This window comes from Arachis hypogaea, chromosome 13 (assembly GCF_003086295.3).
Source record: "Arachis hypogaea cultivar Tifrunner chromosome 13, arahy.Tifrunner.gnm2.J5K5, whole genome shotgun sequence".
In the NCBI taxonomy this organism is placed as follows: Eukaryota; Viridiplantae; Streptophyta; class Magnoliopsida; order Fabales; family Fabaceae; genus Arachis; species Arachis hypogaea.
The window spans coordinates 130,384,139-130,522,039 of NC_092048.1; the positions used below are offsets into that span (position 1 = coordinate 130,384,139).

Genomic DNA, 137,901 nt, shown 5'->3' on the forward strand with positions numbered 1-137,901 from the left:
ATAAGTATTAATTAATGCATATAAATACATTTTGAAGTAAAATAAAGAGAAGAAGAAACAAATAATTATTTTTTAGGGAATTAAAATTCTTTATTTTTACTAGTCAAAATTCTTCATTAATATTTCTTGTATTTTAAAATTTTCTTCAAAAAATATTTAATTGTTGTGAAATAACTAAATAAATAAATAAGGAAGAGGTAACAAATAAAATAAAGAAATATAATGAGAGAGAGAATTGTTATTGATGTTGTAGTATTAATGGAGGCTTAATCTCCTATTTATACACATAAGTGGACTTCATTTTCAACTCTCAATTAATATGAATTCATCTTTGGAAAGATGATTCCTTCAATTAACCGCCCAAGTCATAAATGGGCATCCACACATTTGTTCTTATCACAACACTCCCCCTTAGATGACTATTTAGGATTATGCCTCATTAAAACCTTACTAAGGAAAAATCTAGTGGGAAAAAATCTTAGTGAAGGAAAAAGAGCACAAAATCCTTTGTGATGAGGACTGCCTCATTAAAAACCTTGTCAGGAAAACCTAATGGGAAAAAACTTGACCAAGGAAAAAAGAGTACAGTCTCTCCCTCTTGTCGACATCATTTAATGTCTCGAAATCAGCGCATCCCAATCTCATGTACCAATCTTTCAAAAGAGGATTTTGGGAGTGACTTTGTGAATAAATCTGACAGATTGTCACTTGAGCGGATCTGTTGGACATCAATTATCCCTTGATTTTGAAGATCATGAGTGAAGAAGAATTTGGGAGAAATATGCTTTGTTCTATCACCTTTAATGTATCCGCCTTTAAGTTGAGCAATACATGCTGTATTATCTTCAAATAGGACAGTTGGAGCTATCTTATGATCAATTAGTTCACATGATGACAGAATATATTGGATCAAACTCCTGATCCAAAAATACTCGCGACTTGCTTCATGTATCGCTAGTATTTCAGCATAATTAGAGGAGGTTGCTACTATCGTCTGTTTGGTAAACCTCCATGATATAGTTGTACCACCATATTTGAACAAGTATTCTGTTTGAGATCTTCCTTTATATGGATCAAACAAGTATCTAGCATCTACATAGCCAACTAGTTGTGACTTGGATCCATAGGGATAAAACAATCCCATATTAACTGTTCCATGAAAATATCGAAAGATTTGTTTGATTCCAGTCCAATGTCTTCTAGTTGAAGAGGAACTATATCTTGCTAGTAAATTCACAGCAAATGATATATCAGGTCGTGTATTATTGGCAAGATACATTAGCGCTCAAATGGCACTAAGACATGGTACTTCAGGACCAAGGATATCTTCATTTTCTTCTTTAGGACGGAATTGATCATTTTCCACATCCAAAGATCTTACGATCATTGGGGTACTCAATGAATGTGACTTATCCATATAAAATATTTTCAAGATCTTTTCTGTGTATGTTGTTTGATGAATAAAGATCTCATTTTTTATATGCTCGATCTGCAGGCCGAGGACAAAATTTAGTCCTTCCAAGATCTTTCATCTCAAATTCTTCTTTCTGAGTTTTTATAATTGTTGGAATCTCTTCAGGAGTCCCAATGATATTTAAATCATCAACGTACACAACAATTATAATGAATCCAGATGTAAATTTTTTTATGAAAATATACGGGCAGATATCATCATTCTTAAATCCATTTTTGATCAGATACTCAGTAAGACAATTATACCACATTCGTCCAGATTGCTTTAAACCATATAAAGATCTTTGCAATTTGACTGAGTATAACCCCTGTGAATATTCATTGGATGGTTTAGATATCTTTAGTCCTTCAGGAACTTTCATATAGATATCCCGATCTAATGAGCCGTATAAATAGGCTGTTACAACATCCATTAAATGCATATGTACTTTATGATATGCGGATAAACTGACCAAATAACGCAATGTTATCGCATCCACTACATGGGAATACGTTTCTTCATAATCTATACTGGCCTTTGTGAGAAATCTTGTGCCACAAGTCGGGCTTTGTAGCGCACAACTTCATTTTTCACAAATACCCATCGGTATCCAACAGGTTTTACATCTTCTGGTGTAAGGACTACAAGTTCAAAGACTGCACGTTTTGCAAGTGAGTCTAACTCAGCCTTCATGGCTTCTTTCCATTTTGGCTAATCATTCCTTTGTCGACATTCTTCGACTGATCTTGACTCAAGATCCTTACTTTCATGCATGATATTTAATGCCACATTATATGCAAATATTTCATTGACAATTGTCTTATTTTGGTCCCATTTATCTCCTGTAAAGACATAATTTATTGAGATCTCGTAATTTTCACAATTTTCAGGTACCTGAACGTCTTCTGGTGTTAAAACTATATCAGAATTTTGGACAACTGCAGGTGTCTCTACTATGTCTTTTTCAATAGGAATCGTATTACCTCTTTTCTTTTCCGAGGATTTTTGTCTTTGGAACCGACAGGCCTGCCACGCTTCTGGCGTGAATTTGCTTCAGTGGCTACTTGTCCTACTGGGACATCAATTCGAATTGGGGTATTTTTCGTTGGTATATAAGATTTGGTTATCCTCTTTGTATCGAAAAATGCAACAGGCAATTCATTTGCTATTCTTTACAAATGTATAATCTTTTGAACTTCTAGTTCACATTGCCTTGATCGAGGATCTAAATGCATCAAATATGATACTTTCCAATTAAGTTCCTTTTCAGGAAGCTTATTCTCTTCCCCTAATGTTGGAAATTTTGATTCATCAAAATGGCAATCCACAAATCGGGCTTTAAATACATCCCCAATTTGTATCTCAAGATACCTCACTATAGAGGGAGAATCATATCCAACATATATTCTGAATTTTCTTTGGGGTCCCATTTTGGTGCGAGAAGGTGGTGCAATGGGAACATATATCGCACACCCGAATATTCTTAAATGGGAAACATTTGGCTGCTGGCCAAAAGCTAATTGCATAGGAACGAATTGATGGTAACTCGTTGGCCTCAAACGAATAAGTGCTGCGGCATGTAAAATAACATTCTCCCAAACCGAGGTTGGGAGATTTGTTCTCATAAGTAAGGGTCTAGCAATTAATTGGAGGCGCTTAATAAGTGATTCTGCTAACCTATTTTGTGTATGAACATGAGCTACTGTATGTTCAACACTTATTCCATTAGCCATACAGTAAGCATCAAAAGCTTGGGAAGTAAATTCACCAGCATTATCAAGACGAATTTCTTTGATTGGATTTTCTGGAAATTGTGCTTTTAATCGAATAATTTGAGCCAGTAATCTCACAAACGCCAGGTTGCGAGAAGACAATAAGCACACATGTGACCATCTCGAAGATGCATCTATCAGGACCATAAAATATCTAAAAGATCCACATGGTGGATGAATAGGTCCACATATATCGCCTTGAATCCTTTCTAGGAATTCAGGGGACTCAAATCCAATCTTTACTGGTGATGACCTTAAAATTAACTTTCCCTGAGAACATGCAGCACAACAAAATTCACTAGATTTAAGAATCTTCTGGTTCTTTAGTGAATGTTCATGAGAGTTTTCAATAATTCTCCGTATCATGGTTGTTCTCGGATGACCCAATCGGTCGTACCAAGTTATGAATTCATTTGGGCTAGTAAACTTTTGGTTTACAATGGCATGTGATTCAATTGCACTAATCTTGGTATAATACAAATCAGATGAAAGTGAGGATAACTTTTCTAATATAACCTTTTTATTTAAATCATGAGTTGTGATACATAAATACTCATGATTTTCCTCATTCATTGTTTCAATATGATATCCATTTCGACGAATATATTTGAAACTCAACAAGTTCCTCAGAGACTTGGTAGATAATAGTGCATTATTTATTATAAATTTTGTTTCTCCAGGAAACAAAATTATAGCTCTTCCAGAGCCTTCTATCACATTGCCCGAGCCAATAATATTATTAACATATTCCACTTTTGGCACAAGATAGGTAAAATATATATTACTTTTAAGAATAGTGTGCTAACTTGCACTATCCGCAAGGCAAATATCTTCACAATATATCCTTGCCATTTTTTTTTCAAAGACAAATAATAATAATAATAATAATAATAATAATAATAATAATAATAATAATAATAAAATGAGTAACAGTACATGCACAGTAAAATTATTCACATGAATACTTAACAAACACACATATTAAACTATTCTATCATTGATCAAATAGCCAATATTTCCTTCAAGATCCTCAAAGAAATTAGATACATCATAATGAGTGGTGGAATTTTCATAATTTGAAACAAAATTTGTTTCCTTTCCTTTGTTATCATTTTTCAAGGATACTTGATAAAAATCAACTAGGTGCCTTGGGATACGACATGTACATGACCAATGGCCCTTTCCACCACAACGGAAGCATTTATCCTCAATTGATTTACTTTGCCCATTGTTTCTTTCTTTATCCCACATCTGATAAGATCCTTTCTCGTGAATATAATTCTTCTTTCTTCCATAATTTTTCTTATTACTAAAATCTTGCCATTTACCTCTTCTGGGGTTATGATTTGCCGCATTTGCTTCAAGAAATGGGACGGCGCCAACTGGGCGCGCTTCATGATTTTTTAAGAGTAACTTATTGTTGCGCTCAGCAACAAGAAGGCAAGAAATTAGCTTAGAAATTTTTTTCAAACTCTTTTTCTCGATACAGATGCTGCAGGAGCACATTCGATGCATGGAAAATTGAAAAAGTTTTCTCTAACATATCGGGATTGAGGAAGTATCACATGATTGTACCTTTCTTCAAGGTCTTTCCACAAATCTACTGGATCTTTTAATGTGGTATATTTATTTTTCAATCATATGTCAAGATGACGACGAAGGAAAATCATGGCTTTGGTTTTATCCTTCTGGGATGTATTATTTTCAGTCTTAATGGTATCTCAAAGATCCATTGAATCAAGATAGATTTTAGCATCTAGTATCCATGATAAATAATTATTTCCAAATATATCAAGAGCATTAAATTCAAGACGAGAAAGCTTCGACATAATGAAAAATTATTACCTGGATTCTTCCTAAAATTTGGTTAGAGTTTCGTGCTGATTTGATTAGAGTTTCGTGCTGATAACGTGTTGTGAAATAACTAAATAAATAAATAAGGAATAGGTAACAAATAAAATAAAGAAATATAATGAGAGAGAGAAAATTGTTATTGATGTTGTAGTATTAACGAGGCTTAATCTCCTATTTATACACATAAGGAGACTTCATTTTCAACTCTCAATTAATATGAATTCATCTTTGGAAAGATGATTCCTTCAATTAACCGCCCAAATCATAAATGGATATCCACACATTTGTTCTTATCACAACACTAGTCATATTATTTTGTCATTAAAAATTATAAATATTCCGTAAAATTATTTTCCAAGCGCATCCAAGAACCAAAAAAATCTGTTTTATAAGTATGGATGGATAGAATATTGTAACTATAAAATAAAAAACAAACAAATTGTTTTAAAGTCGGGTGTAAAATTGAGAGTTAGTTTGCACAATTGTATTTGCACCCTTCAAGGGTAAAGCTATGGCTGTGTGACAGCGACCATTACCGAAAGCCTCGCTCCACTATTTTCCCTTTTTCCAAACGCCACCTCTCACAATTCTCGTCTTCCCTCACACACACAACCACTTTCTCTCTCATTCCGTTGCCATTTGTTTTTTCTTCGTAACCTCCGTCCGCTGCCCCCTATCGCTCCTAGAACCTTCTCTCCTCTCACGGTAACTACCTCTTTCGATTCTCTATTCCTCATTTCTTATTTAGTTCATGCTTCACTTTCATTATTTTGATGTGGCCTGGCCTCGTTCACGCTATTTTGTTAGTAACTTCGACTTGTATGTCTCTAATCTCTAATATACTTTATTGTTTTCTCATTCATTGTCGCCTATTAGAGTCCTTTCTTGGTTGAATTATATTGTATTCATTTAATTGGGTTAGATTTGATGGATCTGATAGATTGTATTCATTTATTGTTTGATTTTGGATCTATGAATTTAAATTTAGGGTTCTTGTTACATTTGCAGGGGTAAAGAAGCATTGATAAAAAAATTCCAAGGGTTTTGTAATCAATTTGGGGACACCTTATATAGTTGATGCCTTGATGGCCTTTGATCATAACTACTATTCCCGGGGATGTAAAACTCTGCCAAATTCCCTTATAGACACAGAAAATTATAACAATTCCAATGGTTGTTTCGATTGCAACATATGCTTAGACTTTGCAAACGAGCCAGTTGTCACGCTTTGTGGCCATCTCTACTGCTGGCCCTGCATCTACAAATGGCTCCATGTCCAGAGCGCTTCCCTTGCCTACAACCAGCAGCCGCTATGCCCTGTCTGCAAAGCTGAAATATCCCATGCCACGATGGTTCCCCTCTACGGCCGTGGCCACAGCAACCGTGAAGAGAAGGCGGCCTCATGCAGGGACATTTGTGTCCCGCCGAGGCCACCTGCTTCTGGTCCCCTGTCTTTGCTGTCCATGTCTCAAAACGGCCAGCAGCGGCTTCCTTATCGGAATCCTTACCAGGGTCAACACTTTAGCGTTGCGCAAGACGAGGACAACGCATCGCAAATGCTGAATCTTGGTGCTTCTGTAACGCCGGCATTCCTCCCCCACCCTATGGTTGGAATGTTTGGGGAGATGTTCTACACCAGAGTGTTTGGCAACTCAGAAAGTTTGTATGGATACCCAAATTCTTATCACACGATGGGAAGTATTAGCCCTAGGTTGAGAAGGCAAGAGATGCAGGCAGATAAGTCATTGAACAGAATCTCCATTTTCCTGCTATGTTGCTTTATTCTATGTCTTATTGTCTTTTGAGGTAGCAATTGAAACTTGTGTTGTCTTTTTTTTCCCTTAGTTGTATAATTTGTAAAGTGGTATTGGTGTAAGCTTAAGAACCAGGTAGATTAGCTTCCTTTATATTGGCTCATGATCTTGTGTTCTCCAACAATTCATTGCGAAATATCAGAGCTCAATTTGCAGAAAAAAGATTCCCTCTCTGAGATTTTACATCATTTTGCAGAAAGACATTTTATTCTTCGGGGGCAAAAGTGTCTTTCATGTTGGAAGGATTAGTTGATAGATCATGAGAGTACTTCAGTGGGTTATTCCAAGCATTTAACTTATTTTACTATCATATTATATTGTGTGTTCTATACTTAAATGCATAAACTATTTATTGTTTTAGTCATCATTGGAGTTTATCGGGATAAAAGAAGACAACACCACTAATAAAAGTATGCAACTATTAGTGTTTGATAATTCTACAGGGGATAACATTGTGTTCAAGAAATGAGCTGTTGTATTCACCCTAATACAATCATCATAAATTCATAATATTGTATCTCATTCAAACTCTCTCAAGGCTTAAGGGACCATTTGGAATTAAAAAAGTTTAAGCTCCTTGATGAGTAAGGATCATTGAGCCAACACGAAAAATTAATTGTCTTGGCATAATTCTAATAATATATAACTCCAAGGTAAAGAATCATTTTTGTCCCAAATGTTTGTGGCGAATATTATTTTTGGTTTTATTTGTGCCCCAAAAGTTTTAAGAGTAACTTAATGTTATTCTCATTTTTAATTCAACCAAAAATAATAACGGAGATATATATCTTTCCAAATTCTTTTTTTATGCAATTTAGTAGAGAAAAATAGAAAATGTAGTTTTATATAGATATAAAAACTTGATGATGATGTGGAATGGGGGAGAATACCATAATATCTAAATATTTTATAAGTTAATTTTCCTTTAATTTAGATTTTGTTTTCAATTTTATTATTTTTAACCTTTAGTTTTTATTTAATTATTTTTAAATTTATTCACAATAGTATACTAAGAGTATGGGTATGGCACATGCAATGTTTACTATATATGTCACCGTATTCATTAGTAATTTTTATGAAATTAAAGATGGGATAACATCGAATCATTTTAAAAATATTTGTGATACAAGTAGAAGGAAAAACATTAGAGATAATATTAAGGGTAATACTACACTGAAGAATGAAGTTAAAAATTAAATATAATTTTATTTTTCACCCAACATCATTCTTCATTAAAAAAAATTAATATTAAATTATTAATATGAATACTTTGTCATATATGATTATATGACAAAATAATAGAAATAAGCAACATAGCAATAGCATATTCATTTAGATTATTTTAATAAGAATTTAATTTTGATATACTGTTAATGCGTGCATCAAATTATGTAATGATATACCAGTAAAAATAATTACTTTTTACATTAATCACGTGAATGGTTATCCAAAAGAACGAATATAATTGTACGACATGTAAAACGCTTACGAGAACAACAGAGCTAGTGTTGAAAAAGGGGGCAATGTCCCCAAATTAAAAATTTTAATATATAAAGGTCACTAATTTTTATATCAAACCTCTTTAGTTTTATTTTTTTTTTAGAGTTATATTTTTATACTAACCCCCTCCTAAGAATTACTTTAACTCCTGTCTCTGTATTTTACATTGTCAGTATATCAAAATTAAACTCTTTTAATAATAACAAAAAAAAATTGAATATTAATTCTATTTATAGTTGTAAAGGCCTAACACATCGTGTAAAGATTGTAAATTTTGTGCATATTTAAAAAAAATAGTGGAGTTATAAAAAAGAAAGGTTAATTTAATTTATATTTTTATTTATCATTATATTTGAGTGTGATACATCAGTTTCCGTATACTGAAAGTTTCACATAATTTAACTAAATTCATATGTAATAATTATTTTTAGGTCAAAGTTAATTACGTAAAGACTGATATGAAGTATGTAAAAATATTTGTGTATAATGTGGTACTACTTATTAATATGTTTTTAAATTGAAATAAATAATTATATAAAAACATGAGGAGTGCCAGCACTTAACTATCAAAAGAAAATTGAATAATTTTCTACCATTAGATGCAATTTCACACCATTAAAAACATTATTGATGGTTAATTGATGGCTAAAAATTACAAAATCTATTGGCCCTAGACTTTCTCTAAAAACATATTCTGACTGAATAATTTTAAATTGGTTTATTTTCTAACAAAAAAAGGTTTATTTTGCAAATGGACATGCAAACTCTTAAAAACGGGAAGAGTGAGGTGGGTGTATGTGGAAATTTTGAAATTCGGGAATATAACCGTCTGAGCGCGCGCAGACGCAGGTAGCTTTGAAAGCTTGAAACTCAACTTCCCTCGATAAGCGTCTCCTGTGTTCTCTTCACAGAGCTTCCAACCAATTCGCTATGTCTGCAACCAAATCCAGCTCCAGGAAGCGAGTATCCGAACCCGACTGCAGCAAATCCGACAAGAAGAACCGATCAACCACAGACAATCTCGATTTCGATTTCGATCTCTCTGAGTTCGTCTTCCATGCATCTCATTACCGTTTATTTGCTTTATTATGGTGAAATCGTGATAAGAATTCTGTATAATTGAAAATCTACGGCTGAATTCCTTTTATTGCAGTGATATCAAAGGAATCGTGTCGGCGCTGCACCTTATTAGAGACAAGGCTCAGAAGGATGGCCAGAAGAAGAACGAAGAAACTATTTCGAGGTATTGTGTTTTTGTATTTCTGACTCGGTCTCAGCTGAAACTTAAGTTTTAACAAGGTTTTTTTGTTGAAGACTGTAACTAGAATGATTGAGTTTCATACGTGTAAGAAGTTCCGAGCGATCTATATTCTAACTTTGGTATTGGTCTTAGATCTCGTTTTTTCGATTACTTGCGGCTTGTGTGATATTCAATTATATGATTTCTAGAAATATGACTGAACTGCAATGTAAGGTTTCCGAGTGGTGTTGTTTTCTTTTTCTTTGATAGTGTGGCTCCTGAGATAAAGGCTATGATTGAGGAATTGAGGTCCAAATTAGAGAAGGACAGGTAAATCCAAATTTAGAATGGTACATGCACGCTGGCCCTCTGTTTAGGCCACATTCTTTGTTTCTGTTTCACTGTACTGACGATTTTCCAATTTCAGGCTAACTTTTGCTAAAGCACTTTCAAAGAGCTCTAAAGAGGTTTGTAGACAGTACACAAGGGTTGATTAGAGATTTAGAGTCATGGGTGGTAAGGGTATCTTACATGTTGCCCAGAACTTACCTTAATTTGTGTTTGTGATTGTGAGCATTATTGCAGTGTGAGAGTGCTTTGAAGAATGAAACATCCAAGTTTCAAGCACTTCATGAAAAATTTTCCAAGGACAAAGCTGCTTCTTTACAGGCCTTGAAAGGTATTTTCTGACCCCTAACGTTATCACGGTAGACTAATAGATGATTCAACATCATTTAATATAAGTTTATTTTCTTGCAGTAATAACCTTATGGTATATTGACAAATTATATGAAATGGTATTGTAAATGGATAATTCTATGAAATGCAGTTCGATATATATGCTTTTGCAATTTTTATATTATGGCATTTCTGTATAATTGATCCTGTTAAGATTCTAGTCTACACTAAACTTTTTAGAAAATTGAAAGAGAGGTATTATATTACACACATTGTCAGTCTCTTCACCAAAAACTCGGATTAAATTGGTCTTTTGTGGAGTCGTTGATTGTTTAAGTGTCAACTACAGGCTCTAGCTTGCTGCGGTTTGTAGCAGAAAATGTTTTCTGTAAAAAGATCACGAGTTGCTGGGATCTTAAGACTGAGTGATTTATAAATAGAGTTAAAATTTCTTGGATAAAATCTTAAACACATTTCTCGTTATATACTAATTGGAAGTTGCTAATGTCATGTGGCAGATATTATCTCCAAATTTGAAGAGGAAAAGGCGAAGCTATTCCTAAGATATGAACAACTAAGTAAGCTATCCGCCTTCACGAAAAACAGAAAAACGGCAACTGAAATTCACTACTTTATTTACTTGTTTACAATCTTCCCTTCTTAACACTGCTAGTATTTTAGGGAAGAAGGAAAAGAGTATTATATCTGAACAAGAAAAGGCATGCAGTGATAAAATTGCCCAGCTGGAAGAGTCGCTGAAAAAGAAGAAACAGGTATACTGAGCAGACCGATCTATGTTTTCAGCAGCATTTTTCCTATGCTTTTCGCAACTCACAAATTACACGTGTATATGCTCACTTATACTCGAGCATCTCTTATTTATTATTTGTTGTTATTAATTCCTTTTCTCACACAGGACGATAAAACTTTCAGCATTTTAAGGAAAACTCTAGGCTCATTCTTGGAAAGTACCTCGGATGATGATTTCCCTCCTGATGACGAGGAGTGAAATACAAGACCCCACAATTCATCCCCAACCAGTCTTTGTAATTCTATTCATTCTATTGGAAATAGTAATCAGTAGTAAAAACAACAGAGCAAATATATTTCATTTTAATCTTTTATTACAGTCAACTGACGGATATATAATGTTTAGAAGACAAATTCCATACAATGTGTGTATGATAAGTCATAAACTGTGCTTATTCAGTGCAATATGTGGTTAAGACATATAATTTTCCCTATACATAATTTGCTCTGATTTTGATGCCTTACTCCACTTGCTGCTGCTGCTGTTCTCATACACGGTTGCCAGCTCTAACATCCTCTTGAAGACTTTAAACCGTATAGCTCTTGTAAAAGCCATCTGTTTTCTGTAGGCCTTTCAGTCTGAGTAGTAGAACTATCCAAATCCTCTCATCAATAAGTGTGACAACATAAGGATCATCCATATAATAAGCAAACAAACTGATCACTAACAAGCAGTTTTAGGTAGGGTTGGTTTCCTTTGTTGTTCAGACCATGGAGGTCGCTTGTTGTGTGCCTGAACAAAAATCATGACCAAAATTGTTGTTTAATTGAATACCTGGGTTATTCAGGCAATAAAACATAAAGGCACTGTAGGGAGACCTAGGATCCAATCCTGATAGAAATTTTTACAAGAAACTAAAACACTGTCAATCCTATGTGAGCTGAATAAATTAGTTAGTTCTACTCAGTGTGGATGAATGCCACTAAATTTATACAGAACCACAAGGTTGGCAGGTCGCATTAGTGAAATTCACAGAATGAAACCAAATAGTGAATGAAAGCAGGTAGCATACCCCAATTTCTGTCACAAATCGACATGAGGAACACCTAACTTGTGGAGCACCATATGGGTACATTAGCAATACTGCACAGCCCCCACACTTAACTTGTCCAACCTGATCAGCTGTAAAGAAGGAATAAGCTATTAATATAGTTCCGTAAGGTATATATCTGTATGAGAAATTAAACTGACTAAAAGTTGAAGCATGATATATAGCACCATCAAATCCAAATGTGATAGGTCATTAGTATGAAGATCAGAAAACCATTTTCCCCCTCCTCTCTCAATATTAAAGATATAACTTTGATACAGACATGAAATTGTTTACAGAAGCAAAAGAGAATGCATAATAGGGCAGTTAGACCAACAAGATAATAGTTTATAGAAAGGCATTAAAAGGGTGAACTTTAGACGAATGCTTGATCAAGCAGAGGCAAGTTCATGATAAACAAAGGGAAAGAGAAATAGAACTAACCCTCTAATACAATGTTAACTGTCTGACAGCTCACACATTGGACATGTTTGGCACCTCGCTGATATGCAAGCAGGCGATGGCAAGACCCACAAACTATTTGACCCAAATCTGTTGGCGCACTCACCAGTCAGAGAGTTCTCATCAGGTTCAATACTTTTGGTTAATGCTCATATAATAAAATAGGATTGCAAGTTTGAAGATTTCAATCAAGGACAAAATGGAGACCCCCTGTTCATGAAATCTTAATCGTGCAGCTGCTGATAGCTTAAACTCATGACTAATTTAAAAAAGTCGAGAAATTTCTAGGATAAATCCAACTGGGTATCCTTTAATTATTCAAATTCGAAACAGAGGGCAAAGATGATAAAGAAGAATAAGAATGAGTGAATGTAGAAATAGTGACTCACTGGATGGACATCGAGGTGGTGACCGTGACCGTGACTGTGACTGTGGAGGCGGTTGTGGCGGTGGCGTATGGATGGGTTGCCAACCCGGTGGCGGGCCATCGTCGTCTTCTCCTACTTCTCGCTGTGTCTTGATTTCATCAAGCTGCATCATCGCTATACTAAACCCTAAACTATGCCGCCCCACCGCTAATGGCTACTGACTCTGAACTCTGAAGAAGTCAAATTCCGGTTGGGTATTTCTCCATAAACTTTTTGGTACTTATTTATTTATTGTTTTATTTTAAAAATGTGTTAAATAACTAACATGTATAAAATATAAATATATAATAGTTATTTTTGCTCTTTATGAAGCACTTTTGAAATTATTTTGTTCCAAATTTTAAACAACATAGCTATTATTAATAGGATTTAATTTTATACAATAATAATGTATTAATGTAAAAAAATTTATATAGATATTTAATTTTTAAATATATTATTTAAAAATTATCTAAAGATATAAATTTAATTGAATAATTATATAATTTTTTTATACTATCCGTCTATCTAAATTAAACTTTTAATCATTTTTATTTATGTTATCAAATATTTTCTTATAAACATTTTAATTAAACTTTAAAGTGTACTAGAATATTCAAATCAATATTAATTAATTTATAGACATATGACACGTTTTGAAAAATTACAAAATAAAACTTAATTCAATAATTATTTGTTAATAAAATTGTTTTTGCGTATAATCAATGTTTTTGAGCATTTCTACTAATTTACTATTGGTGATTAAACTGAAAAATTAAGATAATTTATTTTCTTTGAATTTTTTACAAACGTATTTCTGTATGAAAAATTACTTAAAAAATACGAACATATTCTCTATATTATATTAAATATAGGGTGTTACTTTATTAATTGTTCTAATAAAGTAAGTAAATCGAATTTATACAAATCAACCCAATAATAATGCAAAATGATAAAAAGGAAGCAACAAGTCCATGTGGCATTACAAAGAGAAGCAGCACCATAATTCAGTTAAGTAGTTCATCAAAACTCATTGACTTTCATTGTTTTTTGCTCAATTTAGTACCATGGCGTCATGAATTAGTCTCCAAGTCCAAAGTGAGCTGGCCGCTTCACCCACTGAACAAGTGTGAAGTGTCCACCACCCATGCTAACCAAATAATTGGTCTGAATACTAGACTTAGGTAAACCATCAAATGCACCATTTTTTGAATGAAATGCATTCAAGAGACTACTAAATATATTTTGGCAACCTAACATACACTTGCTTCACCAGCTGGCACATGCATGTATTTTTATATATAGCTTAATTTCTTCAACTTTGAAAGTTTATAAGATTATTCTCTAAGCACCAATTGAATATCCCTTGTGAGTAGTGTGTGTTCAGTTCCATGACAAAGAGCAAGAGAGTCCTCATCTCTCTTATCCTCAGGCTGCTGGCCTTTGGGGCAACTGTGGCAGCAGTGGTGGTTATGGTGACAAGCCATGACTCTGCTCAGGTCCTCAACCTAACCTTCACTGCAAAATATAGCAACGAACCTGCTTTCAAGTGAGGATTTTTTTGCTCTAAATGCGTCATCAACATAAGCATTTCAATGTGACTTAATTATGAGCCCTACATATTTTGTTTATTAATGGTTATTGCTGTCTAGGTACTTTGTGATAGCAGAAGGCATAGCAAGTGCATACAGCCTCATTGTTCTCTTCACATCTTCCCAAAATTCACTTAGGCGTTTGCTTCTCATCTTAGATTTGGTAATCAAAACCAACCATAAACCATTATTTGTGAAATAATATTCAATTTGGTCCGTGAACTTGTCTTGGAGTCTTAATTTAGTTTCTGAAATTTCAATTGCCTCTATTTAGTCCCTAAACTTTGCGAATGTGACTCATGTTAGTACCAGAAATAATTTTCAACGCACACACGACCGAACACTAATGTGGATAGACAGATACCACGTTAAACTCTGTGAAACGACGTCGTTTTTGTTTTGGCATTCAAATAGCCGAAAAACATTATAAGTTGTGTTTATCGAAACTTTTTCTTCCAAAACAAGTGATTGGGTATCATTTTTGAGCTATTTGAACACTAAAACAAAAACACATCATTTTACAAGTTCCAGTGTGGTATCTAACTGTCTATGTGAGGTTCCATTAACATTTGTATGTCAAAATTTGTCCCAATGACTAATGTGAGTCATATTTGTAAAATTTAAAAACTAAATAGAGACAATTGAAATTTCAGAGACTAAATTAGAATTTATGTGCAAATTCAAAGACTAAATTAAATATTAACTTCATTATTTGTCTAACCATTTTCTGTCTCCCTTTGCACCATATATTGTGTTATCTTATTAGTACTAGAAAGAAATGTTTTGTATGTCAAAATTTTGGGAATATTCTTGGATCAGGTGATAGCAATGTTACTGTCTTCGAGCATTTCAGCAGCAGTGGCAATAGCTCATGTGGGGAAGAAAGGCAACAATCATGCAGGGTGGCTACCTATCTGTGGACAAGTTCCTAAATTTTGTGACCATGTCAGTGGAGCTCTCGTTGCCGGTTTTATTGCAGCTATATTGTACTTATTAATCGTGTTATCTTCTATGCACTTTATACTTAACCCTCTCTTCCTGTAAAACTATCCCTTTCCCTGGAAAATGTTAGGTCAACAAAAAAAATTACAAGTTGAAATAATGCTGTTTCAAATCTCTATCGTTATGAAATTATAATATTCGTTCATATTTAATATTATAATGCTGTTTCAAAGAAATATTCTTTTTAAATCTAAAGTCCTTTCTTAGCCTTAATAACCCTTAAAGAAAAATGTAATTTGTACATCAAAATAATAAATACATATGTGGTTTAATTTATTTTTATAATATATTTGTATTTTAGTATGTATTTTATATTAGTGACTGATTTTGGTGGTTGATAAAAAAAGATAACAATAATAGTTATATCTTTAATATTGAATGGGACATTCTTAAACCTCAATTGTACAGATATTCCATTGGCATGTACTTCAAAAGAAAAAACAAAAACCATACAAAAACGCACTTTATATAGTTTGTCTAATGACAAAATTGTGATGGAAGCGAAGCACAAAATCCAAATCGCAGAATGCCCGCCAAAATCTGCAGAGTACGAAGCACTGTTACGCGCGGGGCCACGTCTGAAACCTCTCCGGCAAGTCCACGCTCACCTCATCGTCACCGGCTGCCACCGTAGCCGAGCCCTCCTCACCAAGCTCCTCACTTTATCTTGCGCCGCCGGTTACATCGCCTACACTCGTCGCCTCCTAACCACTGTCCACGACCCAGATTCTTTCCTCTTCAATTCCCTCATCAAGGCTTCTTCCAAGTTCCGTTTCTCCCTCGACGCCGTCATCTTCTACCGCCTCATGCTCCTCTCCCACGTTCTACCTTCTACTTATACCTTCACCTCTGTCGTCAAGGCCTGCGCCGATCTTTCTGCCCTGAGACTCGGCAGGGTTGTTCATTCCCATGTTTTGGCTTGTGGGTATGGCTCGGATTCGTTCGTGCAGGCAGCAATCGTTGCGTTCTATTCGAAATGTGGTGCATTGGGTGTTGCAAGGAGAGTGTTCGACGAAATGCCTCAGAGAAGTGTTGTTGCTTGGAACTCGATGATTTCGGGGTATGAGCAGAATGGGGCTGCCAATGAAGCCTTGGTGATGTTTAGGAAGATGCGTGAGTGTGGGGTTGATCCTGATTCCGCGACTTTCGTTGGTGTTTTATCTGCTTGCTCTCAACTAGGTTCACTTGAACTGGGGTGCTGGGTGCATGATTATATTGTTAACAATGGGGTTCGTGTGAATGTGGTTCTTGCTACCTCGTTGATAAACATGTTCTCGCGGTGTGGTGATGTGACGAGAGCACGTGCTGTGTTTGATTCGATGAATGAGGGGAATGTTATTGCTTGGACAGCTATGATATCTGGGTATGGCATGCATGGTTATGGTATTCAAGCAATGGAGATTTTTCACAGGATGAAAGCATGTCATTTGGTTCCAAACAGGGTCACTTTTGTTGCTGTCTTATCTGCATGTGCTCATGCAGGCCTTGTAGATGAAGGTCGCCGAGCATTCACAAGCATGAGACAAGAATATGGTCTTGTTCCAGGGGTAGAACACCATGTTTGTATGGTTGACATGCTTGGGAGAGCTGGTTTGCTTAGTGAAGCGTACCAGTTCATCAAGGAACTTAGTCTTGAGGAGCTTGTTCCAGCTGTCTGGACCGCGATGCTTGGGGGTTGCAAGATGCATAAAAATTTTGATCTTGGTGTGGAAGCGGCTGAACATCTCATCTCACTGGAGCCAGAGAACCCTGGCCATTATGTATTGCTTTCTAACATGTATGCATTGGCAGGAAGGATGGATAGAGTGGAATCAGTTCGAAATGTTATGATCCAAAGAGGCCTTAAGAAGCAAGTAGGCTATAGTACTATTGATGTCAACAGCAAAAGCTTTCTTTTTAGTATGGGTGATAAGTCCCACCCTGAGACCAATGAAATTTATCAGTATCTTGATGAATTAATGTGGAGGTGCAAGGAAGCGGGTTACGCACCTGTTCCTGAATCCGCGATGCATGAGTTGGAAGAAGAAGAGAGGGAGTATGCCCTCAGATACCATAGTGAGAAGCTTGCCGTGGCATTTGGGCTGATGAAAACTAGCCATGGAACGACTTTAAGGATCGTTAAGAACCTTAGGATATGTGAAGATTGTCATTCAGCAATTAAGTTCATCTCTGTTGTAACAAATAGAGAGATAATCATTCGGGACAAGCTTCGTTTCCATCATTTTAGAGAAGGCTCGTGCTCTTGTTTAGATTATTGGTGATAGGATTTAAGCCTGCATGATCTTACTGATAGGGGATTCTTTTGAGAACACTCTGTATGAGAATAATAGTGTTTTCAAGACACATAACCAAACTATGTATTTGAAGTAATATAACATGACATGCAAATAGATTACAAGGTCCTGTCTATATTATATAGCTCACCCAATAAAACTGTATGGTTCTGATCAGCAGCAAATACTAGTGCTGCCTCACCCAGTTTAAGGATTTTTTTGTGTTTCATATGTGGATTGAAAGGAGAAAGCCTTATCTTGTACTTGTGTCCAAGCAGGGTTTTTTGCAAACTTTGCTCTGAAACCTTTGAAGAGGAGAAATTAAAGAAATTTTGCTTTTATTTTGCCAGAAATGAAGGTAAAGGCTTGGGAATGCCTAAGAAACTCGGCTGCTACTTTTGCACACATAAAGATGTTTATTTATGATACTACGACAGTTATATCTTTGGCACTCAACATTGATTTTGTAAAAACTGATATTTGAAATTCTGGCTGCACAATTTAATACTCATCAAGAAGTAGAGTTTTGAGGTGAATTCAGTGAAATTTCATCCTCTTTAATTGATTTTTTTATTGAATTACAAAAAATAGAAAGAACAAAATTGAAAATACAAAATAGTGTTACGATATGGATGTCCATATCTACTCAGCATGATTTATTGAAGTACTATTGGAAAGCACAAATATTAAAGAATAAGCGGTGCATGTTTTCCCAACATTTGAAAAGTGAAACTTTACACTTGTATAAATAGAGGAATAAGGTTGAGGCTTTTTACATAGCAATAATAAAACTAAAATATTCTCTCTCTCTCTCTCTTTTACTATAAAGCTCTTATTTACTTTTCTCCTCGTATACTATTAATATAATATTAATATATTATCTTTATAGAAGTATAATAGTATTGGTAAATACTGATAATAGTATTTTTCTATTTATACTTTATTTTATCACCTCTTCCTTATTTATTTATTTAGTTATTTTACAACACGTTATCAGCACGAGACTCTGATCAAATTTTTAGGAAGACTCATGTAACAAATTTTTATTATGTCGAAACTCTCTCATCTTGAATTCAATGTTCTTGATATATCTGGAAACAATTATTTATCATGGATATTAGATGTTGAAATCCATCTTGATTCAATGGATCTTGGAAATACCATTAAGGTTGAAAATAATGCATCCCAGAAGGATAAAGCCAAAGCCATGATTTTTCTTCCTCGTCATCTTGACGAATGATTGAAAAATGAATATCTCACATTAAAAGATCCTGCAAATCTTTGGAAAGACCTTGAAGAAAGGTATAATCATCAGAAAACGGTGATATTTCCTCAAGTCCGATATGAATGGACGCACTTACGTTTACAAGATTTTAAATCCATAAATGAATATAATTCTGCAATGTTTCGTATCACCTCACGAATGAAATTATGTGGGGAAAAGATAACTGATCATGATATGTTGGAGAAAACTTTCTCAACCTTCCATGCCTCGAATGTGCTCCTGCAGCAGCAGTATCGAGAAAAAGGATTTAAAAAATATTCTGAGTTAATTTCTTACCTTCTTGTTGCTGAACGCAACAATTAGTTGCTATTGAAAAATCATGAAGCACGTCCAGCTGGTGCCGCCCCATTTCCTGAAGTAAATGCGGCAAATCATTACCCCAGAAGAAGTAAATGGCAATGTTTTAATAACAAGAAAAATTATGGAAGGAAAATGAATTATATTCAAAAGAGAGGATCTCACCAGAAGTGGGATAAAGAAAGAAATATCGGGTAAAATAAATCAACAGAGGAGAAGTGTTTCCGTTGTGGTGGAAAGGGCCATTGGTCACGTACCTGTCGTACCCCAAGACACCTAGTCGATCTTTACCAGGCATTTTTGAAAAAGGACGACAAGGGAAAAGAGTCGAATTTTGTTTCAAATGATGCTGAAAATTCTACCACTCATTATGATGTATCTGATTTCTTTGAGGACTCTGAAGGAAATATTGGTCATTTGATCAATGATGGAATAGTTTAATATGTGGGATTGTGAAGTATCTATGTAAATAAATAATGTAAATAACTTATTGTTAAGTTTTATTTTCTATGTATTTAAGTTTCAAATGTAATGTATATAAATAATGAAATATTAATGTTTATGAATTTTGAAATCATTAAATGTGTCAAATTTTAAAAATAAAGTTTTAGTATATGACATTATTTTTATGTGTAGTATTTCTTAGAAAAATAATTCCGATCAAGTATTCAATTTAACTGTGCATACTACTCATTTTATTATTATTTGTCTTTGAAGAGAATGGCAAGGATATATAATGAAGATGTATGGTTTGCGGATAGTGCAAGTTCACACACTATTCTCAAAAATGATATATATTTTACCCATCTAGTGCCAAAAGAAGAATGCGTTAACACTATTATTGGTTCAGGCAATGTGATTGAAGGCTCTGGAAGAGCTATAATTTTGTTTCCTGGAGGAACAAAATTCATAATAAATAATGCACTATTGTCTACTAAGTCTCGAAGAAATTTGTTGAGCTTTAAAGATATTAGAAAGTTATATTAGAAAAATTACCCTCACTTTCATCTGGGTTATATTACACCAAGATTAATGCAATAGAATCACATGCCATTGTAAACCAGAAGTTTACTAGCCCAAATGAATTCATAACTTGGCATGATAGATTGGGTCATCCGGGAACAACCATGATGAGGAGAATTATTGAAAACTCCCATGGGCATTCACTAAAGAACCAGAAGATTCTTAAAACTAGTGAATTTTGTTGTGCTGCATGTTCTCAGAGAAAGTTAATTTTAAGGCCATCACCAGTAAAGATTGGATTTGAGTCCCCTGAATTCCTAGAAAGGATTCAAGGTGATATATGTGGACCTATTCATCCACCATGTGGATCTTTTAGATATTTTATGGTCCTGATAGACGCATCTTCGAGATGGTCACATGTGTGCTTATTATCTTCTCGCAACCTGGCGTTTGCGAGATTACTGGCTCAAATTATTCGATTAAAAGCACAATTTTCAGAAAATTCAATCAAAGTAATTCGTCTTGATAATGCTGGTGAATTTACTTCCCAAGCTTTTGATGCTTATTGTATGGCTAATGGAATAAGTGTTGAACATCCAGTAGCTTATGTTCACACACAAAATGGGTTAGCAGAATCACTTATTAAACGCCTCCAGTTAATTGCTAGACCCTTACTTATGAGAACAAATCTCCCAACCTCGGTTTGGGGCATGCTGTTTTACATGCCGCAGCACTTATTCGTTTGAGGCCAACGAGTTATCATCAGTTCTCTCCTATACAATTAGCTTTTGGCCAGCAGCCAAATGTTTCCCATTTAAGAATATTTGGGTGTGCGATATATGTTCCCATTGCACCACCTAATCGCACCAAAATGGGACCCCAAAGAAAATTGGGAATATATGTTGGATATGATTCTCCCTCTATAGTGAGGTATCTTGAGATACAAACTGGAGATGTATTTAAAGCTCGGTTTGTGGATTGTCATTTTGATGAATCAAAATTTCCAACATTAGGGGGAGAGAATAAGTTTCGTGAAAAGGAACTTAATTGGAATGCATCATCCTTGATGCATTTAGATCCTCGATCAAGACAATGTGAACTAGAAGTTTAAAAGATTATACAATTGCAAAGAATAGCAAATGAGTTGCCTGATGCATTTTCTGATACAAAGAGGATAACCAAATCTTATATACCTGTGGAAAATGCCTCAATTCGAATTGATGTCCCAGTAGGACAAGTAGCCACTGAAGCAAATTCACGCCAGAAGCGTGGCAGGCCTGTCGGTTCCAAAGATAAAAATCCTTGAAAGTGAAAAGAGGTAAATAATATTCCTATTGAAAAAGACATAGTAGAGACACCTGCAGTTGTCCAAAATTCTGATATAGTTTTAACGCCAGAAGACGTTTAGGTACCTGAAAATTGTGAAAATGACGAGATCTCGATAAATTATGTCTTTACATGAGAGAAATGGGACCGAAATAAGACAATTGTCAATGAAATATTTGCATATAATGTGGCATTAAATATCATGCATGAAAGTAAGGATCTTGAGCTAAGATCAGTCGAAGAATGTCGACAAAGGAATGATTGGCCAAAATGGAAAGAAGCCATGAAGGCTAAATTAGACTCACTTGGAAAACGTGAAGTCTTTGGACCTGTAGTCCGTACACCAGAAGATGTAAAACCTGTTGGATACCGATGGGTATTTGTGAAAAAACGAAATGAGAAAAATGAAGTTGTGCGCTATAAAGCCCGACTTGTGGCACAAGGTTTCTCACAAAGGCCCGGTATAGATTATGAAGAAACGTATTCCCCTGTAGTGGATGCGATAACATTGCGTTATTTGGTCAGTTTATCTGCATATCATAAATTGCATATGCATTTAATGGATGTGGTAACAGCCTATTTATACGGCTCATTAGATCGGGATATCTATATGAAAGTCCCTGAAGGACTAAAGATATCTAAACCATCCAATGAATATTCGCAAGGGTTATATTCAGTCAAACTGCAAAGATCTTTATATGGTCTAAAACAATCTGGACGAATGTGGTATAATCGTCTTATTGAGTATCTGGCCAAAAATGGATTCAATAATGATGATATTTGCCCATGTGTTTTCATAAAGAAATCCACATCTGGATTTATTATAATTGCTGTGTACGTTGATGATTTAAATATCATTGGGACTCCTGAAGAGATTCCAACAATTATAAAAATTCTAAAAGAAGAGTTTGAGATGAAAGATCTTGGAAAGACCAAATTTTGTCTCGGCCTGCAGATCGAGCATACAAAAAATGGGATCTTTATTCATCAAACAACATACACAGAAAAGATCTTGAAAATATTTTATATGGATAAGTCGCATCCATTAAGTACCCCAATAATCGTAAGATCTTTGGATGTCAAAAATGATCAATTCCGTCCTAAAGAAGAAAATGAAGATATCCTTGGTCCTGAAGTACCATATCTTAGTGCCATCGGAGCGCTAATGTATCTTGCTAATAATACAAGACCCAATATATCATTTGCTGTGAATTTACTGGCAAGGTATAGTTCCTCTCCAACTAGAAGACATTGGAGTGGAATCAAGCAAATCTTTCGATATCTTCATGGAACGGTTGATATGGGATTATTTTATCCCTATGGATCCAAGTCACAACTAGTTGGCTATGCGGATGCTGGATACTTATCTGATCCACATAAAGGGAGATCACAAACAGGATACCTATTCACATATGGTGGTACAGCTATATCATGGAGGTCCACGAAACAGACGATAGCAGCAACCTCCTCTAATCATGCCGAAATACTAGCGATTCATGAAACAAGTCGCGAGTGTTTTTGGCTCAGGAGTTTGATCCAATATATCCTGTCATCATGTGGACTGATTGATCATAAGATAGCTCCTACTGTCCTGTTTGAAGATAATACAGCATGCATTGCTCAACTTAAGGGTGGATACATCAAAGGTGATAGAACAAAGCATATCTCTCCTAAATTCTTCTTCACTCATGATCTTCAAAATCAAGGGACAATTGATGTGCAACAGATCCATTCAAGTGACAATCTGGCAGATTTATTTACAAAGTCACTCCCAAAATCCTCCTTTGAAAGATGAGTTAAACCCCAAAATGGTCCCTGAGATTGGCGTCGTGCACTAAAATCGTCCTTGAGATTCCAATTGCACTAATTACGTCCCTGAGATTGAGAAAAGTGCACCATATTAGTCCTTGACCCATTTTTCATTAACGACGTGATGACATAGTTTGATGACGTGGACGATAAGTGACACGTGTCACTCCATGATTTGGCCACGTGTAATGATATGATGATGTGGTGACCAGTGACACGTGGCATGCTGATGTGGATGGTTGTACCACGTGTCACAATGTTATTTGGCCACGTGTTCGTTTATGCCACGTGTCGCAACATTATTTGTCCACGTGTCATCCATTATGTCATTGTTGTGGATGCACCAAATTAGTCCCTTACTTTGCATTAAGTGACTCATTTTAGTCCCTGAAATTGAATGTCGTGCACCAAACTAGTCTCTTCACCAATTTTTTCTCATTTTTTTAAATTTAAAATTTTCAATATCTTAGATGCACTAATTTTAATTATATTTTTTCACATATCGTTTAAATACAAGTGCTTTCATAAAATTTTTTAAGATTTTAGTTTTAATTATATAATTTTTTTAATAATTTAACATTGGTAAATTTTGTAATATATAAGTATGTTATTATAAAAAAATAATTATATGATTGATTAGACACATTTTTTTTCATAAAAAAACATGTGCTTTTAACAAGAAATCAATAATTAAAATATACATTTTTTTATTCTTATGAAATACACGTTTTCGTTATGTGTAAATGAGCTAAATTGAAGGTACTTCAAGCACTCTCACTATCTCTCCAACCTTTGCAGTTTAGATGAAAGAGGTCGGAGATGGTAATGAGGGAAGCTTGAAATGCCTTCACGTCAACTCCAAGACGGCGGTTAGAGGTATCCGCAAGATAAAAAAATATTTTATAAAAGCATTGAAAGAGGTCGGAGATAGTAGTGAAGGTGCTTGAAATGCCTTCACGTAAACTCCAAGTTGGCGGTTAGGGTATTCGCAAGAGAAAAATATTTTATAAAAGCACATTTATTTGAATAACATGTGAAAAAATAGAATTGAAATTAATGCATTAAAAAATATTGAGAATTTTGAATTTATAGAAAAAAATGAGAAAAAATTGGTGAAGGGACTAGTTTGGTACACGACATTCAATTCCAGGGACTAAAATGAGAATTCTCTTGTTAAGACCCTATGAACAATTAAACAAAACCTCAGATTCATACCAGAACCACAATGATTCAAAAAAACCTTTAATGTCCAAAAATTCCCTGAGTAAGAACTGCTGGATTATCACTTATTCAAGAAATAGATAGGATAGAATGAAAAAGAAATCAAAAGACATTTTTTTGCTTTGATAAAAAAAAAAGACAAACAGTGGCAATTTTATTTGACTTAATGCAAAGTGAGGGACTAATTTGGTGCATCTACAATGATGACATAATGGATGACACGTGGACGAATACTGTTGCGACACGTAGCACAAATGAACACGTGGCCAAATAACATTGTGACACGTGGCACAACCATCCATGTCAGCATGCCACGTGTCACTGGTTACCACATCATCATATCATTACACGTGGCCAAATCATAGAGTGACACGTGTCACTTACCGTCCACGTCATCTAGCCATGTCATCACGTCGTTAAGAAAAAATGGGTCAGGGACTAATATGGTGCACTTTTCTCAATCTCAGGGACGTAATTGGTGCAATTGGAATCTCACGGACGATTTTAGTGCACGACGCCAATCTCAGGGACCATTTTGGGGTTTAACTCTTTGAAAGATTGGTACATGAGATTTGAATGCACCGATTTCGAGACATTAAATGATGTCAACAAGAAGGGGAGACTGTACTCTTTTTTCCTTGGTCGGGTTTTTTCCCATTGGTTTTTCCTTGACAAGGTTTTTAATGAGGCAGTTTCTATCACAAAGGATTTTGTACTCTTTTTCCTTTACTAAAGTTTTTCCCATTGGGTTTTCTTTAGTAAGGTTTTAACGAGATATAATCCTAAATAGACATCCAATGGGAGTGTTACGATATGGATGTCCATATCTACTCAGCATGATTTATTGAAGTACTATTGGGAAGCACAAATATTAAAGAATAAGTGGTGCATGCTTTCCCAACATTTGAAAAGTGAAACTTTACACTTATATAAATAGAGAAATAAAGCTGAGGCTTTTTACATAGCAATAATAAAACTAAAATATTCTCTCTCTTTTACTATAAAACTCTTATTTACTTTTCTCCTCGTATACTATTAATATAATATTAATATATTATCTTTATAGAAGTATAATAGTATTAATAAATACTGATAATAGTATTTTTTTATTTATTCTTTATTTTATCACCTCTTTCGTATTTATTTATTTAGTTATTTTACAATAAATAGAAAATTATTGAGTTCTATCAACTCTTATGTTATGGGCATAAGGAGCCTTTTTGCCTCTAATTTATGTTTTGCTAATTTTCTCTAGGTTCATCAAATCCAGCACGATAAAATCTATGTTCACAATTATCACAATAAAATCCTTAATGTCTATTCTTCAACGATCAATATAATACTTTATCAGCAAATATTATTATTTTTAGTCAATATTTGATCAGTAATAATTTACATCTTTATTTATGGACGTTTTACTCATAAGAAATATATAATTTGCACTTATGTTTATCAGTGTTTTATATATATAAATCAATACAATTTATACACATATTTTTAGAGTGTGCATACATAAATTAGTAAATTTATTTATTAAAAATAATTTAATAATTATATAGATTAAATAATAATAAAAAATACTAAAAATTATTATCTTCTAAAAATTTCTCTTTTAATTTCAACCTTTTAATCACTTTTAAAGAAATAAGAATTTTTTTTTTTTATACTAAGAACTATCAATGTATCTAATCCTTTAAAAGATTAAGGGCTGTGTAAATTTTAATGTTTTTTTGTCTGACAAAATCTTAAATTCAAACGTCGTCGTTCTTGCAAGGAGAAACAAAACGTTAAAAACAACAAATCCTAGGGATAGACACCTTCTCCGTCCGTTCGCCACCTTCACCTCCGGCGGCGCTCCTAGTATCGCTAGCTTAGCCTCTGCCTTCTTTGTTGTTCTGCTGCTGGTGCTTCTTCACTTCTTCCGCCAATCTGATTTTGTGCTTCTTATCTCCCTCTCATTCGACGGCGACGCCGTCTTCATTCTCCCCTCCGTCTCTCTCGCTCGGTCTTGTTCTGCTTCCCTTACAGCCCTTCTGGTCTCGTTCTACCGTTGGTCGCCGCTTGCTCCATTAAGGTTCGTTTTTCTAGCTATATATTTTGTGATTTTCTTGTGTTAGCTACTTGATTTCCAGGGTTTGGTTCATGTTACACTGATTCATGAAATAATTATTGAATTTTCTTGTTAAATTTGCATGATTCATGATTTTTGTGATGTGTTGCTAAGTTGTGGCTGTCAAATACGCAAATTGTGCAGTCTATTTACTTGTAAAATCTGTCCAAGAATGCAAGAACTGTAAGAGGAAGAGGAAGGCCTTGTTACAGTTAGAATTAGTGGTCCTAGTGGCTCTGGAGTCTGGAGAATTAAGGTATTGATATATTCTTGTTGCTTTGGTTTCATCTTAATCGTTGACTTCTTTTCTCAATTTCATGGTTCCAATGTTGCTTGTAGATTTCAATAACTTGATGACGAATCGTATTTTTCTTTTGGTAAAATGTTATATACATCTTATGGAAACATTTGAGCAATATCTAATCAATTTACTATGGATAGATATACACAGCTGTTATAGTTAGTTCTTAAAAGCAGTTAGACTCTTGAGATAGCCATGTATAGCATTCAGGGTAAGTTGCTGAAACTACAAACATTTTTTTTGGCATCTAGAAATAAAAGGGAAACACAGTGGAACAACTAAGATGCAGGAATTATCTCCTTCCTAATGGTCTCTTCCAATTTTTTTTGGGTGTCTAGAAACTATAAACATTGTTTGATAAGCCTTAAATGACTCTGAACTTTTAAAGTTAACAAAGGGTATAAATACCTCTTACTTTTTACATTGGTAGTTTCTTACCTTGTAATGTTTTTGCTTTATTTGGTTTCTAAGAGAGAAATTCTTCCTTCATTTTAAAGGCTTATCCATTTGATTGTATCATCACCAAGAATGCCAATGACCCAAAATACAATTTTGAGGAACTGATTCTTGGATAGAAGTTAGTACATAACAAGTTGTTTCTAACTTTTTGAGGTCATGGGGTTATATTAGCAGAGCATCACCAATTCATAAAGATTAAATGATATAGATCCTTGTACCCAGTTTTTATGGTTCAAAAGTGAAGCCGGGGTAACACCACTGTGGATGGCGACTCAAATCCTCATATTAAAACGCTTCCCAATAACCACGAAACCTCTATCTCTCTCCTTCTCATATTCTTCATCCTCCGAGGATGTGGTAGAAACCGCCATATGCATCCTCACCCACAACCGGTCCAAATCCCGTTGGACCACCCTCCACTCCCTTTACCCCAACGGCTTTAGCCCCATCCAATTTTCCCGAATTGCCCTCGGCATAAAGAACAAACCCCACCTCGCCCTCCATTTTTTCCAATGGACCAAATCCAAATCACTTTGCAACCACAACCTTCACTCTTACTCCACCATCATCCACCTTCTCGCACGTGCCCGCCTCAAAACTCATGCACAAGAAGCCATCACTGTTGCCATTCGGGCCTCCCTAAACCACGAACATTCTAGTTTAGATTCGCCACCTTTGAAGCTCTTTGAGCACCTTATCAAGACCTACCGGCTCTGTGATTCTGCCCCCTTCGTCTTCGACTTGTTGATTCGCTCTTGTTTGGAGTCCAATAAGCTTGAACCTTCGATTCAGATCGTTAGAATGTTAATGTCCCGCGGGAACATTCCCAAAGTTTGCACATTGAACAGTTTGCTTTCTAGGGTTTGCAAGCTTCAAGGTTTTGATGCTGGCCATGGGATTTATAGGGAGTTTTTTGGGTTGGTTGAGGTAAACGACAAGATTTTGAAAAGGGGTTTTGGTTTTAGGGTATCCCCTAATGCACATACCTATAATGTATTGATGCTACGTTGTTATCAGGATGGTTTGATGAGGAAAGTTGAAGAAATTTGGAATGAGATGGGTACATCGAATTGTGCACCCAATGCATATAGCTACACTCTATTGATGGCTGCTTTTTGTGATGAAGGAAGAATGGTGGATGCTGAGAGGTTGTGGGAAGAAATGGAGAATAAAAAAATGGAACTTGATGTTGTTTGTTATAATACTATCATTGGTGGGTTTTGCAAAATTGGAGATGTTGGTAGAGCTGAGGAGTTTTTCACAAAGATGCAATTGGGTGGTATTGACAGCACTAATGCAACTTATGAGCATTTTGTTAAGGCATATTGCAGTGTTGGGGATGTTGATTCAGCTGTTCTTGTATATAATGATATGTGTAGGATGGGATTTAGGCCTTGTGCATCGATCCTTGACATGATGGTTGTGTTACTTTGTGATAAGTGTAGGGTTGAAGAAGCAATTGAGTTTCTTGGGAATGCAGTTTGTAGATATGATTTGGTTCCCAAAGAGAAGAGTTATGAGGTGTTGATAAAGGGGTTGTGTTCTGAAGGGAAAATGGAAAAAGCTTTGAAGCTTCAAGCAGAGATGGTAGGAATAGGGCATCATCAACCAAATTTAGAGATATATAGTGCTTTTGTTGATGGGTACACTAGGCAAGGGAAGGATGAAATGGCAGAAAGTTTGAGGAAGGAAATGGTGCAAACACAGATGCAGAGTTTCAGAAAATAGTACTTTCTATTTTTACTTTATTGTTGAAATTTATTTGACAATTTTTTTTATAGGTATTGGTGGTCTTGCATGTATCTAAGATAAATTGTTATCACAATGTTGTTTAGCTATAGATGACATTTTAATTTTTACATAGAAATCAAAGCTTGAGATTGGATCGAAGTGTGGTAATGATCTTATTAATACAAAAAGATCATTAAAATTCTCTCATGGGTGTTTTTGTCCTCCAAAGCTTTGGATGCCTTACTCCATTCCCATGGGAGTTTTTGCCCTCCACAACTTCGCAACGGGTACATATATGCAATCATGGTCTTCTTTTTATGGTTTCTGTTTTCGCAACCTTTCTTTTTAACCTTAGACTATTACCATCTTTGTAATTCTAATTTAATTCCCCTGAATAATGTAAGCTTAATTTTGGTTTTATTTTTTAGAGTTAATTTGTATATATTGTCCATTTCAATAAAAAAGCTTAGGTTAAATTACACTTACACTCCCTGTGATGAATTAGACCGCAAAGTAATTTTTATATTGGCCAAACTTGAGTGTAATACACATACATGAAGATAGGGAAGTAAAGTACTTTTGTACTGGCAATTAGAAGAGAAACAAATCGGATCAACCGATTTTTTTTTAAGTAAAAAATTTTAAAAACACAAAATCGGACCCAACGACTTTTGTTCCAAAAGATAAAAAATTCTCGTAAACAGAAATCGGATTGAACGATTTTTTTTTTATTTGTTAAACAGTCCCCATGTTTTAGAAAAGACCACAAAAATGCCAATATACATAAAATTCACACATTCTAGTTCCATATTAAAATTTAGCCTGAATTAGACAGTTTGATGTCATTGTAACTAAAAGTTTTTTATACATGTGCTTGTTAGTTGTTAGATGTATATTTATGTTTATTTTGTTTTATTTTATTTCAATTGTAATGACAAAAATATCATTCATAACAACGTTAAAAAAAAAATAAGAGAAAGAGATTATGGGTGTAATTTTGAAAATTTTCAAGGGGTGTGTAATTTACCCAAAACTCCAAAAGTTTATATAGAATTATAGACATTCAATTCAGTTATGTACTGTTAAATTGCACGTAGCTTTCCAATGTCCGAAAAACAAAATTTTGAAGGATGGAGGATGTACTATATGGCCATTAGGGCACCATAAAAAGTTAGAAAATAGAATTTAGTTGACATAAAAAGTTGCTTATATCTTAATTAATAATAGAAAATAAAATTTATTGGATCTTACTATACTTCTCTGACATGTCAGGTGATTCATGCAAATCACTTCAATAATTTATTTTATTTCTTATTTCATATTTTACAGCTGCAAGCCATATGATACATAGTTACACATACATGATGCCACAACCTCTAATTTATTGTGTACAAAACCCAGCTGAGATTGGTGTCTCAGAAAAGCATACATTTGATACTTGATAGTATACAACAGATACGTGTAAACATACTAATATTATATATATATGATTGGAATATCTTGGTCGGGAAATACAATTTACCAGGGAACTGAATTTTGGTGCTCTACAAAATGACTGCAATCAATTCCCATATCAGAAAAGGCCTCTACTAGCTTGGGGAGGATCTTAGAAAGCATAATTTTAAACCCTGTGGAAGTCCCCTTCTGGTTTTCAAGCTCAGTTTTTGCACATTCAAAACCACACCCAATTGGAGCTCCTTCAATATATGCTTTACATGCAAGAAGAATATGTTTGGACCGTTTTCTGAAGTGTTCTTCCAAAAGTGCCTCAAAATGCTGCATTAGGAATAATAGTGTCAATTAAAATTAAAGCCTACATATATGGCATAACAATATCCAAAGATTCATATTGTCTAGGAAATACAGAGATATTAGGAAACACAAACATGTTTGGAACAGATAGGAAGGCAAGCAAAATCTCTCTATTTTTAGGATAATTTTTTTGTCTCTACTATCTCAACTATCTCAACAATGCAACTACAAAGGAAACCAAAGTATTGGAGTAGTAATATAATGTACCTTAGGTGGATTTCTTAGCAGATACAACATTGATTTGGTTGTGACAAGGAAGGCATTCTCATTATAACTCACAGAGTTCTTCTCTCCCTCGGCTCTGCCGATTTGTTGGTCGTATCCTGCCTCATTGAAATAAGGCTTCTCATTAAGGACAAGGGCCTGCAGAGAGATAAGGACTTGTAGAATTGTGGAGCTTCTGGGGTTCCAAACTTCAGAGCCTGCACCAGTCCAAGTATTCAGGAGACTCAGACAGATTCTCCCGGACTCATATAAGTTAGGGTTTAAGCGGAGTCCACCAGATTTGTAGTGCACCATCTGCATGGTATTTCAAACGCCATGATGACATCATAAGAGTTTTCACATATATGAAGATGATAGCTAAGAATCATTAGATGATTTGACATGTTTGATTAAATTGTTTAACATAATATTTGTCTACATCTTAACTATCATCTTCGCATAAAGACAGTTTCGTGTAAGTAACCACCTCACAAGTAAGCCTGAAATATTTTCTAAACAAAAGCATGGTTAAACTGAGTGAAGGAACTTATAAACAAGGATGCTGAAGCATGAGGCATATATATATAGAACTGCAAACTAAATTCAAAAGCTTACAGGTGGTTCATTGGGATACTCAGGAGGGAAACATATATCAAAGAAGAACATCCCGTCATGATACGGGGTTCCGGATGCACCAACAATCGCTGCACGCATGAGATCCATTCTTTCTTCAAACACACGAACATAAATAGTTTCTGTTTGGACCATTAAGGAGATGGTAAGTGTATTTGCTCTATATTTCTTTTTACTCAAGTAATTAATAGAAGATTTTATTCAAATTTTCAAAACAAATAAGTACAAACCAGGAAGATTTTTCTCGAGGATGTTCCATTCTTGCTGAACCTTTTTTGCCCAGCCTCTTTTCACCTACAAAGGGCCCAAAGAAGATGAAACAATTAGCCTAAAAGTTTCAATGTAATTATGTCAATTTCAATTATCACATGTTAATTTCTAACCTGAGATAATGTCAATGCTCGACCATCACCAAAGAAGTGATGGTCAGAGCAATTTTCTATTATATCAAATTGCTGAAACTGATTTGAATTATTGTTGTGGAAAGAGAATGGAGAATCATTATGTTCATGAGTCTTGACAACTTCTGGATTTGGAGTTATTTCTTCAATAAATTGCAACTTATCCACTGGATGTGAGTGAGTGCATTGGTTACAAGTTTCCAAATCTTTATTATCAAGAAAATCAGATCCATTCTCCTCTTCATATGTGGGTACTGAGGAAACTGCTCCTGAAAGGGGTGTTGCACCAAGTGTCTGGAATATGCTGTCTTTAATGCTGGAGAAAAGTTCAAAGGCGGCTCGAGGAAGGGAAAAGGAGCTACACTCCCCGAATTGCTTTTCACAAATCTCTCTAACACCATCACTATTTAACAAGTCCTGTTCATCAAACATGACATTCAGTTTGGAATTAGACAGTCGCATACTTGCATTTGGTAAAGAATCTTAACAACACAACAGCAACATCTAGAACTAGATGTCTTCAATTATAGTTTCCATGGTGAGACCTGTGTCTTAGTGTCACCTAAATAATTCAGTCAACAACAGCTACTAATATTCAAGGAAATGCATATTACACACCTTTCCCTTCTTGTCAGAGGGTAGACTTCTGTGTTCAATCATCTCTTGAGGTAACTCATCAACATTAGTTTCATGAGGAATGGAGGTAACAGCTGAACCTTCAGGTTTTTCAATTCGAAAAACTTCATAAGGTGCAACCTGTTGAGAAAATAAATAAATAATAACTTGTATGTTAATTACTTCGTGTAGCTAGCATACTCATTTAACTAAAGCATATGAATACAGATAATTGTAGGACATACCTTGGTTGTGAAACCATTAGCCCAATTCACCTCCATGTTACCATCTTTGAAACCAGTAACATTCCCGACACAGCACAGGAAAGGATTATCAGGGAACTCATCTACACAATGAACTTGGTTCCCATCTTCAAGAGTAGCCTCCGCCTTCAAGTCAGTCACTGACTTGCCATTATCTTTACCAGCTTGGTCCCCAAGCTGTTTTTGAGCCGCGAACACAATATCACCAAAACAAAAGGAGTAGTCCGGGTGCTCTACAAGTTCGTAGGCGCTCACAGTTTCCTCCGTTTTGTCTCCAGCAAAATTATCTTCATTGGAAATGGAAACAGCTTTCCATTGTACCTTAACAGTATGCTCCAATGCATCGACACATCGGACAACACCCCATCTTTGATCATTAGGCTTAAGAGGATCATAAGAAGCACCTTTTTCAAGCACAAACTGATGAGGCCAAAATTCATGTGCATTTATGACATTCACAGGGAGTAATTCCTCTGGATCTAGTCCTATAGAATGCTCACCATTTTGCCACACAACATCAACTTTGGTCTTGATCTTCCCAATAGCAAACAGCTCTCTAGAGTCAAGGTTTCTTCTCTTGTATCCTCTTGCCATCTTATGCACCATTGTAGTAGGAGCAATGTGTTCTTTCTGTTCTGCAACTGATAGCATGCACCAATCACCAAGCTGCCAGTTTGCATGCGAAAAGCATGACAGCACGGTCAAGTTTTTCGAATCTTGCCAGCATAATGGTGCATTCACATTCAAACTGCAATCTGTGGCAACCGAGGCAAGCCATTTAACATACACCAGACCTGCTTCCACAGCACAAACAGTGCCTTCATCTTGATAATCCCTCCAAGTGCCACATAGCCATCTGGCCGATTTTGAACCACTGGGGGACTTAACCTTCACTCTCTGCCCTGAATAATATGGATATGGAAAATCTTCAGGGAAATTCTGAGTCAGTGGTAAAAGCTTCTCTTTTTCCAAGGCAATGATATCACATTCAACTCCATCATCCATCAATACTGTAACTTTCTCTGCCACTCTATGAACCCGACCAAGCCATGACCCCTTAATTACATGATCACCTTCCGAAACAGAGCGAATCCTTCTAAGTTTCTTGGAGTTCACGTTTTTATAGACCTTTCCCTGAACATTTTCCAAATCCACAAACATATCAACACCAATGACTCTTCCCATCTGTCCAGATGGGTCTGCCAAGGAGCAGACAACATCTCCATGGACAAAGGCTCTCTCAAATGAGAGGAAACCATCGATCTTCCCGATGCTTTCCTCTAAACTTGATAATATGCTCTGAGCTTGGCCCCCGTAGAGAAAATCGATGTCCTCTTGATACTCACTGTTGCTTTCACTGTTAGTCTCCCAGTCTGAATCACTAACGAGTGCATCCATGAAGAATATGCCTGTCATAATATTTTGATGGTAACACAAACTAAACTACAACAAAAAATAACATGATAAGACAACAATAGGGACAAATGGAGCTGTGTTCTCCATGCACAGGAATTCTCATCAGAGATGGAATCAGAAATAATCTCCACTCAATAATAACTTGAGAAGAAAGGAATAACACTGGTAATTAAGCTGTATGTTTTAACTGAATGACAGATATGAGTGAAAAACGTACACAACAGAAAACTATTTTCCTTCTTTAGACAACAAAAGTTTAACATATTGACAGAAAATTGGGGGGTTTCGAGCAATCCTTACCTTCTTAAGCAAATTGAAGTATCAAATCCCAGTGTAAGTGTTAGCTTTAATCACAAGAGGGTCAATTGAGTGTAGTACAATCAATTTCTGACTGACTCTTCTTGCTGTCACAGATGGTTAGTCAAGTATCTCCAAAAGATTATCTTACACCACTGAACCTGGAGATTTGATACCAAAGGAGATATGCCCTTATAGGATAATGGGAGTCAACAAAGGACTCCGAAATGCCAAAGGAGATTTGCCCAATTTGGACTGAATATTTTCACAGAAAGAAACTGTTGAGAGAGGTTTCCAGAAGTACAATATCATAGAGCTACAGCTATCAGACTCTTTTTTTTTTGTTTCTCTTTTTTCTTTCCTCCCTCTTTTTTAGTAGTGGTTTCCTGGAATGAAAATTTCTAGCTATTGGAGGAAACAAACCAATAATCAAAAAAAGCCAAAGGGGATTTTGTCTACAAAAAGGGTGGAGTTCCTAGAAGAATCACATATCAATGATACTACTTTTACAGCCTAAAAAAAGTTACTTTCATATATTATTACTGGAATGAATCCAACCAAAAGAAATTAAAGAACTTTCTGCCAAAGGAGATTTGCCCTATTCAGTTAATCTTCAAACATAAGTAATTGCCATAAAGGAAAGAGAAATTCCTCTTCCATATTGCCAAAGAAGATTTGCCTCCACAACAAAGCCAAGCACACATCAGCTGTATCTGGTACCAAGTTAAATTGGAAAAAACATAGAACCAATAAAATTTCAGAGTTGTAATTAGCAATTCAACAGAAATGTTTTCTGCTCCTAATTGATTCACAGTTAGACAGGGAATTACCAGATGACACAATCATCAATGGCAAAAGGGCTTCTAATCTTTTACCAGATCAACTCTTTTGATCCTGCAACATGATGACTAGTGATTACTTTCTCTAACATCTTTCAATATGAAAAGAAAATGGAAGAAACAAAAGAATGAACTTCCAGACAGGAAGCTACCTTTTTTTTGTAATAGTAGTAGAAAGACAGAAAGCTGAGATTAAGATCAAACTAGTAAACTCCTTTAATAAATGAACAAACTTTAATTGTAAACCAAATAAATGGAATCTAAAGTAACCTCTGTGAGTTTAAATCAGTAACAGTAGAAACTAGAAGTTTTACAAAAAAAGAATTCCTAATTTTCTCAAGATTCCTTCCATCTTCGTATAATCACATGGTTATATAAAATTAAAATTGAAAAATATAATGCATGAAAGTAACCTACCAGTCTACCACGGTGGCTAGCACCCAACTTTGTACGGAAACAAGGAAACAATGACAAAAGAATTTGGTCTGTGAAAAAGTCAAGAGAAAGAAACAGGGTGGAAAACGCACACATAGGAAACAATTATAATTTACCATGCATGACACAATCTATAATGTCTTGTCAATTAAACTACAAGTTTTATTTGCTTTGGTGGCAAGAATAAACTCATCAAAAGCATTCTTTTGGATTTTGTCGAACCTAAACATTCTTAAACGCAATAACAGTTAACGGAAGAGCCAAACTCTATCATTAGAATGAGCTTACTGAGATAGAAGTTGAATATAGAAAACCCCAAAACAAACAAGTAAATTGAAGGTGATTAATAGTTAAAGAAAAGAAGGTGAATTGCAGAGCAAGAAAACTGTACCATTTGCACCATTGAGATGATTGGACCCATATAAGGGTATAAGAGATATAGACCCAATAAAGCCCCATCACTCTAAACAACAAAAGAAGGAACTCCACCCACAACATAACAAATTTGAAAGTAGGGTACCTCTCAAAAATCAGAACTTTGCTTTCAGTTTAAAAGAAAGATACTATCTTTCTCTTTTCTTCTTAGATACTAACTTTTTTTCTTGTGGTTTTTAGAAGAAGGAAGAAATGGTCATTTGTTCAGATAGGCCTAGTTCCACGCCCGGTTCCACCATCCTCCAACCCACCACCGAGCCTTGGAACCACCATTGCAGGGAGACACAAACACACACACAATCTCTCTCTCTCTCTCTCTCTCTCTTTGGTGTGAGGTGAATGGAAGCTTTTCCTTACATAGAAATAGGAGACACTATTTGAAAAAACAGCCAACAGGAATCGAAAGGAAGAAGGAAAGGGAAGAGAATATACCAAACAGTATCAGACACAAAACACTGTCACTGTCACAAAGACAGTTAAGAGTGTAATTACGTGTTTGTCCTCGTTGTATTTCATTAGAACTCTCCAACTGAAAGAAAGTAAGAAAGAAAGATCCTGATTCGACGGTTGAGTTGAGAACAAGTGAAAGTAGGTACACACTTCTATCGTAGAATTTTTAAATCCTACTTTTTTTTTTTTTTGCATATTTTTAGATTTTAATATTAAAAATAGTGAATAAAAATATAAAAAAATATTTTTAAATTGTAAAAACTATATCCAAAAAATAATGTAAATATTATTATTTTTCACCTTCATTTTTCATTAATTTTTATGCATGCATCACTATCAATATAATCACTAAAAGGAGAAAATAACACTACAGTAGAAAGAGGGGGGGGGAGATAATTAATTAGTAGTCATAATTAACTTCATCTTTTGATTAGTTACCTAAACTAAATATATAATAATCCCAAGTGTCATAAAAAAGAAAAAGTAAACATCTCTTAAGATATGAAGCTGTGATAGCAACATTTGTCATCAGAGGAAAAAAATGAAGTACTTAAAGCCAAAAAAAATGTCATAATATATTGTCACATGGATCGACCATTCATATATGGATCTAGCCATTAAGGACGGTAAAGCTAGGGTTTATTCTTCTGGATATCCATATCATCAACATATATATGGCGCTTTAATTTTCTAGGCAACACAAGGGATATCCTTGCTTATTCATGCTTTAAAACTTACATAAAAGCGTTGTGTTAGCCTGCTCCAAACAACTTTTAAGAATGGTATAAAATTATGAGGAGTGCTAGGGCAGCAAGTTGTTTTGTAATCATCAATTCGTTATGGAAAAGTATAAGGAATCAAAAGTTTATCCGCCAAAAACTAAATAAAACTACATTAATTTATATTAATAATTAATTAATTTTAAATTTTTTAAATTCAAAATTTAAAAATTTTTAAATTGATTAAATAAACCTAATTAAAACCTATAAAAACCTTCCTCTTCTCTCTCACATTAACCTACTCACCTCTAACAATCACACACACAGACCCCTCTCTCTCACCGTCAGGCCCTCTCCGCCTCCCCACCGCGATCCACTCCTCTTCTATCACTGATATCTGGTTCGTCGGATTCGCCACCGTAAGGAGATGTTGTGGAACGTAAGGAATGGATAATCATAGTAGAAGAGTGTGATTTTCAGATATATCATAGGACGTGGCATGGATACTATTGATAGTTATTGCTGAAGGGAGGCTGTGGCGTTCAAGGTTTTATGTGAAGCATTACATGTTTGGTGATAAGTAGATTGCAATGCGACTTCAAGTGAGAAGGGGCTGGAATCCGTGTGTACTGGGTTTTGTTTTTATTAGGGTCTAGGGATAGTTATTATATTAGTAGTTAAAGGGTATAGATGTTGACAGTGATGTGGGAGGTTGTATTCATATTTCTTTTGGTTCTTTATGTTCTTCTAGGAGTTTCTTGACTGTTATGATCTAGTTCTCTTCTATTGAATGCGTTCTTTTGTGTTTGGACACACTCTTTTCTAGGATTTCATCATATTGTATGAAGAGATTCTACCTTGTACGCAATTGTTTTGGGATATTAGGTGCTGTTTTGATAAACTACATACTTGATCTTAGCTAAAAGAAGTCCTTGAACAATTACAGAAATAAAAAAAAAAACATTCATTTAATATGAAAAAAATATCCTAATACTTAACAAAAGAAACATCTAATTATATTTTAACAAAAATAATTAAACATCTATAAAATTTAAAAAAAAAAATTCTTAAAGAAATAGAGACATTCACATTTGCAATACAAAAAAATTCGAAAAATATATAAAAGAACATCCAGTTAATATGAAAAATAAACATTTTGATACTTAGTAGAAGAAACATCCAAAGGTATTTGGCTGATATGCTTTTGGTTCCCTAGCTTTATTCGGTTATTAATAGTATTTTTAATGGTGTGAGATTATATTCAATAATAAAAGATCACTCACTTTTCTTTTAATGATTACGTGCTGGCCAGATTGTTAAAAAAGTGCTTATCCGTAAACTTTTTCTAAAATTATTAAATTGCTAACCACATCAAGTGATGGGAGTCATAATACAGTGGATATGACTGGAAAAAAGTGACATATTATAATATTATCAAAAAATATATGCGATATGTATATTAAAAATCAATCAGTAAATAACAGTTATTTGTATTTAAATAAAAAATTTTATTTATATATTAAAATTAGCTATTCAAATTAACTATCAAATATTTATATATAAATATATATTATTTAATTTATTTTTAATATATATTTTATACTTAGTAATTAATTTTAGTGACTAATTTTAATATACACGTAACATAATATATTTAAATATATAATAACTAATTTTTGTGTGTACATGTTTTTTTATTATTCAATAATTATAGTAAAATTGAAATTATAGTATTATGAAATCAAATTGTAATAAAATAAAAAAATTCAACATTTTAATATAAGTCATAAAATATCGATACAAATTTTGAATTACAATGAATATATAAATATATTTTTTAAAATTTTGTGCAAACTTTAAGAGTTTCACGCCGTAACATTCATGAGAACAACCGTTATATCCATACTTCCAGTAATTACATCTACAATTGTAACTGCAAACTGCAATTTAAGATCTAAAGATTTGCCATATAAAAGAATTCTCATAATAAGAAAGAATATCCTATCCAAAATAAGGATAAGTTATTGACATATGCCAAATCTAAGAATATCCTTGCATAATTAGTGGGAATGTTTTACAACAAAATGTTGCATTATTAGCTATTTCTTGCATTATTAGCAAAGGTGTTAAAGAAATCACTTATATGACTATGTTGAACCATGATGAGTGAAGAGGTGTAGAACTCTTTAGTTGTTGATGGCAATGTAATGTCATAGATGATAAGGAGTTTTTATTAATGTTGTTGCATTTCTTTGGCTCGTTTCTTTGGCTCTTGTTTCTGTTTGATTGCTCCACTGTATTGTGTTGAGCTCTTTATTTTAAAAAAAAAAAAACCATTTCTATAGGATCCAATCAATTTGTCCTATAGTATTTATTATGTATATGAAATTGAATGAACCAAAAGAATAGAAGAAATTATTTAGATTTTTTTAAAATAAGGTGAGTATATGTCTAGTTGGAAACGCATAACATATATAAACTGAAAATGACTAACCTCCTTATGAGAGTTTTAAAAACCTTTTCTTTTCTCTTTTTGCTCTCATGGGTGGATTCCACATTGACTACTGTTCTTTTTGTACTTTGTTCATTTTTATGAATGTGCTCTCTAGATTTAGATTTCATTCCAAATCCCAATAACTCTTTGATGATTGCAATGGAGTATACGAAGGTTCTTCTTTAATAATAAAGCATTTATAAAGTAGCACTTTAATTTGTGGCAATGTTTTGAATGTTGCAAATCTAACCTAGCTATTACTTCTTTATACCCAACTACTTTAATTTAGAAAAAGTATAGGGTATCAATATATTATCTGTCAATTTATTGTTAACAATAATTAATTATTATATTTTAAACACATATATAAAAAAATACATTCATAAAATATAACTATAAAGACACTTCTATTAAACACGGTCATAAAAAAGATATTTCTATTAGACATATCCACAAAGACACTTCTATTAAACACAATTATAAATAAGAGTTGGTAGAAGTTGGCACAAATTCTGTTGGTAACGTAGCGGAATTGTTTAATTTATTATCTCACAAGTTTCTTTAGTTTCAAAAACTAGAATGAACTTGAATATCATTTAGGAATCAACAACAATCCATGCTTCTTAGGTGTATGCGAAGAGTTTAATTTTAGATATAAGGTCAGAAAAATTTAACCAATCTTCATATAATTGTATTGTAGTGCCAAAAAGAACTTGGAAGTATTTATTTCTTGACCTTAATGAAGAAAAACAGGTGCTAAATTTACTAACTTTTGTTTTTTAAATATATGTGCTGGGTCATCGATCTCTCAATTTCTTGGATGATTAGTTGCAATGCAACTTGCATTTTTCTTCAATTTTTTGCTCCATTTTACAAGTGCTCAAACTTTGGTAAACAAAAAAAAAAAGTTTTTATAAATGCTACATGGATGTATATTCCTGTCATTGCCAAAGCTCCGATCCTCTTTATTTCTTTTCTTGTTCTTTTTTTTTTTAAATTCAACAATTTGTCTCTGGTGCATTAAATTATTTGCATAGTGGATCACTTGAATTTAACAACTAGGTAGATTACCAGTGTGCTCAAGTGAAGGTATTATAGCAAAAATAAATAAATAAATAAAAACAAAAAAAAAAAATCAAAGAGATATTTCTAATATATATAAAGGAAATTTAAATATATGGGGAAAAAATTGGTCGAATTTAAGTGTGAGTTACACCAGAGTTCATTATATATCGATAGATTATAACTCTAATCAACTAACTAATGTATTGTCTAACAAGAAGATGCTATAAATTATTGGATTCAAATAAACGGGTTATTAAGGAATGTTTTGGATTTTACATAGAACAAGAAATACCTTTTAAGAGTTAAGAGTAAATTAAGACCATTATATAAGACTATAGTTATATGGTATGAGACTCGGTGTTAATTCATATGACATAATTAAATTACATTAGTTAAGTAATTAATTAATTTATCTATTTAAATAAATGTTAAAAACTTAAATTTTATCTTTATGTATGTAATAATTTACTGATCGAATAATAAATTATTAAATAAAATTTAAATTTATAATAAAATTAATTTTTAATTTATTAAATTGGGAGATAACATGAGAAATTAAAAATTGATTACGATAATGGCCAATATCCACTTACTGATCCCTCTTGTTCATGGTGCTTGCATGCAGAATACTTAAAGCTAGGGGTTGGTTGGGTTTGCATCAAGATTTGAGGAACCTTTGGCAATTGGCACTACCATTACAATTATTAATTAATTAATTAAATGCTTGTGAAATGGTTTGTTTGCGTGTCATTTTTGTCTCTGTCCAGTGTTTTACTTAATTATTATTGTGATGGAAAACTATAGATATTAACCCATCAAGCTTATTAAATGCAAATCATAGGTGGCAGAAGAGATTGCACACATGTCTTAAAATGACAAGCTAAGGTATGGTTCATGCTTATGCAGGAAAACACATACAGCACCTCAATCAACCATGATTTTGTTTTAGAGCAAGATTATTACATAGGGCCACATGTAATGTATGTACTGCCATAGTAAATCTCACATTTGAGTCATCTTTCCATTATGTTAATAAAATTAATTAAATTAACCTTATCATGCATAGTGAAATAGATTATTTATGTGATTTTAGGAGCACTTTCAGAACAACAATGTCACTTGTCAGTGGCAAACAAAAAACATGCTATCATAGAGTAAATGAGAGGTTGAGAACATGTTAAGTCAATTTCTCCAAAGTGCTAAGAAAAAAAATTAGAATTTGTCTTATTTAATATTTATTAAGTAATAAATATTAAATAAAATAAATTTTAATTATTTTTGGTTAATTTTTTTTTGTTTTCTAATTTATATATGCTACTTATGAAGCACAGACACTTTGCTAAGTTGTCGTATTTATGTGTCAGACACATTTTAGATATGACATTTATCGACACGTATGTCTACTGTGTCCAACTGTACCGTGTCTTAATAAAAATTTTTTTTAGACACATTTGAACACACTTAAATATCATCACATGTCAACGTATCCAGTCTTATTCTTAACCTGTATTCTTGAAATGAATTTAGAAATAATATAGTGAGAATAAAGGAAGGATAAGAGTAATTTTAGGAAGTAAAATAAATGAATTTTAATAGAAGAGAATTCAAAAATGTTTACTAAGAAATTTTTGTCGGAGAATTTTATTCTTATTCGTTGAAGTTATAGCATAGAGATACTGTATATACGTATCTAGAATTGTAATTGAAGTTAATAACAATAACAATATCCTTATTCACATCATCTTATAGAGTTAATTAGAAGAAATCTTTCATATTGTTTTTCCTCTTTACAAAATATATATCGAGTGCATTATTGTGAGTAGTATTCAATTTCATATTACTTTGTATCTATTAGAAGTCAAAACTTCACTGTAGACTCAACAATTGGTATCAAGAGCCAACGTTATATTATTCATTATTTGCGTGATAAAATTCAATTTTGAATATAATGGCTTCTACTAGTGGTAATGTCAAAGTAGGAAAATATGAAATCGAAAAATTTAATGGGAAAAATGATTTTTCTTATTGGAGGATGCAGATGAAAAATCTACTTATATCACAAAAATTACTCAAGGCACTGGCAGGAAAAGAGAAAAAGCCGGAGGAATGAAAGATGAGGTTGGAAAGAATTAGATCTTGAGGCGCGGGATGCAATAATCTTATGACTTGAGAGGGATGTTGCTTTTTTGGTAAATGAAGAAGCAACTACAGCAGGCGTTTGGGCAAAGTTAGAGAATAACTTCATGACGAAGACCCTAACTAACATGATCTACTTAAAATCCAAATTGTATACATGCAAGATGGAAGAAGGTACCTCAATCTGAAAATATATCAATAAGTTTGATAGGATTATATCAAACTTAAAGGATATAGATGTGAAAGTTGATGATGAGGATCAGGCACTCATATTGTTACTTTCATTACTGAAGTCCTATGAAAATCTGGTGCAGATATTGATGCTGGTGGGTGACACTCTGACCATGGATAAGACGAGAGCATCACTTTTAGCGGATGATCTACATAAGGTTGCTACAAGTGTAATGTCATCTCCAAATGGAAGAGAGTATAATGATCAAGCACAAGGATTGTTCGCGGCTAGAAGAAGGACTAATGAAAGAGGAAAAGGTAATAAGCGTGGAAAGTCTAGGCCAAAATCTAGACCTCACGCGAAGAGAAAATGCTTTAAATGTGGAGAGTCTGGATATTTCAAAGCAAATTGTCCAAATAAGAAGATAACTTTCAAGAAATAGAACAATGACAACCCAAAAGAAAAGCAAGAAGCAAGCTACATCTCAAATGATGAGGAGGACTGTTACTCTATGACAGAATAATCTTATGAAATCTTCGATAAGTGGATTCTTGATTCAGGATCATCTCACCATATGTGCCCAAATAGAAAGTGATTTACTACCTATTAAAGCATAAATGGTGGCACAGTTTTAATGGGCAATGATCATGCTTGTAAAACTGTGGGGTTGGGTACTATAAGAATCAAGATGCATGATGGAATAGTAATAACCTTAAAGGATGTGAGACATATTCTAGACTTGCGAAAAAATCTTATCTCCATAGATTTGTCGGAGAAAAATGGTTGTAAAATAGTTGCAGAAAATGGGGTACTAAAAGTTGTTCGTGGTTCTTTGGTAGTGATGAAAGGAGTTCGTCACGGTAATCTTTATTCTCTTTTTGGGACAACAGTCACAGGTGAGTTAACAGTTGAAATCAGTGGAAGTAGAGATCAAACAAATTGCACAAGAATATGGCACATGTGGCTTGGACATATGTCAGAGAAAGGTCTATTATTGCTTTGTGGACAAAGTTTGCTGAAGAATATGAAGAAACCACAAATAAAATTTTATGAGCATTGCGTGTATGGAAAGGCACACAGGGTGAAGTTTTCTACAAGCAAGCACAAAAGTAGAGGGTTGTTAGACTACGTGCATACTGATGTTTGGGGCCCGTCTAAAGTTACTTCTAAGGATGGTTCCAGGTATTTTGTTACTTTTGTTAATGATTATTCCAGGTATGTTTGGTTTTACTTCCTCAAGCATAAGAATGAGGTATTTTACACTTTTAAACAATGGAGAGCAATGGTTGAAAATCGAACAGGTAGAAAGCTAAAAACTCTACGATCAGATAATGGCACAGAGTACACGGATGGGGTTTTCAAGGAGTTCTGTGATCGAGAAGGCATTACAAGACACTGGACAGTTAGAGAAACACCACAACAGAATGGAGTCGTTGAATGACTGAATCGCACGCTACTTGAGAAGGCATGATATGTGCGCTCTAATTCTGGGTTAGGCAAAGAATGGTGGGCGGAGTCGGTTGCTACAACTTGCTACATAGTGAATCGATCCCCACATTCTTCTCTAGATGGAGACACACCTTATAAGGTATGATCAGGAAAACATGCAGATTATGAGAAATTCAGAGTTTTTAGATGCACAACCTATTATCATGTCAAAGATAATAAGCTTGATGATAGAGCTAAAAAAGCAATCTTTTTGGGGTATCCAAGAAGGGTTCAAAGGTATCGTCTTTGGAGCGTAAATGATTCTAAGTTTGTAATTAGCAGGGATGTTACCTTTGTCTATGGTAGCTTTGCCTAAAGATACGATGCCAGATGATGGTGATGTTAAAAAAACTTCAAATGCTCAAGTGGTGGAGATAGAGTCTAAATACCAACAAATAAATTCTAATAATATTCAAATGGAGCATCCTAATGCTACTCGAGATGATGCAGAGGATAAACTTGATCATGAGGAGATTCAGCGAGAAAGTGCACATGCATTACAACAGTAGCAGCAGGATTCTTTGGCATCCACTAGGCCAAAGAGGAATTATAACTTCGTTCAAAAGTTTGGGTCAGACAAGCCTCTGAGACATTATGCCAAGTAAACTTAGTAGATTATGCACTCTCGGTGGAGGATGATGAGCCGGTCACCTTCAAACTTACTATCAAAGACAAAGATAGAAAAAGTTAGTTGGTCGCCATGGAAGAAGAGATGCAATCTCTCCATAAGAACAAGACATGGAAGGTGGTCCCGTTATCCGTGGAAAAGACTGCAATTGGTTGTAAATGGGTGTATAAAAGAAAAGAAGATCTTACTAAGTCAGATGGTACAAGATTTAAAGCTAGGTTAGTAACAAAGGAATTTGCATAAAAAAAAGGTGTTGATTACAACGAGATATTTTCTCCTGTGGTGAAGCACACTTTCATAAGGGTGCTTTTGAGTCTTGTTGCTCAGAGTGATCTTGAGTTGAAACAACTAGATGTAAAGACAGCTTTCTTGCATGGTGACTTAGAGGAAGAAATTTACATGTATCAACCTGAGGGTTTCAAGGTTGAGGGTAAAGAAAATCAGGTATGTCGCTTAAAGAAATCGTTATATGGATTGAAACAATTTCCTCGACAGTGGTATAAGCGATTTGACTCCTTTATGTTAAAACAAGGATTTTTCAGAAGTAATTATGATTGTTGTGTATACATTCATAAACTTTCTAGAAGTGATTATATCTATCTTCTATTGTATGTAGATGACATGCTTATTGCTTCTAAGAGCAAGGTGGAGATAGATAGGTTAAAGGTTCAACTTGGTAAAGAATTTGAAACAAAAGATTTGGGTGTTGTACGAAAAATATTAGGCATAAAAATTAAAAGAGAGAGATCAAGCCAAAAATTATTCTTGAGCCAGAGAGGGTACATTGAGCGCGTTATTGAAAGGTTCGAAATGAAAAATGCTAAGCCAGTAGTAACACTGTTGGCTCTACATTTCAAACTCTCTGGTAAACAATCTCCCACAACAGCAGAAGATAAGGCTTACATAGAAAATGTACTTTATGCTAGTGCAGTCGGTAGCCTAATGTATGTTATGGTGTGTACATGCCCAGATATTTCACAGGCAGTCAGTATTGTTAGCAGGTTCATGGCAAATCTGGGTAAGACACACTGGGAAGCAGTCAAGTGGATATTAAAGTACTTGAAGGGTACTATTGACATAGGTTTATACTTTAGTGGAAAATCATGTCAAATCAACGGTTTTGTTGATTCTGATTATGCTGGTGAGCTAGGCAGAATGCGTTGTACGACCGGTTATGTATATCAAATACAAGGTGCTCTATTTAGTTGGCGATCGATGTTACAAGCTACAGTGACACTATCTACTACAGAGGTTGAGTACATGGCAGTAGCCGATGGGGTGAAAGAAGCATTGTGGCTAAGGGGTCTTCTAGATGATTTGGAGTTTCAGCAAGATTGCGTAAATCTGAGTTGTGATAGTCAAAATGCAATTCATTTCGTTAAAAATCAGGTTCATCATGTTCATACCAAGTATATTGATGTAAGATATCACTTTGTGCACGATGTTATAGAGAAATGCAACATTTCTCTTGTAAAAAGTACACACAGATGAAAATCTTGCAAACATGCTGACTAAAGTAGTGTTAGGAAGCAAGTTTCAACACTGTTTGGAATTGCTCAATGTTGTTCCATGTTAGGCATGGGAATACGAATACCATACTTTGATCGTCCAAAATTTGAGTAGATTTCAAATTGTGACCGAGGTGGAGAATTGTGAGAATAAAGGAAGGATAAGAGTAATTTTAGGAAATAAAATAAATGAGTTTTAATAGGAGAGAACTCAAAAATATTTAATAAGAAATTTTTTATCGGAGAATTTTATTCTTATTCGTTGAAGTTATAGCAGATACTATATATACGTCTCTAGAATTGTAATTGAAGTTAATAACAATAACAATATCCTTATTCACATTATCTTATAGAGTTAGTTAGAAGAAATCTTTTATATTGTTTTTCTTTTTTATAAAATATATAACAAGTGTATTATTGTGAGTAGTGTTCAATTTCATATTACTTTATATTTAATAGAAGTCAAAATTCTACTGTAAACTCAATATATATATATATTAAAATAAAAATATTTTAAATATTTTATATAATTAAAAAAAATATTAAAAATAATTTAAAAATTATTTTATATTTTATATATATGTCTTGTCCTATATTTTATAAAATTTTAAAATTGGTATATTTGCGTGTCGCGGCCGATGTGGTGTATCTTAATATGCTACTATGCATTCATTAATTAAATATCCAATTTGATTTCTGGTGTAAAATTTTGATTGATAACATAGTAATCATGACTACACACACCTAAAATCAATCCATGGTTAGTAGTAAAATAATCCTCAGCTTGCCCACCATTAAATACCACTATTACATGCACATAAGTAAAATAGCATTCCAATTTCCAACTGTGAAATTTGGAACCACAAGTGGGGTAGTGCTTCTGGCTGGTAAATATATTATTCAAAAGTCACAACACTACTGAAGTGGACTTTCACAAACACACACGTGCACTTATTTAATTTGATACTAAGATTTTTTTTCCTTTTGTTTCTTTGAACCTTCCTAGCATCAGTCAAGCACTGCACCCATGCAATTATAGCGGTAGATATCCATCTACCCATAACATATTTTTATTTTTCCAACTATGAATTTTGTAAAATCATGATCTTTCTCTCATTTGTCTGACCAGAATGGAAAACCTTTAAGATAGTGGCCCATGTTTTCCTAATAGATTCAGCAAAAGTTTGAGGAGTTGAGTGATACATACAAGTCTAATCGAAACCCAACATGCACCATGGCATTAAATAAAGGGTAAAAGGATTAAATTGGTCCCTAGGTTTGGGCGTAATTCTGTTTTGGTCTTTAAAGTTTAAAGTGTTTTATTTGAATCCAAAAAAGTTTCATTTAGCATCAATTTAGTCCCACAGTGAGGTCAAAATTAAATAATTAACAAAATATCCTACATAATAACAATTCAAGAACAAAATCGATAATCTGGAGAATAAGTACAAGTTCCAGAGGCACAAAATCAACCATTAATGCATCAATACATTTATTTATCATTTTCTTTAGTTTTATAGAAAATATTTTATTTATATTATAAAAAATAATAAATAAATGTATTGATGTATTAATGGTTGATTTTATGCATCTGGAGCTTGTACTTGTTCTCCAAATTATCGATTTTGTTCTTGTACTGTTGTTATGTATGACATTTTGTTAATTATTTAATTTTGACATCACTGTAGGACTAAATTGATGCTAAATGAAACTTTTTTAGATTCAAATAGAACACTTTAAATCTTAAGGACCAAAACAGAATTACGCCCAAACCTAGGGACCAATTTAGTACTTTACCCTTAAATAAATATATAATTGAAAAAGTAAATAAATGTTATTAGGATTTTGATATTGTAAGCATGATTTAATTCAGAATTCAAGATTATATTTTGTGACTTATTTTAAAAAGGAGTTACATATATAAATTGAATCATGAAACATAACCTGGAGGACTAAATAAAATGTTTATATATATATTGTATAGTATATAATGGGTAGTGGGAAGAAGTGGAGTAACTGTTGCAACAAACAATTCATTAACATAATCATAATTAAAACGAAAGTGGGAGTTAAGGGGAAGTGCTTTACAATGTAGCTAGAGAAGATTGATAGCTGACAAAGAAAGTGACTCCACTTACCACCACTTTCTTCCATCGAACCAGATATTATTCTTCTAATAATCTTCTTTTTAATTAACCTAACCATTCCAATGACCCACACAATTAGAAAAGTTACCCCCAACTTACAATATTAGAAGGCACCAGAGAGGAAACAAAAAGAAAAGTCTAACACACATTTTTTATTTTCTTAAGTATTTGAAATTCCACATAGTTTTTAAAAATTTACAATATATTGTTTCTTTTTTCTTTTAACACAATTTCTTAATAGAATGACTAACAATCTTTCTAATCAAATAAATTGGGCAGAGTACATTTTGGAATTATAAAAAATATAAATGCAAACTTCTTAAGGGATTAATATTTTATGTATAAAGTACAAATTATAAAAGTTGGAAGTAAATAGTACCAATCAGATGTTCATATAGCAGACTAAATTTAGTGGTGAGTTTAAATCACCAAATGTTCCAGTTAAGAGAAAGTCCAGCAGTACTGGCACATTGGTCATGTCTATGTCTGTGATGTGTGATATAAAGGGATCAATGCAGAGGATATTCATGAATTTGAAGTATGATTCCAAGCCTAATATGCATTTCAAGATGGGAAAGCCTTAATATATTATGGGTTCGGGGGTCTACCCAATTTGGTAGTGGTATAATAAATTTTGCCATTGCCCATCTGAAATAATCAATAAAACAGGAGAAAAGATTTTCAGCTTGGTATATTTTGATTCCAAATATAATAGGAAATTGTTGAAAATGCAAAACTCAGTTAATGGCACTATCCAATGTTTTGTAGATGTCCTTAGTTGGGGATAATTAAACGTGTTTCACAATGACAATTGACAAAGCATGACAAGTATACTCTTTACTCTTTAGTTGGATACAAGAATGGCTATGAATGAAAGTGTGCAATCTTAGCAGATTCATCGTGCAAAAAATAGGTTATGTTGTTGTCTTGGTGTATATCCAAAAGAATAGGCCACAACATATGATGCCACCAACGAATTTGGATCCTCTAAAATGAAGAAGTTGATAAAGTAGTAAAGTGAAGGATTAATCACCATTGATTCTGTAACTTCTATAAAATGTGTATCCCACTATTTTAATTTAACAGTGATTAACTCATCACTCTACCATTTTACCAACTTTCTCACTTTAGAAGATCTTGATCCGCCACCAACATAAGCATGTGTTGGAACATTATAATATAAACCAGCGTATCACTGAGTTACGCTGAATTTCTCTTAAGAACCCAATTAATTCTCTAGTTCTGGTTCCAGTTAAAATGTGATAACTTACAATTAGTGTAACAGTAACACCTCTTTGGCTCTTTCAAGGTACATCCATAAAGAAACGTGTTTATGTTTGGGATTTGATCACACAATCTCAAGAGACTGGATGCTGCTTAAGCTAAAACTTAAACCTCAGTGGAACCGTGTTCCAACTTTCAACCCTCTAAGCAAAAGATATTAACAAAGTAATGGTCACAGACAAATGCAGATATTTTGGATAACACAGAACCAGACATAGTTTGCAGTGTAAGAAGCACAGAATCCTTTATCACCTTCCCTCTTTCCTTTACCCAGAAGGTCAGAACAGGACGAGAAAGCTTAAGTTCCGAGACTATTTTATTCGTGTCAGAAATTGGTACAATCAAGTGTCATGCTGTTAACTAACAACGAAGTAAAGAAGTGAATACATAATTTGTTTAGAACTTAGCCTGTTTAAGAATCAATGGATTTTGTGATCAAATTTTGCACCACTAAATATAAAATTACAAGGGGGGAAAAGAATTGTGTGACAAATCCCTACAAAACTTGCCAACTCATTGGGTCATCGACAATGTCCACCTAAAATGAATTTCCAGATGTAGATGGTGCCTCAAGAACAAAATCATGCTCATTACATGGCATCCAACTGTCGAACCTAAGATAGCAACTATTGTAAACAGCCAAGGGGACACATCCTTATTAAGCAGTAGCAGCAACCTTTTCCTGTTCCTTTTTAGCAGCCTTTGAAGGCTTTGAAGCTGGGACATTTTCAGGTTTCTCGATTCCTTGAATATCAGTTATCCTTAACTTGGTCAACTCCTGAACATAGGCATCAGGCATATTTAATATTAACAAACAGTGCAAAACTACATTTGATTAAATAATTCCATCCCAACATACCTGGCGATGCCCTTTGGTTCTTCGGTAATTCTTTCTTCTCTTTTTCTTGAAGATAAGAACTTTTGCATCTAATGCCTGATAAATAAGAAACATGAGCAATCATACAAATTTCCACATAGAAAACATAGATATTCACATAGCAGATTTAGTGGTGAATTTAGTTTTTTTTTTTTTTTTTTTTTTTGGGGGGGGGGGGGGGGGAGGGGAGGGGAGGGGAGTAGGAATGCATATTTGAGCCAATGCTCGTCCCTACTTTTTTTGTCAATTAATATTTTAATCCCACCATTTGGCAAGATGAAATGTCTACAAATTTTAGCAAGTGTTGTCTTCAAATTCACTACTAAAATTCAATAAGAAACCCTTTAACAAACACATACATAATGAAAATGCATGCAATCATCAGTCTTTGGTTTAACTATAATATTATTATAATGAAATCAAATGATTATAATTGTAGAATTAAGTGTACTATATAAGTCTTGCAGTCATCTTAAGATGAGAAACTTATGACATTTAAATACTACATCATAATTCTGACTCCATTTCATCATGATAGCAGGAAGCAAGTCTTTTAATTGAAAGAATTAAAGAAAAGGATTTGCAACCTAACTGAAAGAGGAAAGATCACTCTATTTGAAATATATTCGATTCCTACTGCCATAGAGCCATCTTAAGCTAAGAAAACCAAGTCCTTATAACAACTTTAAAGAAATTTAATTGAGCTGAGAAGTTCCAAACTTACATGCTCCTCAACAACAGCATGAACACCTGCATCTGGCACTATGGGTCTGCCAATGATTGTCTGACTAGGGGATCCAAGCAACAAAACTTTGTTCAGAGTCAGCTGCATATCAAATAAAATGTAAGAATCTATAACAAATAGTTAGCACACAACACAGAAGCCATTGCTAATAACAATACTAGCATACACATTATATTGAAAGAGATATACATATACAGTCCAAGAATGTAATTGCTTCAAAAATCCTTAAATCTATCGTAAAGTTACAGTAAAACTCGCTCACCCATCCTAAACACATCTACAAGTATTGACAAATATTACATGTGTTTGCAATTGCAAGTAAAAGGATCACTGACCTTATCATTCACTTCACAAAATTTCAATCTTTCAGTGAAAATGGCGTCCCCAATGCTCACTTTAAACTGGTGCGAACCAATCTAAATCAACGACAACAAAATTACCAAAACTAAAAATCGAGTTTAAACCGAAACATTTATACAAACATATGGTGAGCAAAATAAAGTGAACCTGAACAACAGCGAAAACAGGTTCGTAGGGCTTGAAAACATCATCACCCTTGGTGAGTGGCCCAACCACTTTGTACCCGATATTCGCCGCTTCCGCTTCCTTCTCCTCCGGCGTGTACACTCTTTTCCCACCTGACCTCAAACCACTCTCATCTTCCCCACTTTCGCTCTCATAATCAACTTCATCATCATCGTAATCGTCTTCATCCTCATCTTCTTCCACGCCACTATCGTCCTTGCTCGCGCGATCGTCCTCTTTACCAGAAGAAGAGAAAAACCGCGGATGGTGCCATTGCGGAAGAGAACGAGATAGTGATTGGGTGAAAATGGGAAGAAAAGTTGGCGAGAGGTTAGAATTGAGATGTGGGTTTGGAAATGAGATCGATGAGGGGTTATTGAGGGCAAGGTTTGCAGCTTGGCGCGTTAAAGCTAAAGCTTGGAGACACCTCCTCCTGCTCGCCATGGACGATGAAGCAGTACTTGCAGAAGCGAAGGAAAGTTAGGTTTTTGGAGAGGTTTTCATCACTTTCTCCCTTTTTTTCCTCTAAAGTGGGCCTAAGCCCAAAAATTAGGACAAAAAATAATTTAACATTTTTTGTTTGTCTACATAGAGTTGTAGCTGAAACAACTATCTTGTATAAAAATTGTGAAAGGGAAAGCCCATGAAAATTGAGATTAGATTATTTTTCTTCTGGGGCAAATGAGCTCAGTATATTCTAGTTATTGGAAACCAAGTTGGGTTGGTCTAGTGGTTAGCTCACTAGTCCGCTTAAGTAAGTGTCGGGGGTTCGAATCCCGCCTTGTGCATGCAGCAACCCATTGGCCAGCGGCAAACCCTTAAATGGAGCTCAGTACCGCGACGGATTAGTCTTTGACCTGTCGGGTTGGGGGATACCGTGGGAAACCAAAAAAAAAAAAAAAATATTCTAGTTATTGGACAACTTTTTTTGCGTTTTAATTTATTATGATCAATTATTGATTATATTTTCCTTTTTTTCTATTTTTTTTTTTTGGGTATGCTGATCCTTCAATTATAAAATAAAGAGTAGTGCTAGGGAGCCAATGACCTAAGTGTATAATGGGCTAAATCTTTGGTTTATGAATCAAATGAACATCACCTATAAACCTTCTGGATCTGAAATTCTTATACCATGTCCTGAAACCACTCATCCCAAAAGCGTAACTTGAAAAGATAATATAACACTAATAATAATATCTCTAATACTTTCCAAACCTTCATTGTACACATTGTACGCTTAGGTCATTGGCTCCCTATACTTTCTCTAAAATAAATAATGATTTCTTGTTTTTTCGTTAATCCGTTTATAATAACGTGTTTGTCTTTATGCATTTTTTTTTTTATCTCAAATTATATAGTAAACAATTGTTTTGATTTGACTTTAACTTTCGGTTTTGAAGGTTACTTAACATTAAATTAATGAGAAATGCTAGGGGATAATGATTTTATTGAACAATATGAATAACCACTAATCAAATAAAAATACATTACACTTCTAAATTAATCTTCTAAATTTTAATATTAAAATAATCATCCGTACATTAATAAAATAAATATCTGATATATCTATTGTTTATATTGTTTAATATTTTTATTATTTACCTATACTTTTCCTAAATTAAATAAGTCAAAGAAATCACACGAGTATCATGGCCTTTAACTTTGCTTTAGTTGCATTATAATAGAAGGATTAAGTTGTAATCCACAAAATTAAAACATGTCGACGCAACTATGTATTGATTAATCACTAAAGCATTACGTAACAATGTACAAATAAAATATATAGTAGTAGTGGTTTGACTGGTTTCCCTAATAAAATAACAAGCTAAGGTTGATCCTTATTATTGTATTTGATAATATGTGGGGCTATTCACTTTTGCTAAACACCTAATAATTCAGCCAACGTGACAACTGACAACCAATAAAAGAACATGATATAGATAAACATAAAACTAAGGCATGTTAGTAGTTACTAATTAATTATTATTGTTAATATTGTTATTCTCAAGACAACTTTCAGTTGTTTATGATATATAAAATGACGCGATAAGATCGACTATTGTTTCTCTGTGAGCAAGAGGGGCTATCGCCTCTAACATAATAATATAAATGGAAGAGAATATAGTATGGGAAAAATTTTAAGTGTATTAGAAATATCGGTATTTCAGTTGTTTTAATCGTTAATTTTAATTAATATATATTAATTAAAATTAACTATTAAAATAACTGAAACACCGATATTTTTGGTACACTTGAAACTACTCCTATAGTATGTTACATTTTAGTAGTATTACCATATCATTCGTACATATACAAATACAACTTGGCTTCAACAAAGTAGTTGTACAAATTAATAAAGCAACCATGCACACGTATTTGTTTGTCTTTTTCTTCTCATTTTTTCCTTTCAATAATTTACTAATTCTATATAAAATAATTGATAAAAAATAAATTATATAAAGAGTAAAGATTGTAATTAGATGAAGTGTATGAGTTAAGTTGTTCATAAAGGTGTATATTAAAATTAGTTATTAAATTATATTAAACTATTAATTATTATTAATATGAACTCTTGAGTATGAAACGACGTTCATGATAAAAGCATCTAAAACAACAAAAAATAGTCAGAAAACATAATAACACAAACTGTATTATCTTATACAATTATTCTCACCACAGGCACTTAATTTGTTTTTTTTTTAAAGAAAAAATACTAATATACTACTACAACATATCAATTTTAATGTATATATATAATAATATCTACATTTTTTAAATATGTAAAAGTATTTATAATAATAAATTATCTTAACCATATATATAATAAGAGTTATGCTACGTATACATAAAAATTAGCTATCAAAGTCAGCAACTAGTATAAAATACATGCTAGAATATAAATACACATTAAAAATAAATTAAACCACATATATATTTATATACAAATACATTGATGGCTGATTTTAGTAATTCTTGATATACAAATAATATTTTTGATATAACAATATCATTTATATATTTATTTATATCTTAATAGATTTAGATAAATCTAAACAAATTAGGATTAATTAGGCCAATTTACGAATAAATATATAAAGGTAACTTACTAATAATTTAGATTTTTAAAAACACTTAAGTCTGGATTTAAAAAAAAAATAGATAAATCTGGACTTATATTATTCATAAGATTTGAATTTGACGTTCTAGCTACTTCTTAATTCTGGTCAAAACAAGAGGAATAGCTCTAAAATTCTTAGGCTGAATAATAATAGGTGAGTATTATAGAAATTTTAATATATTGTACCTAAATTACTAAAAAGATAAATAGATAATATCTAATAAAATTTAAATAATTTATTTTTTATTTTAAATATTTTATTTTTTATCCAAAAAAATAAGTTAAGCAATTTAAACATTATAACAAAAATACTATAAAATTCACGTAATAATAATAATAGGAGTCAATGGTTATATTAAAACTTACAAGACTATAGCCACAATAGCTACCACTTATTCCCCCTCACATGAATTAACCTCGTGAATCCTTCACTGTTTAATTTTTGTGTGTTTTTCTTACTACCAAACATTGTCTTGTCCCGTAGTTATCCGACATCAGAGGAGAACTGATGGACAAGTATCCTTTCAGCATAATTCGGTTCGATTTGGACCACCCATTATCGGAATCTTTTTTCTTTCTTTTCAGAAATCATATTTCTGCAACTGCTGAAAGTTGTTCATATCAAATAACTTTTAGTTGATAAATTTGTATAAACAATTTGTAACTTTAATTTAAAAATAAGTTACTAAATTAATAATAACTATATATTATTTAATTTATTTTTAATATATATTTTATACGAGTTATTGATTTTTATGTTCACTTATATTAGAATGATTGTTTGAAAATTTATATTTTTAAAAATAATTTGTAGCTTGACAAAAAAAAGTAAAAGAGGTTAGGAAATAAAATTTAATTTATAAACCACACTTAAAAAAAACTAAAGGCGTGGCATAGTTGTTTTCTTTCATTTCAGAATAAGTTAAGCGTGTTACACGTTTTAAACGTAGATGCATATTATGCGGTATATACATGCATTGCTTAATATGAAAACATAGTTTGATTATGATTATGGTTATTCTCTCGTGAATTAAATGATATATATATAGCAGTATAGTGCCTAATCAATACTTCAATATATATTAATATATTACACACTCGATCTTGATCATTGATGCCTTCAACCAATTTTCAAAGGAGATACATATTAATATTCTAACATGTGCGACAGAGCAGTGTCCTATATATTGTTCTCAGATCTCACCTTAGGGGGGGCAGAATTCATCATTTGGTACCTTAATTATAAAAATTTAAAATAAAATAAAATGAAAGTAATAAAGATATTACAAATTTCAGATTCTTACAAATAAAGTTTTTGAATAATTTATACAAGACATTTTTTATTTCTTGACCTAACTTTTAAGATTGAGTTAAATTTCTTCAAATGAGTATCGAATCATGAATCTTTTATTCATAGAAAAACTAAAAAGTCTTTAACCATTAAGTTGAACAGAAAAGCTCTGTTGTATGTTTTACAAGTTCATTAATAAATAAAACCCAAAACGCGCTGCTACACATACGTGGTATACACGCGCTATATTAGAGATCCTGCTTTTATCTAACTACCAAATTTAAAAGATTTGTTTCCTTCTTCGTTTTCGTTATTTGCGGATTTGCTCGTTCTTCTTCTCGCGCGTCTTCTCTCATTCTTCTCCATCGTTCTTTTCCTCTCCTTTCTCACTGGTATGTTCTTCGTCATTTACGTTAGTTCTTCTCTCTGCAACTCCAGTTTCGTTTTCTATTTGATTTGTTGTTTTCTGAAATCAAAGTTTGAACTCGTTTTGAAGATTATGGATGATTCAAGCTCAGATTGTCAGCTGAATCAGGGCGAAGTGGATTATGAATTTGAACTAACGAAGTTCCTGAGGTTTGATTTACATACTCTGAATTTTGTTGCAGTCATTTCAATAGCATTGTGTAGCTGAAAAATTCTTGAACATTGAACTAACACGTTAACATGAATCTGTCGATTGAATGTAATGTATTAGTTTTGATTAATTATCTGGAATTTATAGCAGACGCTCGGGTGTAGATCAGAGCTTTTCTTGGGTGTATTTTTGCGAGAAGTGTGGGTGTATTTACAGTTTATGGGTTTTTCTGTTGTTAGCTGAGTTGTTGTCGTTCGGGTGTATTATATCAGACATGAATGGGTGTGTTTTTGGTTTTTGACATGGTGTATTCTGCAGCTTGTGTATTTACAGTTTATGGTTTTTTTTTTGTTATTTTAGTTGAGTTGTTGCGGTTCGGGTGTATTATATCAGCAATGATTGGGTGTATTTTTAGTTTTTGACATGGTGTATTCTGCAGCCTCTCTCTGTTGTTGATGACCAGTTTGTTCCGAAGGTTGGAATGACCTTTACCACGCTTGAAGATGCTGGAAAATTTTACAGGAACTACGCCAAGGCTGCAGGTTTTTCTACAAGAGTTCAAAGCACAAATAGGAAGGAAAACGAGATTAAGAATCAATTGATTACATGTAGCAGAGAGGGAAAATGGAAATCTAAAATATCTCCGACCGAGAAGACCAATCCGACAGCCGGTTTAAACTGTCCTGCAAGAATTTATATACACACATTGAAGGATGTCGGTGCTTGGATGATTTCAAAGGTTGTGCTGGATCATTCACACCCCTGCTGTCCAAGTAAAGCAGAGGTGTTCAAACAGTACAGGGAACTAAGCCTATCCATTCGTCGTACAATAGAGAATAACGAGGAGGCCGGTATCAGACCAAGCAAAACCTACCAATCATTTGTCGCGGCTGCCGGGGGTCACCGCGAGTTAAATTTTATCGAAAAGGACGTGAGGAATTACATTACCAGGGAAGTGCGGAATGTTTCCGAACAAGAAGATGCAAAGAAATTCGGAAAATATTTGTTAAGAATGAAAGAGAAGAATCAAAATTTCTTTTTTGAGCTCGAACTCAAGAAGGATCAATCGATTAAGCTGGCTTTTTGGGCCGATGCAAGAAGTAGAGCTGCCTTTGAGTATTTCGGAGACGTTATTTCATTTGACACCACCTACAATACAAACAGGTAAAAAACTGCCCCTGTTTATGATGCTAAATTAATGTATTTCTATGAATCCGCAGCAGAGGTGTATATTGGCTGTTTTTTTGGGTATATACGAAGCATTTGTTGGATGTACCTAATGATTTTCCATTCTGCACTATGGTAATTTGTTTCAGGTATAATTTGGTGTGTGGTTCTTTTGTCGGGGTGAATCACCACGGTCAGTCAACACTTCTTGAATACTCTTTGATGAAAAACGAAGAAATTGAATCATTCAAATGGTTATTTCAATGTTGGCTTCGTTGCATGGGAGGAAACGCTCCGAAAGGGTTTCTCACCGATCAATGCGCATCAATGAAAAGGGCTTTAAAAGCCTGTATGCCAACAACAATGCACCGTTGGTGTATTTGGCACATCATGAAGAAGATTCCAAGCAAATTAAACGGGTACAAGGGACATGCCGATATTGAACAAGAAATGAGCCAAGTTGTTTGGAACTCTCATAGCAAAGACTCATTCGATAGGAATTGGAATGATTTTCTGCTGAATTTTGGTCTTGCGGACAACAAGTGGCTTTTAGGTAATGTTTGTTTAAAATCTGCAGCAGAGGTGTAAATTGCATGTTTTTTCGGGTGTATTTATAGTCTGTGTTTGGGTGTATTCTGCAGATCTATATGAAGACCGTCACATATGGGTTCCTATCTATCTAGATCACCACTTCTGGGCAGGGATGAGAAGCACACAAAGTAGCAAGAGCATGCATTCATTTTTTAACAAGTTTATCACCCGGAACAGCTCGCTTATTCAGTTCGTCAAACAATACGATAATTGCCTCGGAAGCAGGGAGCAAGCAGAGAGAGAATCAGATGCTGCAGATTTTCACACGGTCATACCGTGTCCAACCAAATCGTCCATTGAAGCTCAGTTTCAAGATGTGTACACTCATCAAAAGTTTAGGGAAGTCCAAGCGCAATTCAGAGGAAAGGCGAATTGCATCACCAAATTAACGAATTCCGCTCTAGGCTATTCAGTATACGAAGTCGGAGAACAAGTTTCCAGCTCAATATTCAACAAGTTTGTGGTTACTTACGACTCAGTTGCAGCCGAGGTAAAATGCCAATGCTTATTATTCGAGTCGAGAGGGATACTGTGTCGTCACGCACTAAGCGTGTTAAGCTTCGAACAAGTAAGCCAAGTGTCACCTAGATATATACTGGAACGATGGAGCAAGAAGGTAAAGAGGTGACACACACATCAAGAGCAGCCACGACGAGCCACTAATGGAGCCAAGAAGCAAGAGGTTCGACCAATTGGTTTTTCGTTCGCAAAATATTTATGAATTTGCATCCGAATCGGAGGAGCTGACTGCAATTCTGCACCGTGCGTACGATAATGTCATGGCTGAGATTGAATCATTAAAAGCCAAAAGGAATGGGACATCTTCTTTATCCCACGAAGACGCCAACTTGGAATCCGTTAACGAGCTTCAAAGCCCGCCAAGGATTCGAACAAGAGGACGTCGAAAAAATAGGCTAGGTTCAAAGTTGGACAAACAGATTGTAAATGCCACAAAGAAGAAGAAAACGAAAGTTTTAAGCGAGGTAAAAGTAATGTTCTTTAAATTTGTGCTGATTGAGTTTATTTTTCTCCTTAATAGTTTAGCTAATATGTGAGTTTCTTATATTCAGATAAACTTGTTTGATGCTGCATCAGTGATGCATTCAAATTCTAGTCAATATCAAGGACATGTTATGAATTATCAGTTCAGGGTACCAGCAGCAGGCGATAACTCTTTTGCTGTATAGTTACAGAATATGGGTGTAAAAGCACTGTTCTTTTGGGTGTAAAAAATCCCAGGGTATGGGTGTATATTTCATTTGATGTTATTCTTCATATTATAGTACCTGTAATTCATACATTTTGAATACAGCACAGACAGTTTAACAGCACAGACAGTTTGGGTGTATATATTAAGCAATCTTGGGTGTATATTAAACTTCCGTTGGGTGTAAAAGTTTATAGTTTGTGTTTTAGATCCGCCTTGATGTTTTCCTTCATATTTTATCACCTGTAATACAGAGCTTTTGAATACAGCACAGACAGTTTAACAGCACAGACAGTTTAACTATGGAAAAAAATTTTATTGAAAAGAAGTTGTTTATAAATGGCAAATTTTTACAGCATTTGTTCAATTTACAACCTAGCTAGCAGTTAGATTACTCAGTTTCTACATCAGTAGAGTTAATCTGACAAAACGGACTCAATAATATTGACGATGGCTTCGACAGTCTTATTGCATTACTCGCTCTAATTGCTTGATCTCTCTCTTTATTCAATTCATTGAATAGTATCCGCGATGCATATTCTACTCTGTAGTGGTCCACCTCCTCCTACAATTAAAAAGTATATTCTATTTAAACAACAATATTAATTCAGTAAGGTAATGCAGAGTTATATAGTTTTAAAGACAGTTACCTGTGGCCAATTATCCCATTTATATTTCTCCCTTTTAATGTTTTCCGGCTCAATTAACTCAAGCCACTTCATAACGTAGATAGCGCAGTCATAGCTGAAAATGAAGAAAATAAATTACAAATCTCATTTAGGAGAGTTTAATGTTCAGAGTCAGAAATTTATACCTTGATTTTTGGCCTGAGATTTTAACGTATGTTGGTTTAATTTCCAACTCATTCTCCTTTTTCTTCAGAGGTTCTCCGCCGGCATATGCTCTCATTCTTGAAATTACATATCCCTTAAACAACAAAAGAAATCAGTAATACACCCGAATGAAATACACCCAAAGGAGAACATACTTACACCCAAAGCAAAACATACATACACCTTATATTGAATTGAAATACATCTATCTATTAAAGTAAAGAACATAGAGCTAACTTATAGTGAATTTATTAACCTGCTTTCTCTCCTCGGTTGGAGCTTTCTTGTGTAGCGGGTCAAGTATATAATATCTCCATTTTTTTGTATCAATCACCCATAACCACCAATGGCCCGAGTAGCAAACAGGTGCAAAAATCTGAAGGATTGCCACATTTCAACAGTGTGTTATTTTATTTGGCATATAAGTAAAGAACGGTACTAACAAATTTAGGAAATGAAAACTTACATATCGATGCGAAGTTAATTTTTTTGCATCTATGAAGGGAATAAAACTCGGGTAGTCTTTCACGCTGAATTCTTTATTGGTTTTAGGTGATATGAATGCCCCGTTTGGGTGCTTCGAAACGGCCATGCTCTGCAACAATTGTGAAACAACAAATGAAATACTGAAAATACACCCAAGTGAATACCTTAAACACACCCAATTGAACGTAAAAAATACACCCAAATGAATACAAAAACAGACCCGTTGATCAGAGAATATACACCCTAAGGAATACAGAAAATACAGCCAAAATTCATAGAAATAACACTTACCACAATATCAAGGGGAGACAGTATATTTGTTCTTGAAACCTTTTATCATCTTTCTGGTTGAGGATGAGGCACATGGCAGATACAATCTAGAAATATATGCCGAAATCAATTTACATTAATAAATATTGCCGTTAACTTTGTTGTTAAAACATTAATGTTATTCTAATATTACCTCAGATTCTATATAACTTTCTGCCTGGAGCATTCTATTCAAAATGTAATTGTCTTGGAAAATCAGAGTGCACAGGTTGTCAAACTTGTTAGTACTGTCATCTGCGTATGTCTTCACTCGCGTCGCCCAGATGTAGCACTTCTCTTTCATATCATCCGTAATCTGATATATTCCCGCAGGAGTTTCAAACTTCCCAGAACTTTCTCCGCCAGTCTTCTTTTGAATTTGTGGACTTTTACTTTCTTCTTTCGCCGCACTGCTTGCTATTTTTTGTACCAAATCCTCTAATTGTTCTAGCAAAATTGCAGTTTCTGGAGTTTTTTCCCTGTCTGCCTCCTGCGTTGACGGTCCCTCCTGCGTTGTTGTTTCTTCTTGGCTGGAATCAGTGAAGCCAAGGCTGAATGATGGCATCGGATCTGTTTTAGGAACGTACGATGCTGTCCGTGTCATCATCAACAGCGCAGCAGCGTCTTCTGGGGTTGGATAACTGCGTGATCATGTATAACGTATTATAAGAGTAAGAATATACGGATGATAAGTAAAGATTGATTTTAGTCTGATGAACTTACCTTTTAGATGGAGCTGGCGGAAGCGTGGGTGTGCTTTCTTCAAGTTTTTGCGAGGGTTCAGGAGTGCTGCACGGCACAGAAAATTAACCATGAAATAAAAAAAACTTTACAGGAACAATATACACCCAAACTGTAACCCAATATACACCTATACACTGATTTTACTCTAATGAACTTACCTTTTAGATGGATCTGGGGGAAGTGTGGTTGTGTTTTCTTCAAGTTGTTGGGGGAGGGGGGTTCAGGAGTGCTGCACGGCACATCAAATTAATCATGACAAAAAAAACTATTCAGCAACAATATACACCCAAACTGTAACCCAATATACACCCAAACTCTAAACAAATATACACCCAATACTATTTCTTACGTTTCTGTAGTTCCTTCAATCTGTAGCAGAGGGGTTGGTTCAAAATCTGTCTCAGGTGTTTCTTGAAGTTCCAGCACAGTGGTTGTTTGGGACGCCGGCACAAAAACTTGAATCGGGACTCTAAACAAGAAGAAAAATGAAAGGTTAACAACGCCTTTGAAAATAATAAGGTTATAAGGTTGAAATATTCTTGGAAAACTCACATTGCAAGCGCATCCGACAGTGTCTTTTCCCTCACAACCATTATATTCGAATCAGCTGGCTCACTGGCTGACTGTTGAACCGGACTCAACCAAAAATACACCCAAAGAAAGTCAAAAAATACACCCGAACAATTCAAAAATAAGACATGCTTTGTTTTTTGAGAACTTACATACTTGCAGTTTTTGCTTTTTTTTCCTGCCTTTTTTTTCTCGAATAAAATAATAAAGGGCTTTTTTTCTAAAAAAAATATATACAGAATTAGAAGTAGAAGGTAATAGAAGAACAAAAGTAACGGTTATTTGAAAGAGAAATTACATGCTCTCTGCTGGCTGGTTTACACTACTATGTTCTGTGCGTCCTTGAGAGGAAGGATCATCACTTCCCAAGTTCACAGCCGGTATTCTAAACAGATTTCATGTTATTCAGACAAAATATGATACAGGTATAAAATACACCCAAATGAATGCACAAGATACAACCAACTGAATGGACAATATACACCCAACACAACAAACAAAATACACCCAACTTAATAAACAACATACACCTAACTTGATCAACAAAATACACACCAATCATGATAACAAGATTTTATTAAATAAAGCTTCTAACATTTCAGAGGAGACATAGCGACCTTCTGTCGATCGCAGGTCAGCTTCGTTCTCCCTGCGAAACAAGAAACAATTATTAGCAAAGAAAACACACCAAAATCTGAAATATATACCCCAACAAGACATACCCCTCTGCAGCATATTTTTCAACGTTTTCCCTTAGCAATTCATCTAGATCTTCACTTGATATTTCATATCTCTCACTACATTCATAAAAGAAGATGTTAACAAAAATAATTACAATGATAGATGGTAATATAGCTTACGAGGTACTGTACCCATCAAAGTATTGATCTTCTTCAGGAGATGAATGCTCAACAACAACTTTTTTCTTTTTGGGTTGTGTTCTGGGTGGAAAAAAAGTATGAATCAAAAATAAAAAATTAATTTTATCACAGAATATTATCCAAAGAAGTGCTTACTTTTTTGGTGTTGTTTTTGTCTTTTTCTTTTTCTTTTCCTTCTCCACCGGTGATGATTCTTCGCTTCTATAAGTTAATAAGAGACACTTCAGTTAATACACGAAATCTTTATAATGAAGCCAAAAAAAAGGAGTAATAATTTCAGAACATTACTCATCACTTGATTCAGATTCAGATTCTGAATCAGAATCTGACTCCTCTTGACTCTTCTTTCTTTTTCTGGAGTCCATTTTGGAAGGCAAACAATCATTATTTAGAACATACTAAAGATATAAAATACATCCAAATGAATGCACAAGATACACCCAACTCAGCAAACGAAATACACCTAACTTAATGAACTACATACACCCAACTTGATCAACAAAATACACCCAAATGGTTCCACAAAATACACCCAACTCGACAAAGGAATTACACCCAAGTATGGTACTTACTTTTTCCCCTTTTTGCTGGGGTGTTTTCTTGGTGAATCCTTTGAGTCTTCTTGAGTCTCAGACTCAGAAATAGAACTGTCACTGTCAGTAGTTGTTTCTGTCTCCGAAGACGATGTTGAACTCGTCTTCCTTTTTTTGTTTTTTTTATTTCTTGTTTTTTTCTTTTTTTCTATTTTTTTCATTTTTTCTCTTGTCTCCGCCATCTTTACAATTCCCTGAAACATTAGATATTTTAGTTAGCAGCATTCAGGTAAATAAAATACACCCAACATATTATGTTCACTTACCAAAATTTCCTCTGTTTCTGCACTCATTCTTTCTACCAACTGCTCCTTACTCCAGTTGGCAATCCAGGGTTTTGGCGGTCTTTCAGCCCTCTTCTTGCCTTTGTTTTTTGAAAGATGAAAGTAAATTATCATCAGGGCAAAGAGGCAACCATCAATTTCCTTCTTCTTTTTCTCCTCGTAGTCGGTGATGCCCTTGATGATAAAGGTCAAAACATGCCCCCCAGTTTTGCTCCGTTATGCTGTCCATCTCAAAAATTGGGGCCAGGTGCATAGGCGAGATTTTGCTTATCGTCGTTGGTAAAAGGAACGCCATCTGTATATAGAGGATGAAAATCCTCTTGAACATTAGGCGTTCCTCTTCGTTACCAACGCCAATATCCATCATCTCATCTGTAAGACTTTTGAGGATCTTACCCTGGAATCTTTTAAAAATTACTTTGTCATCCTCAGAAAGTTTCTTATAATCCATTTTCTGAGGAAACAGATTTCCTACAAAAAGGAAAATAACAAAGTATCAAAGTCGGTTCAAATATACACCCAAGCATCATTTAATATACACCTATAATTTTTAGCTAGTTACCTGTTGCATTGATGCCAAGCGCATGACCTATCTTTCTTGGTGTTATTTTAAAAGAACCATATCCTGTTTCCAGTCTGTTCTCCCCAAGTTTGAAGTTGTTTGCCAGCTCCCTTAACAGTTGGTGATGCACCCTTAGTGGTGGGATGTGCATCAACCCACCGAATCCGAGATCCCTCACAATCGCCTTCTTCTCCTCACTCATGTTTCTGAATTTATCACTTAGAAGATGTGTGGCACACTTAAGGTCTTTTGTTTGGTTTCTTGCTGCCATTTTTTCTGAAATAAAAAATACACCCAAAGATATCAGTAAGATACACCCATATATATGAGTCAGATACACCCATTGATAACAGTAAGATACACCCATAGATATGATTCAGATACACCCATTGATAACAATGAGATACACCCATAGATATGATTCAGATACATCCATATATATCAGTCAGGTATCACTCAAACATGCTTCAATATCAAGCAACATTACAAGGTCAAGCAATATACACCCCAATCTACGGAATATACCCCCAAAAATCAGTTACCAGAAGATCTAGAATAACAAGAATAACAGTAAAACGTAGAACAACAACGTAGAAGAACAGTGTAACAAAGAAGTAAGAATAACGGTAAAACCTAGAACAACAACGTAGAAGAAAAGTAAAACCTAGTTCGTAATCTGGAAAATATACAGGAATCGTAATGTAACGTACCTTGAGTATTGTAGCTTTGTTTTCTTTGGAGATTCTTGATCGAGAGTTTGATGGTGTGTTGATGGAGGTTTCGAAGGTTAGCGACGACTTGTATATCTTGATTTTCGAATTTTGCTCGAAAATGGAAGGGTTTCGTTTTCTTTGAATTGCTTTGAGAAGTGAAAGAAGTGGAAGAGTCTGTCATTACTCGAAGCGAACGTAACCGTTTGAGTGGGGAGCGCGTGAATGTTACGCTCCATTCAATCCCTCTTCATGCGCGTGTATTGTTTATGGGCTGGGCCAACTTGTAAAACTTGTAACTCGTTTTTGCTTGTATGTGTAGCAGGCCCTTAAGTTGAAATCTTCAATAAGAAATTTAATATTTTTGTTTATATAAAAGCCAAATCTATTTATTAAATATATAAATATCAAATTACAATTCTAAGATCTCATCATATTATTAAAAATTATATTTTATTTATGATCCGTGAATAGAGTCAGATACCAATAAGTTGAAGACAAATAAGTAAGGTTAGAGTTGGTTTGTCATAAATTTGAGGGTAAGATAAGGTTGAATTCTAGAAAAAAAAACTAACTGTGTTTATTTGAACGTTATTAAGTTGATATAAAAATATTTTTTTATTAAAAAATATATTTTTTATTTTTTAGTGTATTTAGTAAATTTTTAATAGTAAAAATAAAATCACTAGAAAATTAAAAAAACTTTTTTGAGAAGTTATAATTTACATTTTTTTTAAAAATCTCTTAAAAAAAGATATTTTTTCACGTAATAAATAAATAAAAAATTATTTTTATATTATTATATCTAAACAGATAAAAAAATTTTGTATAAAATATTTAAATATAAAATTATTTTTATTTTTTTATAAATAAAAAAATAATTCAAAAAGAAATTTCTTAAAAATTCACTCGAAGAAAGTGGTGTAACCACAATAGCTACCAGTGTAGGAGCGTGACTTATTTTATACATCCCCGCTCATCATTGATTAACCTCGTGAAGCCTTCAGTGTATAAATAATTTAGGAAAATTGGCAAATGGATTATATATATACACATACATAGCTTCCTCAGTAACCATAGTTAAGAACAAATACAATGGCTGCAGGGACAAAGAGTGTTATGCTAGCGCTCTTGGATACATTCCCCCTACATCTACATCATAATAATGGATCTCCACTATGCCAAGAAAGGAGATTCATGATGCTTTCATGTATTCGTGGTGGAACCAACAACATAGTTAGAGCGAGGCAGAAGCAAATTGCACCCACTGTAGTGGCGGCTTTGATTGAGAGTGAGAAGAGGGATATGAACACAACCACCATAACCAAGTTAACTGCGGAGGTTGCCGTGAGAAGTGGTAACAACAACAACAATAATAAGGTGTTTGCAAGCAACATGAAAACTCTCGTCAACATTTTTAGGCCTACTGTTCAACCCCACGCCAACAAAGGTCTTGTTCTCCAGCTTGTTAGCACTCATCAACTTGGTCCTAGTAAGAATCTCTTTCTCTTTCAACCTTGTCGATATGTATACTACAATTGCTTTTGTTTACTTCAATTTTGATGCGTTATTATGTATCATATATATGAAATATGAAATGAAGATGGTACGGAGGCAAAGTTGAGCGAGGAAATAGTGTTGGAGTGGCCCGAAAACGACGTCGTATTGGGAGGTGAAGGAAGCATCAACACCTACAAAGTTGAATTCTGTGTGGACTCTGATTTTGGAGTACCTGGAGCAGTTGCTGTCCTTAATCGCTATCACAGTGAGCTCTTCTTGGACAGCATAAACATTCAACAACTAAATCTTCATTTTCCATGCAAGTCTTGGGTGCAGCCTGTAAATAAAATTGATCCCCACAAGAGAATTTTCTTCTTTAACAAGGTAACAATTTAACTATGAAAAATATACATGTTCCAAGTTATTAATTATTAGAATAATCAAATTCTTACGTGGCAGGTGTATCTCCCTTTTGAGACACCAATTGGATTGAAACAAGTTAGAGAAAGAGAGCTAAGGCAGATGAGAGGCGATGGTAGAGGGCATAGAAAATCATGTGACAGAATATATGAGTATGATGTGTATAACGATTTGGGTGATCCTGACAAGGGATATGAGTATGAAAGGCCAACACTTGGTGGCCAAAACAACCCTTATCCCACACGTTGCCGCACTGGACGTCCACCTACTAGAATTGGTAACTTCAATTTCACGTTGAAAAATGCGAAGTTGATAGCCGAGAACTGTTAAATGATAATTTAGTCAAACACGCCAAATCATCTAACGATTCTCAACTATCAACTTCACATGAAGAAAACTGCATGTGAGTTTTCACCTAACTAGAAATGCGGGTGTGATGATATCGTTTACTTTTTAGATTCACATGCGGAATCAAGGCCTAGTGGATCAGAGTCAATATACGTTCCTAGAGATGAGGAACTAGCAGACATAAAGAAGCATGCCCTTGATCGAGCGAAATTGATTGCGATTGCTAGGAACATTGTTCCTGCATTATTAGATAAGATGGGCAATGAAGGTGTTCTCAACATTCATAACTTCATCAGGGAGTCAAGGCACTCTCATTCTAATTTGGGTGGCACTATAGAAGAACTTTTTAAATTTGATCCTCCAAAGATATTTTCAAGTAAGTGGACATCGAATGGTGTGTTTTCTTGTTTTAGATAAACAAATTGTTTAAAGGGGGTTAAATGATATTCAGGAGGAAAATCACACTTTTTAGAAGATGATGAATTTGGACGCCAAGTTCTAGCAGGGCTAAATCCTCTCAGTATTGAAAGGCTAAAGGTACCTAGTAGCTAGTAATGTCTCACCAAGGTTTATCGTAGCATTTCTAAACTTGACACCAAGCTTTCTGATGCTTAACTTTGTCATTTTCCACTCCAAAAAGGTTTTCCCACCAGTGAGCAAATTGGATCCCTGTAAGTCAGCACTAAAAGAAGAACACATTATAGACCACATCGATGGGATGTCCATCCAACAGGTAAAAATGGAAATGGTTATCATTCCAAGTTCACAACATAACATAACATATTATTTCTCTGCTTTCAAATTGTAGGCATTGGAACACAAGAAGTTGTTCATATTGGACTATCATGATATCTTCCTACCCTTTGTTGATCGAATTAATGCTCTTGATGACCGCAAAGCTTATGCAACCACCACAATTTTCTTCCTCACCAAAATGGGAACTCTAAAACCCATTGCTATACAGCTTGCTCTGCCGACAATGGATCCAAACACCTCATCCAAGCAAGTGCTCACCCCTCCTGTAGACACCACCACCAAATGGCTCTGGCAACTTGGCAAAGCTCATGTTTGCTCTAATGATGCTTTTGTTCATACATATCTGCACCACTGGTATGAAACTCTAATTGGTGGAGGGAGTGTGTGTCGAATTAGTATATAAGACAGAATGAGCACAAATAACGCATTTCTTTAACAATTTGTAAATATGATAACAGGTTAAGAATACATGCAACTATGGAACCATTCATAATTGCTGCTCATCGACAACTGAGTGTTATGCATCCTATATACAAGCTTCTGCATCCCCATATGCGTTACACACTCAAGACAAACGCCACAGCTCGTGAGACACTCATCAACGCCGGAGGTATCTTAGAGACTAACTTCGGTCCTGGAAAATATTCTATGCAGATCACTTCTGCTGCATACAGAGATTGGTGGCAATTTGACCAAGAAGGTCTTCCTACCGATCTAATAAGAAGGTAATATACATTATACAATTGTTCTATGGTTATGACTTATAATCTCATAAATCATAATCTCTTGTAGTTTCAACTTTATGCAGAGGCTTAGCGGTTCCTGATGAATCACAACCACAAGGTGTTAGATTAGTCATTGAAGATTATCCCTATGCAGCTGATGGACTCCTCATATGGTCCAGCATAGAGAAATTGGTTAAGACTTATGTGAACCATTACTACAAAGACGTTGACGCCATTTCATCTGACTATGAACTTCAATCTTGGTACAAAGAATTCATCAATCTCGGACACCCTGATCATAAAAACGCTAGCTGGTGGCCTAAACTTTCCACCCCTGAAAATCTCATCTCCATCTTGACCACCATTATTTGGATTGTAACAGCACAACATGCAGTGTTGAACTTTAGCCAATACCACTACGGTGGATATGTTCCAATGCGGCCGGCGTTGATGCGAAAACTAATTCCCAAGGAGGGTGATCTTGACTACATAGACTTTGTCATGGATCCACAGAGATACTTTGAGTCATCACTTCCGAGTTTATCTCAAGCAGCAAAGTTCATGGCTGTGACTAGCATAGGCTCTGCGCACTCGCCGGAAGAGGAGTACATAGGAGACAGAAATGACTTGTGTTTTTGGTTGGAAGAGCCTAAGATCATTGATGCCTTCAAACAATTTTCAATGGAAATAAAAAATATTGAGACGGAGATTGAGAAAAGAAATGCTGATAAAAAACTTAGGAACAGATGTGGTGTTGGAGTTACACCATATGAATTGCTTATGCCATGGTCAGATCAAGGGGTCACAGGAAGAGGGGTGCCAAATAGTGTAACAGCTTAACATTCTAATATGTGCGACAGAGCAATGTCCTATTGTTCTCACCTTAGGGGGCATAATTCATCATTTGTTACCTTATAAAAATATCAAATAAAATAAAATGAAAGTAAAGGATTTCTTAAATTAACCTCTAAAAAAAGGGTTGAGTAGAAATTTACGGTCAAGTCAAATGTTAGAAATTAAAAATATTCACGATAGATGAATTCAAATGGTGTAATCAAGAACAGAATAAATGTGTTCCTATGCTTCCTATAGTTGCCAATGAATACCGCAAACAATGCATTCATCCGTAATAACTAAAAAGAGAAATGCTCTAACCGGATAGCTTGAGCATTCATGCTAAATCATGCCTTGGAGATATTACCTGCAAAACACTTCGGAAGTGAGGTATGTCAAGTGAACATATTATAGTCACAGCTATTCATGGTGGGGGTATTGCAAGTTATTGGGTCATACACCATTCCAGAAAACAATCACAAATCCAAGATAAAGGGAACTAACAAATTCTTTAGATACCATCCTCATTTGTATATAATCCTACTTATCCAAAACGCACAAACATGGTTGTTAATTTAATCGTACTTCTCTCTCCAAGAGGGCGTCCCTGACGCTTTGGTGAAGCCAATCGCAGGCAAAGTCCTTGACTTCCTCTCAAAGGATCCCCTCCAAAAGGCCATGACGATGCAGAGGAGGGTGCAGCCTTCGGCGAAGAAGGCCTGGAAGTCCTTGTCCTTAACGAAGGATACCCTGAAGAGGATGAAGACAATGGTGACAAGGAGCACCCCGGAGAAGGAATCGGAGGTCTTGATCACTGAGTGGAGCATGCATATCATCCCAAATGCTGACTGCGACCCCATTCTTCTTGGAATTTCACATGATTCTTTATTCTCTCAACACCATATTCATATAAATTCATAATCCTCCGCCTATCATCTTGGAGCAACAAAGTTCTTTGGGTTTTTTGAGGCAAAGATTCGTAGTACTTTGAATTGGAATGCCAACATAAGCAAGAGACAGAATTTCCAAGGTATGGAAGGATGACACACGTCTACAGCTGAGTCAAAGTTCAACTCTGTGCATGTTGGAAATACCTAACTTCTATTATTATATTTACCAATAGATAGAGGTTTCCTATTTTCTGACTTCTTGATAACCATATTTATATTATTTACTACCAACAGTGCAAGCCCAAAAGAATATAGCAACTCTACTTTCTTAGCGAGAAATAGAAACCAGAAAAATAAATTGACACTCAAAAGTATAGTGTGTTAAACGAAAATGGTGTATAACCTGCAACAAACATGTCCATGACAAAAACAAGGCACTGGAAAGTATAGAGCGAATTCTTGTAAAATATGTTATAACAATAGGGATAAAGATATGTGCAACAAATATGTGCCTTCCCTCTAATACAATTCAAACAGAAAACCAATAGAGTAACTACCCAACAGCTTTGTTTATCTGTGCTTCAAAAGATACATCAAACCATCTACTTTGTTTAGCTATTGCAAAAATTGCAGAGGAAGTCTAACATAAAAGTGAAACAAATAGCATTTCCCTGCAATTTTCTAGCCCTTTAAATATCTAGCAGGAGTGTAGGACTATTAACGAATCAATGTATAACGATCCAGTACCGGGCAACAAGTCAAGCTAGATCCCATGTAATATATGGTCTACATGAGGCAGCTGTTCAAGGAGAACAAACATTCTGAAGAAAGATCCAGCTGAAATACCATGTGCAATATAATTGAAACCCGTAGCTTTTCCATCTGTAATTTCAACTGGCTCCTACATGTTCTTGTAGAGCATCGCATGTGCTTGGATTTTAGAATTTCTTCTATTGATCCCAATAGTTTCTCAACTGTGACATATGCAAGAGAAGGTCATCTCTGCCCATTCCAGTTACACTGCTGGTCATGATCCAAGGGGGATGTATCTTGTAGTTTTGCCTGATTATTTCTTGAAAATCCCTTATGTTCTCATCAGGCCTTTTCCCCTTTGCCACCTTTATTTTGTCACATTTGGTGAAAACAAAAGTGATTGGTATCTGAAATTCATGGAGGTTTAACCATTAGTGAAATTTAGACTTGAATCTCAACATTTAACAGTATTAATTTTAGGACTCGATATGAAAAAGCACCATACATTATTGCGTCCAAGCCAATTCGCACAATCCAAGTCGATCTTTTGAGGTGGAACACTTGCATCAATGAGAAGCAAGACAGCCACGAGAGTATCTCTATTCAAAAAGTACCCTTTGGTGAACGAGGACCAGTCCATTTTAGCAGCTTCAGGCGCTTTAGCAAAGCTGCACAAAAGTCAAACACAATCAACAATGCTCAATCCCCTCCAACTTAAAAGGAACCTTGGGGAAAAAAGGACATGGATGGAATCATGGAAGAACATAATTGAAGAAAACATGGCAAGCCTGTGGAGCAACATAGGTACCGAAAGTATTCAAAGAAACTTGAATTATTATTAACCAAGTCAAACAAGGAGGATACCTAGCTTAGCTCCATTGTTTCAGAATAAACAAATATCCTCCTTCCCCCCACAAAAGATACCTTTATGAAGCAAATAAGGGAAAGGAATCAGCTTTGCAAATTTTACACTAATAAGATGTAGACTTAGTTAATAATATTGCCCACTAGAGCCTGTTGATTTGATTTCATAATAATTAAAATTACACACACATACAGAATAAGAAAGAAACATAAACATAAAGTATAAGACATTGAGTAATGCTGTGAGGGAGTGACTGACCCATAACCAGGCAAATCCACAAGGTACCAGCTTTTGTTGACCAAGAAGTGATTGATAAGCTGCGTCTTCCCTGTAAGTGCAAGAAACTAAATTAGCTCTACACATCACACATAAGAAGAAGAAGAAGAAGGAAGGAAGGAGAATGACCTGGTTTCTTGGAGGTGAGGGCAATCTCTTTCTTGCGAACAAGGGAATTGATAAGAGAAGACTTGCCGACATTGGAGCGACCTAATATGGCGAATTCGGGTCGGTCATCTTTGGGGCAGTCCCTGGCCTTGCCGCTACTCTTCACGAACTCCACACCCTTAATGCGGGAATCGCCTGCGTAGGGTCCGATTACGATGTTGGATCCTGGAAGAACCATTGAATCGTCGACTTCTTGGGGCTCCACTCCCGGCGGGACGAATAGCACCGTTTGGACGGCGGCTGCAGAGGAGGAGAAGGTTGCTGAACGGGGAAGAGGGCGCCGCAGAGAGAGGAGTGAGAAAGATGATGATGTTGATGAAGGAAATGGGATTTGGGGAGTGAGAGTGAAGAATCGAGTTCTTAGCGCCATTGTTATCTTTCTTCGTTTTCCTTGCTCCAACTATTTAATTAAGGGTGCCTCCAGCCCTTTACGGCGTCGTTTTGGGACTAAATAAATAGCCACGGTCACAGTAAAGTTGCAAAATGCAGTACAAAAATAAGTGATAAATATTAAGACAAACCAAACTCCTAATAAGTAATAACTAATAGCAAATATTTCCTCCTATAGTTCCCTGGATGGAACACTTGCTTGCATCCAAATTCCTTGGAAGAATACAAATATATTTAGGAAATAAACAAAAGAGAGAGCATTAATAGTGACTAACAGTATTTATTTATTTCTTTCTTATGTTTAAATCCTTTATTTAATGCAAATTTAATCTGTTATAATCTTCCCTATGCCATATAAGTGTATTTCATAGAGTTCAATGCCAACTATAAGAAGTTGCTTTTGGTGATTTACATTTTACATTTTCTTAAGATGCAAGCTAATTTTTAAGTTATAAAGGTGTTTTCAAAAAGGAAATCTTCTTGAAGGGATTGGGAAAAGAAAACAATACTCGGACAGATTTAAGTAGAGTAAGCCAACTTCAAATTATAATTGCTCAAGAAGTATCAGTTCTATTTTAGGGTCGTTCTACGATACAGAGGCAGATTTACAGATATTCTTTTTTCTGACGTCATCATGATACATGTGGGTGGGTTGTCGGTGACTTGGGACATAGCTTCAAAGGCGCCACACTATAAATTGGCTTGGCTTAACGTTCAGTGGAATGCTTAAACTCAAACGGGATAATGAAGTATTGGACTCCATTTTTTGACAGTGAATCCAATCATTATTTCGGTTTCTGTAGGCCAGTTGCATATGGGTGTTTTTATTTTTGGTCAAGAGTTGCTAATGGGTTTAAGGTGAATTTGGTTTACTATTTTGTTTTGTTACACAGTATAGTGAAAATTACTACAAAAAAAAAAAATACAGTATAGTGAAAATTAAAAAAAAATTCAAATCATGTTGTATTAGATGCAAAGACCCTAAATAAGTGAGTTGTGAAGAAGTTACCATTGATGTCAATGGCATCGTGAGCAAAAAGAAAAAAAATAATTGAATGGCAAATAGTTTGAAAATCAAAAGGGAGTTGTCTTTTAAATTAGTGGCTCAAAAGACATTATACAATTTATTACGCTATTTTTATTAATAAAAAAATATATATTATTATTATTATTGATTTGAATAGTAAAAAACTGGTGATGTATTATTGAAAAGTAATAATTTAGATAAATCTAATAGAGAGGAACAAAAAAAATATGTTATATTCATATTAGTTCATTATTTTAAGACGGTATAATTTAATAATTTTTGAAATATTATTGAATAATTATTTAAAAAAATAAATAAAAGTTCATTTTTTGTTGAGTATAATAATATAATTTTTTATTTCCTACAACGAATTGGAATAATAAAATATCCAAGTATCTAAAATTTAGGTATTAACTATACAATTCAATTTATTAAAAATTTAGACTATTACATAAATTCTTTTTTGATATCACCAACTTTTTTTAAATTATTCATATAAGCAATAGTCAACAACATGAACAACGAAGAATAAAAATGGATAAGTTTTAATCATGCATAATAGCACCTAAAATTTAACTCTAAACTTAATTTACAAAAAAAAGAGAAAATTTTATATATATTAGAGTAAAAAATAAATATTTTATAAGTTATATGCAAAATATTAAGGATAATGAAAATATAAAAAGAATAAAAGAATGCGAAATATAAAAAATAATTATTATTACTTTTTTATGAAAGGACTAAAATATAGTTTATTAAAATGAATAAAAAATTGAAATTACTATAAAAAATTGAATAAAACACCTCAAACAATTTTATATACATTAGCATTCATTTTTTTTTATAGAAAAAGAAGTTGATTTTTTCTTTTTTTTTTCCAGAGCAAAATATCAAAACTTGATTGAAATAAAATAAGAACACAGCAAAATTATATAAAGGTTGCAAGAAAAATGTCAGAAAATGAAGAAATTATAAAATATATTAAAATTCATTAAAATATTTAGGTACAAGTAAATATTTAATAAATATACATGGATCAACAAATATAATTAGAGATAGAACTTGATGAATGTGATGCACTATAAACAATTATAAAAAAAAGTCAATATCAAATTTGAATAAGAAGAACAATTAGGAGTAAAAATAGGTTAGGCAGGCTCTTAGTCTATTATAGGCCTATGATGGTTTATCAGTGGCTAAGAGAAGGGGGTTGAATCTTAACCCCTTTTTGTTTTGTAACTCTTGCTATCTTTTAGAGCACTTGAGGAGATATTTTTATTTTTGTCTCGTGCCTAGTCAAGAGACTTTTTCGTTTTGTCTCGTGACCAGTCAGGAGATATTTTTCAATTTTGTCTCCTATGCAGCAAAAACAAAAATGGAGTAGAAGAGAGAGAAAATCACACCAAGATATGTCCTGGTTCAGCTGCTAAGTGCAATGCAGCCTACCTCCAGTCTCCATCACAACAATAATGGAATTTCACTATAATCATCTTTGATTACAGACTCCAATACTCCCTAGGAACTACCCTTCCTATCCGGGACAAGTCCAGAATCTAAACCTAGACTGAACTTGACTTGGTCACTCCCAAGCTTTCAACTGCTAAGTGCTAACCCAACTTACAAGGGGATTCCCACAGAATCATGAAACACAACACAGATGTACAAAGGACCTCTAAGGACATCTATGGCTTTTTCTTTTAATTTTGCACTCTATGCCTTTTTCTGCTCTATGACTTTTTCATACAAACCTCACTATTTACCTTTTTCTATGAGACTCAAGACAGACAAAATTAAATAGAAAAATACAAAATAGAATACATTGAAGGAGAAGAACTTTTGTTAGCTTAGGTAGCTATGTGAACACTATGTCTTGCACTCTCACTCCTTGCTTCAAGCCCTGACTGTTCTCCCTTATTTATAAAAGGAGAAGCCTCCATGGTTGAAACCAAAAACCAAGCTAAACTTCTTCTTCTTCATGCGAAACCGGTTCGGCCAGAGAGAGAGAGAGAGAGAGGAGAGGTAACCGAATGTAATGACCAACATGCAATTACCTCTGGGTCTTCCTTGGTCACCAATAATTATCAATCCGAGCCATCCATCTTGTCTTGCACTCCAAGAAGGACTCCTAGCCCTTGATGCACTCTTGATGATGACAGCTTCATCTACTCCAACTTCTGCCTTCTCCATCACGTAGCTACTATAGCTACCTCCTGTGATGGTTGAGCAAAATTAGAGTCAAGTCATCCCTCCAAGGATCTTCTTCCTCTGACCGAAATCTTCTCTTCTATTTTTGGTATGGAGAGGCTGAGCTTACTTCACCATACTTACCTTTTTTGGTTGAAGATCTCAGTCACAATATATTTTTTGTTTTCTTTTTCTTGCCATCATTTCAATGGTCTTGTAACTTGCTTCTCTTTTTTTTCGGTGACTAGGCTTAGCTTCCATTCTTTCTCTGTGAGGTGACAAAAAATGGAGAAGAGAGATGAGAGTGAAGAAAGAGAAACTTGAATAATTAATGAATGTGATAAAGTAAATTAAGTTTCTCACTTCGCGTGTAACATTGATGATGTCTATCAAATCAAGTGCTAAACCTCTCTCATATTTCCAATGCAAGTTAATTCAAGTTAATTGAATTTAAAATCCATCACAACTTAAAGAATGGGATCCATTGGAAGCAAAGGAACTTTGCTTTCTTTGCTTAATGGTTTCGGACCATGCTTTGGCCTATTTAGCAAAGATTGTAATTGAGCTTGTAGTAATAATAATTCAATCTGGCCCAAGTAACATAATAATTCAGCCATAAGAATCAAAATAATTTGTATCAATGCTGAATATACTCTATTGGGCTTGCTGAATTTTTCTTTTCTTTTTGGCCCAAGAGTAAAACCTGCATCAACAAAATTATTAATTAAGCAAGTATGAAATATGATCAAATTAATAATTTTGTAATTAATTACTTTAATAATATTTGTTCATCATCAAATTAAATTTAGAGTTTTCTAAACTCATCAGCCTATAATCTGATCTTGGCCTAGTCTAACCTAAACTGTTATAAAATAGGCATAGACTCACGCTGTTATAAAAACTTAATATGTTAATAGACCGAATTCAAACTTACTGGTAAATCTTATTGGCTTGTCTGTGTTTATTAAAATATAAATAAATATATAAATAATTTTTTATCATTAACAAAGTTATTAAATATTTTAAATTTATTATATTTTATTATAAATATTTTTGTATATTTTAAATGGATTATGTTACGTGTACACCAAAATCAGTTATCAAAGTCAGCCATCAGTATAAAATACATATTGAAATACAAATATATATTAAAAATAAATTAAATCATACATGTATTTATACACAAATATATTGTAACTGATTTTAATAGCTAATTTTAGTATACAAATAGCATTTTTCATTTTAAATACTTGTAAACATTAAATTTGGCATATTACATATAGGTAACTTTTAAAAAATCGTCATATCTTTTAACAAGTTTCAGATTAAGTCAGGCTCAATAACAATCTAAAATATATAATATTAACAATTTGGGATATTATTGTTATATATTTTTTTCTTTGAGTTCAATTAGAAAATTAATAATTTTTAGTAAATATCAATCAATTTTTTAATTATATTGTTATTATAAAGTTTAAATATTAAACTTTAAATTCTAATTTTTAATTTAAATTCTGAATTCTAATTTAAACTCTAAATTCAATCTCCAAAATTAAAAGATTAAAAAATAATTTTACAATCAATTTTTCACTTTTTTTAATCGATATTTTTATTTATCAGTATTTTTAATGGGACATTTTCAATGTATATAAACTACTAAAAAAATTTCATTAAATTTTAATTAATGAGTACTCATTACAAGATTTCATTATCTCAAATCAGCAACGAGAGTCAATTACAGATTTCTCAAATCATCAACTAGAGTCAATTATCTTATACTCCATTTGACATGTACAATTTTTTAAAGTCTAATTAGCAAGTTAAGTGACACATATCCATGTTGATAACTTTAATATTGATAGCTTTAATATGTGTTTTACTATTTTGCATAGGATTTTTTTTAATTATAGTTTCATGTCAAAATTGGCAATTAGGTAGAGTAGTTTTTAAAGTGAAGACTCTGGATTATTTTATTTGTGTACTAGAGAAGACTAGAATGATTACAACCACAATCACAATTTTATGGTGTAGTGACAACTCACAGAAACTTAGCTATTATTGTCTTAACACTATTATCCATGTTTTGAAAATTCAAAGAGTTCAACATGATCGATTCTTCACCATCAATCACTAGAAGAATATGATGTAAAATAAATATTGGATTAATCGTATATTAACTTAATTATTTTACATAAAAAAGGTGAAAAGAATCCAGAAGCATTTCCTTTATTCTTCTACTTATTTTTCAGGTGTTCATTCCGTTTTTTTTTATTCTGCCCATGGGTGGCCATTTGCTATCTTCTTGGATGATTTCCTACCTTCTTAAATAAGCATCAGCTTCTTTTTTTTAGACATAAATATCTACATTAACTGATTTTTGACATAACTTCAGCATACAATGAATCCAATTAAAAAACCCATAAAAAAAACGGTGAAGGCCCATACAAAACTTCTTGAACTGACCCATAAAAGTATCCTCCGTTACGCCATAAACTCTGGAAGGCTCAACTAAACTATGCGAGCCTATGCCGGCAAGCCCTGTAACGAAACTGTTGGCTCTGACATCTGTGTCTCAATGCTGAACATGATTTAAGGTACGTGTACATTTCTCATTGCATCACATAGAATATCTGTAAATCTGTACATATTTAACTCTTTACCGTATAAATGACCTCTATTTTATTCATATTGCTATTGCGTTATTAGAAAGAACAAGGTCATGTGAGGAAAGTACTATAGCAGAATGGGTTGCCAAGTGAGGAATTCAGTGGTAACCCATGTTTATAAATAATTATTGAAGATGTTGCTATATGTACAAAAAATTAATTTAGATAGACAATTGCACAAAATAACAAAAAAAGAATGAGAGAATCAAATTACAACATACATCTTGCATCTTCTCCTCCTGCTCTCCAATGAATGATTTTCGTATGTGGAATATCAGAAACAAAAGAAAAAAATAGTATAATCACCCAGACAAAACTCTTTTTAACTTGCTGTGTCCATGTCTTTACTTCCAGCAACAACTTTGCGGTGGCGCCTATTACCAGTTTTCCTATCTCTTCCACGCCTTCCCGGCCCTCTCCTGCTGGGTGGACTTACAACCTTTTCACTGACCACCTCGAGAATTGGAGCTGGCGGAGGGGGTGGTTGGACATGACCCGCTGGTGGAGCTAGCCGCAGCAATATATCCCTGTGGTATTTCTGCATTCACAAAGAAGAGAGGGTAGGGGTTGATCAATTGAAATAAGATTAACAAGAGACAATGAAAAAACTACTAAAACACAGTATAAGTTAGTAAGTGCGTTCGTGCCTGTGCCCGAACCACCATCTTTTTTCGGGAAAGAAAAACTATGACAGCATACATATAGTTTAATCAGATACTCGAACATGATTGTGGGGAAATACCTGAATCACAAAGTTGCGTCTTTCACAGTCCAAGAACATGTTAAAATGAAAATCCACCTTCGACAAAATTTTATCCCTGACGGTTGAGAAACTAATCTGGTCCCTGGAAGTAAATCTGTCAACTTCATTGAACCAAAGACAAGTGAAAAGGTTGCTAATCGGCACATGCTCTCGTATTACAACACATCCTTCAGGAACATCTGCAAACCAGCCACAAAGTTTCAGAAAAACAATGAAACGGTTGCATCTCATCCAACATGGATATAGGAAGGTTTTCCTACCACTTGTAAGAGGAAGCTTGGCCTCTGTATATGGGGTCAATCCCTCTCGCTTGTAAAACTCAATCTGAAAGTCGATAGAGGCATTATCATATTTTTTGGCAGCTTTGTTTGCCTCGGCCTCAACAAATACATCAAAGCGCCTATAATGCTTTGATATTGCAAAAGTTGCATTCTTCCTCCACAAAAACCTAAATATGGGCGGAACAGAAGTAGCTTAGGTGCCAAAACATGTACTGTAGCAGGTTAAATTAAAAATTCGTCTTGCATGCGTAGTCGGAAACAACAAATGTATAAAATATGACTCATAATTAATAGTAACAAAGAAGATTCTACCTTTCAAGAATTTTATATGGATCAACAACAAGCTTAAGCTTCCCATCAACCCATATAGAATAGCGAGCATTTGGAACCAATCTATGTAACAGAAGCTTCGGAATCTGTGGGAAAAGTTAATAGAAGTTAATAGGTGCATAAATGTACTACTTTAGGAAATAGAATACACAACAGCGTCTAACGGAGATTTGAGGCTTTCTGTATCATACACAGGCTAAAAATTTCATTTTGAATTAAAAGGAATCATAATGCTACTACAAGAGGATCTAGCAACTAACAGTACATCCACTGAGCTAATTATTTCTTCCCCTCCCCTCCCAATGTAGTCAGTGTAAGTTAGCATGGCAATATTAACTCCTTCAGAGAAGATTATGAAAATAAGAAACCCTGGCCAACAATATAAACTTAATATATGAGCAAACAAATCATAGAGAAGAGCATAACCCATAAGGGGAAAAAATGGTAACGCAGACATTCCATGTGTCAATTTCTATTTCATAGACATAATTGGGCATTAGTGCTTGCCAAATAAGAATTCTGACCTTTCCCGTCCGCCGTGCATCTGTGTAAGGAAGATTATGAGCAACGATAATTCTCCATAAGCCAATCATCTTGCTGCTTCCCAGCTTGCCTGAACTCTTTAGATATTTTTCTGTTTCTTCATCTACAAACATAAGGAAGCACACTGTCTCCTTTGAATATGTACTTATATCTGCTGGCTCATTTATCTCGTCAAAATTTCCTGAACAATATAATCAGTTTATAGTCAATTACTAGTTTGAAAGAGTAAAAAGCTGCAGATATCATATTATACAGACCAAATATGGCAGATGCAACAACTACTCCATTACACTTCTCCATTTCAAGAATGTCAGCTTCATCAATGTCAAATCCTGTGTTGTGGCCAGGTTTAGTTCCTCTTACAAATCTGATAGATGCACAATGTGTCATTGAACGTGCAGAATGGTTTGGTATCAGTGGAAAGGTACATAGAATATGCTTTATTACTGGGAAGGTCTAATTATTATAACCAAAAAGAACATTCCTGAGTGGCTATAGATATAAGTCAGGGAAATATTGAACAAAGGGTAAAAACATACCCGCAGTGCACACTCATTGATTCTTGTATATCAAAAGACTCATTCCTTTGCTTCAAAGTAGGATATCCACCAAAGTCTGAGCCACCGAATTCTCCAAATCTACTTATATTTTCCTCATAGATATAAGTTAAATTCTTAAGAACTGGTGAAGGTGATGGTGACTTTGGCATCAGCTCAATAGCTTCTTCCACAGGAAGGTAACATACCGGGCATGCTGCACATAAACAACCCAGGAATATACATAATTAGTCTAGATCTATATTATCCTTCATCCTCTGCATCATCATGAATTACTGCAGTTTGAAGAACTATGACACAAGCATGGATAATGGCTGCAATTCCAAATTATTTAAATACAAAATTTTCTATAAATTCTTACAGCACACAAAAATCGTAAAATAAGACTTACGCCGTGGCCCGGTACGCTTTGGATCAGATGGTGGGGGAGGAAGAGTGAAGCTATTACATGGATGCCCCTCTGGAAGACTATACCCCAAAAAATAACTAGGGGGAGGAGGCGGTAATGCCAGATTGGTAGTCAAGCCCAGGGCACTTGCCGCAGTAGAGATCAGAGGCGAGGAATCATCTATAGACATGCTTTCATTAACATTAATGCCCTGCACGGCATTTCCTTCCGGAGAATCATCACCTGAAGGCAAGCCACACAACAAACATTATGTCCTATCCTAATTCAACTGAAATCGAGTAACAGATGCGAATCACAACTGAAATTGCAAGCCAAACTAAGCCTAACACAGGACGAACTAGACAGGGATTCGATACTAAAATTGCATAGTGAAAATTGCAAAACCAACTAAAGTTTGCCCCCATTAAGTGGAGTCAGTTATATAGATCAAACAACAACAGAAAAATCAGAGACATGAAAAACAGCAGTAATCACATTCCAAGACCATAATCAAGAGACAGGAATCGAGAATAGGAACCTTTTCCAACATAGAGAACCCAGATGAAGACGGCAGCGGAGATGGCGCAGAGGAAAAGCATTCCAACCTTCTTGCGACCAGCAAACTTGCAGATCCAAAGGAAGAGTCTCTCCTTATCTTTCTCCTTCACCATCTTGGAAGCCTTGCGTGCCGATGCTGCTTGAATTGGTGACACTCCGTTTTCAAGCAGAGACCCATAACTCCCAGAAGAACGAAGACCTAATGACATTATACCCTCAGCATCAACATCAACACATGCCCCTCTCCCTCTTCATCATCATCTCCAACACACCCTTCAATCTTCCAATGCTTACACCCCACAACACATGAAACTCTCAATTGCGGAATTTTAACGAACACCTTCGCAAATCGGGATTCAGTTAGCAATGCCACTCTCACTATTCGATTTCCCTTTCTGGGTGTTCAACACACAAAAGAACGTCCAAAAGTAATAAAACGGTGGGAATAAAAAATTCAGTGGCAGAGAACGGAGCAAAATCGAATCAAGCTTTGGTCCGTATGTGGAAAGAGTTTAACACCTACATCAAAGTCAAATTTCGGTTGTCATCCACTCGGACAAAAATTGGGTCTCAGCAAAAATTCTCACTTTCTTCCAAAAATGGGGATGAATCTAGGGTTTTCTTTTTTCTTGTTTGTTCTTCTTCCCCGGATTGGGAATGTAGGGTTTTCTGAAATCTGAGAGTGGGAAGAAATCCGAGATCAGAAAATTGAAGCAGTATTTTCTTTTTTTAATATTGTTATCGTAATTTGTTTTTATCGTTGATCCGGAAGTGTTGATGATCTTACAGAGGAAGCAATATTTCTTCGATTATTTATATGATAAAAAATTACCGAATTGGGAGAATATTGAAAAAATAAAAACAAAATTGAAAAAAGTTTTAAAAAAAAAAATTGTGGCGCCACCCAACTGATTGCTTGACATCTGCTATCTAATAATTTGATTGGTTATGTCATTAATTCGGTGCTTATTATAAAAGTTGGAGCTTAATGTAGTTAAATCAATAAGAATTTATCTAACTTTGCCTTTTTTTATTTTTTGACAGTAAATATAATTTAATTTTATACAAATAATATAAAGTAGTTTTATATGTATATTTAATTGTATCACGCTATATTAATAAAAATAATTATTTTTTATATTAACTGTGTAAATGATCATTTAAAAAAAAGTAATAAATTGTACAAATTTTATATTATTAGACTATCAGTATATTAAAATCAAACTCTTTTAAATAAAGAGTTAATTTTTGAAATTTTATTATTTTATAAATAAATATCTATTTAGCAAATTAATATAACATTGTTATTTTTCTACCGTTATTTTCTAAAGTAAATAGAATCATTATTGTTAGCAAAATAATTTTATAACTTAATATTTTTAGTTTTTATATTTCAAATTTTCAATACATTTTAATTATCTTTTTAAAGATATTTCTTTGATGGAGGAAAAGAGTAATTACTAATTTTTTTAAAACATTGTGGATATTTTAATGGCTAGATTGTTGCCTCCCTTATGTCCGTGGTTGATGGTGGTTGTCTTTCAATATTTAACGTAATTAGTTTGATTCTATGCCTATTTTATTTTGTTGTATTTGAATTAAATAAATAAAAGAATAATGCATTATTAATCTATGGGATTATTGTTGGGACTGAAGCCCCCAGAATGGGCTAGGAAGTAGGAACATTGGATAAATCGTTGTTGTTATTTGTTAGCCACAGAATGTAAAAGGCGATTTCCTTTTCAGTTTTCGAGTTTTTTTTTTTTTTTTAAATGAAAGTGTTTCTCTTACCTAGAATCTAGTTAACATGAAAAATGATTTCAGCGGTGTTGATTAGAGGACAGTTTATGGAGACAATATTTAATTTTTTGGGACATTAATTATTCTCTCTTTTTTATTTTTAATTGAATTACTTGAGATGCTTTGGTGAAACTTATTGTCAAATATTATTATTGCTTCCTTACGCGGATTTCATTCGTTGTCTTCCTCTTTTCTTAGAAACATCACTCATTGAAGTCTGCACACTTTGGACCTGGAAAAGAAATACGAAAGAAAAATGCTGACTTTAAATGTATGGGTCCTTGATGCTTCCACCAATTTATGGTGAAAATGGCATTCTTCAAAACAAATTAAGCCACCCCACCTTATATTTAATATGTTACATATCTTATGTTATACACGAGGTTGCTTATATCACCTCCAGAAGCATTTTAAAAAATATGAATTTTAAAAATTTGGTAAGGGAAATAAGACTTAGTTTTTATATTGTGTAAGGATGTCAACGGAGCAGGGCGGGGGATACCTCCCTACTCTCCATTCTCGCTCCTAGATTTGCTCTCTGTCCCTATCTCTGTTTTCTGTCGTGGGAAAATATTATTTCCTATCTTCATTTTCCATAGAGTCCCATTTTTCGTTATCTATCCGATAGTTCTAACTAATTATTAATTTCTATATGAATAGAGTTGCAAGTATCCATCCTATACAAAACAGTAAGATTTTATACAAAAAGTTTAAACAATAAGATGGTGACTTCTTTCGAAATGACGTAGTGGGGAACGCAATGACGAGCCAGAGGACAAAGCAATGGACAAGGTGGGAGACGCGGGAATAGAGAGGAGAATGGACACGATGCGAAAAGGAACACCGCAAATAGAGAGCACGACGCAGTGAGGATGATGGCATAGTGAAGTGTGACAATGCGGCGAGAAGAGAGAGTGGCGAGAGGGTGGCTGCAGAGATGTTGGATGGAGTATGGACAGCATTAGGGATCTATGAATTGAAGAAGGGTTATGCAAATGAGGATTAGGATAATTCAACTATTAAAGAAAATTCAATAAATTTATGAAATTCGAGAATTAATGGGGACGGGTCGAGGATCCCTGCGCCTACCTCGGAGAAATTGTGTCCCCCATCTTCATTTTCGCAGAAAAAATCTCCCACAGTTGGATCTCCATTCGAAATAGTTCCCGCACGATCCCACGTCTCAGAAAATTTTACCCTCCTAATATTTGTGGGGTTAAATTAATCGATCTCTAAAAGTTTAAATGAATCAAATTAGCTTTTAAAATTATTAATCATTTTTTTAAAATGCATCTTGTTATAACTACTTGTTAGTGAAACGCTGACACTAAACTATCAGTCATATGGCGCAAAGATAATTTATCATGGGTAATAACTAATGGTGGCTACTCCAATAAAAATTGTATGATTATCATCATGTGAAAATATTTTATTTTGATCATTAGATAATAGATTGTAGAGCTTGATTTTTATTTGAAGTAAAAATGTTATCTTTATTCAAAATGTTGCTAAGCAAATAAGTTACACTTTTTAAATAAGGATCATCATGAGAAGATGTTTTTGGCATCTTCATAGGAGTAGTTGCCATAACTAATAACTAATAAGATAGACATATAAATTTACTCAATTGGATAAACATATATGTAGGCATGTGTAGTTTTTATTCCAAATGAAAAAATTCAAATGCCAGTAATTTAATTTATATTGATTAATATTTTTAATAAATTATTAATTAATTATTAATTACAAATAATAAATTATATTAATTTTATAGTATTATTTCTTTTTAAATTATGTATGTAAAGAACTTTTAGTTGACATGTCCAGAAAAAAAATTGTTGAGTTAAAATTATTAAATTATACTTTGAATAGACCCGGTTAAAATCTCATCTTATAATTAAAATATATATTTTAAGATAAATTTCATAATAAAATATTATTTTTTATATCTCAATTAATACTTTTATATTATACGTTATTGTTTTTGTTTTAAAATAATTTATTTTGTTATAAATGTGACATAATATTTAGTAAATTTGATTTTGAAATAATTTTTAAATTTATTATGTAAATTTTATAACCAACTTAATTCGATTAGTTTTCGAGTCAAATTTAAAATTAGACTAAATTTTTTAAATTAGACCAATAAAATATTAAAATTATATTCAAATATAATCAAATCTAATCTGACCGAATTCTTTTTTTATTGTACGTACTCTGTATTCAGAGAGAATGAGAGAAGGAGAGTACGGGGACGAGCATTTGAGGGTGAATCACGGTGAGAAAGATGACCATACCATCGGAAGAGATAAGGGGGAGAATGTGGGAGGGTGTGTATCCGGTGTTAAAGAGGGTTTATTCTCGAGAGGGTTTAGAAAAGTCATCCAATGTCTCTTTTAGAGATAAAGTCATTGGTGCAGTGAAGTCTAAGGCCTTTGCATTAGTAGGGTCTTTGTGTGGGGATGGTATCGCAACCGTGAAGGTGATTCTCGTCCACCAAGTGTCAGTTTTACGAAATAGGTAAAGAGCTGTCTAGCTGAACCATACAAGTGCTGGATAAGCATTATGGCTACTCTTATGCATAAGTTTCGGATAGTATGGCGCATCAAAGGAGAGTTTGATTTGTTGGATGTGGGGTTTGGGTATTTTTTGGTTAAATTTGATATTGCGTGAGAAAGTCATGCTTGGTGGCCTGTGGTTGATAGATGGTCACTATGTCGCAGTAAAGCCATGGGACGTGGATATTAGGCCATGCGAACAATCCTTCGGATCAACACTAGTACGGATTCGAGTCTCGGATTTGGTGCTACCAGGAACAAGCAATGCTGCAAATTGCTTCTACAATAGGGGTTCCGGTGAAAGTAGACTTGGCCACTAAGCTTGCAGAGAAAGAAAAATATGCCCGTTCAAATTAATCTTGGGTTGCCGATAATCAAACATATTATAGTGGAGGGCATGACTCATGAAGTGGAGTACGAGAGTTTACAATTGATTTGTTCTACTTGTGCACGGTATGGGCATGATAAATCGTTGTGCATGGAGAAAGAGTCATCGGAAGGGAAGGGTGAGTCTTTCGGTGATGGAAAGAATCATGGAGCCCTGACACTAGTGCCACACAACAATCATGAAATTCAAAAAGAGGTTGAATCGAAAGCTCGCAATTTGGGTAAGGATTCTCGTAATTTGGGCGAGAAATTAGGAGTTGTTAAAGGGTAGGATGCGGTTACGGAATCATTGACCCTCACGTGTCTGATGGTCATGTTAAGGAGGCATGCATGGATGATGGAGAGGACTGGCAAAAAGTATTGCGTAAGGAAAAATTCACAATGGGTCATCCATCAGGTTTGAAGGACCAAAACAGAAAGCAGCACAAGTCTATTTCTAGAAGGATCCCAAGGCCCAATTTGCATGGTGATGGAGGCAAATCAATTGGCATTAGGATGGGGCAGTGAGAAAAACATGAAATTGTGTCATCTCCATCGCGCAAAACTCCTCCACGTCGTGGAATTTCTCTCCGGAAGCGTCCGCAACCTTCCTCCCTGCAGAACTCGCCAGTTGATAAAAATGACGACGCAACGGAGGGAACCTTAGTAGATGGAAACATGGCGGGTGCAGCGTTTGGGAGTCCGACGGTGGCAATTATTCAGGATCAGAGTGTGCCAGTACCGCAGGACAAACCACCTATTGAGGTTGGTGATTCTATTTAAAGTATTATGTTCTTATTTATTCTGTCCCTATTATTTATGGATAGTTTAAATATGATTGCTTGGAATATTATGGATGCTTCTAATAAGTTAGCCCGGGTGCATTGTAAGGAACTTGTTAGGAAATTTAGACCAAATTTTTTTATTATGGTTGAAACTCATTTTCCGTTTCAGCATTTAAAATTGAGAATTGGGTTCATGAGGTTTATGTCATTCGAAAAACGGGTGAAAAATATTTTAAATCGAAGAAATTATGGGCGTTGAAAGATTTGAACTCAAATTGATTTCCTTTTTCAAATCTGTAGCTTGCAACTGATGCTGGTTTTTTTTAAAAGAACATACGTCCACGCGTATGCATGGCCCACGCGCACGCGTGGCATGGATTTTGGCGATGCATACGTGACTGGCCCTATACGTACACGAAAGAAGCCAACAAGCATGTCCACGCATACGCGTGATAAGGGGACGCGCGCGCGAGCTGCAATTTTATATTTCCACGCGCACGCATAAGCCACCCGTACGCGTGACCTATGATCCAGCAAACATGATTTTTGAGTTTTAAAACCTTATTTCAAACCTCTAAACCTCTATTTCCTTTCCTTTAGTCATAAATAGTGGTATTAAACCTGACAATCAGATGAAGCTAGAAAATGGGGATAACTTGGCGGTGAAGTGAAGTTAAAAACGAAAGTGATGAATTGATTATGAAATGTTACGGATAATTATGTATGATACTTGGCTTGATAATCAAATGAATGATCATGTATGCTATTTGGCTTGAATGATTAAATGATTTGAGATACGAGTTTTTCTGGGAAAGGTACCGTGGCTTGCCACCACATGTACCAGGTTGAAAACTTGATACTCTGTTGACCCTACGACGTAAGGGTGACTGGGCACTTATAAATTCTCGGGAATGTTAACCCCCATTGAGCAATATGGATTATTTGAGAAAAATCTATGCATAGACTCTTGGGGATGCACGTCAAGGGACAGTCTAAGGTTTTCGGACTTGTCGGGTTAGTTAGATAACCGACAGATAAGCCTCATCAACCATAGGACAGGCATGCATCATATGCATACTACTTGAATTACTTGTTTGTGCATTAACTGGGTGTGCCTAAGTGTACTTGTCATGTTAAATGTATACTTGTTACTTGCAGTATTTGTAACCTTCTTGTGCTTGCCTTTATCTGTTTATTTGTCTGTGAAATGCTGACGGGATGGAGGTATGGAGGAATGGTAGTATGGGACTTAGATTTAAGGTTAAGTTAAGTTAGGTTTAGATACTCTTAGAAAATCACCTTTTATGACTTCTATTTAATACTTTAAGCTCTATAATCTGAGTGTCGGCGTTCTAAGATTGCCTCTGGCATTCCCAAGACCTTATATATTATGTGTGTGACACATTTACCATATTGAGAACCTCTGGTTCTCACCCCATACTATGTTGTTGTTTTTCAAATGCAGGTTGGGAGGCGTCTGGACTCCTGCGAAGTGGTTACTAGGTTACTTTATTGTACAGTGACGTATACATATATGTACTTAGCTTTCTCTCCGCACATCTTGCTCTTTCGATCCTCTTAGAGGTTTATAGAGAGACAGGATTTTGTTTAAGTACATCTGGGTTTTGGTTATGTATGTATATATGTGTAAATATTCTCCGGCCAGCCTTGACTTCGCGGACTAAGTTAGGAGCTTGTTATCTTGTATCTTTGGCCCTCTATTCCTACTTTTATTACCTTATGTTTGATAGTTATAGTTTTCTTCACACGTTGTGCGCTTTTCATTTCGCGATTTTGTTTTATCCATTTTTCAAGGCTCATAATCTATTATATTTTTTTTGCTATTATATGTACATATTTTAATTTTAAAAATCATAATATATCGCCACCTTTATTTTACATCTTAGGTATAAAATTCTGGATGATAGGATGTTACAACAAAAATGACGATGAGATTACAACTTTTTTTTTTTTAAAGAAATTTAAAAATAATCTTAAAAATGACTACCATTCTATTTAAACGGTTCTTTTATTTTTCTTATTTTTGTTCTTTGTTTAATTTATTTAAGAAAAAAAAAAATCTAATCTGGCCTATAATCACTCCCAAATAGTGGTTAAATTGTGGTACAATACGGAAAGTCGGCAGGCTATCATCATTTAATTAGGCTTGAACTGCTACCAACTTACTAATTAATGTATTGAATTAAACATGTTGATGTCAATCACACATTAAAGAATGATGCACAATGAAATTGAGTAAAAGGGGCTACTATACAATTTCATAGGCTTCTGAATCTGTAAAATAAGGGTATTGCATTAAAGTTACTTAACATTAAAAAATAACGTAGATTCATTTTTAAGAAACTTTTAGTCAACGTTTTAGGTTTTAATAAAATTTAACCATTTACCTTTAACCTTTTATTTCGTTAGACAAATTAATTTTATATAAAAAGATTCATATGAAAATTCTAAAATTTTTTACGAATTATTTTATTTTTATTAAATAATAATAAATATTAATTTGTCTATTTTTATTAAAATATAATGTGATGATTAATTTATCTAATAAAATAAAATATTAAAGACTATATTAATTTGGTAACTAAAATTTATTTAAAAGTAAAGCATTTGATTTAAAAAAATTAAGAATTAATTTGGAGTATTATTAAGGAAAAAAAAAAGAAAGAAAGAAACTCCCAAAAGGTCTTATAAATAGTAGTAAGACTTGGATAAATAAAATGTCCTTCAAGGGGTAAAGATAAAGAGAATAAAAGTAAATATTCTTTTTAATTATAATTTTTATGTATTAATTTAATCTTTTATTTTCAAATAAATGTTTGTTATTTAATTGACTTTTTCTCATCTATCCTTAAAATAATTATCAAAATCTGCTAGATGTTGATATTATGGATAAATGACAAATGTGCGATATTCAAAGTTTGGGCTTAATAAAATTCAACACCAATTAATATGAACTTTTAGAAATAAAAATAAATGCTTCTGCAATAAAACCGAATTTGATAAGTAAATAGTAAAGGTTTAATTATTTTATTAATTTTTATAATTTTAAAATTTTATTTAAATTTTTGTATTTTTAATTAAATTAAAACATTAAAATTAACATAAATTTTTTTCAAAAAATACGTGGTTAAATATTTAATTAGATTTTTAATTGAGAATAATTTTGAATTTATAAAAAAATATTCAGTTAATTTTAATATTTTTTTACAGTAACAAAATTTAATTATAAAATTAAAAATAGTGTAAGAATTTAATTAAAAAAAAGTATAAATATTTAATTAAAAATTAAATAAAATTATAAAGAAATAGAATAATTAAACCAAAGATAAATCACCACGGGGGCGATTTTCACTATGGCAGTTTGGCTTCCAAGCATCTACTTCATTATGTAATGTAACTAAACTACTAATAATATATTGAATATAAAAATGTATTAATAGAGTGTAGGCATGTAGACTAGTAAATTATAATTGTATTAGAATTAGTATTATTAATAAGCTAAAAAGGTTAAGTGAGGCAGATGTCAAATGTAAAAATGCTTTCTGACTTAGCTTGGCGAAAATTCAAAGCAACTGAATATTATATATACTAGCTATAGCTAGTAGCTAGTTCAATGGATTCTGACTTCGCTGAATATTGAGCATGGCATTATTGACCTTCACCAACCCAATATCACAGCTTCTTAATTTCTTCTCCTTCCACGCTCGAGAACAATTAGTAATGTTGATGGAGGATTGATCCGGTGTTTTGAACTATATGTTATGTGTGAAATTTTGAAGATCCAGCGGTTGAGTCTATTTGAAGAGAGTCATAGAGAGTGCGACAAATTTTATCTGGTGAGGCCAGTATTACTATGCATCGGCAATCCAAAGTTATTGCATGAAAGAGGAGTGGTAGGCCAACAATTTTTGTGATTTATAGTCATTTAGTAGCTATTAATAGTATTTTTAATGGTATGAGATTTTATTCAATAGTATGAGATTATTTATATTTTTTTTTACTAGTTACATGCTAACCAAAATTTAATAAAGTTGCTGGCCTAAACTTTTTCTAATGTAAACACTAAACTAATCTAACTTAGTTAATCGTATGGTGTTAATTGTAGGGTTTCTTAGCTACACTGAGTCCCTTAGTTGGGCTTGAGTTTCAATTTATTTTGGCTTTAATCCTGTGATAATATTTTATTCGAAATTTTGATTGTATAAGCTAATACCAAAAAAAAAAAAAAAAAAAGGCTGATCATGGAATCAATATAGCTAATCGCCTATAAGCCTATTGCCAGTTCGCACTTTGCAACATCAGTTTTTTTTTTTCTTTTTCCTTTTTTAATATATATATATAAACAAAATCAGTTAATATTATATGAAATTTTCGTCGTCTTTCAGAATTCAAAAGATATTGTATGTTGGCAGTTTTAATGGGATTTGTCGGAAAAAGATCCTCTTAATTTTTTTTAAGAAAAGTGTTTGGAAACTAATAGATTTTGAAATTTATAATAATTAATTAATTATTATTAATATTTTTAATATTATAAAATTATATCTAATAGTATGAGATTATTTATTTTTTTATTAATTAAATATTTATCTTTTAATAAAAAATACTCATTCTTTAAACTTTTTTTTTATTTTAATTGTCTGATAGAATATAATTTCTCACCTTATATTCTTTTAAGTGAAATAAAAAAAATAAAAAATATTCAATAATAAAATATTACACTTTACTAAATAACTAAACAATAAAATGAAAAGATTTACTTTTTTTTTTTAGTTAATAGATTAAACAACTCTCAATGTACTCCAATAGATTAAACAACATCAATTCTAGGTACACAATACATCCACACACTCTCTTACTAACAGGGCTTTGAGAATTTTGGATGGCATGATATGTCGGCCTGCATGCATGACTTAGTAACGACTGACGTCCCACACAAAGACTAGACTTTAAAATAATAATAATAATAATAATAATAATAATAATAATAATAATAAGAGAGCTCATTAGCTTTTTATACAAACTACTTTAACTAAAAACATATATATGTTGTTCTTGAAAGTAGAAATATTTAGGCAAATTAAAATAGAAATAAATTAGACATGCTTTAATTTAATTATTTGTTAATTCTATTTACCTCACCAACTTACTACCATTTTAACTAATTAATTTTTTTATCATATTCATAATAAGATATCAACATATGTTCTTATATAGTTAGTAAGTGTATATTTAGGGAATAATAAAATACACATAGAGACTTAATAATTTAATTGGTTAATTTTACACAATATTAACTATTAGATGTGTGTATTTAAAAAATAATGGAGCACATATAGAGATCTAAAACCTTTTCAAGCAAGCAAGCTCCATTCCTATCCTCCAGTGAGTATCGAACCCGGGAGAGATGGTTAAGGGACACAGACCCTCATCCATCTGTGCCAACTTGCGTTGGTAATAATTTAATTGGTTAACTTTACACAATACTAATATAATAATCAAGTCGATTAATTTTTAAACAAAAATATATTGTAATTTTTATACCTAATAATTAAAGTGACGAAATCTAACTATTTTATTGATTCATTCTGTCACAACAATAAAAAGGGTTTTCTTCTATATCTTCATCCTTCCTTGCAAAAGGTACTTACAGTTTCATAATATGAAGCGACATCATCAGAATTAAGTTGTACAACACATAAGGGTTTTTTGCTTGACCACCTAGAAAATACAAGTATAGAAGCTACCATAAGTTAGTAAGCGATGATTACAGCACGCACCAAAAGAAAACACAAACCAAAAAGAGAACAAAAGAACAAAGAGAACAAATATAACGTGACACTACTGATGGCAAAAATTACCCAAAGAACTCTGTAGCTGTAGTGTCCTTTGTAAGTTGAGACCCTCAAAAATTTGTGTACACTAAAATCAGTCACTAATATAAAATACATATTAAAATATATTAAAAATAAATTAAATCACATATGTATTTATATACAAATATACTGGTGGTTTATTTTAGTAGTGGATTTTGGTGTTTGAATAGCATTTTTAAAAACATTATTATAACTCCATATAAATCTTTAGAAAGGGTGTCCATCAAGCACCAGTGGTCTAGTGGTAGAATAGTACCCTGCCACGGTACAGACCCGGGTTCGATTCCCGGCTGGTGCACACATTTACAAGTTCTCTTTTTTTTTCTGGGTTAACATAAGCTCTTGTTTGTTTTATTTTTTGAGTTTTTGGTGGTCAGAGCCTTTAACCATTTTGTACATACAAAACTTCAGTTGGGCCAAACGATTTTTTCAAGCTTAGCTCCAACTGTACTTCGCAAAGTAATTGCTCCAAGCCTTTTTTCCATTATTGATCCAAAGAAGAAGAAGAATAAAAATCTAGTTATCATGTATTTTAAGGATATATTTTACTGGTATAATAATATGTATTTTTTAATTTTTTTTACATATTTAATACATTAAAAATATAAAAATTATTTTTAATAACGTTTAGAAAAATATTTTTTTGTGATATTCTTAAAATATATCATTAAAACAGATGTAAGCAAGATTCTAATAATAAATAGGGAGCCACTCAGATAAAGACGCTAAAAACGTCTTTTTATAAAGATATTTTTTAATAATTAAGATTTAACACATATAATTGATTAAATCGTGTTATTTTTGTCAAAATTAGGCTAGACAAATTGATCTAACTGAAAAATGGTAAATCAAATCTTGAACTGATCTAAATTAATATTATTTTTTTATAGAAAATAACTATAATACCCTATTATAGAAAATGACTAAAATACTTCTATTATATACATTAATTTTGAGAATCCTAAATTTTAATCTTTTATTTTTCTATCGTAGGGTTAGAATTTAGAATTTTTAAAATATATATATATATATATATATATATATATATATATATATATATTAAAAGTATTTTAATCATTCTCTATAATAAGAGTATTGTAATTATTTTTTATAAAAAAATAATATTAATTTTGACTAATTCAAGATTTTATTTACTATTTTTTTAGTTAAATCAATTTGTCTAGTCTAATTTTGACAAAAATAATATAATTTAATCGATTATATATGTTAAATTTTAATTACTAAAAAATACTTTTAAAAAAAAAAGTTTTAGGCATCTTATCTGAGTGGTTCCTAATAAATATGCTTATTACGTGTTACTGAATACTAAGGTGATGGTGTGATGCAGGCAGCATATATAGAAACACTAGAAGTTACTTTGTAAAATATCTAATTAAGATTTTCTTTTATTGGTGAACGTGGACATAGTCCACAGAGTTCAGGATTACTCCATAAATGTTTAATATTTTGTTTCATATATTATGCACAGCATACTGAGATATATAGAATAATTCCAAAATATTTTGTTTCATAAATACCGTTTTTCTTTCGAATATTATTTCAGTCGATTTCGAGACACAATCACTTATGTTTGGAAGAATATATATAAAATTTATAATCTTTTAAAAGATAATTTTATTTGGTGTATTAGAAATTTAAATCAAAATTTTTATAATAAAAATTAATAACAAAACTGTTTAAAAATAATTGAAAATCATAATATTTTACAAGCAGAATTATTTACTATTTGAAAAAAATATATTCTAACTTAGGATTTGAGGTAAAAAAAATATTATTTATGAAATAGATTGTGTAAATATCTTTACTTTTGTCAATAATTTATAGGATAATTCTGATTTTGTTGATTTTTTATAAAATTTTAAATATTACGATTAATCTTGAGAGATGAAAACAAAGTGACAAATATTATGACGAAGACTTGTATTCATCAAACAAAGTTTTGCGTTGCTTTAAAAAAATTTTGAGAATAGCAATGTGCGAAACTGCTTTATTTTTTAAGTAATTTTTTATTTCTTATTTTGTTTATTTGTTCTGTTGTTACTTTTGAATAAAAAAATATAGAATAACTCTAACATACATGAGTTATTTACTTAATTAATAGCAAAATCTTATATCAATTCAAATTTCAACATGATTTGCATGCCCATATATAATTGTAATTTTTTTAAGCTGTGGAATTATTTGAGTTTTATAGTTTTCACGATTGAAAAAATATAAGTGTTATTTGATAGCTAGAATAATGTTTTTTTTTTTTAATTTAAAAACAAAATATCAATAAGGCATGTACGTATATATCCTTGGTGAGTTGATAGCTGAATGCAACCACACATGTAAACAATTGCCCAAGCTATACGTGTATATAGTATAACATACCAGTAATTCAAATAAACAAATTAATATAAATACATAAGATAGCGTTTGGTAGAGAGACGTAAACGAAAAGACTGAAATTGAGAGACAGAAATTAAGATAGCGTTTGGTAGAAAAACAGAGACAGAAAGACGGAGATTGAGAGCGAGACAGAGACTAAGAAAGAGAGATTAAAATAAATCTCAGTATTCTGTTTGGTATAAAGTGGGAGACAGAAATTGAAACAAGAATGAAATTCTAATTTAATTTGTATAAAAGGTAAATTAGAATTAATTAATTGAAATGAAGGTATTTTATGTATAAAATATTAAAGTTTCAGTCTCCATCTCTAAAAATTTTAGTCCCCTGTATCCTTACTTTTTAGAGGTACTGAAATATTGAAATTTTGAGAACAGAAACAGAAATTTTAGTACTAGTCTCTGAACCAACAAACATGATATTGAATCTCAGTCTTTGTCTCAATATCTCAAAACAAAGACTACCTAAGTAATTGTTATGGTGTGTAAAAAATAGTGTTTAATTTATTAAAAAATAAATATTTAATTTAAAAATAAAAAACAATTTTAAATATTTAAAATTTATTATAAAAAATAAATTAGAGTTAAAAAGGACCAGGTGTCCAATGCCATATATGCATAATTGCATATGTTATCTGTTTTGTGCCATGTTATATCTTCTATATATTAAGAGTTATATCTTCTACCAGGTGGCAACTTATTTGATATACGCAAATAGATAGGTTCTAGTGTGAGATTCAGATACATGCATCGTAAAAATGAAGAAAAAAGAGAGTTCTAGCTAGCATGAAACTCAGCATGCATACTGAAGCGTATGTCAATAAAGAATATTGAATAAAGAAACTCAGCATGAAACTCAGATATGTGTGTGAACTGTGATTTGATTACTCCATCAAATTAAATAAAGAATATTGTTCCTTGCAATTCATCAACTAATAGTTGTTCATAGTGTAATAATAAACGAATACAGTTTACTCAGCCCTTTTGGAATAATATAACATATTCTAGACATACTCGTCAAACTAATTAAAGGCGGAGAGAAAAAAAAAAACACATCATGTTCTGCATTTAACATAAGCATGTTCCACCTGCCTTTAATTTGTCCAGTCTATCATCCACAAAGTCGTACTTTACTTTATTTTACATTTTGCAATATATACTAAGTTAAATATAAGTGTTTGAATAGTAGCCATAAATAAAATAATACACCGAATTATTTCACATGTCAATAATTAAACAATAATATTGTTACGGTGGGTAACCAGAGATTAGTGGGCCGGATGGCGTTGGTTGGCCCAAACGTGTGAGGGAGGTGACTATCGAGTGAACCTGAAACTCGGTGTTCCTCCGTCCGACTTGTACGTGTGAAAGAATGGGGGTGGTACCTGCAAAGACACTCCGATGCTTAAGTTAGCAAGAGTGGGAGCAGGTTAGAGAGTATTGGAACTTAGTGATACCTGAGGGATGTCAGGGTATTTATAGTGGTGAACCAATAACCACCGCTGAAGTAGTGCCACCTTTTTAGGTGGATAACCGTTCCCATATCTTAGGGAGGTTAAGATATGGCTCTATGAAGTGGTTAGAGAGTTTCTAGGGGCAGTTACTCATTCGAATGAGTGTTATCTGCCAGCTAATCCTCGTATCCGACTTCTTTGGAGTAGGTCGTGTTCAGTACCGACTTCTGGGGATGAAGGCCGGTACTGGGGGAGGGCCAACCCTTTTGGGTTGGGCTTCTTTGCTTGGATCCTGGGTCCTATTTATTGGGCCAGGGTATAAACAGTGCCCCTACTCGAGCCCAATTTATTTTTAAGAGTTGGGTTCGAGTATTCAACTCGGGGTCGTAGCCGATTTGTGAGAGGACCGACGTGATGGTTTGAGAACCGACGTGATTTTTCGTGACCTTTTGGTTCTGACAGTTACGTCCAATCAAGCGTCGTGTCCGTTAGGGGTGTGCGTAGGGATTTAATAGCCTTGGTAACGGTGCATCTTCATTAATGATTGCCCCGATTTTACCGTTATGCACCTAACGTTCTTATAAATATTTTCCCTCTCTTTCGTTGTTTCGTTTCTGCGATCTTTCAAATTTTCCTTGCCTTCGTTCGTGCTGCGTTCTTGCGTCTTCGAAGGCTTTTGCTTCCAACCCTTATTTCCGGATAAAGGTTAGTTCTTTAATATGCCTTTGTAGATAAATTTGATTTGTAGACTTTAGTTTCGCATCCTCCTCCCTTTAGAGACCGTGTTGGTGACATTTCTTTTCCCCTTGTAGGTTTGTTACCCCCCTTTTTTATAAAAAGAAATGGCTTCTGTAGATGCTCTCTCTCACTGGGTTGATGTTACGGTCTTAGGGGAGGAGCCCTCAGTCGATTCTGAGTTCATTACCAACCTTCGCACTCATCACAGAATTTGTACTTCTGAGGATGACGAACCAAAATACGAATTGGTAGTCCCGGGTCCTGAAGACCGGGTTTGTTTTGGAAGAGTCGATGAGGCGGCCCCTCATTTTTTCTTTATGTATGAGTGCATGATCACCCGTTTGGGTGTTTTTCTTCCTTTTTTGAATTTTGAGATATCTGTTTTGCGTCACTGTCGAGTCGCTCCCACCCAGCTTCACCCCAACTCTTGGGGTTTTTTGAAAATTTATCAATTTGTCAGCCAGGCTTTAGAGTTCCCGACTTCTTTAAAGATTTTCTTCCATCTTTTCCATATGACAAAACCCTTCAGTGGGCTAAACAATAAACAACAGTGGGTGTCGTTCCGAGCCATACAAGGTCAGAGACTTTTTACCCTTTTTGACGAATCCTTTCATGACTTCAAGAACTACTTTTTCAAAGTGCAAGCTGTAGAGGGTCACCACTCCTTTTTCCTGGATGATCATTCTTCTCCCCGATTTCCTTTATATTGGCTGGAGGCCTCCCCTTGCGAGAAATATGGTCTGGATGACTTAACTGAGGTAGAAGCAGCCATTGTGGGGTTCCTCCGAGAAGCGTGGGGGAGGGCCCCATACTTGGATACTAAAAAATTTCTCCAGGGGTCGCCGACTTTTGTCCAGTCACAATTAGGTAGCTTTTTGTGTTTCTTGCTTGTTTCCGACTTGTAACTTCTTTTACCGACTTTGTCTGATTTTGGCTACCAATTTGTTTTTTGTAGAGATGGCAAAGAAAAACGCTCAAGAGTCTTACCAGAGGGTTCAGGAAGCCAAGGCAAAGTCTCGAGCCAGGTCTGGAGGTGTTAGGATGGTTGTCTCTCCTCCTCCTCCTCCTCGGAACGTTGGGACTCCTTCTCAGCCTATTATAATTTCTTCCTCTGCTTCCTCTCTGCCACCCCCTTCCGTCCGACCCACTCCTGAACCTGAGCCAAAGAAGCGCAAGACCTTAGAGTCTGGCACTTCTGGTGAGGCGGACGCTCTTGCGTTCGTCCGAAAGAACATCTATCCTCATGCTCGTATGAGTATGGATGATGTTTCTGTTCGGCACTACCTCACTACTGTGGTTGAGGAGAGTCTCAAGACGGCGGGGGTTTGTGGCAAACTCTTGGATATATTTGAGAAGACTCCCATCAGCTCTTTAGGGACGACCTCGAGGGTCGAGGAGCTGGAGGGTAGGCTTCGTATATATCAAGAGCATGAGAAGGAGTTGGAGGGGAAAGTCGCCAAACTGGAGGGGGAGAGGAATAGCCTCCGAGAGAAGGGGCAGAAATTGCAAGCCTAATGCAACATGGAGGTGGAGTTGAGGAAGGCAGCGCAAGCCAGCTACAATAGTTTATTTGCTGATCTTGTGTCTGTAAAGAACGACTTACTGAACGCTCGGAAGGCCTACACCGAGTTGGAGGATTCTATTGCGGATGGTGCTGATGAGGCCTGGAGGATTTTCAAGGAGCAGGTCGGGGTTATTGCTCCTGACTTGGACCTTTCTCCTTTGGACCCTGATAAGGTTGTTATTGATGGTGCCATCGTGGATCCTCCTGCCCCCATAGTGGAATCTGAGTCTAATTTAAAGACTCGGGGGCAGAGGATCGTAGAGTCCCCTCCTCGCTCTAAGGACGTTCCGAGTTCTTCTACCGTTCCTCCGATTTCCTCTTCAACTCCTGCTCCTGGCGTTCCCCCTGACCTTGCTGGTGGTGATCTAAAAAAGTGATTTTTGGCTATCGGGGCCCGGCTTGTGGGCCCCTCTTTTTTAAACTCTTTATATTTGGTGTTTTGAACAAATTTTTGGCCTTTTGAGGCCGTAAACGAAACAGTAATCCCCCTTTTTTAGTAGGGGTTTAATTTAGCGTTAAATAAATGCCCTTTTTGGATAAGGGTTTTAAGTTACCTTATGCGCGCATTTTTTTCGTGGTTCATTTGACTCTTTGATCTTTTGTGGAAAAACCTTTTCTTTGGGACTTGCTTGCTTTTCTGAATTTCCTTGATTCTCAAGGCAGCCTTTTTCTTAGTTTTTCCTTATCTCTTTTGTTATTCCTAGTACTCAATTTTGTTTTATTGAGTTCTTCGTGACTTAGGCTACTTTTGCGATTCATTTTAATTTTACTCGGTTTCGCATTCCGCCCTGTGAGTCGGACTGATCCCGAGTTTATCATGATCGACTTCCATAGTCTCTTTACACCGACTTGTACCTCGTCGTTTTATCCTGACGACCATCTAGGTCGGTTCATGGGATTTTTACGTTTTGTCGAGCTTAAATCGGCGCGTTTCGTAGAAAGAAAATTTAAAAGGGAATTTTGAAAGAGATATTTAAAATGAAAGAGTTCTTTATTAATTGAGGAGGTACCTTATTGCTACTAAGGGCTTTTGCTAATTTATTTCCCTTAGCCCCTACTGTGATGCCTCGTTAAAAACCCTTCTTCAGAAAAAACCCTTTGATTTTGGGAAAAAATCATGAAGCTGGAAAAAGAGTACATCAGGGAGTAGGGTTTGCTTTTAACTGTAGTACCTTTTCATATTACAAGCATGCCATGACCTTGGTAACTCGGTGCCGCCTAAGTCGGTCACCTTATAATAGCCTTTCCCTAAGACCTCCTTGATTTTGTATGGTCCTTTCCAATTGGCGGCGAGCTTTCCCTCCCCAGATTTGTTGACCCCAATGTCGTTTCTGATTAAGACTAAGTCATCTGGGGTGAAACTCCTTCGAATGACTTTTTTGTTGTACCTTGTAGTCATCCTTTGTTTCAATGCTGCTTCTCTTATCTGAGCTTCTTCTCGGACTTCAGGGAGCAAGTCGAGCTCTTCTTTATGTCCCTGTATATTCCTGATCTCATCGTGGAAAATCACTCTTGGGCTTTGCTCATTGACCTCTATTGGGATCATGGCTTCTATGCCATAGACTAGTCGGAAGGGTGTTTCTCCAGTGGCGGATTGGGGAGTTGTTCTGTAAGCCCATAGTACTTGTTGGAGCTCTTCAGCCCAAGCCCCTTTCGCGTCTTGTAACCTTTTCTTCAGCCCTGCCAGAATGACTTTGTTGGCTGCTTCGGCTTGCCCATTGGCTTGTGGGTGTTCCACCGAGGTGAACTGGTGTTTAATTTTCATACTGGCTACCAGGCTTCTAAAGGTGGAGTCGGTGAACTGGGTTCCGTTATCTGTGGTAATGGAATAAGGTATCCCATACCTTGTGATTATATTTTTGTAGAGGAACCTCCGACTTCTCTGTGCAGTGATGGTGGCCAGTGGTTCTGCTTCTATCCACTTTGTGAAGTAATCTATTCCCACTATTAGGTATTTAACTTGTCCTGGCGCCTGGGGAAAAGGACCTAACAAATCCATTCCCCATTTTGCAAAGGGCCATGGAGAAGTGATACTAATGAGCTCTTCTGGGGGAGCCACGTGGAAATTTGCATGCATTTGGCATGGCTGGCACTTTTTCACAAATTCTGTGGCATCTTTCTGTAAGGTTGGCCAGTAAAATCCAGCTCGGATCACTTTCCTGGCCAATGACCTGGCTCCGAGATGGTTCCCGCAGATTCCGCTATGTACCTCCTCCAACACCTCGGTGGTTTTTAAGGTCGGTACACACTTTAATAATGGTGTTGATATCCCCCTTCTGTAGAGAACATTTTTCACCAAAGTATAATGTTGTGCTTCCCTTCGGATTTTCTGGGCTTCTTTTTCCTCCTTAGGGAGGATGTCGAATTTTAGGTATTCGACTAAGGGGTTCATCCATCCGAGGTTTAACCCGACCACTTCAAAGACTTCTAGTGTGTCTTCCGTTTTTACCACTGAAGGTTCCTGGAGGGTTTCTTGAATCAAGCTTCTGTTATTTCCTCCTGGCTTGGTACTTGCTAGCTTGGATAGGGCGTCTGCTCTGCTGTTTAGATCCCGAGTTATGTGTTTCACCTCGGTTTCTGCAAAGCGCCCTAGGAGCCCCGAGGCTTTCTCCAAGTACCTTTTCATAGTTGGGTCTTTTGCCTGGTATTCCCCACTTATTTGAGAGGTCACCACCTGGGAGTCGCTGTATACCATCACTTTCGTAGCACCGACTTCTTCAGCCAGCTTCAATCCTGCGATCAAGGCTTCGTATTCTGCCTGATTATTTGAAGCTGGGAATTCGAACTTGAGGGAAACTTCTATCTGGGTTCCCCTTTCATCTACCAATATTATGCCTGCGCCGCTTCCTGTTTTATTGGAGGATCCATCCACGTAGAGTTCCCAGGTAGTCGGTCTGTCCTCTTGATCCCCTGCATATTCAGCAACGAAGTCGGCGAGGCACTGGGCTTTAATCGCCGTCCGAGTTTCATACTTTAAGTCGAACTCGGAGAGCTCTATTGCCCATTGTACCATTCTTCCTGCAATATCCGTCTTTTGGAGGATCTGCTTCATGGGTTGGTTCGTGCGGACTCTTATTGTGTGAGCCTGAAAGTAAGGCCGTAGCCTTCCAGAGGCTATTACTAAGGAGTAGGCAAACTTTTCTAATTTGTGGTACCTTAGCTCAGGGCCCTGTAGAACTTTACTGATGAAGTAGATCGGGTGTTGCCTGACCTCCTCTTCTCTTATCAAGGCTGCTGAGACAGCCCTGTCTGCCACGGAGAGGTATAGGATGAGGTCTTTTCCGGCTATAGGTCGGGTCAAGATAGGAGGTTGGCTCAAAAACTTTTTGAACTCCTGGAACGCCTCCTCGCATTCGGGGGTCCATTCAAACTGGTGCCCCTTTTTTAGTAGGGAGAACAGTGGAAGGGATCTTAATGCTGATCCTGCCAAAAATCTGGAGAGAGCTGCTAGTCGGCCATTCAGCTGTTGGACTTCTCTCAAACAAGTCGGGCTTTTCATCTCTAGGATAGCTCTACACTTGTCGGGATTGGCTTCGATCCCTCTTTGTGTTAGCATGAATCCTAGAAATTTTCCTGCCTCCACTGCGAAGGCGCACTTTGCAGGGTTTAGTCTCATCCCGTGCAACCTTATGGTATCAAAGACTTGTGAGAGGTCGGATAGGAGGTCGACTTCTTCCTTGGTTTTTACCAGCATATCGTCGACATATGCTTCCATTAAGCTCCCTAAGTGGGGGGCAAACACCTTATTCATCAGCCTCTGATATGTGGCCCCTGCATTTTTCAATCCAAATGGCATGACCACGTAGCAATAGTTGGCTCTAGGCGTGATGAATGACGTTTTTTCCTGGTCTGGTTCGTACATCGGGATTTGGTTATACCCTGAGTAGGCGTCCATGAATGACAGGTATTGATACCCCGAGCTAGAGTCCACTAGGGCGTCAATGCTTGGTAGTGGATAGGGGTCCTTGGGACATGCCTTATTTAAGTCGGTGTAGTCGACGCACATTCTCCATTTACCATTTTGTTTTTTGACTAGCACTACATTGGCTAGCCATGTTGGGTATTTGACTTCTCTGATGAAGCCGGCTTCTAGGAGCGCCTGCACTTGCTCTTCTACTACTAGGGCTCGCTCTGGGCCGAGCTTGCGTCTTCTTTGTTGTACAGGTCGAGACCCTGAGTAGACCGAGAGCTTGTGAGACATGAGCTCGGGATCTATCCCAGGCATGTCGGAGGCCTTCCAGGCGAAGAGATCGGAGTTATCTCTTAGGAGCCTAGTCAACCCTTGTCTTAGGGTTTCCCCTAGGTTGGCTCCTATGTGAGTGTTTTTTCCTTCCTCTTCGCCGACCTGAATTTCCTCAGTTTTTCCCCCGGGCTGTGGTCGTAGCTCTTCTTTAACCCTTGCTCCCCCGAGTTCTATTGTGTGGACTTCTCTGCCTTTTCCTCTCAGGTTTAGGCTTTCATTGTAGCACTTCCTTGCCAGCTTCTGATCTCCCCTCACCGTTGCTATTCCCGACGAGGTCGGGAACTTCATGCATAGGTGGGGCGTCGATACCACCGGTCCAAGTCGATTAAGGGTAGCCCTGCCGATTAAAGCATTATAAGCCGACCCCACGTCGATGACTATGAAGTCTATACTCAGAGTCTTTGATTTTTCCCCCTTTCCAAAGGTGGTGTGGAGGGGTAAAAATCCTAGTGGCTTTATCGGCGTGTCACCTAATCCGTATAAGGTGTCGGGGTAGGCTCTTAACTCTTTCTCATCTAAACCTAGTTTGTCGAAAGCGGGCTTAAAGAGGATGTCTGCTGAGCTTCCTTGGTCTACTAGGGTTCTGTGTAGATGGGCATTTGCCAGGATCATGGTAATTACCACTGGGTCATCGTGCCCAGGGATCACTCCTCGCCCGTCTTCCTTTGTGAATGAAATGGTCGGAAGATCGGGGGACCCCTCTTCGACCTGGTAGACTCTCTTGAGATGTCTTTTTCGGGAGGATTTTGTGAGTCCCCCTCCCGCAAATCCTCCTGAGATCATATGGATATGTCTCTCCGGAGTTTGTGGTGGTGGATCTCTTCTATCCGTATCTTCTCGCTTTCTTTTTCCATGACCGTCCGACCTTTCTATGAGATATCTGTCAAGCCGACCTTCTCTGGCTAGCTTTTCTATCACATTTTTAAGGTCGTAACAGTCGTTTGTGGGGTGTCCATATATCTTATGGTACTCGCAGTAATCACTGCGGCTCCCCCCTTTTTTATTCTTGATGGGTCTGGGGGGAGGCAGCCTTTCAATATTGCAAATTTCTCTGTATACGTCCACTACAGGAACTTTCAATGGAGTATAAGAGTGATATTTTCTTGGCTTATCAAGGCCGAGCTCTTCCTTCTTCTTCGCTTCCCTCTCCCTTTCTTTCGTTGAGGGAGGGGGCCCGATTCGCAAACTCGGGTCTCTTAGCCTAGCGTTTTCTTCCATATTGATGTACTTTTCAGCTCTTTCCTGTACATCATTTAAAGAGGCGGGGTGTCTTTTTGATATGGACTGTGAGAAGGGACCTTCTCTAAGACCATTGACTAGCCCCATGATGACTGCTTCGGTGGGCAGGTCTTGAATCTCCAAACATGCTTTGTTGAATCTTTCCATATAGGCCCGTAAGGACTCCCCGACCTCCTGTTTTATTCCCAGGAGGCTTGGTGCATGTTTTACTTTGTCCTTCTGGATGGAGAACCTCATCAAGAATTTTCTTGAGAGGTCTTCAAAACTGGTAATTGACCTCGGAGGGAGACTGTCGAACCACTTCATCGCTGCTTTGGACAAGGTTGTCGGGAAAGCTTTGCATCGCGTAGCGTCTGAAGCGTCGGTCAGATACATCCGACTTTTAAAGTTGCTCAGATGATGCTTTGGGTCGGTGGTTCCATCGTAGAGGTCCATATCGGGGCTTCTAAAGTTTCTCGGAACTTTTGCCCTCATTATGTCCTCGCTAAACAGATCTTTCTCTCCTAAGGGAGAATCTTCTCTATCGCCTTGGGAATTCCGACCCTTGAGGGAGGATTCTAACTTTAAGAGTTTTCTTTCTAACTCTTTTCGTCGCTCCATCTCCTCTTTTAGGTTCTTTTCAGCTTCCCTTTGTCGTTCCCGCTCCTGCTCTAGCTGCTCGAGGCGGCTATGAATTAGCCCCATAAGCTCACTAGCGAGAGGGGGTCCTTCTTTTTCTGACTCGCGCCCCTCCGAGGAGTTTACCTTCGGATTTTTTATTCCGGAAGTATCTTCCTTATTTTGATCATTAGCTTCCTGGTGGAGGTTCTGATCTGCTTCATTGTTTCCAGTGTTCAAATTCTCTTGATCAGAATCTGTCTCCACATGACCTTCTTCAGGGGATCTTTCCGCCATCACTGGTCAATCTCTCGGGTCCCCGGCAACGGCGCCAATGTTACGGTGGGTAACCAGAGATTAGTGGGCCGGATGGCGTTGGTTGGCCCAAACGTGTGAGGGAGGTGACTATCGAGTGAACCTGAAACTCGGTGTTCCTCCGTCCGACTTGTACGTGTGAAAGAATGGGGGGTGGTACCTGCAAAGACACTCCGATGCTTAAGTTAGCAAGAGTGGGAGCAGGTTAGAGAGTATTGGAACTTAGTGATACCTGAGGGATGTCAGGGTATTTATAGTGGTGAACCAATAACCACCGCTGAAGTAGTGCCACCTTTTTAGGTGGATAACCGTTCCCATATCTTAGGGAGGTTAAGATATGGCTCTATGAAGTGGTTAGAGAGTTTCTAGGGGCAGTTACTCATTCGAATGAGTGTTATCTGCCAGCTAATCCTCGTATCCGACTTCTTTGGAGTAGGTCGTGTTCAGTACCGACTTCTGGGGATGAAGGCCGGTACTGGGGGAGGGCCAACCCTTTTGGGTTGGGCTTCTTTGCTTGGATCCTGGGTCCTATTTATTGGGCCAGGGTATGAACAAATATTATATGACTAACAAATATTATTATTTTAAATTAATATTTAATCAATAATAATTTATATTTATATTTATAAAAATTTATATACATAAATTAATATAATTTATTTATTAAAAAATTGAATATTTATATTTATCAAATACTAGTTAAAATTATTAAAAATTATTAATTCATTATAATTAAAATAAGAAGATGCATATAAGAATTTAATCGATTATGTTACATATATAATATAAAATTAGTTATAAAAATTAATTATAAATATAAAATATATATTAAAATATAAATATATATTAAAAATAATTAAATTATATATATTTATATATAAATATATTAGTAATTAATTTTATCGTAAGAATAAAATTTTTATTTATTATATTATAAAAGATACACCCTGATGATTGGCTATTTATGTATAAAACGGAGAGTGGCTACAGTGAATACACGTATTATATATTAACACGAAAACGACAAAGCAGCGAGGTAGTTGATTGTTCAATGTTTGTGTTTGGATCGCACCGATTAATAATTTAATATGGATATCACATTCACATTCTAATAGACATTCATTCAGCCATCGCATTTGAAGTGGTCCTAATTTAATTTTGCAACATATAAATTAAATTATTATTATTATATTGAAGCTGAAGAAAATACCAACTGCAGTTGATTCGCCCGTATTCACACAAGTTGCGCGAGGTAGTATAAAATAAATGGATAATTTTTGTCCTCATTTTGGTTACTCTAACAGATGATCGTATATGTTTGAGATTTGGATGAGAATAGATGGAGACTAATGAAAGCATGAAGACCAACGTGTCGATCTTATTGTTCATGAGTGACGACAATATAGATCTTAATCATCTACGTGTATGGTCAAAGAAACAAGTCATATCAACGGTAGAACATTCAACATTGTTTTATCCAAAATTGTTTGTTTTTACTTTTTATAATAATATATCGTGGTGATTCTAGTAGTCCGAAATGTGTTGATTTTCTTGCATTATATTCGTTTATTTAACTTGCAGGAATGTACTCGAGAAACTTGGAGTCCATGTGAGGAATTTTTTTTTAGAAACAGTTTTGTTAACTAGTTATAGCAGTTACTTTTATTTTCACCTTTTTAAGGGTGTGTTTCTAAACTATTTCTCTTAAAATTTTAGCTAATAAAAAAATACACGAATAATTATATTTTTATATATTTTTTTAAATAAAAATTTTTTGAATTTATTTAAACTTTTAGATAAATATTTATTTTTTTTGTGTCTTATATTATTTTTTTTAAAAATAAAAAATATCAAATTTTAAAATGTTCAATCATAAAAACTCTAATATTATACCATAAAATTAAATTAAACTATTTTTTATAAATTTAAGTTGATAAAAAGATATACGTAAATTATTATATCTCTAACCATATTAATTGCATATTTTATATTCACTTTTAAATTGGTATAAAGATAGATATTTTAAGTTGATATTCAATAATAATCGTGTATTCGTAAAAGTAATTATTATTATTAGTATTAGTATTAGTGTTATTATTATTATAGTTATTATTTAAATAATTATTTAAAAAAATTATTTGATTTTTGATTGATATATAATGTAAAAAAGTAATTTTTAAAAAAAGAAATTGATAAAATAATAACATGATAATTATTTATTATTGAAAATGTATTTTTATTATATGAAAGTCTTGTATACTATCTTAATTTAAGACTTATTAAATTTTTATTTTTCTGTGCTACCAATTTTCTTATTTTAGCAGAGATTTTATCCGATAATATATATAAAACTTTTGATATATTGTTAGGTATTAAAATTAAACTTTATCGTCTTTAAAAATAATATATTGAATAAATATTTTGTAAATCAAATTTAAATATATGTAAATTGTACGTGATATGTTTATTAATTATGTTACTAATAGTTTACACCCATGAAAACTACTGTATCATTTTTTTATGGTTGCCTACCTATACAATGGATTCCCAAAATATTTTAAACGTACTCATTAATGGTTGACATTTGACATTATAATATTAGTTAGCGTTTATCACACTTTTAATAAAAATACAATAATAATTAAATAATGGATTAATCACAGAGTGTTGGCGTCATAAAATCATGAGAAATTATAACCAAACACCACTAGAAATACATAATCATTGGTCTCCTTTCTCGCCGTCCTTACCCTTCCCTCTGTCAGATCCAACTGAGTCCGCTCCATCGTTGTTCTGGTCACCAGGCTCCTCCCTCAGCCGTGTAGTTTCCGTGCACGAAGGTGAAGTAGAAGGGGTCGTCAGAGTCTTCTCCTTCTGCCGTGCATGTGTGTGACGTCGTCGGTGTCATCTCAATCCATCCGTCCCTGTGTCATCCTTGGCAGCCTTCTCCCCTTTGGCGGTGCTTCGCGCTGCCGATTTCAATAGACTCCCCTCTCAGTGGTATGTTCCTCTCCCTCGTCCCAATTTAAGTTTCGGGGCTGTTGAGAAAATTATTCTTACATGAATTTAATCTTTATGCTTTCTAAATTTTGTTTTGAACAACGTTCTTTGATTAATTTTGGCCAAATTTTTCTTCAATTTAATACTCAGATTGAATTTTTTCCCAATATCTGAACCCCTGAGTCTTGATGTGTTTGTGTATATTGCTACGCGGAAGATGGCGGCAGCAAATTGCATGCGGTTTCTCCATCTGCCGCAATTGTTCAAAATAGCTGCGATTGGCATCCGATTTCTTCATTGTGACGCAAAATCAACTGGATTAGTGTCGATTCAATGAAATTCTACCGCAAACCCCAACCCAATACTTTGATTTCACCCTAAATCACTTCAGTACCTAAAATCAGAAAGAAGAGGAACCTGCGACAGGAGAGTGGAAGCGTAAGAACCCCTGTGCTCAAACACATCATGCACCGCTATGTCTCCGTGGAGTCGCGTGGCTTCCAACCCAACCTCCTCTTATCGCCGTCGATCGTTCCCCTCTACTCTATAGTGCGTGAAACCCCTAATCCCTCATCCTCGGTGTGCGTAACCCACCCCTATTCTCGCATCCACCGTGCACGTCTGTGCCATCTCTGAGTCGCGTGGCTGCCCAGACGTCCTCCTCTCATCGTTGTCGACCGTTCCCCTCTCCTCCAGCGAATCTGAGTTATCGTGGCCTCTTCCCTATCACTGGTTCGTACTTCTACATTGCTCTTTCTTTTTTGTTTTCATTCTTGATCACTTACAAAATTAGAATCTTATTTTTCTCAAGATTTGTAAATCTTCTTGGTTCACATTATGCTTTCAGGTTATTTTCATTCAGATTTTAACTATATATTTGATTAATTCAGTTAAATTGTAGTTGTTTAGAGTTAAGGATTTTGATTCAGATTTTCTCTATATATTTGATTAATTTTGATTCAGATTATGCCTCATGTTTAATTGGGTTAAGAGAAGACCTCAAAAGAATGTTAAGTAGAAGTAAATAAATTTATCTGAAACCTTTGTTCCCCTGTTTCAATTTCGAAGAGGTAAGGGTTTAAATTTAAACTTTTCACTTCCTTTGTTTAGCCTCTAAAAATTTGTCTCGCAAACATGCCATTTTTTCCCCTGATGTTATCACTGTCGATAATCAAACTGAGGATGCAACAAAAGAAGGTAGCAATTCAGGTTCTTCATATTCGATGTTCAATGGTGCAAATGAGAATAAAGCAGATTGGAGAACCGAGAGTGGTTGTGCCAGCGGTTCATTCGAACCGCCGCAAAATCAAATTACAACCCCCTAATAGGCGACGCTTGTGGAACCGCTGAAATTTTATTTTGCGACAGTTTTAAACCGCCGCAAATCCATAAAAAAACCGCCGCTATTCAGCGTGTCTCTTGTAGTGGCTATACCTTGGCTCTGACGAAAGGTTCTCGCGCCAAATACTTGAAGGTTATGGCACAAAATAAATTTGGTCTGGGTATTTTAGTGAGGCAAAATCCGCTTCCCCCAAAGTTATCTGTTGCGGTGAGAGCCCAGTATTGCCTCAGTTCAGTTTATTTGGAGCGGGGGTTAATTACGCAGCAAGAATCGCAACAAATCAGACAATTTGAAACGGTTGGGGAGAACGGCCGGCAATTTGGGACTGCTAAATCCCGCGCCTCTTGTAGTAATAAATGGTTAATTTTTTATAATGTGTGTAACCAAACCCTAAATTCTTATCTATCACACAGTAGTATATACTACCGGCGGTAAAACTAACACGCTAATATATCTAATTTTAATAATGATCAGGATTAAGATCAGATGAAAACGCAAGGAATGAATTAAGATAAAGATTTTGACAAGTTTGGCAATTGTATGTATCGTTACACGGAAAGAAACGACACATGCCAAAAGCAAGAGAAACGTTTGCTTTCAAGTCTCAACTCAACTGCGACGACACGACGCGACGCGGCATCATCGAATTGATTCCATGAATTACAAACAAACCCTTCGGCCTAGCCACCTAATTAAGTACCTTGCATATTTAATTATTTATCAAGATAAAATAATATTATATGGGTTTACCTAATATATATATTAAGGATACGGATTAAGATGAGTACAAGTAAAAAAGGTTTTAATTTTTTATTTTTTTTAGAAAAAGTCTAGGGGGTCGCAACTTTGTTAAATTCTTGCCAACATGTAGCCAGCAAAGAAAAGTGAGCCATTAGATGAAATCTCACACCAATCTTACACCATTAAAACTATTATTGATAGCTATTTGATGGTTACAAATCACAAAAGTTACTTGCCCCTAACATTTCTCTTTTTTTTTTATAATAACTATTTTTATTTATAATTTTAACATATATCTTAAGAACATATGTTAATTAAACTCATATTATATAGATACTATTGTTGTATATAATTTTTTTTATTAAGAGAAGATAATACATATATATCATACTTGTTAGAAAATTATTTTTTTTTTAGTAATAATTAATGAGCAATATAATGAATAACTAAATGGTTAGGTTTCATACGTCGTATTTTGCTTTTAAAAAATAAGTTGTCATTTTAAAAAAAGTACGAACATTTCGTTGACTTATCATGTCCGTGTGTCGGACATATTTTAGACACGACACTTATCGACACTTGTCTGATACGCATGTCTGTTGTGTCTAACTGTGTCTTAATAAAAAAATAAAAAAAAAATTTGGACACACTTGGATCGGACACACCTAAATAAATACCATACACATTTCAGCATATCTAACCTTATTCTTAACCTGTATTCTTGAAATGAATTTAGAAATAATATATATTATTATTTATTAAAACAAAAATATTTTAAATACTTTTATATAGTTAAAAGAAGACATTAAAAGTAGTTAAAAAATTATTTTATATTTTAATACTAATAAAATATCAAAAATTTATTGTAATTTATCTAAAAAATATTTTATATTTTATATATATGTCATATCTCTGTGTCTTATAAAATTTTAAAATTTATGTATCTGTGTGTCTCGTATCGTGTCGTTTCGTATCTCGTGTCCATGTCAGTGTCCGTTGTATATCATATAAAAAAATAGATATAGTGTTTGGGTGTGGGATTTTACTCAAGATATATATTAATTAAAAACAAAGCTGAGTTTTATTAAACTTTAGAAATTTACGGTAATTTAGTTTTTAAAACTCTATGGAATTATAACGTAAATACCGTAAATTTAAACTAAATTATCATTATATCTTTAAAAGAGACTAAAAAAAAGCATTTAACTTTATTATTATATGGACAAAAAATCAATCTAAACATGTATAATAAGAAATTAGAATTTAATAAAATATTAGAAAATTTTTAACTGAAAACAAAAATTCACTATATTTATGAGAAAACAAAGGAAATATAGATTTCAATTAAAAATATTTATATATTTTTATGCAGTTTAAACTGTAACGATTCTATAATAAACAAGCTAAAATATATATAATAACAACAAAGTTTAAAGAAGGTACAGGTATTATATATTATGTTTGAATAAAAAAATAGCATAATTCGGGGTAATAATCTAGAATCTAGAATTTACCATAATTAGGAAATAATTAAACAGAGAGGGAGGAATGAAGGCCCACTGAGGCAAAGGATAAGCCTAAATGAGCTTGCAAAGAACGTTGCTTTTCTCTCTCATCACATAGATTAGGATATAGGATTGGGTTTTGGATCGAAATTATTGAAACTAACTGACGTGGATCCGTGCTGTATAGAACAAAGTTTATTACCAGAAAATAAATAAAATACAAATAATATAGCAAGGTATAATGCATCGATCCCAATGAGCCAGTGAGTCCGTGCCACGTGTGACTATCACATGGCCGCGGCGATCAGAGATTGTTGCCACCAATCCGTTACGCTTCTGTTATAAAACCCACCATATTCCACAATCATGACTTGAAACAAATTAAACAGCACACAACAATACAGCATTTTGTTGTGAGAAACAGTCAACAAATAAAGACCTAATTCATCCATTTTTATAAATAATAGTAAATACTAAATAGTAATAATACTATTATTCATTTTTAGATATGGGTGCTACGTCGATGGTTCGAGGTGGAGGCACCAGGTTTCTCCCTTTGGGTTTGATCAGCATGGAACCGTTGTCGCCGGGGTGTGACAGCAGCAGCAGGGTCAATTCTTCTTCCTATGCACAGAAACCTTCAGATCAAGATATTAATGCAACCAGATTTGGCGATGTGGAGTTTGAGTTTCTTGGTGATATTTCCCTCCTTGATAATAATGGTCATCATGATGATGACCTCTGTCACCGCCATAACAACGATCCTATGCAGTTTGACGACGATGATGAAGAAGAAGAAGACGGTGATAGTAACAACAATAACGGTGACGCTAACGAGAGCATAACCTTCTGGCAAAACCAGTACCAGCTCTTGCAGGTATAAATATAATAATTCATTTAATTTAAGAATAATTGTTTGTGTGTTTTAGTTCCTTTTGTTCATCGGATTTTTGTGCATTCAGGCACAGCTTTGTTATTTATCCTTTTTGTGTTCTTTTCGAATTTCAAGTTGAGATCTGACAATTGAGGTTTCATCAATTTGACAAAAGAAATTAATTATTACCGGGCAGGGGAATGGATTCATTTATAAAAAGTGTATGTTGCGTTATTTTGGGGGTTTTGACGAATTGAATTTGTAATTTGGAGCGCAGGCGAACATACAGAGAACAAGTTCGTTGGAATCGCGGATAAGGAATGAGGCGAAAGAGGCGGTTGAGGAGCTAAGAAGGTCGCCGGAGATGGTGTGCAGTTGCAGCGGGAGCGGGAGACAGGTGGATGCCAGCTCATGCCGTAACTGCCTCATGAGACAAGTCTCCAGGCGCCTCCAGGGTGCCGGTTTTGACAGTGCTATTTGCAAAACCAAATGGAGAACCTCACCCAACCTTCCAGCAGGTTCAATTCTAAATTCTACTAACAAATTTATTTCTAACGCTTTTTCTATTCATTGTCGTCTTTCTAATAATAATTAAAAATAAAGGGACCTTCGTATAGGATAAGATACTATGATCTATCCAGATCTAATATATATGATAAGATATGAAAAGAGATTTAGTGTATAATTAACTAATATCATTACTGCATATATTTGGTTAATAAAAACGTAATACCTTAGTATCTATTAATATATTAGTATTAGTATATATATAGTTGTTAATTAGTTATTTAAAATTTTTAACAAGCTTATCCCATCTTTATAATTTTATTTTTTTCCATAAAAGTTAACCAAATGTCACTTTCAAATCCCTAGCCTATCGTTCTTATTACTTTCACTGTACAATCGCAGTTTTTAATTTGGTGGATTTTAAGATGACTATATTATGGTGCTTATGATAATTATGTAAGTGTTATTAAAATTAAAATTATATTTTTTAATATTTTAATAATATTTTTTAAAATACCATAATTACTGTAACATAGTGATATTAGAATAATCTTTTTAATTTATATGGATCATCAACTTTGTTCGATCATCATTAGCTGTATCAATTAATAATTAACTATGCTCTATTAACAATTAAGTATTAGGTGGACGTTGAAAATTATAAAATGTATTATAGCTGCTTTGGGTTAAATTTTCAATGGCAACTTGTTCTATTGAATATTCAAGGTACTAATTAGGTTATATGTACAAATGTTTCCAAACATCGTATACCATGTAACGAGGATAATGATGAAGCGCGTGTGTGTGTGTTACATTAAAATAAATAAAGAAATTAATAGATATCAAAAGCTAACTGTATATTGTGATAACTACCGATGCAGGAGAGCACACTTTTGTGGACGTGATAGATAATACAAGCTCCAAGAGAGGAGACATAATTAGGGTGATCATAGAAGTGAACTTCCGAGCAGAGTTTGAGATGGCGAAGACTTGTGAGGAATACAACCGCCTGGTGCAGCGGCTGCCGGAGGTTTTCGTGGGGAAGGTGGAGAGACTAAATAACATAATCAAAGTGTTGTGCATGGGAGCAAAGAGGTGCATGAAGGAGAACAAAATGCACATGGGGCCATGGAGGAAGCAAAGATACATGAGTGCTAAGTGGCTGGGTCCATGTGATAGGAACACTTCAACAACACCGCTTTCAATGGGACACTCTCAGTCTAAGAGAATGCCTAAGCCAAAGGCAAAGGCATCCATGCTGACAGTGGATCTACACCACCTTACGCCGGCTGTTAAAGTTCTCTAAACAATTTTGTTTTATCTTTAAAAGGAGTAATCAAATTATTTAATTTGATTTTATTTGTTTATATATTTATGTATTGGTGGTATTTGGGGGCAGCACCTCATTTTATTTTTTCTATATTCATATATGTATATCATACATTTTTTTAAATATAAAGTTATTGTTAGTGATTCTTTGGAAAGTAGTAATAATTTTAATTTATATGAATTTTCATTAAGAGTTTTTATCTAATTAAACTGTTGACAGTTCAGTTAGTTTGAAATTTGACCACTATATTGCACAATAATAAAACTATTATTGGAATGAGCATGGTACGGGCATTAATAATGTCTGTCATGCTATACATCTATGTAAATTTGCATCTAAATTTATTTAAATTAGGCTAACACAAAAAAAACTCAATACCATTAAATAAAATGTAAAATACATGCGTCTAACACCCACAAAACTGCTTTTACCCAACGCTTCTTCTCTTCTTCTTCTTCTCTTTTCTTTTCTCCGCGCTTCTTCTTCTCACGCTCGTCATGGAGCGTCTTCTTCTTCGCGTTCCTCCTCATTCTCTTCATTCTTTTTCGCATTCCTTCTTCTTCACGTATTTCTCTTTATCGTCATTCTTTTGTTATTGTTGCTGCTGTATTTTTTGTATTTTCCTTCTTCTCTCTAGCGAAGAAGCAGTAGAAGGTGAGGAGGAAGAGTTTTGAATTGTTCAGAACAGAAATGAACCGAACATGTTATTATGATGAAACAATTGTATAGCAGTAAATGAATGGAATATTATCCATTATATAAATTCAAATTCGAACATCTTTCTGCATAATGAACCGAATATGTACTTATGGTGAAACAATTGTATAGTATTGAGTGAACGAAACATAATCCATTATATAAAATCAAATTCAAATAGCTTTATGCATAATGAACCGAACACGTACTCATGGTGAAACAATTGTATAGTACCGAGTAAACGAAACATAATTCGTTATATAAAATCAAATTCAAACAGTTATGCCTACAATTTACGGATTATCAATTCAATTCAGTACACCTCCGTCCATTCAATTCAATTCAAATTAGCAATTGCATTCCATTCAATTTGATTCAAAATTGAATAATTCAAACTTTGTCACTTTGATTCGTTTCAGAAGAATAATCCAAATAGCTCTCATTCAACTGATTTGAAGTTGAGTCATTCATTGTTTCGATTCAGAAGTGCAGATCGAAGAAGAATAGGAAGAAGATAAATACAACATAAACATATTGAAAGAAGAAAATGAGAAGATGAACGCGACCAGAGGAGAACGACAAAGGCAGATCAATAAGGAAGAATGCGAGCAGAGAATAATAAGGAAAAAACGTGAACAGAGAAGAAGGTTTACATTGCAACAGAAGATTTAAGGGGGGAGGTTGCTTGGATAACTTGGATGCATTTTTTATATGGATGTAGAGCATTATTGTTAAAATATTTTTTTTCAACTTTTTAATAGTGGTACTAATTGTTTTTTTTTTTTAATTATGAGGGAAAAAGAAGTGGATGATTGCCCAAAAAAAAATAAAATTAAATCTAAGGCAAAGTTACAAAATACTGTTGCATTATTATATAAAGGTATGGATTCAGTAGTTCTAGACTTCTAGTAACTTTTCGTATAAAAAAATATTATTGCGAGAATCATGTCTTAGATCTTTAATACTCAAATAAAACGAATACGTAGTCTCCACCAAACAAAAAATTTATGGGTAACGCTAGGGAAACAATGAAATATGTCTACAATGGTTATAATGGACCGTTTAGAAGGCCCAATTCAGTTTAATAGAGTAAATTAACCCATTAATAACCCTGATCTATTGTAGCTGTTCAGTTAACCATACCACACAATTTTAAGTAATTACATTTTTTCTCCAAAATCCTAATACAGTAGGTTGAGGCCGTTTCACTCCTAATCCAAAACCCTTGCAATTGTTGCAGAGAACCTTGACCAGGAAGACCCGTCAGCGCTGCGATCATCAACCACGGAAGGCGAACAGGGAACGGAAGCGCACCCACCGTGGCCGTCGAGAAGACCCCGCCGTGACCGCCACCGAGGCCATGCGTGCTCCGCCTCTTATCAGAATCGAAGGGAGAGTGGCTGCTGAACATCCCGCCGTCACCGACCCGGAGTCCGTCCGCGCTCCGCCTCCGATCAGAGCTGAAGGCAGAGGAGCGCCAACCCCCGAAAGGAGCATTCGAACCGTTCTACTCGCGTGGGCGACGTCATTGCCGAGCAGCTGAACATCCGATCCGAGGAAACTAACCGCCTGCTCGTCACAGGGAAAACGTCTAACATCATCAGCGTAAGATCCTAACCATCTAAGGTAAGTAGGTGGAGTTGTTCATTTTTCGAAGGGTTATCGCTGTTGCATGTTGTATTATAGATAGATTTTGTTGATGATATGAGTGATTAACTATGGTGAGAAAGCTTTGGTGCGATGGTAGAATCCCGGAGATTGTGGAGTAGGTAGTTCATTTACGTTGTTGCAATTCATGGTATTTAACTTTAGCGCGGGAAAAGGACAAAAAAGTTTGTTGGTTTTGATTTCATATATGTTTAAATTAATTTTTTTTGTCTGTATCTGTGTGGACTATGTGCATCTAATTTGACGTTAACTTTCTTGACCATTGTTGAATCTTCGTTGATATTTTCTCGGATGGTTACTTTAGTATGATATTGGATGGTTAGTCTTGAAATTTTGCTATAGTTTGGACAATTTTCGATACCAAATATGTTTCTCTTGTCACTGTAACCATATAATTACTTGCTCTTTCTGATATTGCTTTGTAATAACAATAAAATAATTTTATTCTCGGACCCTCTAACAAGGTAATGTCAGCTATATGGATAAAGGAAAGTGTTGGTGGCTTTGCGATGCATCTTTGTATCATGATGTTTTGTGCAAAACAAGCTTGACTTTTTTTCTTTAATCTATTTAAATCTTGCTTCCGGGTACATGAGCCGGATAACGACACAATAATTATTTTTTCTTTTTTTTTTTTGTGCCTCAGGAAGCGGTAAAACAACCACACTGTCTCAGGTTCAGGCCTTCTACAATACAAGCGTGTTAACCTGCTAGTAGGTGAATCCCCTTTGTTGAGTTTTTCTTATATACTAATTCTCACAACATGCATATTGGTTTATACAACTTGATATCACAGTGTCCACTTTCTATATGTTTGTATTCGTTGGGTTGTTTGGTGACTTTTTAGATTCCGCCAGAAACATGTATCTTTCATCTTTGTTCAAACCTATTGATGAACAGTTAAGTGCCGTCGCTGAATCTTGTGCTAGGAAGAGGAATGAAACCATAAATGTGTCTTGGTGCATCTTATAATTTCTAAACGGTCTTGTTCATTATGTCATTCAACAGTTTATAATGTACACGCTTGTTTTATCTTTTGGTTTTCGTACGATTCTTGATTGTTAAATAAAAATTTCAATTCTATATGCTCATGTCGGAGTACATCTAAAGTGAATAGCTTTTTTGTGAATCATTTATTCGCATGCTCTCTTGTGAAGGTAGAAAACAATATCTGGAGCTCTCTAGTTGATGAATTGTGTGAAGGTAGTTTTCCTTGATGATTGGTATGCATGTAGTTGACGGCTGTGCTCCTCGTCTTCGTTTGTTAGTGATATTTGAAAGCTGTTTGGTTAGTCCTTGTGAGAGGGAATTGGAAGGTTGGTGTGGTTGATAGACATGCCCCATAGTTATTTGGATCATTAGTTAAGTGTGTGGATAGTCAGTTATATTGTGTATTTGTTGATATATGTGTTCATGAATTAGTTTTTCATCCTAATTATAGATGGTTACTAACGGGAAGTTTTGAGGTTTGATATTTGTTTATCTTCCATAACATAGAAGATATTAATACAAGGCTATAATCCTTGATGCCAATATTTTCTTATCTGCCTTGATGCATCAGTGTTATATTCTCGTGTCATATAGCTCCAATAAATTACCACGCTGTTCGAACAAATCAATCTCTATACCGGCTGAACTCAAACTTGGATGGGTAAAAAGGTATCGAACAGATTACATCAATAAATGAACATATTTTCTTTATGACGTTATTCTGATCCTTTTTGGTTTTGCTCAACAGAAACTAGTAGAGACGCGGCGCTCACCTTGCTACATTAATAACTTATTTACCCACTTGGAACGACATCATGAGCAAGCTAAATTGGACGAGATTGAGGCCATAGGATTCGGTTTCCTGTGCCGCGTACCACAATGGCATGTGAAACAGAGCATCATGCTCCAACTAGCCAGGTCTTATAACGTTGACACAAACACGCTCATGTTGGACGCAGGGGACATTCGCATTAGCGCCGAACTTATTGGCAATGTATTCGGCATACCTTCTCATGGTTAGTGATAGTTATGTAGGATGTAAAAATTTCTCTGCCTGGTTTACTTTCTCCGTTGTTGACACTTGCTGATTGTGGCAAACTGTTCCATTCCTCGCAGGTGACCCAATCCCAGAATTCTAGAAAAAAAATCCATCGCATTTGGCAATTAAGGGGGAGTTTCAGAAGAAAACAACAACCCGACTGCGTGAGTTTGTCTTTGCTTGTCCAATGGAGACTGAGCAACAGAGGATGAGTTTTAGAAGATACTTTATCATGGTTGTTTTGAAGATGTTTCTGAACCCCACAAGCCAGCAAACTATTTCTCCGTGGCACCTCCTTCCGATATTAGATGTGTCAAACCCTAGAAGGTTTCATTGGCCGTATCACATATTAAAGTGGCTGCGGATGCGATAAGGAAATTCCAAGACGAGAACAGGGAAACATGCGGCGGGTGCATGTTCGTGTTGCTGGTAATGGCAATAAATTACTTAAATTTAAAACCAATGTACGACCACTGTAGGTGTAATTCCTAAAATTTAAGTTATTTCTCTATAGGTTTTGTACTTTCAGCTAGGGGTGTAAGTTATCGAACCGGACCAAAAAATACCGCAAAATCGAACCGAAAATTATAACAACCGAATGAAAAATCGAAAAAATTGGTTTTTTTTTGTTTTTTCGAATTAAACCGATCGGTTCGATTTTCGGTTGGTTTGATAGAAACCGAACCGAACCGAGGCAGATGTGGTCTAGTGGTTGTTTTTACTAGTTTACCCTTAGTTTAACCTAGGTATAAAAGCTTAAATCTGAAACCCCTTCACCATTTTCCCCTTTCACTCGCGCAGCCCTCACTCACACAGACACCCACTTTCCCTTCCATCTTCCATTCTTCCTCCTCCATACGGCCATGACTGAGAGAATGAGAGGTTGAGAGAGCCAGAGAGCCAGAGAGCGTCATCCACCATCAAGGAAGCCCTCCACCGTCGCTCAAAGCTGTCGCAAGTCATCCATTCATCTCTGACGCAGACTCGCAGGCGTAGCAAAGAACAGCGCCGTCGTGTAGCCAGAAGCCCAGAAGCATCATCCAGTTCGCACCCTCCACCGTCGCTTGAAGCCGCCATCCAGTCATAAGCCGTGGCAACAAACCCTAAGCGGAGCAGCACTCTGGTCGCCGAGCAGCAGTCCAGTCGCCGAGCCCACTCCTGCAAAAAGCAACTGAACAATATCTTCTTCGAAGGTTAGAATTTGTCCTTGGTTATAAGACCCACATTTCCATCCGCTTGTTATTTCCTGAATTGAATAATTGTTGTGTATAAAGATCGTTTTTGAATGAATGTTTTTGCTGGAAATTTTTGGGATAGTTTTAGTTATAATTATATGTGTGTTTTCAGGCAAGCAAGAAGATAGCAGATGCTAAACTCGCGAAAGATTTTCAGGCAGTGTTGAAAAAATTTCAGAAGGCACATCGTCCTGCGGCAGAGAGGGAAACTGCTTACACCGAACCCCATTTGTTCCACAAGCTGCTCCATTCAGGTGACTAATCAACCATTAGTGAAATCTAACAGTGGAAGACTGTGTTTATTTGTGTGGCGTAATGCTTATGTTGATACGATTTTATATATTGAACTCATTCTTAAAGAAGAATATGTTACTGTTGATTATTAATTTTGCTTCTCTACTGGCTGTCATCTATGCACATAACACTTATTATTTGGGATTTTTTTTTTGCAATTGCAGCTATACAGCTAATGAAGCATATGCTAATTCTGGTAAGACTCCAGAACAGCGTGCCCTTCTTGTGGAATTCAGAAGGTAATTTTTATATATCAGATTACTTCTTAAATGTAACCTATTTGTCGTCGGAAATTAAGCTATAATCACGTTGATGCTAAAATGCTTCTTTTTTCTTTATTATTTTCCTAAGTAAAGATACGTTGTAAGAATTTAATTATTTCAAAATTCTAATCTATACTTAATTGAAACACACTGCATTTCAATGATAATATAATGAATGCCCAAGCTACCAAATGGAAGTACTAACTTGTTATAACATTTTTTATTTTAGGGTTGAAGGTATTAGCAAATTCTTTTAGGGACTAATATTGAATTCCAATTTCGTCATGGACCAAAATGTATTTTGACAATTTTAGATTTGACCTGATGTAATATTTAGTATCTCATCTATTACATTATCTTACTGCAGGCAGAAGGTCTTGTTTTTAGATAATGAGATTGTCTTCAATGAGGCTATCATTGAAGAAAGAGAGCATGGCATTTAAGCAATTCAGCAGCAAATTAGTGAAGTAAATGAATTTTTTAAAGACCTTACTGTACTTGTGCATGAACAAGGAACTATGATTGGTTTAGTTGTTATTTAGTTGCTAAATGTGTTTGTTAGTTTGTTTAGTTTTAAGATTGTATTTGTTAGACATTTTTAAGTGTTTGTTTTATGTTTATTTGTGTTTGTTTTATGTTTAGTTATTAGAATGGATTGAAAATGTAATGAATTTGGATGTAATGTACCTTGTTATTTCAGTTTATTGACTATTTTAAACCTTTAGTTATTGTGATTCTTATTCTGTTCATCAGGAATTAAAAATCGAAAAAACCGACCGAACCAAACCACTATTGGTTTGGTTCGGTTCAGTTGTTGTAAAAACAGCAAATTAAACGGTTGTGTATTTGTAGGAACCGAACATATCGGTTCGGTTGGTTTTTGGTCCAAAACTAAACCAAACCGAACCAATAACACCCCTACTTTATGCGCTTGAAGCATGGTCCGTTGCATGCATGTCGAGTACCTGAACCCTGGATTGTTGAATGGACTACTAATGAACTTGATAAGAAGGCCGATCACGTTATCTCACAGGTTCAGTCTGTAATAATGCATTTTATAAAATCTAGTTGAACAAAAAATGCAATTGACGGTTCAAGTTGATTTTTTGGAATCTCTTTTTTTCCCAAATGTTGAACACACAGGGTTGCATAGTCAAAAATGCAAGGGACAAGAGAAAGCAGAAGAAACATTGTTCGAGTAAACCTGTTCGAGTAAACCTTTTAACGTTATTGCACGGCAAATGGACTTACATTGATCGGTTATGATACGCTGTGGAGCAGTACCAACGCACTTCACCCATTGGCTGAAAACCCACTCATAACTTGCAATTTCCTCATTCCCCAGCAAAGCACAACCGAGGAGGGTCGACCTACCATGATGGTTGACCCCAACGAATGACACAAACGGTAATCCATGCCTACAAGAAGAACCAACCGGATATAAGAAATGTTAATCACGATCGAATAGAGTTTTACCAACTAAAGGACCAAACACCAACTTAACTACTACATACCTGTTTGTACTGTAGGTGCTATCAACAGACACGACATCTCCGTAGTATTCATACGACGCCCTACACCTTGCATCCACCCATACTGCACTCCTAAATTTACACTCTTCATCCAGCTTCACCGCGTAAAAGAAGTTTGGATTGATCTCCTTCATCCTCATAAAGTAGCTCATCATCTCCCTGATATCAGCATTCATGTTGCTAGTTCGGAGCCTCGCTGTTATATAGTTTCTTAAATCCTTTTCTGAGAATCCCAGGTTAGACGGGCCTCCAGCCTCATTTGCCAAAGTTAGGAATGTCTTATTTGGTCGAATCCCAGCCTCATCATTATTCTCGATCATGCATTTCGCATGCATGCTCAGCTTCCTATACTCATGGTAGTGAACAGCATTTCTCGCTGAACAAGGATGCGAGTGCCTCAAGTCAACCTTGAACAAAACCCAGTCTTGCATGTCTTTGTCAAACTTGACATATATCCTTGCCTTGCACCCAGTAGCAGAAATTGTATTCTTCCGTATTGGATAGCTTGGTTAACGGGTATCTTTGTGATCTTGTCATATGTTGTCGTCCGTATCTTAGTTGCAAATCCTATTTTCTTGGCGTAGGTAACATAAAAGTCATTAGCCATCTCTAGCTGCGCAAACCGCATGCCAACTCTTGGTATCTCGTCTTTTTGAAGGCAACCATGATCTGGTAACTACAATTTAGATTATTTTAGAAAAAAGAGTTACCATTGCGGACCAAATGAAACATGCGAATTGTGACTAGAAAAAATTAAAGTAGATTTTAAAACCTCGTCACCAAACTCCATCTCTTCACTTCCAACCTCACTAATATCCGACAGTTGCAGGACCTATAATTCAGAAAGAAACACAATATATGAAAGGAAATAAAATTATTATGTAATAATAAAATTATTAAATATTATGTAAATAAAAGCTGAAACGGATGTAGTAAAAACACCACAGTAGCTAGAAATCATGCTAATCATCATACACATTTTAGCTTAAAAACAATTGCATGGAAATAACAAGGATGGTACTACAATTATTTATTCCATTTTAGCTATTATTTAAGGACCTGTATCATCCTTTAGTGGCTTCTTTTTTCACTCCATGAACAAAATTTTTTTCATGTATATTTACATACACACACTCTTTTTTTCAGATGCGGGAAGAACATAAGCACCTCATTCATTATAAATCACTCAAATAACTTCATAATTGGTTAATCTATGCAAATGTAGGATACACATAACCATATAATCCCATAAGCATGAAAAATATTAAAATAACATGCAGGAAGCATAGGAGCATATATCTAAAAAATATGCACTGAGCATATAAACATACCATCACATGATTACAACACTCATATAAGCATTCCATGGTTAGCATGTTGCAAATACAAGTAGCATTCACTTCAATTCAGTAAACAACTTCAGCCATTACATCACCCTATGGTTATCTATTTTACATACTTGCATGATTATCATGTAGGGATAACATGCGCACACCATAGATAAAAATGCATTCATATAAGCATACCAAAAAATTAAATTATGCTATCTCATCATCCATATAAGCACATAAGTCTATAATAGGATGATTAGCAAATAAAGATGCCATTTAACATGAAGACAGCATACATTTATATACAAAAACACGTACAAAAATATGCTTATTGTATATAATCATATAAACATGATTACATGAAATGATTAATTAATTTCAGCTAATCCTCAATGCATGTAATGATACCATTAAATATAAAACAAACATAAGTTTATTTGCATCTCAACTCATCGATTACAATTACATATTTCAATAACCATGCAATTAAAGAACTCATTTACATTGTGAATAAACATAAAAATTAAACTCAAAATAAATATCCATGGCAGAATTTGAGAATCCTAATTGCTCACCTTGTTCGACTGCTGACCGTGGCCTGCGACATCGCCGACTAAGTTTTCTTGTTCGTATGGTAAATTTTCTGAAACACCAGAGGTTACACAAACTAACGGTTCAACTATATCAACCTCCATTAATGAATTTCGGCAATGTGATGTGCATAAAGGAGGACCCTCGCTTAAAACACGTTCTTCTTGCGATTCTGCCATTCTGAAGGAGTCAAAACCGGCTGCATTCTGTGCGGAGGAGAGGACGGCGCTGGTTGTTTAGTTTTTATTGGCGGTGGACTGTTCGATCGTATATGAAGGAGGAAGCCGATCAACAGGACGCAGTGGTGGGCAGTGGACTGCTCTGGGAGATAGAAAGATACGCATGGGGCAGCCGTGTGATCGAGAACGATATGACGCGGGAAGATTCTCGTTTTAACCTAATTAGCTTATTTGATATTATAATTAAGAGTGGTTCTATTAATTTCAAATTTTAAATTAAAAATAATATAAAATTAATTAATAACCCATGATCTATTCTTAATTTCAATTAAACTCCCATTGTATGCATTATACAATAAGTCTATTGTTTCCTCATACTTTCCCAAAATTTATACATATTGTATATCGTTTAGTGATCACAGCAATTATTTATTTATTCTCTTAAATGAATAGTTATTTTTTGGGTTAAAATTTTTCTATTTATCTACTATCTGTACATTTTTATAGCAACAAGTTTCACCGAAGTGGTGTTTTGTATTGAAAACTCGACTATTCCTGAAACTTAGGTCTTGTTATAAAAAATGGAAAAATATTGGGATTTAATATTTTTTTTAGCTAATAAACAATTAATATTTACTTTTCCATGTTTGTTAGCACAATAATCCCGCACCCTATTTGGATGTGTTTAAAGATCAAGTTGATTCGAATAATAAGAATGGAACCAGATTAAATTCTAATTGATTCGAATTGGTTCATATTTGTTTTAAATAAATTCAAATTAATTAAATTCGAATTACATCGATTTTGGTAATTATGTATTTAATTAAAAATAAAATTTAGAAAATTATAAAAATAGAAAAATAAAAAAGTTAATGTAAATAATATGTAATAGAAAAAAAATAAAGAATAATCTATCTATCTATTCTATTATATAAAAATTAGATGTCTACACTTAATGATGGAGTTGATGTGGCATGCTTCTGAAAGTGTTTTTCGATTTATTTCTTTTAACGCATTAAATACAAGTTATTACGATAAACTAACTATATCAACTAATTGATTTGATTAGATATTTAAATATCATATAATTTATTATAATTCATACCAATTTGATTTGGTAGTATTTCTTAATTTATTTATTTTAATATTTTGTTAGTATTTTTTAATTTATTTTTTTAATTTATTAAACCAAATTTATTGTGTGTACTAATTAATTAATTTGATTAATTTATTAGTCATTAAAATAATAAATTTATGAATAAAATAGACAACTGAGATATTTTTAACTAATAATTAAATCAAATCATATATATTGAGCTAAATTCAAATCATGTGAATTAAGGATTAAATTAAAATAAGATCATTTCTTACTTATTCAAGTTGAGTGCAATAAATGCAAATTAATTTTGTTAGATAATCATAATTGTCTGGTCTACTATATATAGATGACCATACAAAATTATAAGAATCGTAATTTTTTTCGCTCTTACTATTTCAACTCTTCTTTTCTTATTTTTTTTCTTTATGTATAATTTATTTTATATATAAATGTATCTAAAATGAGAAAGTACGGATGAGTGTTTTATTGATTGTTTATTTGATAAATATATCTCAATTTAAGCATTATATTACTGTGGATAGAAGTTGACGTGTAGCAATTCAAAGTGGCCAATGTAATTTTTTATAGTATTAGATAGAAGGATATTTATTAAAATGAATATACCCATTGTAATGAATTTTTTTCAATTGTTATATTTTTATGTCAGTTGTGTAAATTCTTTGAAGGCACAAGATAATAAAATAGGTTGACTTTAATATCATTAGAAGCTAAATTTAATGGTTCAAATAAGCACCACTAATTATATTGAAAAAGTAATTTTGTAATAATAATGTGATTTACCCAGTAATTTTTTCGGATAAATTTATTTCAAAATGTAGAAATTAGACTCAATTACGCTAAAATTTTAAAGATAATATAGAATTTGACAACAAAATTAACATTCGTTAAGGAAATAAATTTATTTATGGCTATTTTCTAATTATAAATAATAACAAGACTTATGAAAAATATTAATGTCATCATTTTATTAATTAAATCATAATATTAGATAGTTGATAGTTTTATAGGCGGAAATTATTAAGTAATTACGTAAAAATTAGCAACGAACAAGCAATAAAAATTTAGAAAAAATCTATTATATAATATTAATTTCATAATTAAAATATGTCACATATCATATTCTCATATATTCTATTTATTATCTATTCTATTATATAAAAATTAGGCGTGACATGCTTATAAGGGTGTTTAGCAATTTTATTTCTTTCAACTCATTAAATACAATTTATTACGATAAATTAGCTATATCAACTAATTAATTTGATTAGATATTTTAATATCACAAAAATTATTATAATTTATATCAATTTGATTTGGTAGTATTTTTTAATTTATGTATTTTAATGTTCTATTAGTATTTTTTAATTTAATTTTTTAATTTATTAAATTAAATTAATTATACTAATTATCTGTATTAATTAATTAGATTAGATTAATTAATTAATCATTAAAATAATAAATATATGAATAAAATAGGTTCTCGAGATATTTTTCACTAATAATTAAATCAAATCAAATCATATTTATTGAACTAAATTTTAATCATGTGAATTAAGGACTAAATTAAAATAGGATAATTTTTTAATAAAAAAATTATTCTAAAGGACTGTTAGAACTTAGAAAGATTTAATTATTAAAAAGGACCTTTAATACTAAAATTATTAAGAAAGACAAATTTTTTTTATAATATTTAAGAAGAGGAACCAAATCTTTTTATAATGATAAATTTTATTTCTCTTAAAATTTTAGTAATTTTAATTAATTAATTATTTATTTTTATTTAATTTTTTATTTTTGTGATCTTTAGTTAACAAAAAAGATAAGAAAAGACAAAAGATCATAAAAGTAAAAAAGAAATAAATAATAAAAATTACTAAAATTTTAGAAAAAAATTATTAGGGCAGACTTCTCTGCTGGGCCAAACTTTTATTTTGTCAAGATCATTTTTTTACAAATTTTTGGACAATATTGGTTTTATTATTTTGTTTCAATAAATTTAGTTTATAATTATGTTTATTACATATTTATAATTAAAAAGACTTTAATGTGCGTGAATTTAAAAATTATAATTTTTTTTATGTTTTTAGAAATTATATATATCGTTTAATATTTAATGGTTTATAAAAAAAGGAGAACCCGGCAACCCGCCAGCGTACCATTAGGCCACTACAAAAAAATTTGGTTAAAACGGCGGTTTTTTTTGTATTTACGGCGGTTTGAACCGTCATTATTATCAAGAACGGCGGTTTCAGGAAGCGACGTAATTCTGGGCGCCATTCTGCTTATTACGGCGGTTTTCGGAAAACTGCCACAATTTCCTAGGTTAAAACGGCGATTTTTTGTCAGGTTAAAACGGCGGTTTTTGGTTGGTTAAAACGGCGGTTGAAACCGCCATTATTTTCAGGGTAAAAACGGCATTTTTGATTGGTTAAAACGGCGTTTATGAACTGCCATTTTTACCTTGGTAGGGTGGCATTTTCGGTTAGTTAAAATGGCATTTGAAACCGCCATTTTTATCGGGTTAAAACGGCATTTTTAACCGCTGTTTTTACCCTGACAATGGCATTTTTATTGGTTAAAACGGCATTTGAAACTGCCATTTTTACCGAGTTAAAATAACGTTTCACTTTTAAAATGGCAGTTCTGTTGATGCAAGGAAGTGACACAGGTCAATCAGTCCCGCCATTATCGATTCAAGCAAAAAGACCTCTCTAGGCTCCTTTATTTAGATATTCTTTCTTTGCTAGTATCACTACAGAATGAACTAGTGAGACGAGTTTGCGAGAGATCTGTCTCATAGAGAGATAAACATATATAAACATATAATCGGAAGCCTGACACAGAACCAATCGGGAAAGAAAGAGCTAAAAAAAACTTGACTTTCTAGGTTTATAGGATAGGCTATCCTTATTGGAAAATATTTTCCTTTAAAGAGTGCAGCCAGCGCGTTACTTCGAAACTGTAAAGTTTCTGCATAATTTCCTTCGGATTGCGCCGACATTCGTTACGGTCGTCATTCAGTTCAAAGAATCTCCGCTCCAGTCAGGAAGCTAGTTTGAAACCCGGACTCGCTGAGGTTTACACACTTTTCTTTCTTTATGAAATTACACAGCAAGCTGAAACTCTTCAGTCTACAACAAACAAGTGGGAGAGTCAGAAAGGTATTAAGGCTTGAAACATAGTATTAATTCATGATCCTTCGAGTCCGTTCATGGTAGACTAGAAGAGATAGTCGGCTTACTCGCCTGGGATGCACCCTCGGTGTCAAAGAAGAAAAGGTCTTCTACCTCAACATTACAAGCCGCCGTTTTTACCGGCTACAAGTGATATTTTATCGTTTAAAAAAGTAGTTTTAACCGTCATTTTTACCGTGTTAAATAAATAATTTTTTTTTAAAATTCACAATAACAAGAAATCATAACCCATAAACAAAATATTACGTAATTCATAAATAAAGTATTAAACATGATATATAATTTTTTAGTATTAAAAATCAAAAGTAATAACTCAAATACAAATAAAGTATTAAATATAATATTTTTTAATTCTAAATAAAGTATTAAATACAAATAAAGTATTAAATATCAAAACACTCATTGTCTTCAAACCATTCCTTTCTTGAGAGTTCCTTTTCCTCTTCTAATTGCCATATTGCCTACGACTAAGGGGTGAGGGTGATCGATTCTTCTTCTAATTGTTTTTCTCTTCCTTTTCGCTTTCAATTTTGATATCAGCATCATTATCAGCTTCAAAACAAAACAAGAAATCATCATAGTTTACAAAATATCCAAAAAATAAAACGAGAAATAAAAATAAAATAGCAGACATTTGTACAATTACCATTGTGCAATCTTTGCATTATCCATTTGAATATAAAAACTATATGCATATTTGCAAATTTAGTGTTCAGCTGTTGCCATCTCTCTCTCTCTCCTTTGTGCAGTTAGACGCTCTTCAAAACTGTAGAAAATTGAAATTGAAGAATGCAAGGTCAAATTTGCAATAGATTGCAAACAAGTTCATCACTACAAACTAGTTGTTCTACAAAATAATATATATAGTTCATCACTCAGTAAATAACTTGAGAAATGTTACGGGAGACCACCACAAAAATGTTACTTTACCTTATCTGGATTCTTCTCATAAACCCCGTAGAAAGTTTCCAATAATCCTTCCCGGATATTTGGACCAATATTGTAAACATAATAGCAAAGCCAATCATCTCACCAAGCTTAAAATGTTTGACTTGTAAAACCACATTACATTTTAAATCAACAGAAAAGACACTAACATACCTTTTCATCATTCTAAAATTATAGAAGATCAACTTTTCGCCATTAACATCATCCACTGCATGTTAAAGAGAAGAACATGGCAAGTTAGTGAGTTACAGGGTCAGCAACTCGGAGAGAGAGAGGAAAGGAGGGAGAGAAAGAGAGAGTCTAAAATATTTTGTTTATTAACCTTTTTCAGTCAACACCCAACTGATCTAATGCTTGTATTTTGAAAATTAACTTTTTCCTATAAAGTAAAAAGAGTCAAGTAAATAAATAAAGCAAATATATTATTCTCAAGCAACACGGGAAGGAATAAGATCTAGCATAATCAAATTATAGTTTATATATGATACAAGAGAAAATCCTTAAATTTGATAGAGCAGAATTAAGGAAGACAGTATATTCTGTAACTGTTGTATTCATCTTTAACCTTGAGCAGTACATCCTTCCTAGAATAAATTAATTATTTTATTGTAAGCATCCACAAAAAATGTAAAATTTAGACTTTACTCATTTGTCTCTCAAACAAATAATTTATAAAAATTGCTATTTTATTCAAATTAATTATGGCAGCATCATAAAATGCCATAATACTTGAATATTATGGTGGTTTTAAAGAACCGCCATAATATAGATGTCATTTTAAATTTTATTTTTTGTAGTGGGCGGGACGGGAGAGAAATTAAGGACTGCCTTACTAGGCGAGGCGGGGCAAGTCAGCCCTCCAGATGGCGGAATTTTGGCAAGACAGGGCGGGCTTTTCTGTTTGTCACTCTAATGGGACATGGACATAAGTACCTGTCCCATAAAACCTATTAAATATACGCGAATATAAAATTATTAATTTATCCTAATTTATATATACATAAATCTATTTCTTGAATTTAGTAACCCTAATTTCTGCCTCCAATTCAAATTCTTCCTTTTTCTTCCAAACTCATTTTCAGTATCGATCCTCTCTCTCTAACTCACTTTCTCTACCTCTCAAGTCCGTCACTACGTCGCTTAGTATCGTCCCAAAAAATTATTTTATGTTATTATGTTGGAATATGTTTTTATGTTTTCTCCTTTTGAAATGTTATTTTTTATAACAAATATGTTATAAATTGTGTTGAATTATATTGAATCAATTATTTTATGATGATTATATTATATTTTTTGTGTTAATTTTTTTCAAAAGTTTTCAAAGAATATTCGTAAATACCTGATGAGATCTGCGTTCCCTAAAGAGTAATTAAATAAGAACTTGTAATGATAGAGAAGGAACGGGACATTTTTTTTAAATAGGAGTGAGGGATGGGAAGGGTGCTTCTCACGCTCCCCTAAGTACTCATTACCATATCTAATTAGTAACGAGATTCAATTTAAGCCGATTTAAGAGGGGACACGTGGACTTCATCTGCGTTGGGCATTTAAGGTAATGAACCTAAGTCGGATTTGGGACCCTAACAATAAATTTTAGTTGATCTTGCTTGCATTGAGGTCTTATTAGGCCCAAATATATCTTGGATTAATATTTTAAGTCATTGTTATAGCAAATACTATACTATTTAATATTATAACACTTAGTATATATAAAAGTTGGATATATTTATAAGATATTTTTTAATTCAAATTAAGAAAAATTAATTATCTCTTTTTTAGTTTTAAATATTATATTCTAATGTAATGAAAAAGTGAAGATAACAATAATTACTCACATAATTAAAATAGATAATCTTAATATATACATGGCACTATATATATCAAGGATTATTATATATGATATATATATTTTTTTCTTTTTTGTAATGACTATTTATATAATTTATTGAACAATTTTTTCATCTTAATATTTAATAAATTTAACATATAAAATATTATTTAACATACAAAATAAATAATTTAAGTCATTATCTAGGATAATAAGTATAATAGTGCAAATACTTATTTATTTATTAGTAGTAAAAAATATGTAAATAATATAAATTGATATTTTTTTAGTATAAAAGTAATAATAAAGGTTATGAATTAAGTTAATTACGTAATTAAAAAATTATGAAGAATTTCTTAAATAATAATAAAAAATAAGATCACTATTTCACATATTACAAAGTTTATGAAAAAAAAATTGGATAATAAATTAATCCTCAATAGATTATACATTAATTCTACCAAAAAAATAAATAATTAATACATTGGATATTATTATTTACGTACTAATATTATATATATATATATATATATATATATATATATATATTATCGATTATTAAGTTTATAATTAATTTTTAATCCAATTTTTGATAATTAAAATTTAAATGATTAAAATTATTAAATGCTCAATATTTTATATCGAACCAATTTATTTTTTATTGAAATTAAAAAGATGAGTTGTTAATCAATTCTAAATTTAAATTTAAATTTGAGTAAGAAAATAAAAAAAAATATTTTAAATTTCATTTCAGTAACCAGAATTAATTTCAAGATAAGAAATTATTTTGTACATCATATATATTGTAAAATAGTATGGTCATTTGCTATTTTTTAATGGTAAATATTATCAAATAAAATAGTGTAAAAAATTAGAAAAAAATGTATTTACAAGTTTAAAAAATATTAATTTATTTTTCAATAGAATAAATTATATATTGAATAACAAAAGTTCTTATTGGTTTCTCTTCACACTAACTAATACTTAACGATGATGTTTCGGTACACTATGTTACCAAGAAATATTAATTGATTGATCTAATAACTTTTGTAATGACATAAGTTTATGAATTTGAAAATTTAGAAATATAATCATTTCATAAAATGTGAAGTTTTAACAAGTAACAATACTGATCATATTGTTTTGACTTCAAAAATGATACCAACAAATAAAATTGTCCCAAGTAAATTTCAACAAAACAAAAGTCCATAAGTATTGCTATTAATGGAAAATTAATATATTTTAAAGACAAATATAATTTTTTCTATGAATTTCCAAACTCGGCAAGTCGATGACTAATCCACCACATATTGATGCTTTATTTATTAAGGTCTGTCGCTAACTAATGGATTGTTATACACATAAGGCGATATTCGAACTTTAAATATTTACTTAAACAGACAAATGAGATGATCATTCACCAAATTCAAATTAATTAAAATAAATATTAATTATTTTTAATATTTTTAAGTTGTAAAATATTTATAATAATAATAATTACTATAAATTTTTTATTTAAATTTTAATAAATTTTTTTTATATAATTTTATGTATTATCCCGTGCAGGACACGAGAACATATACTAATATATCATTAAAAATATATTTTATCATCGGCACTTAGCGCCCAAAAAAGAATTATAGAACAGGAACTTTAGGGTTGACACAATCTCTTACATCATCATAAAATTAAACTTAAGCTACCATAAGGGCAATTCACAAAATGAATTCAGATAATTTGTCAAGACTCTCTTTCACCAAAAAAATCAGCTCCCCTATTCCTTTTCTAATATATATGCGCTGCAATATCCCACATTAGCCATGCCCATGCACATTGGCTCCTCTTTTACTTTTCTCCTACTCTATCTATTTCTCAAATGCCTTACTTATGGTCTGCACATGTTCCATTATGATCGAACTTGTCACTTTTGGTCTCTCAAATGGAGGAGTAAATATTTTCTTGAATTAATATAAATTAAACCTAATCGGATAAGCCGGTTGGTTTGGATACCGGATTATCCGTTAGGCACAAAATTAGGTTCAATTTGAGTAAGTAGTTTAATTAAACTCTTTTTGAAAAAATAGCATAAACAATAAATAGTTATATTAAAAGTAGTTTATAAATAAATTATTTTGTGTTTGAATTTCTAATTTTTAAAGTGTTTATTTTATAAAAATATGATAAAAAATAGTAGTATTATGAGAGAAGTTATTTTTTTTTTAATTTCTCTATAAACTCCTAAATAGTTTCTTAAAAAACTGCAATTTAATTTTAAAAATTGCACCAAATATTAATAATACTATTTTTCATAAGTCAAAAGCTCAAAAAATTTACTTTTAAAACTTTTTGGACAGGTCTTAGTATAATTAACTCAGAACGATTTTGGTCCGTTGATGATCGAATTATCCGTATACTATACATTCACGCAATTAACACTAAGAGTTTCCATTTGTTATTGGCCTCAATCAATTCTTGAATCCGAGTGCATCTATTGCAAGACAAAGATCATTACCACTAAACTAAGTGTGATTCAATTTTATTTGATTTATCATTTATGTCAGGTGACTTCTTGAGCTTTTTTGTTTTTAATTTTTGGTCACGTCCTCTTTGAGTTTTGTCAAAAAACCATTTTTTTTTAATTGGGTCAGGAAGTTTTCTCTAATCTGGTGCTCTTGATTTGCGTGTTTTTTTCATATCCAATTTGGTCAATTGGGCAAGCTCTCTTAGCGAGGGCGAAATGTGAAGTGAGCCCGTTATACAGCAGAAGCAGGCCCATTTAATATCAGCTGAAGGCAATTATAAAATACCGTTTATAAACTGATTGGGCCCATTCGAAAAAATGACTAGGCTTATGCTACTAAATAGCCCAATTAGACCAACCAATGAAAATATGAAATAGTCCAAGCAGCATTAGTACATTCTGCCAGCTAAGTTTGTTTTTACTTTTTACTCCCTTAGTACTAGGCTCTAGCAAATAGCAATAAAGTTCAAACCGTCTAGTACTGCCAAAAAAAAAAAAAAAAACCTTCAAAATGCAAACTGTCTATGTTGCCTCTGAAATATGAAATATTCTCTTATATATTATGAAAGTACACCGTTTTTGGTTTATATACTTAATAGTTTTTTGGTCTGTATACTCAGAGATGTATAATGACAATGTAAAACCTAAATACATTTAGCATACACATATTTGTAAATAAAATATCCCAAAACCCGTTAATAATATGAAAGTTGAATATTTTTATTATTTTCTCAATGGGAAACCAAGGAAGTCATGAATCACGTCCACATATTAATTTGTCCTTCTCCAACTGATGGCAATATATTATATAATTTAATTGGACTTATATTCTGTTTTTATTAAGATATCATTAGAGGCCCATTAACAAGTGGGATCCACTAATCCGGCGAAGAACGAAGCCCAAACGAAGCCGAACGGAAGCGTATCGTAACCGTGCAAACCGTACCAAACCAAGCACAACGAAGGTAGCTTCGTGGTTAGTTGAAAAGTTGAAATAAACAAATAATAATATTATAATAGTATTGTATTTCACGAATTAAGCAATAGCGTTACCGTAAATTCAAATGAAATCCTATCCGTACCTTATTC

At 34.1% G+C, this 137,901-nt stretch overlaps 13 protein-coding genes, 1 long non-coding RNA gene and 1 other non-coding gene across 26 annotated transcripts; 8 read left to right on the forward strand and 7 right to left on the reverse strand.

Moving 5' to 3' along the window:
* Positions 1-5,638: 5,638 nt before the first annotated feature.
* LOC112733487 (E3 ubiquitin-protein ligase RMA1H1) lies at positions 5,639-7,257 on the forward strand. Of its 2 annotated transcripts, none has more exons than XM_025782450.3 (2): positions 5,639-5,784; positions 6,088-7,257. In XM_025782450.3, exon 2 carries the CDS (start codon positions 6,165-6,167, stop codon positions 6,882-6,884), a length of 720 nt encoding a protein of 239 aa, XP_025638235.1. In that variant the 5' UTR covers positions 5,639-5,784; positions 6,088-6,164; the 3' UTR covers positions 6,885-7,257. The 2 variants fall into 2 exon arrangements, with proteins under 2 accessions (XP_025638235.1, XP_025638236.1); XM_025782451.3 differs by having other exon boundaries at positions 5,759-5,898.
* Positions 7,258-9,109: 1,852 nt separating this feature from the next.
* LOC112733488 (uncharacterized) lies at positions 9,110-11,539 on the forward strand. The gene is made up of 8 exons (XM_025782452.3): positions 9,110-9,439; positions 9,547-9,636; positions 9,904-9,963; positions 10,061-10,100; positions 10,219-10,312; positions 10,830-10,889; positions 10,993-11,084; positions 11,228-11,539. Exons 1-8 carry the CDS (start codon positions 9,324-9,326, stop codon positions 11,318-11,320), a joined length of 645 nt encoding a protein of 214 aa, XP_025638237.1. The 5' UTR covers positions 9,110-9,323; the 3' UTR covers positions 11,321-11,539.
* LOC112733489 (protein LOL2) lies at positions 11,396-13,296 on the reverse strand. Of its 2 annotated transcripts, XM_025782453.2 has the most exons (4): positions 13,004-13,296; positions 12,597-12,704; positions 12,135-12,244; positions 11,396-11,854 (listed from the first exon to the last, which is right to left on the reverse strand). In XM_025782453.2, exons 1-4 carry the CDS (start codon positions 13,152-13,154, stop codon positions 11,786-11,788), a joined length of 438 nt encoding a protein of 145 aa, XP_025638238.1. In that variant the 5' UTR covers positions 13,155-13,296; the 3' UTR covers positions 11,396-11,785. The 2 variants fall into 2 exon arrangements, with proteins under 2 accessions (XP_025638238.1, XP_025638239.1); XM_025782454.3 differs by lacking the exon at positions 12,597-12,704.
* Positions 13,297-14,343: 1,047 nt separating this feature from the next.
* LOC112733490 (CASP-like protein 1C2) lies at positions 14,344-15,791 on the forward strand. Its single transcript, XM_025782456.3, has 3 exons — positions 14,344-14,570; positions 14,674-14,776; positions 15,433-15,791. Exons 1-3 carry the CDS (start codon positions 14,413-14,415, stop codon positions 15,655-15,657), a joined length of 486 nt encoding a protein of 161 aa, XP_025638241.1. The 5' UTR covers positions 14,344-14,412; the 3' UTR covers positions 15,658-15,791.
* Positions 15,792-16,026: 235 nt separating this feature from the next.
* On the forward strand, positions 16,027-18,228 carry LOC112733491 (pentatricopeptide repeat-containing protein At2g33760-like). Its single transcript, XM_025782457.3, has one exon. The coding sequence runs from the start codon at positions 16,110-16,112 to the stop codon at positions 17,874-17,876; it is 1,767 nt and encodes a 588-aa protein (XP_025638242.1). The 5' UTR covers positions 16,027-16,109; the 3' UTR covers positions 17,877-18,228.
* An 8,267-nt stretch (positions 18,229-26,495) lies between these two features.
* LOC112733493 (uncharacterized) lies at positions 26,496-29,830 on the forward strand. Of its 2 annotated transcripts, XM_025782459.3 has the most exons (3): positions 26,511-26,863; positions 27,044-27,155; positions 27,698-29,830. In XM_025782459.3, the coding sequence occupies exon 3, from the start codon at positions 27,924-27,926 to the stop codon at positions 29,385-29,387; it is 1,464 nt and encodes a 487-aa protein (XP_025638244.1). In that variant the 5' UTR covers positions 26,511-26,863; positions 27,044-27,155; positions 27,698-27,923; the 3' UTR covers positions 29,388-29,830. The 2 variants fall into 2 exon arrangements, with proteins under 2 accessions (XP_029147550.1, XP_025638244.1); XM_029291717.2 differs by having other exon boundaries at positions 26,496-26,863; positions 27,044-29,830.
* Positions 29,831-30,666: 836 nt separating this feature from the next.
* Positions 30,667-37,334, reverse strand: LOC112733494 (probable ubiquitin-conjugating enzyme E2 24). 9 transcript variants are annotated; one of them, XM_025782462.3, is made up of 10 exons: positions 36,697-37,334; positions 35,862-35,925; positions 35,035-35,744; positions 33,301-34,727; positions 33,059-33,196; positions 32,423-32,857; positions 32,270-32,333; positions 32,022-32,161; positions 31,410-31,721; positions 30,667-31,166 (listed from the first exon to the last, which is right to left on the reverse strand). In XM_025782462.3, exons 4-10 carry the CDS (start codon positions 34,714-34,716, stop codon positions 30,909-30,911), a joined length of 2,763 nt encoding a protein of 920 aa, XP_025638247.1. In that variant the 5' UTR covers positions 34,717-34,727; positions 35,035-35,744; positions 35,862-35,925; positions 36,697-37,334; the 3' UTR covers positions 30,667-30,908. The 9 variants fall into 9 exon arrangements, with proteins under 9 accessions (XP_025638247.1, XP_025638245.1, XP_025638246.1 ...); XM_025782460.3 differs by having other exon boundaries at positions 33,301-34,761; XM_025782461.3 differs by having other exon boundaries at positions 33,301-34,756; positions 36,697-37,330.
* A 13,783-nt stretch (positions 37,335-51,117) lies between these two features.
* Positions 51,118-53,564, reverse strand: LOC112733495 (large ribosomal subunit protein bL21m). Its single transcript, XM_025782464.3, has 5 exons — positions 52,961-53,564; positions 52,789-52,869; positions 52,433-52,534; positions 51,691-51,765; positions 51,118-51,609 (listed from the first exon to the last, which is right to left on the reverse strand). The coding sequence occupies exons 1-5, from the start codon at positions 53,420-53,422 to the stop codon at positions 51,490-51,492; spliced, it is 840 nt and encodes a 279-aa protein (XP_025638249.1). The 5' UTR covers positions 53,423-53,564; the 3' UTR covers positions 51,118-51,489.
* A 14,279-nt stretch (positions 53,565-67,843) lies between these two features.
* LOC112733497 (linoleate 13S-lipoxygenase 3-1, chloroplastic) lies at positions 67,844-71,610 on the forward strand. The gene is made up of 9 exons (XM_025782465.3): positions 67,844-68,393; positions 68,505-68,785; positions 68,861-69,098; positions 69,279-69,545; positions 69,621-69,706; positions 69,810-69,902; positions 69,978-70,279; positions 70,384-70,650; positions 70,734-71,610. The coding sequence occupies exons 1-9, from the start codon at positions 67,997-67,999 to the stop codon at positions 71,488-71,490; spliced, it is 2,688 nt and encodes an 895-aa protein (XP_025638250.1). The 5' UTR covers positions 67,844-67,996; the 3' UTR covers positions 71,491-71,610.
* Positions 71,611-72,821: 1,211 nt separating this feature from the next.
* On the reverse strand, positions 72,822-75,372 carry LOC112733498 (GTP-binding protein At2g22870). The gene is made up of 4 exons (XM_025782466.3): positions 74,398-75,372; positions 74,251-74,320; positions 73,633-73,795; positions 72,822-73,534 (listed from the first exon to the last, which is right to left on the reverse strand). Exons 1-4 carry the CDS (start codon positions 74,804-74,806, stop codon positions 73,325-73,327), a joined length of 852 nt encoding a protein of 283 aa, XP_025638251.1. The 5' UTR covers positions 74,807-75,372; the 3' UTR covers positions 72,822-73,324.
* Positions 75,373-80,771: 5,399 nt separating this feature from the next.
* LOC112733500 (probable hexosyltransferase MUCI70) lies at positions 80,772-85,041 on the reverse strand. The gene is made up of 9 exons (XM_025782469.3): positions 84,104-85,041; positions 83,569-83,808; positions 83,160-83,373; positions 82,878-82,987; positions 82,602-82,801; positions 82,060-82,163; positions 81,727-81,914; positions 81,446-81,645; positions 80,772-81,241 (listed from the first exon to the last, which is right to left on the reverse strand). The coding sequence occupies exons 1-9, from the start codon at positions 84,330-84,332 to the stop codon at positions 81,026-81,028; spliced, it is 1,701 nt and encodes a 566-aa protein (XP_025638254.1). The 5' UTR covers positions 84,333-85,041; the 3' UTR covers positions 80,772-81,025.
* A 10,712-nt stretch (positions 85,042-95,753) lies between these two features.
* On the forward strand, positions 95,754-95,824 carry TRNAG-GCC (transfer RNA glycine (anticodon GCC)). Its single transcript has one exon. It is a non-coding gene; the product is annotated as a tRNA-Gly (tRNA).
* An 18,821-nt stretch (positions 95,825-114,645) lies between these two features.
* Positions 114,646-117,537, forward strand: LOC112733503 (uncharacterized). Its single transcript, XM_025782472.3, has 3 exons — positions 114,646-115,549; positions 115,824-116,064; positions 116,935-117,537. Exons 1-3 carry the CDS (start codon positions 115,181-115,183, stop codon positions 117,357-117,359), a joined length of 1,035 nt encoding a protein of 344 aa, XP_025638257.1. The 5' UTR covers positions 114,646-115,180; the 3' UTR covers positions 117,360-117,537.
* A 7,066-nt stretch (positions 117,538-124,603) lies between these two features.
* On the reverse strand, positions 124,604-127,201 carry LOC112735429 (protein FAR1-RELATED SEQUENCE 5-like). Its single transcript, XM_025784965.1, has 6 exons — positions 127,007-127,201; positions 125,873-125,932; positions 125,615-125,776; positions 125,083-125,561; positions 124,820-124,986; positions 124,604-124,608 (listed from the first exon to the last, which is right to left on the reverse strand). The coding sequence occupies exons 1-6, from the start codon at positions 127,199-127,201 to the stop codon at positions 124,604-124,606; spliced, it is 1,068 nt and encodes a 355-aa protein (XP_025640750.1).
* Positions 127,202-131,787: 4,586 nt separating this feature from the next.
* LOC140178202 (uncharacterized) lies at positions 131,788-132,739 on the reverse strand. Its single transcript, XR_011870463.1, has 3 exons — positions 132,617-132,739; positions 132,162-132,281; positions 131,788-132,067 (listed from the first exon to the last, which is right to left on the reverse strand). It is a non-coding gene; the product is annotated as an uncharacterized lncRNA (long non-coding RNA).
* Between the last annotated feature and the right edge of the window lie 5,162 nt (positions 132,740-137,901).

Bases quoted from the DNA above. Each gene is read 5' to 3' on its own strand.
- LOC112733494 (XM_025782460.3), bottom strand. From the start codon at position 34,734: ATGACAGGCATATTCTTCATGGATGCACTCGTTAGTGATTCAGACTGG. The intron at 33,197-33,300 runs GTATGTCCTACA...TTTTCTCAACAG, and splicing joins CTAATGGTTTCACAACCAAG to GTTGCACCTTATGAAGTTTT. The intron at 32,334-32,422 runs GTTAGAAATTAA...GGCCCTTTGTAG, and splicing joins GAGCATTGACATTATCTCAG to GTGAAAAGAGGCTGGGCAAA.
- LOC112733495 (XM_025782464.3), bottom strand. From the start codon at position 53,422: ATGGCGAGCAGGAGGAGGTGTCTCCAAGCTTTAGCTTTAACGCGCCAA. The intron at 51,766-52,432 runs GTAAGTTTGGAA...CTTATTTATCAG, and splicing joins ATGCTGTTGTTGAGGAGCAT to GCATTAGATGCAAAAGTTCT. The intron at 51,610-51,690 runs GTATGTTGGGAT...GCCTATGTTCAG, and splicing joins GAACCAAAGGGCATCGCCAG to GAGTTGACCAAGTTAAGGAT.
- LOC112733497 (XM_025782465.3), top strand. From the start codon at position 67,997: ATGGCTGCAGGGACAAAGAGTGTTATGCTAGCGCTCTTGGATACATTC. The intron at 69,099-69,278 runs GTAACTTCAATT...TTTACTTTTTAG, and splicing joins ACGTCCACCTACTAGAATTG to ATTCACATGCGGAATCAAGG. The intron at 69,707-69,809 runs GTACCTAGTAGC...CACTCCAAAAAG, and splicing joins TCAGTATTGAAAGGCTAAAG to GTTTTCCCACCAGTGAGCAA.
- LOC112733503 (XM_025782472.3), top strand. From the start codon at position 115,181: ATGGGTGCTACGTCGATGGTTCGAGGTGGAGGCACCAGGTTTCTCCCT. The intron at 115,550-115,823 runs GTATAAATATAA...TTTGGAGCGCAG, and splicing joins ACCAGTACCAGCTCTTGCAG to GCGAACATACAGAGAACAAG. The intron at 116,065-116,934 runs GTTCAATTCTAA...CTACCGATGCAG, and splicing joins CTCACCCAACCTTCCAGCAG to GAGAGCACACTTTTGTGGAC.
- LOC112733498 (XM_025782466.3), bottom strand. From the start codon at position 74,806: ATGGCGCTAAGAACTCGATTCTTCACTCTCACTCCCCAAATCCCATTT. The intron at 74,321-74,397 runs GTCATTCTCCTT...TTGCACTTACAG, and splicing joins CCTCACCTCCAAGAAACCAG to GGAAGACGCAGCTTATCAAT. The intron at 73,535-73,632 runs GTATGGTGCTTT...CATGAATTTCAG, and splicing joins ATTGGCTTGGACGCAATAAT to ATACCAATCACTTTTGTTTT.
- LOC112733490 (XM_025782456.3), top strand. From the start codon at position 14,413: ATGACAAAGAGCAAGAGAGTCCTCATCTCTCTTATCCTCAGGCTGCTG. The intron at 14,571-14,673 runs GTGAGGATTTTT...ATTGCTGTCTAG, and splicing joins AGCAACGAACCTGCTTTCAA to GTACTTTGTGATAGCAGAAG. The intron at 14,777-15,432 runs GTAATCAAAACC...TTCTTGGATCAG, and splicing joins TGCTTCTCATCTTAGATTTG to GTGATAGCAATGTTACTGTC.
- LOC112735429 (XM_025784965.1), bottom strand. From the start codon at position 127,201: ATGGCAGAATCGCAAGAAGAACGTGTTTTAAGCGAGGGTCCTCCTTTA. The intron at 125,562-125,614 runs GTTAACCAAGCT...ACTGGGTGCAAG, and splicing joins ACAAGATCACAAAGATACCC to GCAAGGATATATGTCAAGTT. The intron at 124,987-125,082 runs GTATGTAGTAGT...TTCTTCTTGTAG, and splicing joins AGCACCTACAGTACAAACAG to GCATGGATTACCGTTTGTGT.
- LOC112733487 (XM_025782450.3), top strand. From the start codon at position 6,165: ATGGCCTTTGATCATAACTACTATTCCCGGGGATGTAAAACTCTGCCA.
- LOC112733491 (XM_025782457.3), top strand. From the start codon at position 16,110: ATGGAAGCGAAGCACAAAATCCAAATCGCAGAATGCCCGCCAAAATCT.
- LOC112733488 (XM_025782452.3), top strand. From the start codon at position 9,324: ATGTCTGCAACCAAATCCAGCTCCAGGAAGCGAGTATCCGAACCCGAC. The intron at 10,890-10,992 runs GTAAGCTATCCG...CTAGTATTTTAG, and splicing joins CCTAAGATATGAACAACTAA to GGAAGAAGGAAAAGAGTATT. The intron at 11,085-11,227 runs GTATACTGAGCA...TTTCTCACACAG, and splicing joins CGCTGAAAAAGAAGAAACAG to GACGATAAAACTTTCAGCAT.
- LOC112733489 (XM_025782453.2), bottom strand. From the start codon at position 13,154: ATGATGCAGCTTGATGAAATCAAGACACAGCGAGAAGTAGGAGAAGAC. The intron at 12,705-13,003 runs GTGAGTCACTAT...GTGCGCCAACAG, and splicing joins ACCACCTCGATGTCCATCCA to ATTTGGGTCAAATAGTTTGT. The intron at 12,245-12,596 runs GTTAGTTCTATT...CCTTCTTTACAG, and splicing joins AGTTAACATTGTATTAGAGG to CTGATCAGGTTGGACAAGTT.
- LOC112733500 (XM_025782469.3), bottom strand. From the start codon at position 84,332: ATGTCATTAGGTCTTCGTTCTTCTGGGAGTTATGGGTCTCTGCTTGAA. The intron at 83,809-84,103 runs GTTCCTATTCTC...GCTTGCCTTCAG, and splicing joins GGTTCTCTATGTTGGAAAAG to GTGATGATTCTCCGGAAGGA. The intron at 83,374-83,568 runs GTAAGTCTTATT...GTTTATGTGCAG, and splicing joins AAAGCGTACCGGGCCACGGC to CATGCCCGGTATGTTACCTT.
- LOC112733493 (XM_029291717.2), top strand. From the start codon at position 27,924: ATGGCGACTCAAATCCTCATATTAAAACGCTTCCCAATAACCACGAAA.